The sequence below is a fragment of the Erythranthe guttata genome, chromosome 2 (assembly GCF_056151865.1).
Source record: "Erythranthe guttata isolate IM_541 chromosome 2, IM_541, whole genome shotgun sequence".
Lineage (NCBI taxonomy): Eukaryota > Viridiplantae > Streptophyta > Magnoliopsida > Lamiales > Phrymaceae > Erythranthe > Erythranthe guttata.
The window spans coordinates 16020715-16142610 of record NC_142534.1 but is presented as its reverse complement, the minus strand read 5'-3'; the positions used below and the strand labels follow the sequence as shown (position 1 = coordinate 16142610).

Here is a 121896-nt window from a genome sequence, read left to right as displayed (position 1 = left end):
AGCAGGGAGTGGTGGATCGGCGAGTGGTGGGTCCCGAGGGGGGATCACCTGAACCTCGCGAGGCGGATCCATGGGATGGGGAGGAGGTGGCAAGCCAGAGCTTCCACGAGGTGGGAGGTTGTTAGCTGTGTCATTTTCTCTCCGAGCAGACGCCTCAGGAGGATCTTGTTGGCTACGTGATCTGGTTTGCATCGTTCCCACAGACGGCGCCAAAATGATGATGCTAATTACTAGCTCACCTAGGGTGGTGTAGAAAATGAGCTGGGAGAGCAAAGCAGATCAGTAGCTTGACAACTTGATGATCCTGAGGTACCTGCGATCATAGAACACATGAACTAAGCCGGGGGTTGATCCGGCGGAAACCCCTCCGACGCTCAAGTCAGACGTGCTGATCATAGAAATAGTCCAGAGAATACGCGTTTTTGTATTGCTCAGTTAATAGGACGTACCTTAATAAAATGAGGAAAACCTCTATTTATATGTCGTTTATTGGGTTGGGTTTGCTTTGTTGGGCCCAAGCCTTACTTGAAGGTGTTTGGGCCTCGGTGATATTAGTCTTCGATATTGGACTCGTAGCCCAGTAGGTAAAGAAATTGTAGGCCCATTGGGTTGGCCCAATTAGGCATATCACAATTTGTACTATTACCACTCCAATTATTATTATTCCTGACGGTGGCGTTTGTTTGAACTATGTTGGAAAGGACAAAATTATGTACGCATGTCTCTCCGTCAATCACAATTTATTGGGTGCATGGACGGCTGGACCGGTTAGGTGAATCTTTGCCCTGAACCGGGTCGGTGGTCTTCCCAAAAAAATAAAAATTTCCATTTTTTACAAAATGATTATTATATTAATTTTTTCTCAGTTTTTGCCAAATAAAACAAAGGGTAAATTACACACACCCCCCTGAGGTATGCTTAAATAACTGTAAGGTCCATGTGGTATCGATAATTACACTTAGCCCCCCTGAAACGTAGTCAGAAACTCTAATGGGATAATGAATTGGATACGTTATTCCGATATGGTTCTAACGGACTATTGGTTTCAGAAAGTGGTGAAGACAACAAAGAGCTATGGGGTGACATGGCTCCCCGAACATTTCTTAAATTACCCATAGCTCTTTGTTGTCTCCACCACTTTCTGAAACCAATAGTCCGTTAGAACCCTATCGGAATAACGTATCCAATTCATTATCCCATTAGAGTTTCTGACTACGTTTCAGGGGGGCTAAGTGTAATTATCGATACCACATGGACCTTACAGTTATTTAAGCATACCTCAGGGGGTGTGTGTAATTTACCCTAAAACAAAAGAAAACTTTCTGAACAAGTACCGTCCAAAAGATGTAAAAGCGCTACTAGTTTTTAACTTCCTTTAGCAAAGTGCGCTTCTTAGTCATGTGTGTACGGTTGGAATTCGTTATTTATATATAATGACTTAACTTTATTTCTTTTTTACCATTATCACAATATTTGGGAGTGTTTTAATTTACGTGTTGAAATTATCATGGTATAAAATCTGATCTACGACCGACATCTGACTAATTCATAGAGTAAACTTTTTTTTTTAATTGGAACAATGCCTAATTCGATAGACGATTTTTTACAATGCATGCACTAGCGGAGTCAGGATTTTAAATTTGGAAAGCGAATCATTAAAAAAAAATCTGGGAGGGCGGGGGTGCGTTATAATTGTACGTAAAGTAATAGAAATTTGAGAAACATTCAGGGACCGTGCCTCCGCCTAGCGGCTGTATGATGGTTCTGCTACTGAATACACACATGTATCCGAAGAAATTCATACGACCTCTCACGATAATGGAAAAAGTCTCGATAGAACTTAGATAATCAAGGTTTAGTGGTTGTATATATGAAGAATTTTATAATTACATGTTTTTACTACCAATGTATTATATCGAATTACTAAAAAAAATCCCATATTATAAATACGAACAAGACCCTAATATAATGTATTTTTATTAGCACGCATTAAATCGTGAAATTTTTAGGACGTAGTTTGCTAAATAAGAGTTTTTCGCTAATATTTATAATAGAAGTTATATGCTTGGGTTTTGCAGTAATTATCCAAAGGGGGAATGTCCGGGTACGGACGGCCCACAATCAAATATCGTGGACACTTGTGCCTGTTGAATGCACTATAAAACTAGGATTTGCGCATTTCTGAACACCAATTGGTTTTAAAACAACTGATAGCGTCTGAAATCATACACGTGTTATCCAGCCAAAGTCACGAGTTCGATAAAAGAGTAGTGTTTAATATATCCTCGTCTCATTTTCAAAATAGTGGAGGTTCATATTCATATGCACAATTCTCTAATAAATTAAATAATAGCTCAATCATCAATAATTTTGAAACGTTCCAAAAAAAATATTGGCCTAATTAACATTATATCAAATGATATAATATCATATAAATTTAATAAATTGTTGATTTATCTTACCAAACAAACAAGTCCAAAATGAAATAATGTACATAATGGGTTACAACTTTTGGTTATTGGTACAATAACATTTCTATGTTGCTGCATATTTTCTACAACCCTAAAAAAAACCAGGCAAATAACCACTACTTTTTTTCAATAGGGCATGCAGCTACTCTAATATAGAATTATTTATTCGAATTTCACTAATCTTTTTCTTTACACTAATTAATCACTATGTACATCAGTTGATGCCCGAAAGAAAGAGAGAAATTGGAATTAAAATTAAAAAAATTGGGTTAACTTATTAATTAATTAAATTGAGTTTTTAGTTAGTTAGTACTAATTAATTAAGTAGTTAAGCTAATTTAAACTTTCACTTTGTGCACATCATTTTTCTCGCGGTGGCTTTAAATGGGCAGTTCGACCCGACAAAACCATTAACAAGGTGTAGGTACGTTTTCAGCTCGTGGCACGTGGCAATGCTGATCCCGTTCAGGTCCGGCGAGTCCCGGCTGCTCAGCCGCAGCTCGCACCCTACGTCGGCGTACACCCACTGCGTGTCCTCCACCAGCTTCTGCACCCACCCGGCGAAGCTGGCAGCCGCCGCCGCCGTGTAACTGCCGCCGGGCCGCGCCCGGGACTCCTGCTGCTCGGCGGCGGCGGCGGCGCCGCCGCCGCCGCCCTCGTTGTTGTCGATGACGAACCCGGGCACCTTCGTAACGACGTCGTCGGAGTTGACGATGCGCAGCACCTTCGTCCCCTGCTCCTCCAGGCCGCACCGGAATCTCCAGTTCCCCACGCGCGGCCCGGCGAAGGAGATCACCGTCACCAGCGGCGAGTTCTGGAAGCTCCTCTTGATATCGTACGCCGCCAGCGTGGCCAGCGCCGCCCCAAGTGAGTGGCCGGTGAAGGTGAAGCTCAGCGGCTCGTCGCCGTACTTCTCCAAAACCCTCCCTATCTCCTCCCTCACCATACTCTGCAAACTCCTCCGGTTGCCCACACTCGAAGTGTACAAACTCAAAAACCCACTCTCCACCATAGGCTCGGTATCCGAACCCAAACCCGAACCCGAATCCGAACCCGACAACGGGGTCAAAGTTGCCCGTAAATTCTCGAGCCATTCCAACCCCGTCGCCGTCCCACGTAGCGCAATCACAACATCCCTCCTCCCGAGCCTAGAAATCTCCTCCCGATCCTGACAGACAGCGACGTACCCGATCCAGCTGGATTGGACAGCCATCCAGGGTGGGCCGCGCTCGGCCCACCCTGGGAGCTGTATACCTGACGTGGCCGTCAGGTACTTGGTGACTCTATAGCCCGTGTCGGAAAACCCCGTTTCTTTAAGAAGCTTCCGCTTAGTGTAGCGGCAAGTCGCATAGGAAGGGGACGACTGGTCGAAGTCGCAGGAGCGGTAGGCCGCCTCGACAAAGTGGCCGTACCGTATGATCTCCGATCGGAGATTCTCGTCCAACGGGTCGAGCAACCCTTCCCAATTCTTTCCCCCTTGGTAGTCCGTCCAATTCTCCCCGAACTTCATCGTGTTTTTTATCATCTTCCGATTCGTCACGGGGGATTGCGCTTTCACCGCAGTGGGGGCGGGGGTTTTCTTGCATTTGGCGGGCTTATAGGTTGTGCTGGTGGCGCCGCCAATCTGGTGGTGGTGCTGGTGGTGGGGTGTGGGATTTGGTGAGGTGCATGGCCGTACACATTTAAAAGTTGTGATCCTCATGGATTTAATTTTTTCTTTTTGGGAATTCAAAGAAGTGTGAATGTATATGTGAGAGTTGTGTAATTGGGAAATAACCCCACTCTCTCTCACTATAGAAATGAATTAATTGTACACGATTTTGGAGAGCCATGAATTTGGGTTCTTTATAGTGGCAAAAAGGTATATGCTAATGTGTCCACGTCAATAAAGTCTACCATCATTAATCATTTATTCTAAAATTAGTGTTTTATTTTATTCCACGTCATTAAACCCATCTAACACACGTATTTATTGAATTGGATAGTTAATAGTTAATACATACTCCCATGTGAATTAGTTACGGTTTCATTTATACCTTTTTTTTTTTTCTCAATCCAAGTGATATTTTATTCCCGCCCCTCTAGTTAATTCGTCATATAAATAAAATTGACTGTGTAAATCTTATCCATAACCTATTCGTCGATTCCTAACCTTAATAGCTTATTCTAAAGGGGAATTTCCAGAGTCAGATTGGAAAATTCAAACAAAGCTGGAAGAGAGAGGGAGCGCGCCTCCTGCACTTGTTGCTGAGAGACTCGAGTATGAACAGCCTGCAATCGAATATTGTGGATGTTTCTGTGTGCTGAATACTAATCGCGCGTGAAGTTCTACAAGTAGTATAAGAGTCAATATCGGGGATCCGGTTCACAACTGGAGCATCTGTACATTTTTAGGTAGATAATTTCTTTTTCCGAGTCGAGTCAACTCAGTGATACTTCACACTCGTTGCCTTTTGCACCACACCTATTCAAGACTATTTATTGCAAAGAGAAGAACTAATGAGATTTGTTGTGTGAGAACATAGTTATATAAATTGTGTGTGTGTGTGTGTATACATTTATAGAGAGGGGAGAAAGAAAGAGATGTATAATAATATAATTAAATAATGATTAATGAATTGTGTTACGGTTGGTAGGGACAAAACGATGTGTATAACTGGAAAAACAGAAACTGCTTTGCTGTGGGCCCATTAGTCAGTCAAAAATGGAGAGGGGGTGTGGGACCCACATAGATTGGAATCAACGGCTCAGATTCAATCATCTGGCCGGAGAGTGTGGACTGAAGGTCTACGATCTCTGTCAATATTTTCCTGACAGCAACAAATGGCCAAGAGTTTACTGCCACGTAACCAACTGTCTATTCAGCAAAGATTAAAATCTAATTTTTTTTTTCTTTTTTTTATTGTAAAATTAAAAAGTTAATTACTTTCTCACTAGTAGTTTGGAGAATTCTAATTTGCACCAAAAAAGCCATATAACCTGACCCGACAAATATTTGATCGAAAAATATAAATTATGGTAACTAAACACTTTGTTAGTGGACTTGGGCTTGCTTCACAATAAACCAATCTTTGTTGCAGTTGAAATTCAAATATTGCGACTTTTAGTTTTCGATTATAAGACATTGCACCAATTTACCATCACGAAATCAGTTGAGATTTTTAAAAATAGATTATGAACTTTTTTTTTTCTCTCATAATCTGTTTTTAAGTTTTTGCAAAATTGAAAAGCAGCAATCAACTTGTCTTTTATATGTAAGTTGATTTTCAATATATATTTTTTTTCAAACAATCCAATGTTTTAATATTAACCACTTGACATCAACTTAAATCACAACATTATCACTTACTTGTATTTTTAAATAAAGCTTTTGAAAATGCCACCTAAATATTTATATAAATTAAAAAGTGAAATAAAAGTGACAACCACATTTAATGAATTAAAGTGAAATAAACACAAAAAACGGGGTGATGAATGTTAAATAGAACAAAATTGGTGAGTAAGATGTAGAGAGTGCTGGCATTGTCTATGGGATATTTAATAGACCAAAAAGTGAAATATTTGCGAGGCCATATGTATTTTTCACATGCTAAGTTCAATTAGGTTGTGTTTTATATGCTTCCATGTGGTTTTCTAAATTCATTTATTCAAATTTATTCTCAATTAATTAAATCACATCTACCATTTATAAATAATTTCAACTATATTAATTGAAAACAAAAAAAATGATATAATTTTTTAATTTTTTTTTATTAAAGAGAAAAATAAAATGGGGAGAAAAAATACAACATGAATACTTCATTTCTTTAGTTCATATTTCAAGTACTAAATAAATTCATATATATATATATATATATATATATATATATATATATATATATATATATATATATATATATATATATATATATATATATATATATTTGGGCTAACTATTTAATTTCAAAGCTTATTAATTAGTTAACAATCAACATCGAATTCAAGATAGTGAAGCATGCATGCACAGGAGCACACGAGGGAGATATTTTGATTTTTATTGTCATTTCATTCACTACAGTTAAACCTCTATAAATTAATAAATTCTGGACTAGCAAAATTCTATTAATATAGCGAAATATTAAATTATCGAACTAATAATTCAATACAATTTCACCGAGTCGAGACCGGGAGAAATTATTATTTAAGCAATGAAGATTTTTTATTTATCGAGGTTATACTGTAAATTGATTAATTATTACATATATTCCCAATTTGAGTGAAATTTAGGACAGTGTGTAGAAATTAAATGGTCACTTTGCATTGAAATGATTTTTTTTTTTTTGTAATGTCGAAATGTTTTATAAGGGCACGAGGCTGGTTGGGGCTAACTAGGGTGAGAAACATTCCCTTTTGGAGAGAATCCAAATTTACTTTATTAAATAAGAGGCAAAAAATAAAATTAAATGAGGTAAAATTATTCATGATTTATCAATAAAAAAAAGAGACAAAAAATAAAATAAAATGAGGTAAATTATTCATGCTTAAATATTAGTGCATGCCACAAAATTTTGCATGTGACTTTGGGCACATTTGAACATTTAATTTTTATTATGTTTCTCTAGTGTGGAATGTGGAATTCCATGTATTATTTTTTGTTATTTTAAAAAATAGTTTGTGTGAATTAAGTCCCATATATTTTTTTAAACGCCGGTTTTCAATTTTCTATTAAAAAAATGTATGAGAAGTAAATAATGTATTAAATATGGTTGATTTTCAAAAAAATGTATGTTATTACTCTAAAATAACTTTGTCCACTAATTAATATAAGAGAGAGTGTTGGAGAGATTTAATAAAAGGTAAAACTGAAAATTGTGTAATTAACAGAGTATTGAAATTCTAAAGTGACAAATATTAAAAAAAAAAAAAAAGTCTCAAAAGTGATAGATTTCATCGAACGGAGGGAGTAGCTATTGCGACTTTTGTTTCGAGGTTTTTAGTTTTATACAAACGTAAGAAAATTTTACGATCAAATTACAAAGAAAAAAATCTCATCTTTGGGTTATTACATCTACCTCCTTCAACTATGTATTTTCTTACGAAAAAACCCCTCATCCAGTCGGTAAATTTGACACCGTGGATGTGGACGTGTGATACAATACGTAGTTGATGGAGTTGTTGTAATTATCCAAACATGATTGACTATTTTCGTAATTTGACCTTATACTAAAGAGGTGGCTGTAATTTGCCCTTTAAACTAAAATCTACAAGAGAAACCTTTTATCTTTTAGCATTTTGGCTGTCTTTGCCATAATTAGAATGATCGGATGTTTGATAATTAATTGCTTATCTGTTTTATAATTTTGAGCAGATATAACTTGTGATCAAATTCCAATGAACAAAAGAGAAAAATAAACGTGACACTTTAATTAAAACAGTTTCATGCTAAGAAAGAATAGTTTATTTTATAAATATCTTAATTCTTTCAACTGTTCCATTTGGAGGCTGATGAATTTGACAGAAAGACAAGAAAATTTTGCTGATAATATTAAATAGAAATCAATAATTATCAATTAGAATTGTTATTTAAGTGGATTGTAAAATATATTTTTAAGTTATAGGGCCATAATGGTCCCAAAAGAATTAAAATAATTTTATCTTTAAAAATATAAAAATCAAATATAGGTTAAAACATTTTTTAAAATCAAAAGTATAATAGAAAATTTATTTTTTTAATCGAGAGAATTTTTTTTGTAACGGAAGGTTTTAGGTGGAAGAAATTATTTACATAAAAAAAAAACGATTTATTTATGGGGTAATTTTCTATAGACCGTCCATTATTAGATTATAGTGGTTAAAATCCAAATCATAAGTCCAATATTCCTATAACCCCCTACTACTTTTTATGGCTGATTTGCCCTTTAGCAAAAATAGGAAAAGTGTATTCTTATTCCTATTAATCCTCCACAAAAATCGGTTTTAGCATAAATCGTGCTGCAAAACGTCAATTGCAAATCCTCCCAAAAATGTATTTTTCCACCGTTAATCTCTCGAAAAACAAAACTTTTCCCTGCCGCCTTTTCTTCAATGCAATCTCTATAACCCTAGTTCTCGAGAACGATGGAATCTCTATAACTTCTGCAAATCGCCAACAAAAAAAACATATCCTAGAGGATAGTGCAAAATTGAAACGTACAGGTCATTTGATTTGTGGTTTTTTAAATGTCTTTAATGGCGATTCATTGACGGAATGCAATGGCTTATTTTTATAACATAAGTGAAAGATGCAAATTAGAGGTTTTAACCCCATGTAATTTTTATTTTTATTTTTTGTTTTGACATTATTTTTTGTTTGGATTTTACCGTTCGAGTTACAATATTTTGCCCGTTGTTTTGCGTTTTTGTTTCATCTTTTGAGATTTCGATTGCGGTTTTTTTTTTCGTCTTTTGTGCTTTTCGGCCATTTGGAGTATTTTGTTAAATTTGTCTTTTTCCTCCTAAATTCCTTGATTGTTTGTTTGGAGTTTTCTGGTTTGTGTTACATTATTTTGTGTTTTCACTTTGCTGTTTTGTGATACATGGGTTTTTTTTTTGTTCATGTTATTTTCTGGTGTCGATTGCAACATATATTCGATTTCGTTGTTTTATTTTTGTTTGCAATTTGTTGCTTCTAGCGTAGTGTATTTTGCACTTTGATGTTCATTTTGCATTTTGTATTTTGCACTTTGATGTTTATTTTGCATTATGCATTTTGCATATATGATGTAATCTTTGATATTGTATATTTCATTTGAACTTTGGTATATTCTTAGTCATCTTGTGCTTTTTAAATTGCATTTTATTGTTTCAAACAATTGATGTACATGGATTATAAGTACCGACATGGTTATGCAATATTTTTTTTTTCCTTTCAATTGAACAGTTGATTTGATGAAGGGGGAGAGGAAAGTAGATGGATCATTTGCCTCTTCAAAAAGAGGAAAGAAACGATGAATCAAGCCAAATCTATTTGCACGGTAGCACGAAGCCATATTATGTTTCGACATCGCCTCAATAAAAACCAGATTTGGTTGATTGTGGGATTTTTGTCTTGTATATGGCAAGGCAGTTGTGCATGCAACAACCATTAGTGAGAAAAACTGCAGCAAGTGGGATTATCGCACTCGAAAAACTTTTAATTATCAGTTCTTGAACGACGAGGATACCGTTGAGTTTAATTAGAATTTTTTAATGACATTTAGTTATGTTTAGCAGAACTTATGTTTATATTTGTGGCATTATATTTTTGTTGGATTTTGATATGAACTATTTTCTAATATATTCCAAATTCATGCAGTTATTTTGTGTATTGGTATATGCTTGCCAATTCATAATTTCTTATAAATTTAGTAAATTGTTAAAAAAACAGGCAAAGTGTCACAGGGCTTTAGTCGATTTTTGTTATGCTATACACTGCTGCAACAAAATTCTCACAAGGTTTTAGTCTTCATTTCGCTGTTATAGTTTGCATTTTGCTATTGCAATTTATATTCAAACTGCAAAAAGAAAAGGCAAAGTTCAAATAATACAATACCAACTGCAAAAATAAATATATGGCGTCAAAAGTGTAGACAATATTACGCTAACAACTCAAAAAAAAAAAATATAACATCATAGTGTAAAATATAGTCTGCTAGAAACAGCAAAACGCAAAACAAAAAATCCACCAACATCGAAAAATGTGCAAATTGACATAAATAAATGAAAAACAGCTTGATGTTTGTTGTTCGATATGGACATTATAAAATGATGTTTTGTTGTTTGATGTTTGTATTATGAGTGGATGTTTAAAGTTTGATATTTACAGAACAGATATTAACAGTGACAATCAAGTATGAAAAAAAAACTTAAAATAGTACATAAAAGCAGCAAAAGTGTAAAAATATATTCGAGCAAAAAACACATTATATACATAAACTGCAAGAATTAAAAGCAAAGTGCAAATAGTACCATACTAACAACAAAAAAAAATATATATAACAACAATTGTAAAAAAAATAGCAAACAACAAATACAATTTTCGTCTCAAGATTATCAGATTTAGTCGATGTCCTTGAGCCTCTAGAAACGGAACTGCTCTGGCGATGAAAGAAGGAATGAATTTAGCGGCGAAGAACGAGCGAGCCATTTTGTACTCGTTTTGATTTGCACGAAGAAAAAAAAAACTAAATGAAATGAAATCTTCTCCTGATGAGCAAATAAAGAGAAAATATGTGAATCGGGCTCAATCACATTCTGTATGGTCATCTTCTCCTTCAATCTTGCACCATCAACCCTAAAAAAATCACAAAATTTAATTTAATGCCTGCCAAATTGAATCAAAAGTTTGAATTCGAATTTCAATCTCGAAATCTAAACCAGAGATTTTGCGAAACAAAATAAGAGTGTTGTCAAAGATGAATCAACCACGTTTCATAAACTCCATTCCAAGATGAGTTTTTTTTCTTTCAACCACGTTCATAACTCCTTTCCAAATCTTATGACGTGATATATGGGATTTATTCTCACAATTTACGTAATTAAAGACTTCCATAAATAAATAATTTATTGTTTAAGGGTGTTTATGTCCATATCATATTGATTTTATTTCATTTAATTGGTTTTTTTAGTCAAAGGACCTGCAGTTGTATTGATCTAATAGGTTGGACTCCTACCTATATAAGTTTGAAATAAGGGGTATAGCTAATTATCCCTTTCTTTATTTAAGTTTTAGGGCAGTGATATAATTATTGGGCCCATTGAGCTCTTGTATCTTGTAAATCTAATAGAGGTACAAATTAACTTGATTTTGTGAAAAATAAATGATAATAATAATAAAATGAAAAAAATTAATAATAATAATAATAATAATAAATCAGTGATTAATTAAATAGAAATACTTAATGGGCTTAGCAGATACTTAGGAGTTAGGACAGCATAACAGGGCTAAAGGAACTCTCTGGGCTTGGGTCAAATGGGACAAGACACAAGCAACAGAAATTTCATTTATTTCAGTAATAATTTCCAGAAATCATTTAATGCAATAATTGAAAAGAATTCTGAGAATAGAAATAAATGAAACAGAATGGCAAGCAACACTATACCTGATAGATGCACTTTAAACAGTGCACATAATTGTAAATAATATGTCATGCATTAATATCTATTTGATTTATTCATAGTATAAAAATAAATATTTATCTTAAATAAAAATAAGATGTTGTTTATTAAGAATTATTAAAAATATTTTACTACTAACACCAATTAAATGGCCCAATTGGTTGACCGTTTAATTGAAGGCAGCTAAGTGTATTTTTTGAAGTACAAGGGTGTAAAGTGTATTTTGCCCGAAATATGTCGGTAGTTTGAATAATGAAAAAATCAAAGGGCTTTGAAACCAAAATAAAAATTATTAATATTATAATAAAATCTCATTATAATATATTTTCCTAAATGAAAATTAGTGGTTGAAAACAATTTTTAGACAACACAAGGGGCCACAGAATTATTTTGTAGGTAGCCCTTTTTTCCAATATAGGAAATGACATTTGAATTATTTGAGCAATTTTATAGGGCTGCAATTATTATTATTTTGTAAAATACGGTCTATGAGATACTACATCTAGTGAAAAACGTCGGGTTATTTTGCATCATAAATTTATGCAGATAACCACTTACTAAGCAGACAGACACACACATTGATACGTGCATTATTATGTACAGATCACTGGTGCAGAATCACACGATTTATTTCATCGAATATAGCATCTACATAATCGTAAAACACACAACACCGCATCCACCCCCAATTAGCCATCTCCAAAAACCTGGTTCACAGGCAATAGTACTGACAAGTACTTCATAAAATACTTTCATCGAAAGGAAAGAAGTAACCGAGAGAGAATAGTCTCCGAAATATCATCAGTAAATGATTAACTGAGAAGTGTGGCATACTACAGAAATCAATGATTGAGATACGATTATTGCACGACAAAGGCGAAGATGAGTCGTCGACTTTTTATTGGGTGGCTATATATTAGCCATTATTATCAAGGCACAGTGTTGCTCTTTGCAATTCTATTTCGTTCTTACTGCAATTTTTGTCAAAGGGGAATACATATCTATATAAATCATTGATCTACACATAATAACACAATTTATTTTGTAAAAGTCAATTCATAACAAAAGACCCAATCGGAAATAATAATAAAAAGATATTTGGAAAAAAACCCGACAGGCCTAGGAAATCACAGGTTTCGACATTCGAATAATAACCCCTTTCACTGAATGGCAGGAGCATTTACTAATGCAATCTCTAAAATACTCTACATTGGCTAATTTGGACCCCACATGGTATACATATGGCAAATTACGGCCACCCCTTGAGGTGAGGTCAAATTACGAAAAAAATCCCTTCATATTTGGGTAATTACAACCACCCCCTGAACTTGTAGTTTCTTACGAAAGATCCCTCATTCAGTATGTAAATTTGACACCGTAAGGGTAGACGTATGAGACAATACATAGTTGGAGGTGGTTCTAATTACCCAACCAAACAAGAGGGGGGTTTTCGTAATTTCACCTTACCTCAGAGGGGTGGCCGTAATTTGCCCTATATATATATATGCTCCACCAGAATAAATACCTTAAACTATGTAAAATATAAATGCACCAAAAAAAAAAAGGAAATATCACATACATACTTACCAGAAACTTGCATCACAATACAACCAAATACTCCGAGCAATAAAATTGAGCATCTTATAACAGGCTCAACACTGCCTCCATAGCCTTAAACGAAGGACTTATAAAAAAATAGTACGATAAGCAGATTAAAAACTATTTTCACCACAAATAAATAATAACAAAATCCACCTTGGCTTGTCGAAAAAGAACTTCTATTCGGACAAAAAACTCAAAAATCTCGGGACAAGAACATCTGTGCAAGTCAGCTCTACCTATCAATTCAACCCATCATTACTGTCAATAATTCAGCATAATTGCACAGATATCTGCCCGTTGTCCGTTCGAATTCATTATCAGTTAGCTGGGAGAGAGGCCCAAAGCATTAACTTCCTAATAGTATGTTGGATTTAATTCTTTACCGGTATGTCACGCAAAATTCAGACAAGAAAATTACACAGGCAATCAATCGGTGAATTATAGCAATCTCCATATCAATGCTGAAAAAAAGATAAGATATCCGCAATGTGCTTAATCTTTTTTTTTTTTTTATAACTTAAGAACCTCCAAAAAATAGTAAATACGAATAATTTACTTAATTTTCTGAAACATTACCGTCTTTCCTAATCCAGTGTCTTACTTGGTTACTCGAACTTTGAGTCCTGTGCTTCCTCATATTAGGATTTTTGTTCTTTCTGGGGCGGGGCCTATTATTGGAACTTTCTGGAATTGTATCGGATTTGACGGTCGAACTTCTATTTTGTGGCTCACCAGATATCGCGTCAGATTCTGTCGAGGGTAAGGGGATTGATTGGGGAAGAAACATACCAGGCAATAGGACCTCAGTTTTCTTGGTTTCAATCAAGCCACTGTTTTCTTCTTGAAGTTTTAATATGGCCTCAAATTTTTGTCTCCTAATCTTTTCAGATTCAGAATGAAGAACGTCTCCATCAATATCGACCCCATCGGAATCCTGCAATAACCAAAAATGTCAATTATTTGTCTTCACGTGAAAAGAAAATATCCAATACATCAAATTGATATGAGGGATGAAATATAGCTGCTATAGGGAGTTAAATTAGCTCTGATAACCAAATAAACTGACTGATATGTTGTCCTTCTACATGTACAAAACTTACGTACCACTATCATGTGACTATGAATACTATTGGTGTATCCAGGGAAACCTGATAATTGATTGCTCTTAACACATTTGATCCGAGAATTGTAAGGGAAAACAAGCCAAATCTCCCAGTAAAAGAAATAAAAGAAAACTATTCAGGTGAGTAATTTTATCCATGCAATTAAACTGTTGATAGAAATTACAGCTCGCAAGTTTGTTTACATAAAGTCTTAATAACGTTGACACAGTATTTGAACATCATCAGTAAATCCTTGTCAGCATTATAATATGCCTGCTTCGTCAACAATACGATGTAGAAGACATTTTTTTAGCAGATTCAGTTTGCATTACCAGCTAGAATTTTCTGGTAAATACTGCCTTATTCACTAGCTACCGACTGATTATTTACTTGTGCAATTTCACTCAAAGCAGCTCAGAGGGACCATAACAACATAATCATTGAGCTTTGTGTGGTTCCCAACATACCACCTTGGTACAAACACAAACCATAGAAACTTGGTCAATTAAATCACGTAATTAACCGTTAAACGTAATCAGCTTAGAAATATGTCGTTAATGAAAGGATCAGTAGCTCTCAGGAATTTTATGATCATATTGTAAAGTACTTCATAAACTGAATCATCGACCTGAACATGGTGGTCCAGTTATCAGATTAAAACAAAACCTCCCTTCTAGTAGCATTACGCCGTGACGATTAATAAACATTTTGCCAGCTACTATGAAGTCGTGTCATAACATTAAAGGAAGTTGCTTAGCAAGAATAGTACGAGGTTATTAACAGGGAAATCATATCAATTGATGCAAATCCCCCCCACTCATCCTAGATTACTAAATGAAAGTGGCAATCAACAAGAATTGCTAAATCAACCCTTCCCTAAAATACCAAAAAAAAAAAAAAAATTATGTTTCTGGACAATTATAGTACTATATTGGTCATAATCCCGTTTGATTTACTGGCAAAGAAAGAATAGCAGCACCAGCAACTCAATGGACTCATAAAACTTTTTCTCCAAGCAGTAATGGGCTTTTACAGAATTAAATCTCACCCCCAAAAAAACCAAGTTTGCTTATAACAGATGTTCCACGAAAAACTTGATGGAAAGAACCATAAGTGATAGCAATGATGCTCTTAAGTATTAAAACTGAATAGCATTGTTTAAGAAGGTACAACATAAGAAGAAAAAAAATAACAATAATAATAACAGGTATTCTGCTCATTTGACGTACCAAACGGCCACCAGTCCCAACAAGGTTGAGCACATGTTCAATATCCTTGGCAAGAAAAACTTTACGACAGACCGGACATGTCCCCATACTTTCTTCCATCATTTTGCGATCTGTGCAAGACAACAATCACGTATCACAATTTAGTGTTATGAACAACTCAGCAAATTTCAGTTTACATTGAAAAAAAAATCAAACACAAAGGAGTTCATATTATTTGGAGAGGAGGGTGGGGCAAAATTCAGTCTCTGCTAGTTCAACTTATTAGGATCCTTTTTTTTCCCCAAATTTGGCTTACCAAAAAACAAGGGATAATAAGAAAAAATCGGAACCAAAATGAACCTAGTAATTTAATTTGTTATCAAATCCGATTTACCATCTGGTGCATTATTTGGGTGTGCCAACTTGAACTGACTGGGTTTGGTATCGTCAGATTTTACCAAATGCAAAGTCCTAATAGTTAAGAGAAACTATTGCCAGTAAAAAAGACAATATCCAAGTCTACACTACATGGAAACACACCTTGTTGGTATTGTGTAGTCCTACGGGAAGTTGAAGACGATGAACTCGTAACCTCTTTTTCACTTTGCAGGTGGATCCAATTCCACCATCTGATTATGCAATCACTACAATAGTAGGAGAACATAAAATGCCAATTTGACAAAATTCAGACTCTCTTTTCGATGAGATGGAAGTATCTATCTGTAACCAAAGAGAATAAAAGACCACAAGTGTACTTACCAATGAAAGCAATGGAAACAAGACATTAACTGCATAAAGGGTAACGAATTGCTACCGCCATCTTCATCAAGTAATGGATGTAAACATAATGGGCAGTCTCCATCAGGGTGGTTCATACTAGAGAGCCTCTCCACTGCTTCCTAAATAGATCATGGAGGTATTAACATCTTGAAATGGATATTTTTCATAAGAGTATACTCCATATGTATAAAGCTTATGGTTGTAATCAATGTGTGGAAAGTACAATGTTAAAAACTAAATTAAAAAGGAGCAAGGCCACTAGTATGCACTTCTTAATAAAAAATCAAGCCACAAATAAACCATAATAATTGGCACCCACACACACAATAGATAAAAATAAGCAAATTGACTTAAAAGTGCATACTTTATTACCTCACAAAGTGTCACGAGCATTAAACAGGAAATGAGTTCAAAAGCTTTGCCACGGATGCTAGATAGAAGATGTTTCTGCCTCTGCTCATCAAGACCCTTGGAATCAATAATACTAATCTCCGGCGGCTCTTCAGGGTACTGACAGAAAAAAATAGTTGACAATAATAAGTTCACCGAGGTTTTGCTCTTATCCATTGATAATTAATGTTTCATAGATACAAGATTGCTAAGAAAAATGCCCTAGGTTAAAAAACAAATTAAAAAAAATAAAAACAATCCTGAAGAATATCAAAAGAATGACAGGAAAGGAACTCCTTCAGCCATTAGCGAATAGCAACTCATGTACGAACAAACTGTGATTGTTCAAGCACAAAATCTTATTCAGTAAAAAGGTTGAAGCATATACTAGGTGTGCGTCAAAATATGTACTATGGCATGTATTGTTACCTGAGGACCAGCCCGCATCCCAATAGTTGCTTCGACAAACTGCAAAAGCACCATCAATAGTATTAGCTCACCTTTTAATTAAATTGTTTCGATGTGACCAGCATCAATACATAACATAAAAAATAAATAATGAAGCACGTAACAAGAGTAAAACAAAAAAAACAAATTAGTCACATACATCTGGCACAAATAAGGAGGCCTAACAGAAAAGAAAAAAAAAATTGAAAGAAAAACAAACAAACAACTCACTCAATTGGCTGTTATTTGGTCCTCTAATTACATAAGCCTACCATGAAATACATATGACCTGTTTGATGAACCGATCAAAAGTGGTGCAATTAGAGAATCTCCCAAGCGAAGATTAGAATGGTGAAGTTCTTATCTTGGTGAAAGGGCAAGTGTCCTATCATGTAGACGCATACTGTAAGGATATAGATTATAGAGACATTCGTTTTCGTTTCATAAGAAGTTCCTATCTCACAATTTTATCAATACCAAAGCATAGGAAATATCAATTTTAATGGATTTCAGACTAAAAACTCGTATTCCTTATTCAGAAATCATGTGTTCACCCTCAACTGTTGCAAAGTAAACTATCACAGCGTTTTCTCAGCAAAAGCAAACGACAAAAAGGCCACAATTATATAAAAGAAAAACACACAAATTAACAATACCACAACAAGTAATCATCGAATCAAAAATCTATATGTGCAATTCAATCATAAAAAGACAGAAAGAGGTACAGCTAGGGAGTAAATAATACTATAAACTGAACAATTTCTGGAACGAACAATTTTTAGCCGGAAGTAAATGGAGATACCTGCTGAGAGGAGATTTCAGCGGTACGCGGTTTAAGGTGGACGTGCAGATGGGGAGGGTAAGCTTCGATGACGTGGCAATCGTCGCCGTACACCGCCTGGACTGCCTCCAATTCTGCTTCCACTTCTTCTTCCGCCATCTACAGCAGCGGTGGCGGTGGCGGTGGCGGTGGCGGTGGGTTTATTGGTTGGGGTTTGCCGATTGCCAACTGGTTTTGTGGGTCGGCCTTAATTATGAAAAGTCCATCAGTTAATTGATGAATTAAGAACTGAATATAATCCTCTATTTATATGGCATGTAAATAATTCAAAGAACGTGTTTTTAATTAAACAAAAAAATATATTATATTTCATTAATTTAATATGATAAATATGGCGTTAATGAATTTGAAACAATTATCAACATTATTAGTTACTTTGGCATATTTTATTCTTGTTTTAATCTTTTCAAAACGGGCTGTCACGTTGCACCAAATTACCCGTCACTTTCTTTTGGGGACAGATTTCATGTTCGATTGAAAGCATATACTTGTGTGTATTGCCAATTTCGCAAGAAACAAAAATTAAAAAAGAAAAGAAAATAATCAATAGCAAAAAACAATAATACTATTTTCTACTTTACAATAATTATAAGGGTTAAATACAAAAACACCCATGTACTATATAGTTTAAGTCATTTCCACTATATATTTTACCATTTTCAGTCAATTTTACATGGGAATTTTTTGTATTTATATTTTTTTTCTCCAAAACATCTAATTGCTTAGATTTTTTTTTTATTTTCTAAATAAAACCTTTTATTTTGTCATTTTGAGTTTCTTCATTTTTTTTTTCTTAAATGTCTTCCGCTAGTTCAAACATTCTAGGATTACAAACATCTTTATAGTCCTACTATTATTAAGAATTTGAACTACCGAAAGACATTTAAGAAAAAAAATGAAGAACTTCAAAATGACAAAAATAAAAGGTTTTATTCAGAAAATTAAAAACAAAATTTAAGTAAATAAATGTTTTGAAGAAAAAATTAAAATATCAAAATTTCTCAAGTAAAATTGACCGAAAATGTTAAAAAATATAGTAGAAAATGGCTCAAACAAACCCTTATATTTATAGGCTTAGCATGGGTATTTTCATCATATTTTGGAAAAAATATAACAGCAGGGAGGTTTTTGTATTTTATGTAGTACAGGAGTTATATGCTACAACGTCCATAGTACATGGGTGTTTTTGTATTTAACCCTCATTATAATTTTGAAAAGAATAATATTCTTGGCTTTCTGAGTAAGGCTGAGATTTTGCAGATGCTATATATCCAGTAAAGTACATCAGGTGATGCTATATTATTGATATACACATAGCACACACATCGCAATATTCAGCGAAATACATCAAGTGATTCTACATCATTGATATACACATAATAACACACACATCCATGTGTGCACGTTTAGAAGTTAGTTATCTATATAAATCTATGATATAAAATCACCTAGTATACTTCACCAGGTGTAACATCTCATAGACCGTAAGTCAAGGTCAATGGCTCGAATCATGCCGTTTTCGTATTTTTACATACGTAGCAACATTTGAGTTTTTTTTTTTTTAAATGTTCTACCAAAACACCAATGTGCCAAATGCCAATGATCATTTCCTCATTTCCCCCTTCCTATCTATCCTTTTCTCTCACAGCGACTAAATTTATTTAAAAAATCTAAACATACATGGATAAATTAATTGAAATAAATAAATAAAAACTAAAATTAACATAACATAAACCTATGATCACAAAAGTGTAGGGGCCATGGCCCCCATGACGACCCCATGCTCCCCGTGTTGGTTGTTGTGGTTCGCACTTTGCTCTGCTTTTGTACAGATAAAATTGACTGGTTTTAAAAACCTGGCAAGATGGAGAGGTCTACTATTCCCTTTGGAAGATCCGAAACTTTTCGCAGAAGTGCAAGCCTGTTCTTTCTTATTCTTTCATCTTCCTGCAAATCAAGAATTCAGACCAGATAAAATACAACTGCAAGAATAACTGAGTAAGCATACACATGAACCTCGGTTATGCTGACAGATTAAAAGCGATAAAAAACTTGTGTAAAATAACACATGCATTAAAGGGCTAGTTTGATAGGAGGGATGTGAGTATACGAGTGATTTGTTATCTATATTTATGTTGCATAGCATATATTCGAAGTTGTGATTATTTTCTATTTTTCAAATTTGTTGATGCCTAATACATCAGGTTACCAAATGGAGGGCTACATTTGGATTATTATAGTGGATTAATCCAATATCAAGCAAATTCCTTTATTATGTTTCGGGCCCACAATAAATCATGCTATCAAATGAAAATTTAACCTCGATTAGTAAATATATCAAGGCTAATCAATCAAGCCTATTAAACGAGGCCTTAAGGGGAAAAAAACATTAGCCATGCACAGAATAAATGGAGAAGGAAAACATACCACCATAACAAAGACATGATTGAAGAAATCTTCCAGTGGCTGTAAGAGATCGGCAGATGCTTCAACGAAATCATCCACTTCCATGTCTGCAAAATACAAAAAGCGGGGGATAAAATATAAAGAAACGGACTAGTGTGGAATTGATTCTGTAATAGAATCAACATAACAAGCACAAGTACTTATGAAAGATGGTGGGAGGTACCGGGATGAATTTTACTCCTTAAGGATGTAAAAGTGCTCCACAGGGCTCTCTCTTCCTTTGTTTCAAAAGCCGACTCATCCACCTAACACAGATGTTTTTCACATTTAGTAAAGATGAATAAAAGGAACGTAGCAAAATAAGAACTTGAGACAAATAAGCAATGATAAGGTAGATATATTAGAAGGCTCTAAATGGATGTTCAGATGCTTTTCTATTCTTTTCTCCATTTGATTACATTAAATCAAAGTTTAGAGATAGAAGAAATATACAAATATTTACAACCTCAAGAACTTAAATGTTGTCAAAGGAGAAAAGTATAAAGAGGTTGGGTTTGTAATAGGCTGCATGATTCTTCTTCTTTTTCTTTTTTCTCTTTTTTTTTTCTTTTTTTTTCTTTTTTTTTTCTTTTTTTTTTTTGGTGGAAGTAAAAAAGGCACCTCCAAATCATCGGTTACATCCTTTCCGCGTACGATTCTCGTTGGGCGAGAATACGCCTCGATAATCTTGGGCAGCAGCTCACCTTCTGATAAGGCTTTCATCTGCTCAAAGAATAAATATATAAAAAATTAAACTATATTTCACAATCCGATACGAAGAAAAAATTATCTTGATTATCACTTATGGATTTGAAAAAACATCCAGACACTACAGTCATTTGGTAATTTTATTTTTGTCGCAATAAAACATAAGATTACCTCGCAGCAACAAAAGAAAAATACGAGTTCTACAATAAAGCCTCAATTGTGAGACATGAAAATCATCTAAAACGACCGACAATTTAAAAAAGAAACCGCAGCGCAGGGAAATTATTTTTTACTTGGGGCCGTCAACAATCTTATATAGTTGATGACAGAAAACCTTTCTATCTAAAATCTAAATTACTATTTTATATGACTATAATCACAATTATTTGAAAGGACTTAATTTTAGTAAGGTCTTCTTGACTAGTAAATAGATCACAATTTTAGTAAGGTCTTCTTGACTAGTAAATAGATCACAAAACTCAAGTCAATAAATAACTAACCTTCATCTCCACCATAAATAACTACTGGGTTTAAATTGGTTAAATACATTCAAATACAGAAAAGGAGCATCACTTACCTTATGAGCAGACTTTGTCGCCAGACAAGGCCAATTGGAACGCTCTGCGAGAACAGAGCGAACTACTTCTGGACTTATTCCTTGGTCGATCTGCCAAATATGGATGAAGAGTTCATGAAAACCGTCTAAAAATAATTTAACCACAAAATAAAAAATAAACATTGTTACAAGTTCACATATATAAAGCTTACTGAATTACATATCTACGAGTAACTAAAAACCAATTAGATACTCGAATACAGATCAACGTAAAACCATTCTCGACACTATTAAAAAGCAATAAGCCAATAACCAAAGCTGGAAGATCAATGCTGCAAAAGTTCATAGCTGAAAAATAAATCTAAACATCTATATAAACAAAGACCATGGTAGCAATCTAAAAGATAATGTCCATCAAGGAAAACACAACAATTTAACAAAAAGTAGTTTCCATTACAATGCAGTATTACTTGGCAAAAACTCTGCCTTAGAAGCATGATTATTTGCTACTCTTTTTTTTTTATCCAAAACCAGGATCATAGTCTTGTTAACAGGTGGTCGTTTATTTTCTCAACCAGATTAGAGATGCCTGTCCACTGTTACTAAATATCTTGACATAAGTTTATATTTCCCCAAACTAAAAACACGATCTTATAGCCTGTACGCAGAAAAATAACAGAACAAGAAATAAACCCTCACAGCTAAAGAGTTCACCAGATAGTAACTTACCAAAAGTTGTTCAAGTCTCCTTGTTACAAATTGATGTACCTAAAACAGGACAGGAGATTGTTATAAATGATTCACTTAACCAGAAAACAAGAGTTATCCAAAGAAAATTATGCAATTTTTTTCATTAAATCTATATATATAATGCAGTAAATGACAATCTTATATGTGACGAGAGTCGCATACTACACTAGAAAATCCACCACATGTCCTCACAGCAAATATTTCATCAACTGTTCAACAATGCAAGATGGTAATAGCTCGTGATGTGAATCAGAATATGAATAACCAGACATCAGAGGAAAACAAAAGGCAATATTTCGGAAGTTTCCGTTGACAAAGATATAAAAGCATGTAACTAGCGATTGCTTTTTCATAAAATTAACAAAGAAAATTAATGCATTTCTTACATCACTTATTGTTTGTGATTCTACTTTCATGGGCTGAACTGCAGCAGCAAGTTCCAAAGCATGCCTTAGCTCCAAATTACTATTTGTTTCTACTAAGAGTTGCACCTACAATGCACAAATGAAACATTATTTATGTAATTTCAGACTAAATGAGATTTCTATGATTGAATTGGTGATGGCATACAAGACCGTAAGAGATTCTTCGCAGACCAAAGGGATCATTTGCGGAGCTAGGCTGACAACCAGCAGCAAACAATCCAACAAGGCTATCCAACCTGGCGAAAAGGAATAGGAAATAAAGAAAATATATACGAAACTGGCAAAATAGTGAAACAGAAAGTAACGCAAATGAAACTGCTCAGTTCAAAAGTCAATCTAATTTCAATTACAGATTTATAGTACAGGACTATGTTGCACGTATCGGGGACAATGTATTTCGTTTATCAAAGCTTCTTTATTGGCAAAATTTGAAAGAATGGAGTCATGGACACATAAAGTTGTCTAAAATGGGTAAATTTGGGGAACAAATAACCGGCCAAGTTTCGTGTATATGAACGGTTGATTGGTCAGCCTGATTAATCAAAAGAATTTCGTAAATAACATAACAAGGCCAACTCAAAAAAATACTACATATGTTAGGCTGAAAATAGAAAACCTTCTAGGTGATAATATAAGTTTCATTAGAGGAGCAATGTTTCATTAGAGTTTTTAAACAGAAAGGGAACCAATTCAGTTAGTATAAGTTAAATTGTGCTTCAAGTTAGATTTTACTCCATCAGATAAACCTCGATATATATATTTTAATCATAATGGATCCTGAATAAAGACAAACATCTGATCAGATGCATAATATCTAGTTGAAAAGGTAATGTCTAGCTTAACCAGAAAGGTGTTCCATAGCAAGTATCAAGTTTGCAATTATATGGGTGTATCATTGAACATTTCCTTGTTGTTTTGCATCTTAGCTTCAGATCCACTCTATCTACTACCAGGTTTCCAGTTCTGAAGTTAAGAGGCAGAATGGACATCTAGAACAGAAACTAATGAAAATCTCAATTCAATAGTTTAGATGCATGCACGATAATAAATGTGTAAGAAAAAAGTTCAGAATGCCAAAAGTCAATAGCAGTACCATGCAGCTGCCGAGACATTTAACACAGAAATCCGAGGAATCACACAGAGAAGAGTAGCTTGTTTTATACCTGTCAGCTATTGCCAAAACTGCACCGGCGTCCGTTTTTGGAAGTATATCTCCCGAAAATCGGGGAAGGGTTATCTCAAATAGCGCCTCGGCAATCTGAAATATAAAAAAAAAATTAGTGCTTAAAAAATCAATTTCACTTTGATATGAAAAAATTCACTTTATAATAGATGTAACCAGGCATATCACTTTCAGATAAAAGGACGTATAGCAGAAAGAATCCTTCTTGAAAGGCAACGAAAAGATTCGATACATTTCTTTCAGTCCCTTCAACATCCAGAAGATTTTTATTTACTTATTCATTATTTCTTTTATTATAAAATGGAAACTCTATACTTCATTGGAGTAGCAACAATGGTAAAGTATGTCAGTCTGCAGAAGTCCATGTGCTTCAATTATCTTGCCAAAACGAGATAGGTGACAAAAGATGGATGTGAATCTAAATACATTAGACTGGCATGTGTCTATAAGTTCAAGCCTTCAATTCAAACATCAGAGCTACCTACTGCTATTACGATTTAGAAGTGAAAGAATCAGGATCCCGTTAACCAAAATTGAGATATCAAGAGGTCGAATTATGTTGTCCGTATTAATCTTTGCAAGCTCCCAGTACGATAGAAATTAAGCAGCAGGGAGCAGACAAGGAATCACCACAGACAGGAATGCAATAAGAGTAGATAAAGCAATAAAAACTAAATGAGAAGACCTGCTCTGAATAGCCATCTCTCAGAGCATAGTGACGTCCCATTATCCCAGCAAGAGAGGTAAATTCCGTAACAACCGCAGACGAAAGATCTGACATGGCTAATGATGCAGCATCTTGAACGACTTGGAGCATGTCTTCAGTTAACCCCAGCAATAATCCCACTTCAGTAACCAAACTTTGGACTCGTGTCATCTTGTCCAGCATTGTTCCCAGCTTTTCCTGTTTAGTACTCTTATCAGGATATGAACGAGCAGGAGACCTTAAAGATTATTATGTAAATGTCTTTTTTTCTCAAAATACAGTATGTTAAAAAAGACGATATTTAAAAGACTGTCATCTTCGTGGTCATATCTAGAATCTAAAAGACCTCCAAACTCTTTGCAAAGCTTAAAAGATCGTCTAAAAAGTAATATAATCTTGTTTCTAGCATTTAATTTTTACTTATACCTAGATACCAATGATAATGAGACTCACAATTAAAACTGTAACACTACCGTATGATATATAGATTATAGAAACTTACATGGAAAAGGATTCCCTTCAATTGATTTCGAAATTCCAAAAATCTCTTACTTGTGTCCAACTCATAGAAGAACTTTGCATCTTCATATCGAGCTCTGCAACCATATTTATTTTATTTACTCAATCCATAGGTCAGGGTCATTGGAACAAATTGGGAGTAGACTTTCAAGGTTTGTAGTAATTGAAGTCATGTTACTAAGTCTAAATGTAAATAAGAGAAAAAACAGCAGACGCAACAAGACACGTATTGGTGTATATCAACCTCAGTACAGCTTCATTTCCTTTCCTCACAACAGTTTCATCAATTGCTCCATTTGCAACCTGAACCAACAAATGGAGTATCAAAACTGTAACTACAGGGACTGTATATTTAATAGATAAACAATATGATTGGCTTATCTCACAGCAATAAAATATGGCAATAACTTTCCGTCCTGATTGGTTATTGCAAAATATTTCTGATGCTTCTGCATAACCTGCACAGTTTTATGATAATGAGAAGCCTGAGAAATTAGAATAACCTAAAGTGCATATTCTTGCATTAAATGATTAAAAAGAGAACATATTGTATTGTTCCAAACATATGATAGCAAGAATTCATCAGTAAACATATAGGGTGCAGCGTTGAGTGTAAAAATTAAATAGGCTCATCAATTTTCTCAGCAAACATATATTACGAAGAAGATAATCTAACTTTAATGAATAGAAGCTACTGACAAACCATTATTAGCAGCTCTTTTGGAAGCTCTAGGAAGGACTCACTAAACTTTCCAAGAATTGGATGAGGTGCCTCAACGAGATTTACGACCTAAAGATAGAGGAAAATGTTTATAAATTGTTCTCAAGCAAAATAGAAAACTGCAGGGACTTGTTTCTTACCTCATCAAGTAAACCACTTTGCATTACAACAGAACCACTAATATTTTCTACAATTGAAGTAGACTTCTCAAGTATTGTCTTCTTGCGTTGCTGAAAAATAAAGAATTAAAGCAATCAACTTCCGATATATATATATACACACAGACACACACACATATTCTGTCGAGAGTGAGAGAAAGCATTCATATCAATTACCTCAACATCGATGGCTATTCCAGCACTCTGCATCACATCTTTATAAGATTCTGCACTTTCTACCTGCAGTCGTGAAAAATATATCCATACAACCTTTAGAACACAATAAAAGACAAACCATTGTTTTGAACTTTCCAGTAAAAGTAAGAGTGCGGACTGATTCAAGCATATCCCAAAATTCAGCATCACGAGAATAAGTACTAGATAGCTAAAAGTCTAGAGAAAAAAAGTTTATCAATGTCAAGTAAACAAGCAGGCAACAAGTATAGTAAGTGAGCAGAGAAAAAAATTCAAAAACCGGGGTTTTTACTTTAAGTTTTAGCTAAAAAGAGAAAAGTCGGGTGTTTACCAACAACCTAATTGTAAGCCTTTAAGCTTGTCATATAATCATGTATTAAAGACTCAGAAATATAAGATAGCATCTGAAGGTGTTACTATTAGTTCAGAATTTTTGAAGTATTCTACAAAATGCTTACTCAGGAAAACCTGTTGGCTGCAGATGCTGTAAGAAAATTGGATAAATATTGGATTAAATAAAATTACAGAAACTAAAACAACTTCCACAAGACAGCAAAACTACTTCACAAACTATTTCATCGATACGTTGAAAAAAATTCCTAGCTCAGTAAAGAGTGATACAGGTTAGCAAATGAGGGACAAATAACAATAGAAATCTTTTACAATACAGCTAATAGTTTTATTTGATGCATTCTATCATTTGCCTTGCGCCAAAAATATTTTGATCCACTATGAATTAGCTGAACATGCTAGCGACGAAAATAGATTATTTTTTAAAATTCAAAAAGATTGTGAAACTTCAGATTAACACTACATTTCTGGATAGACCAACAAACCTTAATAGTAGCTGACGGAGTGTTTCGAAGCCCGTGAGAAACATCCCCACTGTGACAGAGAAACTGAGATGAGTACTATACACCTATATAAAAATTAGACCACAAGAAATGAATGCAATTTCCAAGGTTTCAAATTCTGTGAGACTTGAAATGAGAATATGACATACCAAATACCAATGTCCACATGATATCGTACAGAAAAAGTTTCAACACATATACAGCATATCTCCATGATCCCTCAACCCAACGCACCCCATTGCCAAAGATGTACACCCAAAAAAATCCATAATAGTTTTTTCTAGAAAAACAGTAGTAGTCGGTCCAGATTCATGTTTTGTATTGTCAACAGTTACAAAATGTCAGAATAGCAAAACATAAATCAAGAGGTGGGAATTACATTTCTTCTCCAAATTCAGTGTCGTAATTATTCAGATTAAACTTAACTCAACGTGCTACGTGCTAATTTATTTTTATCTTATCACTCCATCCGTTTCAGTAATATGTAATGCTTGTCGCATTCATAGACTCATGCAGTTACTAGGATAGATTCCAAAAATGTAGTATAAAGTGCTGAAAAAGGGTTTTCCAAGGTTTAAACTGACATCACTTATTCTGCTTCAGCCACTTATAGCGATTTCCATACAACGGAAAAAATAATCATTTTCTGTAAAATAAATAAAAACGACAACATCAAGCAGAAAAGAAAGATAAAACTTATGTGTCTGTTTCATGTCAAGCAATATCAGCCAGAACAAAACGAAAAAAAAAAAAAAAAAAGGTACCAAAACTTGCCTTAGAACACCAGCATATATAAAGGGAACAACTACATCTCCATGTAGCGCCAATATCCAACGGATGGGTCTACTGAATATAACCTGTAACCGCAGAAGTTAAGTTCAGTTTCTAAACAATCAGACATGACATATAAAGAAAGGATCAAACAATAGTGAAATGTAAATATATGTAAGTTGATAAACTGATTATGAAAAAATTCCATCCACTGGCGAGGAAACATATCTTCAATATCACCACTATAAAAAGTACCATTTTTTCTGATATAATACAATGCAAAAATAACAGAAGCAAAAATAAAAATAAAGCAAACATTTAAGGTTTCAATGAATGACATAAAAATAAATGAAAATATTACAGCACAAATGGATTTTAATATGGCAGTAACAATGCAAAAATTGTAACAGAAGCAAAAATAAAAATAAAGCAAACATTTCAGGTTTCAATGAATGACATAAAAATAAATGAAAATATTACAGCACAAATGGATTTCAATATGGCAGTAGAAATAAATACACGCCTCGAGCTTATATAAATGCTACATCCAACCATAAATGCATGCCTCAAGCTAAGATGAAAATTTTAGCTTATATAAATGCTACATTCAACAATAAAATTCAAATGATGAATTAGCTAAAAGTGTATGGAGTAGGAAACTTATGAGCAAGAACAGTATCAAAAATACCAAAGAACATTTAGAAAAAAGTTAGACAACAGAAATTGAATATATTGCTACAGCAGCACAAACCTCAGAGTTCCACCGCATAGACTTGGGAAATGATATTTTAGCCAGGGCAGAAGGTAACTCTTCAGATAAAACCTGTTAAAGAGAACAGTACAAGTACAGTAAACGAAAAGTAGATCGTAAATGTAAAAATAGAATAAAACAAAGGACTACAGGCAAAGAATTCCCAGTGTGTAATACTTAATTACAAGGTTTATTAGTCATGATAATCTACTGGACGGAGCCTTCAATATAATGTCTTTAATACGTCAGGATACAACAAGAATTTTTTTTTTGTAGGATACCTCCAAAGCAAGCCGTGATGGCTCCACCGCACGAACGTAGACATACTCTGTTTTCCCTGCAAAAAAAATCTTCGATAAGCACGACAAAAAATAAAAGTCGAAATACAAATCGAATGAAAAGAAATCGCATTGTAAAAAGAATTGACTAAATAACAGCAGCTCTATCTTCTGAAATTACTAATAACAGCTGTAGGTGCAAAGTATACTAAATAATTACTAAAAAGGATTGAAGTTGAAAGGCGGGAATGAAATGAGATTCTAAAGACATTTGATCATAAATATCATTGTTTTCCATAAGCTAAAATTTCTTAACAGTGAAAAGCATTCTGGTTTTCCAGTTTTGAAACATTTGCTATCTTTAGATATCACACCTAGGGTTTTAGTGTTGCTTGAGGTTATTTGCTCCAAGGCTATGTCATCAAATCTCTTTTCATCATTTCATACAGGACATGTATTCATATCCTGAGAATATTATGTAAAATTCATATATAAGGAGAGCTAATGATATTCAGAAAGTCTCATCAGACTGTCTTGTCCTTCACGATTGAAGCAACCCCAAACATCTCTCTCCTTCAAAAACTCCGACTATTCTTTTTTTCTTCATTTACATCTGCTCCTTAACATAATGTTTTTCAGGTTCAAGTATATGTTTACTATGTTGACTAATAATTTGCATCCTACCCACTCGACTCGTTTTCAAATTAATCTTCAAACAATGAACTTGGTTTCATTTTAAGTTGTTTTTAACTGCAAATAAGGCAAGGAAGTATACTAGGAGGAAAAATGTTTGACCTTTTAAATCTCTCATATATCTTTCACTTCACTTATTAAAATCAGTAAAAAGGAACAAAAGAGACAGAAAACCTATTAAGAGTGAAACTGACAAATACTACAGCAAAATAATTACTAAAGTATAGCACAAGTTTCAACCAATCCTAGATGATATCAAGTATAAGCAAGAATTTCTACCTTCAACCCTTCTGTACAAAGAGCTTAAAGGCACACCATTTTTGCGGCAGAAACCTTCAGCAGCCTGAGCAGTGACTTGAATTAGACACAGATGATAATGTAAGAGAAAACTACTACCAATATAAAATACAATTACATGAACCATGGTCTCATAGGTGTAACATCACAGACAGAGAAGACCAAGTAATGCTTTAATTCAGAAAAACCAATTGAAAACAACAACAACAAGCCAACATGTCAAATATTTACACTTAATGAGAACACTGTTGAATCTGAAAATTTCGGCCAATAAAAAATTTAACAAATTCTAGTTATCATATCAGGAATAGACAATATAAATGAAAAAAACACCGAATACATTAGGATAAGTCATATAAATTGGTCCACAGAATAACTATCATACCCTGAGCAAACAAATCAATCATATCTTGCTATATCTCTGAATTTTTTTTTTTAATCAACTGTCTCTGTAAGTTTGTTATTGGCGCTTTTAAAATTTTGAGAGACAGCTGCAGAAACAGTCAAAGCAAAAAGGCCGAAGATCGGTTACAGTAAGAGAAGAATTAGCTTCCGAAAATAACAATTACAAAATAATGCACAAACCATGCCACGAGAAAATTTGCAATTAGTTGATAGATCAATGCCTGGTTAGCTACCTTATAAAAGCTACCTTATAAAAGCTGAGGTTTGAAAATAAAATTATGAATATATCGTCATATTTGATGAAGGTCACTAAATAGCTCTGGTTAAGTGGTCGACATCAATGCGTCCGTGTAAAATGAGTATATGATATAACCATTATGGTTAGCCAATATGAAAATAGCATTTTAGAGAAGAGGGTAAATAGGAAATTTTCGTTTTCAAATCCAGAATGAGCTAAAGGCCTTATAGAGTATTTTCCAAGAAATAAATATCAAGAATATAGAATAATATAAGGTAAGGTATCTTATAGTAAGAGTTTTGTTAGAATGGCATGTCAAGCAAACAAGGGCCTAAGTATGTAAAGGTATTACTTCTACGTAAAGGCCACGACTGTAAGCACCGGGTCATTTATCCGACCGGGCTAACTAATTTAAGCGCACTTATCAGACCAAAAAGGCCCAGTTGACAAATTTAGTAAGAAAAAACAAAACGATAAATTTCTAGACATGATGGATGACCTTGGTGGGATTTCCTTCCTCATCAAATGCCTTTGACGCTGGAGGTCCCCGAACCTCAACTTGATTGGCCACCTGCTTATCACATAGATTATCAACGTGAACCTGCATAAAATACGTCATATAAGGACAGTGATCTATAACAAAAGGAAAAAAGGACTAGCGTATTCAATACAAGTTTGTCTGTGCAATATAAGTACAGCTCATGAAATCCACAACCAAATATAAGGGGAAAGAGCAGCAAATAATTAAGCTAATGTTGTGCCAGCAATAGTACATGAGAGTTAGATTAGCAACAAAAGGAAGTTGATGTGCCTCAAAAGCCCAAAACAAATATCCAAAATAGCACAAAGTCATTCTTAAGGTCACGTTAGACTAGAGAATTTCTCACTCCCAATGGCATGTCTTGCAGCCTTCTTACATTAAGAATCGAAAAAAACCGCGACTCGGTCAGGAATGAGACGGGACCATCATCTCTTTGGCTAAACTATGAACAGTTCATCATGATGCTGATGAAAAGTCGGGGGCGGAAAAAACTTGTATATATTCAGATTGTAGAAAAAAATAAAAATGCAAAAAGATATACATCCACCATTGCTCAGCTCAATAAAGTTGGTACTAACCAAAAATTTCCTTTCCTATTTGACTCCATCATGGACTATCTTCAATGTAAAACCACAGAAAGATCTACTTGACCTTTCTATACAAATCGCGGTCAGTCTTATTCTTTAAGTTAACTACCAAATCAATCACATTATGAAGCTGCATCTAATAGTCTTAGCTAGATGTGCTCGCACTATCTCACTTATTACCAAATAAAAAATGATATTATTCAACTCATGAATATGCGCAGCTTGTTATTTTTACTATCACTTTTTCTTTTATGTAAATCCGTCGAAAATGTTTATATGTGACTCACTCATTCAATCCCATGTTGAATTCAGAATCACAGAGCAATAAGATTATGCACTTATAAAAAACAATAAGTAACTACACATGCTTATCAATTCAACCATACCACAAGCCTACGTGGTGTTCCGCAAGTTCGAACGTCTCCATAATTCAATCTTTGTTTTCCGAGCAACTGCTTGACTAGATCTTTCAGCTGCAATGAACAGATCCAATGAAATGTTAGTAGACGACATAGCAGGTTAATAGATAGCTTTGCATATTGAGCCATGAGAAAGTAAAATCAAGAATCATCTTTTACTTGGCTGCATGCATTCAGCACATCACTTGGCGGCAACTCCTCCGTCCCAATTTCAAGAATAAAAGTGCGTGGTCCTACAGAAACCTGAATAAAATGGGCAGAGAATAAGAGAACTGGATGGGAATGTATGTATACATAGTATTTAAGCATATATTACAAACAAAGTATTTAACGGGATCAAGAATGAAAACACTAAAGAGCCAATCAGTGAGTTGAATTTCTCAATATTTTTACTATGTAGCAATATTTTAAAATTCTTCCAGTGCAACTGAGATAAAATCTGTAAATAGAAAATCTGATACTCCACAGAAGTAACCATTGAAAAGTTATTATGGTTTTCCAGTGAGCCAAATAGGAAACTCTCAATGTTTAAGAAGATTTACACTTTCTAAATGATCAACCAGTGATATCTCTCTTGAAATTTTTGTTTTAAATATTTAAAAAAAAAAAAAAACAGAAGATTTAAACAAATATTTTCGTTTTCAGTACTAAGACTCACCATCTTCCACTGGCTGATAAATTATAAGCTCCCCATATTCAATCATAGATGATTCCCATCATCCTTTTCAAGTATTAGTTTATCCACTTTCATAGTGCAATGAGGAATGGAGATTAAATCTCTAGATTGCACAGACTACTGCTAAGGTATACAGACAAATATAACATTCTCAAATGAACCTTTTTCTTCAGTTCCTCTATGTCTTCTTTCCGAAAGCCAAGGTGATCAGGTTGAGAAGCAAGGCCCAAAGGGTGCCCAAGAGATTCCCTCGTCTTTAACCATAGTTGAGCACATTGACGGGCTAAACTGAAGGGAGGGAGCCAAATATATTAAAGATGATTTTGAACTTGTTAAATATCATGGTGGAGCAAATATACCCGAGAATGTAAATGGCTAAGAACAATAATTAACAGAATAGATAGATTGGCCATCAACAATAATAGGTTAACTGGCACTAATCTAATCAAAAGGGCAAAACAAAGGAAGTGGTTTATAAGTCGGGTGTGTAAGAAAATATGGGCAAAAACGTGGAATGTGTTATAAACTTATAACTGTCTCTGGTAAGAACTTGCATCAGCATAACAGCAAAAAAGATTACAAACCTACGCATACGGCCAAAATAACGAGCACGTTCTGTTACTCCAACAAATCCTCTAGCATCCAAGACATTGAAGGCGTGAGATGTCTTCAAAAGCTGATCATACCTACCTTCACCAAAAAGATATAGATGCATGTCAACTACCACCTGGAAACTATGGAAGATCCCTGAATTTGTTACAGTTCATGAAAATGGAATAAAGTAAAGGAAAATACGCAGGAATTGCAAGGCCTAAGTCAAGCAAACGGCGAGATTCAGCCTCAAAAAGGTCAAAATGCTTATGAATGTGATCTACACCGGCATGCTCCAAATAATAGGCACTCATTTCCTTCCTGAAACAGATAATAGAAGTCATCACTCTCGTTTCTAAAGAAAATGAGGAGATATTAAGAAAAGATACGTGAAGCATGATAAGGCAGAAAATGTCTTCAGTCCACACCTAAATAATATAACCGTGTAGATGGTTGTTTAAAAATTAGCACACAGAAAATGAAGAAATATATTCAAGGAAAATGAGATGCACAGAAGATAACTCAATTAGAAAAAGTGTCTAAAATTGAGTTACGTGAAACAGAATAAAGGGTAGGAAAGGAGTGGGAAAGGACAGGAGAATGGCTAGTAAATCAACTTCACTTTGTGGGGCAATTAATATGACAAAGACTTAATAGCATGTTGAAGGACTTTCAGCTGCGAAAACTGAAAAGGTCACAAAAATTGTTCTTGTTTTATAAAATTTTAATACTGAAACGAGTTCAATGAAATGAAAAATCAACTCATCCAACTTCAAATCCCTAAAATAAATCTTCTCCTTATCTCTTTTCCATAATATATGAATCAAATACTGAGTGATATCTGTTCTGTGACTAAAATAAGAAAAAGAATTCATGCTTTACAAGCAAATTCATGACATAGCGAAGACATTCTTGCTAAATTCATGTTGCAGGACTAGGTAGTCACGATATGTTAATAGATGAATCGAACGGGGGTAGAGCAGATCAACATATAATGATAGGATATGCTTCCACAAAGAACATACGATACAACATTATAAAAATGTCTGAAAGTTCTCCATTACATGCCAAAACTGCAAATAATGAAAAGAAATAAGAAAATATAATTACGACACATTGGACTTGCATCATAAACTAATAAAAATGATATGAATAATGCATAATAACCAGCATCTTTGACGAAAATGGTAAAAAGTATGTATAGTGTATTAACTCATTTTCTAGAAAGAGCTCTCCGTATGTTATACCGTCAGCATATCGAATTTTCTTGAAATGATCAACTCCCTGCAAAACTCAAACAAGCTTCAGGCAATCATGTTTTAACAGCACAAAGTATAAGAGAGAGTAACTGATGCTACACAAGGGACCTGAAGTAACATAAGGATTCTTTCAAGACCATAGGTAATCTCTACAGAAACAGGCGTCAATGGAAGACTTCCAGCCTGGAATTTAGAAAGAAAATTAAGTGATCAAGACATCAGAAAATGATAGTGTGATGATTAAAGCTCCTCACCATAGACCAGTAAAAGATTTACAGAAAGGGAACATGTAGTGTTTTCTTGTTTAAGTCATACTTAACTCTAGAGGTACTTGTATATTGAAATGTTAGACAACCTGCTGAAAGTAGGTGAATTGAGTAATCTCCATTCCGTCCATCCAAATTTCCCAGCCCAATCCCCAAGCACCTAACACCTACCAGAAATAAAAGACAAGTAGAGCATCTATTAAATAACATAGACCTCAATACTCGGGAAAAAGTGAAATGATGAGTAGTAAGAGGAGCGAGTGGCTGAACTCTAAGGTAATCGAACAAGAAGCAGTAGAAAAAAAAATACGACAAGCAGGCTGATAGTTAATACTCCCTGACATAACCTGAAAATAGTTTATGCAATAAATATGTGCTGTATCCAACGGGTAAAACAATTAAAACAAGGCCTCACCGGGCTCTCCCAGTTGTCCTCGACAAAACGGATATCGTGGTCATTTACGTTGATACCTGACAGTCATTAGAGTGAAAATTTAAGTCTGCCAAAATAATAATATTTGATTTTTAAAATGAAACATCTAAACTAGATAAGCATAAGAGAGATTACAATCATGAAACTAGAAGAATAAACAATTGACAAGAAAATGACGGATAGTATAATAAACCTAAGGCAGATAAACTTCGAATGAACAAGTCTTGTGAATTCCCGGGATCAGGCTTCAATATCACCTGACATTTTCAGATAAGCACTGCAAAAGTAAATGACATGATGCTGAAGCCAAACCTCAAAAAGTTTCATAAATTTCAATCATAGAGAAGCTCAAAATTCACCTGAAATTGGGTGTGTCTTTGAAGTCTATTTGGGTTTTCACCATAACGGCTATCGTCAGGTCGAATACTAGGTTCTACATACCTTCCACCAGAAACTTACAAATCAGTGATCTCATTGAAAAATGAAAGACCAATAACAAAAATAAGAACGATACACAGACCCATTATAGAGACGCAACAATCTTATCAAGTGCTCAATAATAAATGCTATAGTTTATGTTACTTTAACTTAAATTTGGCATAGCATGAGCTCCAACCAACATTAAATCAAACCATGTTATCTAGTCCAAGATGCCTAGAGTGACATAGCCCCTTAGGTTTTTAGGAATTAGTTTAAAAATTCATTTCTAACATTATGCATTTTTTCCGCAACTCATCTGAATGTCACGACTGAATGATACGATCTAAAACAGCCATTCAAAAAAAATCCCGTTGTTTAAATACTAATATATAATTATGTATTGAAAATTGGTTTTGGAAGTTTATCCTTGAACTCATTCCAAACCCTTTCCCAAATAAACGAACAGAACTAGAAGAGCCACTTTAACATACTTGAGACAACTTGACTAATATTTGCTACTGGTAAAAAGATGAATAAGCAATCCCTAAATTAAATATAATTTATAACTTTATTTCAAACTTATTAGCTAGACTCCAAACAGATGCAATTAAGGAATACAAGCAGGTTTTCCATTCAACTTCAGTCAGGTATAAACAATAAGCAATCTAGAAGATTAAGACAAAAAATAACATAATCAAATCCTGGAGCTTTTTGTAAATAAAAAACAAATAAGCAGGCTGCATACTTGGTCAGGCCACTGGCAAAAATTATATCAATAAATTTATTCATATTCCTCAACTTAGGCAGCATAATGAGATATGAATTTCTCTAGGGTGAAAGGTTGATGGAGTCAAAAAAGAGAAGGAACTACCAGAATGACCAGAAAAAGGAGACAGGAGAGAAATATGAAGAAAATATAAATTTCATGATGGGTCAAAAGCATACTTACGCAACATTCCATGGTTCTGGACCGAGAACCCTTAAAAATGTAAGAGGGTTCATTGTCCCGGCTCCAACCTGCACCATTGTCAAAGCCTCAAGAAATTAAACAATCTTTGGATGGAAGACCTCAAATACACGTAAAGAGTTGAAAGCAAAGATACAAAACAGAAAGATGTGAAAAAAGTAAGCATCGGAAAACAGGAAGCATAAAGTCATCTTAGAACAGATTCATGGTGTACAAGCAAGAAAGAGGTACACATGATATGCTTTCAATACTTGTAAGGACGTAATAGTTTCCAGAATGTATGAAGAAAATAAAAATTTCACTCTCGGCCATAACAACACTAAAATAAATGCTCCCCCAAAAAAAATTGCATTACTAATGGAATGTAAAAAAAGTTCTATAAAAGCAATCAAAAGTATTTTATCATGGTTGTACGGCTCGATAAGAATTAAGAACTGAAATGATTTTACTAGCAATGCAAAATTAAAAAGAAACCACCGCTGACTTCAAACTACCGTAAATACAGAGAGTTCAAATTTTACCTCAGTATTGCTGCATTGCATAACAGCACATCCAACAGAAGCCCAATATTCCTGCATAATATAATATTCAAGGTCCAAAATGGAATTAAAAAGAACATCGACCGTTTACATTAACATTTAAGAAAACAAAAAATCTGCCAAGACCAGATAGTTCTCAAAGTTTCCTTTATTTTACCTTGCACGAATTCAAAAAGGTTGTGTGTGTAATGTGTATACATCCTTACCGTAACTCCATAATCCCAGAAACAAACAAACAAACAAACAACTTATACACCTATTTACATACTTCATCCAATCCAGTTCCAGACGTACACTGATACACCTCTTATCAAGGTCCGTAAGACGTTTCTACTTAAATTTACTGTATTCCAATTCAAAATTCTCTCACGGTTTCATATTTGTTATAATTCCCAACTCGTCTAATAACTGTGTCTAATGTTATCGTTAATTCTCGAGTGCTGACACCTTAAATCACATATTGCAATTGAAGCATCTTCAACAACAAGTTAACAACTCACAAATCAAAAACCAATTTGGCATTCGGCTGAAATCAACTTAATCCCTACTTAAACGCGTTAGTGGAGACAACTAATGCAGTAACAGATGAGAAGTGCAGTAAAACCTGGAGGCGCTGAATGGCTTGCTGAAAAGTAAGAGCAGAGGTTGCCAACGATGAAGATTGTTTCTGGTTTTCCTGCTCCGTCGCCGATGAAATAGAAGAAGTGTGCGTGCCGGCGGAAGAGAGATTAGCCGCGGCGGCGGAGAAAAAGCGCTTCGGCCGGAAATTTAGGGGTGAACCGGAATTAATCCTTCGGCCTGCGATTAATAGGACGGAGAAGTTAGGTTTCTTAAAAATGGATGTTACCAGTGGCAACGAGAGTATCGCCATTGTTGAATGGATTCTGCTCAGTGGATGGGGAAGAAGAAGGTTGGGGTTTTGGCGTGGGGGGGGGGGGGTGGGGTAGGGGGTGGAAGAGAAGAGTAGAATTGAACTTCTGCCTTGTTGGCGAGGGTTTTATTATGTTTTATTATCCTAAAATTCAGAAACGCGATTTCAAGAAAAATCGAGTTATAGCCGTTGGAGATTTATCCATCCTATACAGAAGGAAACAAAATCTTAGAAAGCGTTTTATTTATCTGGAAAGTGAAACAAAATCTTAGAGAGCGTGGTTTAGTTCAAGTTTCCACTAATTACACATTTAGCCCCTCATTTTCACAAAAAAAATACATTTGGTTCCTCATATTTCACTAATTTTAACATTTTTTGTCATTTATATCAATTTTCTTTAGTTAAGACAGATGGGCACAAGCTTGATTTTGTTAGTACTAATTAAAACTTGACGGAAATGACTAAAGTGTTAATTTTTTAAAATATGAGGGACCAAATATATTTTTTTATGAACATAAGGCGCAAAATGCAAATTTAGTGCAAATTTGAGGGATGAAAATTGTATGATTCCGTGAAACAAAATCCTACACTTTCACAAAATCCTACACTGTCAAAATAAAGTGGTTATGGACTTGTGGTTGATTCTATATTGTCAACATAAAGTCCCACTTAGTAGAAAATCAATTAACGTTCAACAAAAATATAAATCAAACAATAATTGAAAATGTATATTCATAAATTAATCATTTGTAAGTAATCGACTTAAAAAAAAATACATGATCATTATTTTTATTTTACATTTCATTTTGAGCTATAAACTTATCAATCAATATCATGCAATCATACCTTCAATACTATAATTTTTTCAATGGATTTAACTATTAATCCATTGAATTTTTATAGGGATGTAGTTGATCAAAGATAAAATTTAAACAATTTTAACTTCGAGAAGCAATAGTAACACTAATGCAAAGTAAGCAATTCTACACTCTCTAAATCTCTCACTAAACCCTAATTTTTAAACAGTACGTCGGGTTAGGGCGGCAGTAAAGATAGTGAATATAAAATAAATGATAAGAAAGGTTTTGAGAAAGAGAGCATATTTCTCGTTGATTGTCTAAAAACATAACCCTCTTAGGGTTTCTTGCACTTGCTTATATATGAATTTCATGGATGTATATTTCTCATTTGACTAATTTTATATTTGTACAAGATTTATGACGATTTATAATGATAGTCCATAATTTGTATATTTTCTTTATCTATTTACGAAAGATGTCTTCAAAATCCCGTCCTTCCAACGGTCAGCTCGTTTCCTCCCCCTTGTATTCCTTCTCACGCGGCCATAACCATAATCAATATTTGTCTTGTACGAACTATCTGTTGACGAGCCTCGTACGGTTAGGCTTTTCCTTCTCTTCTAGCCCATTTTCGGGAGAACCCATACTCGTTGGGCTTTTTTGGCTGAGTAAGCCCATCTTTCGAAAGACCGCCTCAATCTTGCCAAATTGACCCCATCATAATTATTGTTTTATATATATCAAAATCCAAACTACGAGGACACTTAACATATTTTACAAAATAAAAATTAAAAACTAAAATGTATGCTGAAAAATCACTAACTTATTAATTAATTATTTAAAATTTATTTTAGTTGAATAAAGTTTTTATTAAAAAAATTATGTACATTTACCAACTTTCACTTCTTCAAATATTAGTTTTGTAAACATCACCGAAGTGAACCAAAAAGCCCAAAAAGCACTTTTCTGAAGTTGTTGCAAACATCCTCCAATCGGCCCAGCCCAACTTTTATGTAAATAGTAATAAAATAATTAAAAATAAATAATTATTTTATTCGTATATAAACTTAGAAGAAAATCTGACAGCACTCACACGAGCTTCAGATAGACCTCACTCCTGCCTACTGTGTATTGCGGCTAGGGTTTGGCGAAACCCCAATTTCTTCCCCCATCTCTCTCTCTCTCTCTGTTTTTTCTATCCTCTTATCCTCTCAAAAATTTTTACAGATCTGTTAATTTTAATGGCGTTAGTGATGAATAAAGAGATGGAGTAAAAGGTATTCGTTTCTGTGAATAATCTGAAAACCTCGGGGTTTGTTTTTGGTGCTGTCGAGAAGCAATGGCGTCGCTCAACCCATTTGATTTGCTGGACGATGATGCGGAGGATCCCTCGCTGCTGATTGCTGCTCAGCAGCAGAAGATCGAGGCGTTGAAAACCACTGCTCCGGCGGCTAAGCCGGCGGCCGGAGGTAAGGACTTGCCGTCGCAGAATAAGGTGACTGCGCAGCCCAAGCTTCCCTCCAAGCCCACTCCCCCTGCCCAGGCCGGTTAGTTTGTTTTCCTCTCTCCATCTCTCTATATATATCTATCGGAAAATATCAAATTGCAAAATATATTCTTAATAATCCGTGTGTTAGTTTCCCCCCTGCATGTTGTTGATGAATTGGTTTTCACATTTCTAACTGGTCTGTGGAATTTGTTAATCTTGTAAATGTCTTATTTTTAATAATTTTAGAGTAATAATTTTGTTGTCAGTTGATAAACATTTTCTTGTTTGTGCAATTTTTAGCATGGGTTATTTGTAGGACACTGTGGAAAGATATATGAATATGATACTGTTTCTATTGACCTTTGTTTAAGAAATATCTTTCAACTTTCACAAACAACGAAATGGTTTCTGGTAAATTAAGTTGAGTTTATTTTTCAATTTTGGCAATTGAACCTCTTAGTAACAAATAAGCATGTTCAGAAGATGAAACGGAGTCGAGACTAATGTTTGTCAATTTTGTCAACTTTCACATTTGGACAATATGAGATTTACACTTGGTTATTTGTGATTTACTATAAAACATGTTAGTTCTGTGATATAGATTTGGATAATGTGAGATTTCCAATGCATGCCTTCAGTTAAGCATTTGGAGTTGGTTTGGGGTATATTTTCCAGATCTGCCATGTATCGTTTGTTGCCATTAGTGGAATCAAACACTTCGAATTTTACTAATGTAATTATTCGCATTGACATGTTCCAAATAAGGAACAATTGAACTTATGCGTATTTTTGTTATTTGTTTGATTGTATTTTATCACCAGTTTGCTCACTTAGTTACTTGTCTCCAAACAGTGAGGGAATCAAAATCTGAGTACGCCCGCGGTGGCCAAGGTGGTGGTGGACGTGGATATGGACGTGGCCGTGGCTATGGCGGCGGCGGCGGTGGGTCCTACAGAGACTCACCGAACAATGAAAACTCATACGACAACAGGAAAATAGCTGCTAATCCTGATGAAGCTGATTCTGGAAAAACTTCAGAAAGGCGTGGTGGTGGCTACATTGTTGGTGGGTCACGCAGCTCATTCCGTGGTGGTCGCCGTGGTGGTTTCAGCAATGGAGATGCTGGAGAAGGAGAAGGGGATCGCCCACGTAGGCCATTGGATCGCCGTAGTGGAACCGGACGCGGGTATGTATGACATCACCTATGACATCATTTATGTCGATTTTGTATTTAAATTGAACTCATTTTTATGCACAGGAATGAGTTCAAAAGGGAAGGAGCTGGCCGAGGGAACTGGGGTACTCACACTGATGAATTGGCGGAGTGAGTATTTTAATTCATTAACACGATGCCATATGATCCATCTGTCTTATTACCCAACTGTTTACTGATTGGTAGCTAACTACCTTTTTTTTTGTCAGAGTGACGGAAGAAGCTGTTATCGAAGGTGAGAAAGCTCCGAGTGTTGAGAAGCCCTCGGGAGAGGTGGATGCTGCAGCAGATGGAGACAAGGAAGCTGCTACCACTGAAGTTGAAGAGAAGGAACCTGAAGATAAGGTGAAGGACTATAGCTGCAATTATTTTTTATTTGAAGTTTATACCTTTTCTTCTCTTGCTGACCTCGAAATTGCAGTCATTTCCTTCCTCTTTTATTTGAGAAGTTTGAATTTCATGCACTCTACTCTTTTAAAATCTAGGATCTGTAAGCAAATGTTTTGATTGTCGACCTAAGCTGGTTTTTGATACCTTGGCCAAAATTTGTATTGTACTCGTATTGATGTGTTTGCATGGTTACCATATGAATTTGCTTAAAACTTGCTCTTTTGTAGTTGTTGCCCTGTATATGAACATCCGATTTTTCTGAAGATGCTACCAGACATTTTTATTTCGAACACAACTTTTGTGAATTAACAGTTCATTTCAAATGCAGGAGATGACACTGGAAGAGTATGAGAAGGTCCTTGAGGAGAAAAGGAAGTCTCTGCTGGCTCTCAAAGCCGACAGCGAGGCAAGGAAAGTTGATGTGAAGGAGTTTGAAACCATGCAACAACTTTCAAGCAAGAAGAAATCTAATGATGATATATTCATCAAATTGGTGATTCCATATTCACTCCCTACTTATTGAATTTGTGCTTGTTACTCCTCGTGCTTCAGGATATTAGTATATGTAGCAAAACCACTCATATTTGGATTGCCAAACATAATTTCCCCTTTCAGGGCTCTGAGAAGGATAAAAAGAAAGAGTTGGCTGAGAAGGAAGAGAGAGCCAAAAAGGTGATTCATGAATAATCTCTTGACACTTCGTCTTATTGAAAATGTTATTTTGTTTAAACATGCATAGGTATTTGGAACAAGAAGCATGCTGACATAGTATTATAAAATCTCCTTTAAAGTAAAATAAAAAATCCTAGAATTGCACGAATTTACTGCGTCTACCTTGCTACTAATCTACCTTGTTAGATCTAAATATAATCCTAATCGAAGTAGCATCCATCTAAGATTTTACTGCGTTTTCAAACTTGGGCTGGGATTTTAGTTTAATCCTAATTTGTTGGGCTAGGCTAACTCCTTTTTGAACACTTTCTTCCATTCAAGTAACACAACTAATTCTGAAATAATTCTGAGAATTGAGTAAAGCTGGATTTTCGCACCAACATCGGCCAATAACTAATCTAGTAACGAACAACTACCAATAGCACATACTTCATTATTTATGTTGGTAATTTTTTTTATTTATGTTGAGAATTGGTTATTTATGTTGGAACATGCCATTTTACGCTATGAGTTTTGGTAAAGTCCGCTTCATGTTTTACTTAAAATCCTGATTTTGACCAGCACTCGTAATAAAAAGGAAATGATCTCAAGATGCCCTCAACCTCACATTCGTCATTTTCATTTTGTACACTAATCATATGTCATCAAAGTACAGTGAGCTAAACCTCTCTCTCATCGGTTATTTTCTGGTATACAGTCAGTGAGCATCAACGAGTTCTTGAAGCCAGCTGAAGGTGAGAGGCACTACAGCTCAGGCGGTCGTGGTAGGGGCCTTGGACGTGGGTCCAGAGGAGGAGGAGGTTACGGTGGTGGAGGCAATGAAAATGTCAGAGCACCTGCTATTGAAGATCCAGGCCAGTTCCCCACTCTAGGTGGCAAAAAATGAGATTTCCTCTTGTTTTCTTTCTCTTTGCTCCCCTCCCATTTGTATCGAGTTTTGCCAACAGTTTGGGCACTAGTTTAACTTTAATGAATAATGGATTTTTTTTATTTGTTTTTTTTTTTTTTTATGTAACTGGAAATTTCTAAAATTTTATGCTTTAATTTGTACATCTGTGAGTCTCCATTTTGCATCTAGCATCATGCTGTGTGACTTGGTTCATATTATTAATTTATCACTATAGGTGTAATGCTTTGTTGTGTTTTCAAGATGAGAAAACGACGAGTCGACGAGGTTAACATTCTTCATGTAAGAAAAACAATTAGAGCAGAAATGCAGAATCATCTGTCCCGAGTGTGAGGAAGGAAGGCTTCGAGGTTCAAGCCATTCTCTTTGTTTGCTTTCTTCTCTACCATGAGTAAAACTACAATTTGATGGCTCCTTTTATATGTACATGTCAATTAGCCCTAAATCCAATTAGCCCTAAATCCAACTCTGATACAATTTTGTTGTATTGTAAAGCAAAACACTGAAAATCAAATGGAAATCAATCCGTTTTCGTCTGGGGGAAAGATAAAAAACAGCAAAATTTATTGAGCCAAAAAAATTTGCGATCATAAGTTCATATTATTTTTCGTGTTTGCCGTTTTTGTCAGTTTTAGTTCATCGGTTTATGGATGAAAAGTTTTACTACTTTTGCTGAAAATGACGAAACATGTTCAGTCTGATTTTGCTCCAGTTATACCATTCCATGACACTTATTGATGACACATGCATCTCTGTTTTACAATACCAGTGAGTATGGCTAATGGATTCTCCCCTTTCTCAGTGTGTCAATGTATCTCCGTTCAAGTATATCATTCTCCGAAACGAACTTCAGAAAATCCGCAAAGCTCGCTTCTTCGTACAGCACCGGATATTCATCGTCCACCAGCTCCAAAGCAGGCCCCACTTTCTCATCCATCGAAAGGCTCTGAATATTAGCAATCGAAATCCGATTCTTCTCCGAGTTCAGAACCGCTCGATGCACAACCCCTCTGTATCGGCCGTTGCTCAGTACTTCCATATGATCTCCCAATTGAACCACCAACCCTTCTTCAATCACAGGTACGGAATGCCAATTTCCGGTTTTATCCTTTATTTGTAGGCCTTCTTGATTTTGTAGTAGAATAGTTAACAATCCATAGTCTGTGTGTGGAGGCAGGCCTAATGCCAGGCTCGGTTCGGGGCAAGACGGGTAATAATTCACCGCCGTGACTTGTGAGCCTCGTTCGATTTCTTTATGTAAGTAGTCCGATTTTAGACCTAAGCTCTCGAATATTAGTTGCATTAGCTTCTTGTGCAAGTCATTTATCGCCTTGGTGTAATTCCCCATTTTCTTCCTGCGCAATTACCCCACGTTAGAATGCAGCTTCAAAAACGAGAGTATTAGGCCTCGATTGGTTGATAAGATTAGCCATAATTAATTAAATAATTGTACTTTATTGCATGTTTCGTTAGGCCGTCCTGCAATCGTGGAAAAAAATGGCTCTAATATTGGCTTCTTAACTTTGACGGCTAAAAATTGACCCAAGTTGAAAATACGAATATTTTTTTTTTCTTGGTTTAGTATTTTGAGTTAATGGGTTGTTTAGGCTAAAGTGCACGATGATGCTTACTTGTAAGTTGGAGGATCTGACGGCCAAGAATCGACCCAAGTCGAGATTGGGTGTGAGTAGTGTTTGATGAAGTCTCTCCAATATTGAACTTTATCCTTGACATGGTTTAGGCTAGTCCCGTACCTAACCGGTTTGTGGATATCGGTCGAGGCAATCCGCATCTTTGTCTCGTTCGGCAAATCGAAAAACTCTTTAGCAACATCGAGTGCATCTTTTGTGAGTGAAACTGGAATTCCATGGTTGGTCACCTGCGCAAAACATTTTACTATTTGTCAATTTATTGCATTCGTCACCCTTGTACATATTCTAATTGTGACAAAAAGATCCCTCCACTATTTTTATTAGCACAAATACCCCTGTGGTCGTAAGTTAGCATACCGAGGTTTATGCTAATAAAAATAGCGGGTTTATTGCGTCCGACACCCCTGTATTTTCTCTAATTGCAAAAAAATACCCTTATGCTTTGATTTTTTTAGCAAACAAGCACTAAACACGTTTTCTTTTTTAGCAATTTGATGCAACATAAAAATAAGCAAATCGAAAAGAAAAAAAAATCACCTGAAAAAATCCGAACTCCTTGCAGGCGAGGGACACTTGATCGACGAGGCGTGATCGAAGAAGAGGGTCGTCTAAAGACGAAAGATCTATAACGGGCAAAGAAGCTCGGGTGGAGGAGCAATGCTGCTGCTTCTGCTGCTGCTCGTGGTCAGTTATAAGTGTCGGTCGATGCGGGAGAGGAAGTATATATCGTCGGGGAATATTCCTTATACTCATTTGTGAAACTGCCATTGTACTTGTGAATGAGGTATTATTATTATTATTATTATCTTTCTTTTCTGCCATTTTTCCAACCTGCAGCTTAGTGTTTATGGCAAGTTGATGAAGAGAACATGATAGCAAATTGCACATGTTTATAAGCTGTAAGAATAATAATTACATAATAATAATTGTATGTATGTGTGTGATGGACGAAAGTTTCTTAATTTAGAAATAAATTAATGTTGTGTTTGTTTCTATTTTTGGTACAGTTACAATGAATGTAGGAACGCGGCACTGATACTGATACTGAGACGAATCCTCTGGCATGCTAATGCGTGCAAAAACTATGGAGACCTCATTGTTTGGGAATCACGTCACTCTTCAGAATTATTTTATTCTGTTTCTACTTTTTTTTTTTTTAATATATTGCAGTTTATTTGTTTTGAGTATTTAAATAATATTTTAGATGTCAATCTTTATCACTTCAAGTACTGCCTACACTGTACAAATAGGGGTACGGTGGAGATCGGAACGGAATTTTCGATTTCTCTCGATCCCGATCCAAAAAAGTTTCAGTCCGAATTCCGGAATTCCGACTTCGGATTTTTTCCGAAATATGTGGATCTTTCTGATCGGTCAAATTACGGGTATTTTTTCTTATGAATATTACAATAAAAAATCAGTATTATTATGTATTTTTTTACATTTAAAGTGAGCATAAATTGAAAAAAATTTGAATTTCGCCGATTCCAATCCAATTTTTTCGATTTTGGAAAAAGTTTTTTCGTTCCAATTCCCGAAATTCTGATTTCTGATATTTTTCTGGAACAGAATTGAAAGTATTTTTTCACTTCCACAAAAAAAGTGAAGAATTTTTTCTATAAGGCTAATTCCGATCCAATCTGTTTGATTTTACACATCCATATAAAATCATATGTTGAAAAGAAACGGACAAAAAATGACAATTGTCATAATTGGATGGACAAGTGTGACCAGCCGGTTTTATAATGATTTATTTATTGTTATTATATACATTATTTTAATTTTGGTAGACAATTGTCACACTGAGAATTAGACAAGTAGCACCAACCTTATCTTGTCAGACTACCTATATATATATATATACTTAATATATATATATATATATATATATATATATATATATATATATATATATATATTAATAAATACCATTTTTAATTTGTTAAAAAAGTTTGTAAATTAACTGAAATTAGCAATATAATCTTTTATGGAGTCGTGATTCGTGAACCTTGGGTTCAGAGATATTTCGTTTTCTGTGATTCTTATGGGACTCGTGAATTGTCATCATCGGTTTATTCAGATATATTTTTTGTTGCAAAATATCACAATTAAGGATGAAAATCGGATGTATCAGAAAAAATGTTGTCCGAAAATCATATGTATCAGAAAAAAAATATGATTCCCGTTCTGAATTTTTAAGAATTCGAAAATCTATTCTAATAAGCACACAATTATTAAACAATCCCAAATATCACACAATAACTGAATTTAGAATTTTTGTAAAATTTAGGTTATTTTATGTGCGTTAACCGTCTTCATTCTGCATGCATACCCTGTACATAAAGGACTCAAGTCAAAATTAGTCAATGAAGACACTATCAGATGGTCAATGTCAACCGCATACGATGGCATTTGGCTGGTTCACAAAGTTTTTTTTCAAGGCAATGCAAACGTAGAAGACAGAAAACACAACCGAGAAAATAGTAGGATTGATTAAGAGTAAATGGCCTTTATGTCCCATCAATTCATTTGGGCGACAACACAATGTATCGATTTTAAATTCATAGTAACAAATGTTGTAAAATTGTGTGGATGAATTTTGATGATGTTAGAGTTAGATCACCTTAGATAGTTGAAGTAGGATGAGCTGGAAGAGCAGAGTGGATCACTGGCTCACGAGCTTGATGATCTTGAAATACCTGCGATCATAAAACACGTGAACTAGGCCGGGGTTGATCCGGCGGAAACTCCTCCGATGCTCAAGTCAGACGTGCGGATAGTAGGACGTACCTTAAGGAATGAATTCAAACATTTATTTATACCTCATTGATTGGGCTGAAGTTTAATTAGTTGAGATTGTCGGCCAAAACCTTATTTCAAGGTGATTGGGTAGTAGTGGTCTTCAATATTGAGCCCGTAACCTAATAGGCAAAGAAATTATTGGCCAATTGGGTTGACCCAATTAGACATATCAAATTTATATTAGTTTCTTACAATTTTACCATCAAATTCAAATCATTCGATCAAATGTAATCTAAAAGGAAATGAACGAGCATAATCACTATAGTTATTTCATGTCACAATTGATTTAATTTACTTATTACCTTGATTAAAAAATAGGGTACAAATCATTTATTTATAATAAAAACCCACACTTAATTAATAGTTTATTTACTCTCTAAAAAAGTAACACCCAAAAGCGTACATAATTTTTTTAAATTGGCCCAGATAAAATTGAATATCAAAAGGAAAAAAGGAAGAAAGAAAAAAAAATCATGGAGGAGAAGAGAATGGCGCTGCGGGCCGACGGAGCAGCCGAGCAGGTGGTGTCGCCGCCGCCGATGAAATATTGACCTTCGGCACCGCCGACGAGGTATGTGCATAGTTTCAACACCTAATTGAATTCATAAGTTTGCCTTTGTATGGAATCATTTATAATTGTAAATCGAAACGCTAGTAAATGCATGAGAATCGAAATTTTGCTCGGGAATCAGACCTTATATATTGTAAAATCCAAACTATGTATGTGATTTTTATTGTTCGTAATTGGTTTTGGCGGCTTGCTTTTGGTGGATAGTGAATTAGTGGTTAATATTTCATGTATGTTCACTTGATTACGTTTGCTTTTAATTTAAATGAAATGACAACTACTATGAGCTACTAGGAGTTGAATTTTTCGATACATTTTGTACATTTTGTCATGTAATTGACGAAAATAACATTTTTAAATCGCATCTATAGTCTGCACAATATGTGATCCATGGGGATTTCGTATCGGAAAACTTCGATTTACTGTCCTTTATTAGGGAAAGTAAATGGGAAGGTAAATTATGATCAACTTTATTTTAGCCTCCAAATTATTGGGGAAAGTGTTCACCTCAACAGCCGTAAAGGATAAAATTGAATATCAAAAGGAAAAAAGGAAGAAAGAAAAAAAAATCATGGAGGAGAAGAGAATGGCGCTGCGGGCCGACGGAGCAGCCGAGCAGGTGGTGTCGCCGCCGCCGATGAAATATTGACCTTCGGCACCGCCGACGAGGTATGTGCATAGTTTCAACACCTAATTGAATTCATAAGTTTGCCTTTGTATGGAATCATTTATAATTGTAAATCGAAACGCTAGTAAATGCATGAGAATCGAAATTTTGCTCGGGAATCAGACCTTATATATTGTAAAATCCAAACTATGTATGTGATTTTTATTGTTCGTAATTGGTTTTGGCGGCTTGCTTTTGGTGGATAGTGAATTAGTGGTTAATATTTCATGTATGTTCACTTGATTACGTTTGCTTTTAATTTAAATGAAATGACAACTACTATGAGCTACTAGGAGTTGAATTTTTCGATACATTTTGTACATTTTGTCATGTAATTGACGAAAATAACATTTTTAAATCGCATCTATAGTCTGCACAATATGTGATCCATGGGGATTTCGTATCGGAAAACTTCGATTTACTGTCCTTTATTAGGGAAAGTAAATGGGAAGGTAAATTATGATCAACTTTATTTTAGCCTCCAAATTATTGGGGAAAGTGTTCACCTCAACAGCCGTAAATGTCGAATCTGTGTGACGCGACAAGTTGAATCTTGCAATAAAGAATGATGTTATAGTTGCAGATAGTATGCTATATTCGTCACGGAAATTTGTCCTTTTTCGGTCGGAAGGTTGAGAGTAATAGATACTATTTATGTTCAAAGTCAAACAACTCGTTATGCTTCTTTGTTTCGTCTGGCATATCGAAAAACTCTGCTGCAATTTATAGGACCTGATCTACGATTGAGATCGGAATTAGATGGCTGATCACCTGCATAAGGTATTTTGATAAAATTAAAATGCATTCATGATGTCATGACTCACGAAACAATCGCTGAGATGTCTCTGCTCATGCACATAGAGAAAAGAGCTGAAAGACTGAAATATTTCAATAAACTTCTCAATATTGCATTCATGGGGGCACAATTTATGTTAATGCTTTTCAATATTATGCTCTCTATTTTAATTAATTTAACTACTATATATGTATATATTATTTATAGCCTTTATATCGTGTTTCTATAATTTTTAACAAACTAGTTTTATGTAAAAAAATAAAATTATGTATTTTTAATTAAAGAAAATAAAGAAAAATAATAAATGAGTCTAACAAGGTATCTCTCTTATCGAGGTATCTATCTTTTTCTTCCATACTCAACCTCCTTTTGTTTCTTAGTATTTCTCGAACTTACAGGTTTTATGGCTAGTTGATGAAAATGATAGCAATTTGCTCTTATTTATAAGCTGAAAACATTACAGGTATTATGGGATTTATTTGTTACGAAGTCCTATTTTGTTGTAGAATTTAACCAAACGAGGCCTTCGTGTATACTAGTTAAGTTGAATACGGTTTTTGTGAAGTCCGCAGCGCCATTTTTTTGTGTGAAGTCCGTTACGTGATTACTTAATTGCGGAAACACATGGAATCCTCAATAAAATATCAGTATGTAACGGTTTTCTTAGCCCCCAATACCGAATTAGGGTTTCTCGAACAACTGATTCGGCAAATGATGATAATGGTACAATGTAAAGCAAGACGATGAAAGAAAAGCTCAATCCATTTTTATCTGGAGGGAAGCAAAATTTGTCGGATAATTTTGCTGCGGTGTGAAGCAAAATGCTGAAACTCCCATGACAATTGAATCCGTTTTTCCGTCCGGGAAAAAACAAAATTTATCACACCAAATTGCATGCGTTTGGCTTAGTTTTTCGGCTGGTTGTTTATGATTTTATGGATGACAATTTTAGTACTTATTTGAGGATGACTATACATACTTGTCTGATATTTGCTCGAATTATTGGATTGCATTCAAAAGAACTTCGATGACACTTATTGATCAATATTACATGTTTCATGATCATTCTTCTGCATCCCCTCTATTTCACATCACTATCTAATGGATTTTTGTTTCCTCAGTGTGTCGATGTATTTTTCTTCCCGGATGTTATTCCCCGAAACGAACTTGAGAAAACCTCCGAAGCTCGCTTCTTCATACATTACAGGATATTGCTTGTCCACAAGTTCCGAAGCGGGCCCCACTTTTGTATCCATCGAAAGGCTCTGAATATTGGCGATCGAAATCCGATTCTTCTCCGAGTTCAAAATCGCTCGATGAACAACTCCTCTATATCTGCCATTGCTCAGTACTTCCATGTGATCTCCCAACTGAACCACCAATCCTTCTTTTATCACAGGTACATATTGCCAATTTCCAGTTTTGTCAATCCAATTGCTCTACCATAATCTTATATTGGCAACCAAACGAGGCGTTAATTTTTGTCTAATTTACATTTTTGATTCTACACGCAACATAAGATGCCGAAGGCAATTATGGCAGAATCATCTGCCGGGCGCAAGAGGAAGGCTTGAAAGTTGGAACCATTCTCTTAGTTTGATCTCTCCTCCGCCATTGCCAAAACTGCAATTCAATTCGATGGCTGCTTTTAAACGTACGATGATTCAACTAGCCGTCGATTCTCCGATTCCACATTCTAAATTCAACTCTTCAAAATCCGTCCGGTTACCGATTGTGCAATCGCAGGCAGATTGGAAAAGGGGGAAACTATTCATAATTTCACCTCTTATTTGACAGACGATGATGGTTAGGTAATGTTTCAAATTCTGTTGTAATGTAAAGCAAACCACTGAAAATTTTAGTGAAAAGAAAAAAAGATCAAAATCTTGGCCGACGATTCATATGATTTTACGCATTTTCGGTTGTTGTTGTTGTTGTTGTTGTTGTTGTTGATTTTGTGTTTTTCGATCATTTCATGGATTGCACTTTTACTACTTGTATGATATCTGTTTGATTTTGCTCCAATTTTTTAGCCATTTTTATTTCAAATGACACTAATTGATAACAACACTAACAAGTACGGCTAATGGATTCCCCCCTTCCTCAGTGTGTCGATGTATCTTCGTTCAAGTACATCGTTCTCCGATACGAACTTGAGAAAATCCCGAAAGCTAGCTTCTTCGTACATCACGGAGTACTCGTCGTCCACAAGTTCCGAGGCGGGCCCCACTTTTGTATCCATCGATAGGGTCTGAATGTTGGCAATCGAGATCCGATTCTTCTCCGAGTTCAGAACCGCTCGATGCACAACTCCTCTGTATCTGCCATTGGTCAGTACTTCCATATGATCGCCCAATTGGACCACCAATCCTTCTTTGATCGCAGGTACGCAATGCCAGTTTCCGATTTTGTCCTTAATCTGTAGTCCTTCTTGATTTTGGAGTAGAATGGTTAGTAGTCCGTAGTCCGTGTGTGGTGGCAGGCCTAATGCCAGGCTCGGTTCGGGGCAGGAAGGGTAATAATTCACCGCCGTGATTTGCGAGCCTTGTTCGATTTCTTTCTGTAGGTAGTCCCGTTTTAGACCTAAGCTCTCGAATATTACTTCCATTAGTTTCTTGTGCAGGTCATTTATTGCCTTGGTGTAATTCCCCATTTTCTTCCTGCACAATTTATTCGGGCATATTAGAATGCCACCTTCAAAAATTAACATTTTTTAAACAACGAACTCCCAAAATCCCGGCAGTTATTAAAATGTAAAATCAATTAATTTTTATTTTTCTTAAAATAATAGCTATTAAAAAAATATCAGTAATGTCATGCTATATATTTTCATCAGATTAAATGTTTACTATTTATATTTTATATAATATAATTTTCATTCAAAATATTTTATTTAAATATTCAGAATATAATAAAGTATACGTAAATCATATATTCAATTAAATTATGTTTTGCAATATAATTTAGTACAATTTGATATTTTGTATCATACTATTTTAAAAAAAAAAATAATATAAAATAGTTAATTATTGATTTTATTTTATGGATATATATAATATAAAAAATAGGGCAAATTACGGCCACCCCCCGAGGTATGGACAAATTACGAAAAAACCGCTCTTGTTTGGGTAATTACGGCCACCCCCCTCCTTGTAAATATTTTTACATAAAATGTGTAATACGGTTATTTACCGATGGTAAACGGTATGAAATGTTGGCGTACATAAATTTTGGTTCGGTTTTACCGATTTAACATCCCTAAATTTACCTTTGGAGGGGTATTTTCGTAAGATAATACATAGTTGAGGGGTGGTTGTAATTACCCAAACAAGAGGGGGGTTTTCGTAATTTGACCATAACTCAGAGGTAATCATAATTTGCCATAAAAATATTATCTACAAATTATTTCAATTATATATTAAAAATAATAATATATAAAATCCAATAGTTATATAAAATACAAACAACATTGTTGGAGTGAGATGATAAAAGTGGTGTGTTGTAACCATGTGCGCTTGATATATTATATATATATATATATATATATATAAAACCAACTATTTTTAAACGAACTGTTGGAGATGGTCTTAGACTCTTAATAGTTCATTTTGCTTTGAATGAAGGCTTTGTGTGGCCCCTTTTTGGGTATATAGTTCAATTTTTATGATGGAGAAAGAAGAATTTGATAAATAAAGTAATGCTTGTCTGTATTTCGAGAAGAATTTTGAGAGGAGACCATTTACATTACATCGGTGAAATCAAACCGTGTCTAAATAAGATGTTGTGAGAAAAGTATTTTCGAAATTGAAGTGTTGCTTGTTTAGTAATTTTAGTGATCAAAGACATTTGTTATTGTAGCATGGCAATCAAACCATAAAGAAGTCTTACGAACATAATTTAATTTGGGGGAAGAAATTGAGCCGTCGATAATGCTTACTTGTAGGTTGGAGGATCGGATGGCCAAGAATCGATCCAAGTAGAGATCGGATGCGAGTAGTGTTTGATGAAGTCTCTCCAATACTGAACTTTATCCTTGACGTGGTTTAGGCTGGTCCCGTACCTTACCGGCTTGCAGACATCGTCGGAGGCAAGGCGCATCTTTGTCTCGTTTGGCAAATCGAAAAACTCTTTAGCAACGTCCAGTGCCTCTTTTGTGAGTGAAACTGGAATTCCATGGTTGATCACCTGCACAAAACATCGACCTCATACATTTATTGCATTCCGCACTATATATATATTTTTTTATGCTAATAGAGATGGATTCGAAACCTGAAAAAAGCCGAATTCCTTGCAGGCGAGGGAAACTTGACCGATGAGGCGTGATCGAAGAAGAGGGTTGTCTAAAGAGGAGAGATCTATAACAGGCAATGGCTTCGTGGAGAAGCAATGCTGCTGCATCGGGTTACGGTCAGTTAGTGCGGGGCGATGCGGGAGGGGAAGTATGTAACGTTCCGGAACATTTCTTCTTCCCGTTAGTGAAACTGCCATTGCACTTGTGAATGAGGTATTTTTTACTATCTCTTCTCCCATTCTTCTTTTTTTTTTTTAATTTTTTTTTCCGGTGGTAAGTAATAGATAGGCAAAGTTGATGAAGGAAATATGACATTGTCGATGGTGTTTATATATAAGCTGTAAGAATTTTATGAAATTTCCTTAATTTGGAAAATGAGTGTTTGGCTATTTTTGTCCAGTTACAGTGTACATAGAGAATGGCTCTATTACTGGCCGAATCGTTGCCATGCTAATGCGTGCGGAGAAAAATAAAAATAGAAAATTAAAAAAAAATATAAAAAAAAAAAAAAAAAAAAGAAAAAGAAAATAAGCATTCTTCTTGCTGAAGCTAAATGTTTGGAAATCAAGTCACCCTTCACTAGTCGATGGGCCAAATCGAAAAATTTGACACGTAGTTCGGTGTCCAATTTTTTGGTTCCAACATTCATTTTAAGGTTTGATTTTTTTTTTTTTTTTTTTTTTTGAAAACAATAAAAATGAAATATGCATAAATATTTTTTTATAATATTATTAACTATTACTCCCTCCGTTCCGTTTTAATTGTCGTTTTTTAGCTTTGTACAAAGATTAAAAATTTCATTAAATGTGTCTTGATTTAAGAAAAATGTATGCTTTTAGACTAAAATGATTTTGTCTTATAATTTATCCTAGTTTCTAGGGTAAATTACACCCACCCCTGAGGTATGATCAAATTACGAAAACCCTATCATTTTTGGGTAATTACATCTGCCCTCTCAACTATAAATCTTCTTACACGTCCGCCCTTGTCGTTTTAAATTTAGTTGATTTTTTAGATTATATGGAATATTATTACTTTTGTACCCGTTTTATCCCATTCGACACATTTTGAAGCAAGATGATCATAAGATGTGTTTTTTGCTTGTATATATCAGATTGTGGTGCATCAGAAACTGTATTTATACAAAACGAATACAAACTAGAGCACATTCCACGGAATGTAGATGATTATGTGAATTAACACCATAAGAATGAAAGTGTAAGAAGATTCATAGTTTAGGAGTAGATATAATTATCGAAACAAGAGAGTTTTTTTTTTTAAATTTGACCATACCGCAAAGGTTGTGATTTACCCTAATTTCTAATTTTAATTTGTTATTACTAATAGTAAAATATGAAAAAATATGAAAAATATTATGATGTAGTGTATTTCTTATTATCTTTTACTAGGGATACTAATATATTTCTTTTCACATTAATCATTATGGTTGATTTCTTATTTCAAACTTCTAATCATGTTATAAATTGGGAAAATATGGTAAGTCTATTAGTGGATGTTAGGTATTAACTCTATTTGTTACATGCATTATAGTTGAAGCACTCAAGGAGTTAAGGGTCCGGTTTGTTAACCTTATTTTAAATAGCTGATAAACTCTTAAATTTGATTAGTTATTTTAAGTGTTGATAAGTTGTTATATTTTATTTTTAGAATCATTTTTTAGTGTATTTCGATAATGATTTTATAAGCTATTTTTATTTATTATAAGATTTTAAATAAAAATTTAAGAATTATTTAAAAAATATTTTATTTGCTCCCCACCAACTTATTTTTTAAATTTTAAGATTTTCTTTTTAAATTACTAAACATTTTGAAAGAGCTTATAGCATCTTATAAGCTTAGCCAAACGCCCTCTATGTGTATCTAGCGCTACATTGAATGGTAATTATTATGCCATGGGTATATGTTGGAGCTGAATTTTTGAATTCCGACAATTTCGATCGGCATAAATCTAATGTTAGAGCAATATTTACGAATTTCAGAAGTTCCTTTTTTTTTTCCTTCTAATTTTTTAAAACTTAATTTGAATAAATACTAGATTTCATTTTTCAATCGATTTTGATTTTTGAAAAAAAGGAAACAAAGTTACAATATAAATAGTATTACACATTTTATAGTATAGCTGACCGAAAAATTACATATTCCGAATTTCCCACGATCCCTATCCAAAATTTTCAATTTCGGAACAAGTTTTTTAATTATAAATTCCAGAATTTCAATTCTTGATTTTTCGATCTTTTTCCCGGACCGTGATTAAAATAACTTTTTACTTTCGGAACCACGATTTTTTCTATACTGCACCAGATGAATTATTTATGTTGATCAGCACACACCAATATAGATTTATCTTTGTGTGCTTATGAACGATAAAAGTTTTTATCCGATGTCGTACCATAGTATAAACCCGAAACCACATATCTCTCCGACTAAGGAATAGGAACTGAGATTATTTTTTCTTAGATGCTAATTCTAATAAAATCCATCGGAATATCCAAATTATTAGGTATATGGTATTGTATTTTTTTATTTTTTCCGGCGGATATCCATATCGTTGTCGTTGACATTCCCAGTCATGAGATCTGATTAGACAGCTGGCATCAATTAAAGAAGAATTCCGGATTCATTTTATTATTATTTTTTTGAGAAACATTTTATTTTATTTATTTATTTGAGAGGGAATTAATTTCTATATTTAGTTATTTCTTGATATTACGTTATAAAATAAATTCTGGTAGAAATAAAATTTCTCACGGAAGAGATAGACACTAAGCACCAACCTTATCTTCTCAGATAGTCCCGAGGAGATGATATGATGTATATATAATAATATATATATAGTTTTAATTAAAATAAATAAAAAATACATATTTTTGTTATATAAAATTGTAATTAACTAAAATTAGCTATAATCTTTTGTGGATTCGTGATCAGTGGGTTCAGAGATAATTTTTTGTTTTGTGTGATTCGTGTGGACTCAGTTGGCCGGTGGGTTCAGAGATATTTTTCCAATAATTCATATGGTTACATTAAATTAAATTGAGAGCTAATAATTGAAGTTAATGATTCGAATTCTTGGCTTCAAATTTTGTTGTTGTAGATTTAGTGTTATAACTTGTAAATTTAGTGTTGATAGATTTCAAATTCTTGGCTCCAAATTCTTTAATCCAAGTGCTACTTATTGTCTCGTTTGGAGCGGAAACAATGTTTCGAAACCCGGATCGAACATGCCGGTTAAACCGCGACAATTGTTATGACCGGTCTGATTTCGTTGAATTGAACCGTAAAATTGAACTCTATGGAAAATTGGGTTTTTTTTCCCTTCCGAAAATAGTGTTTTTTTTTATAATAATTTTTGAAAGGAAACTAACATCCCCAAAGGCTAGAACGATGTCTTTTTGCTGTTCAGTTGAAAAAAAAAAATCAAACTAAAAAACTTTGAAATTGAAAATAACCTAATTAAAGTAAAAATTGGACAATCCAAATTAACTGTGATCTAATAAAGATTATTGGATTGGATTTGTGAGTATCGAACTATAATTATGAGTCCAATATATAGAGACAATTAGAGGTCACCTGTAATTCATTGATGGAACTATTTCATCGATAGATTGCGAACGTATCTCATTTGAGTCCATGAAGTAAGGTAACGCCTCCCGTGTTTATGTTTCTGAATAATTTTCGTTCATTCGAGCATATAAGTTCTTGGAGATTCGTATGTGTATTTACAGTAAATTTCTAACAAATGACATCAGAGCCACCGTATTCTGAATTTTAAAAAAATTGTGAATTTTGTTACGGTCGAATTCGAATTCTGTACAATATTGTTTTGATTTCATGTAAAAAAAATCATGGTTTTCTGATTCTATGATGATATCAATCTGCAAATTATACTTTAGTGATTCAAATTGCATTGTTGATTTCATTTTTTTGGGTTAGTTAAAATGTTCTGGTTATTATGGATTGGAATTACTTTCTGTCATGATCCCGGAAACTTTGCAACACAATGCCGTTTTGTAGAAACTCGTCTCGCTGGGAATCGATGTGACGTCAAAGTTAATCTCGACCGTTCCTGCAGGTTGAGGCGGAATCCGAACCGTCGGTTGAATCAGTTGCAATGCTTGTACCTTCGGCAAGCAGGCTAAGGCTTTTTGTGGAAGATTGAAAGGGTGCGTGGTTTCCAAAGCGTGGCCATTTCGCGAAAGAACGAAACACATGAGTTGAAGTTTCTTCCGTGGCCGGATTTGCAAATTCGACAGAACGGAGTTGAGATAATGCATGCGTTGGTCGGGATAATATCCAAGCAGGTTCTCCAAAGAAAGACGCGGCGGACCTCGGTGGAAATAGGAAGGTTCCAAATTATTTTCCATTTTTTTTTTGCGACACCACTTCCCGAACCCTTTACCGAAGACTTATGAAGTTGGCCCGGCATCCGTGCTCGATAATGTGCTATGGTTAAGGAAATTAAATAATACATAGTTATTTATACTTGGTGGATTTGAAACGTAGATCTACAAATAATCGCACACACCCATGTGTATGTTGGCTTAGTGGATAGTTATTTAATCAAATCTACGATTTAATATATGTGTTTGTGAAAATTTGTAGTTTATTCCTCCGATCTAATGTTTGTTGGCTTAATGGGTAGTTATTAAATCAAATCTACGGTTCAAATTCGTCCGGTATGAATAACCAGATGTAGCATCTGACTCCTTTCAACGAAAATTTGCCCTTTTTTGTGAGTTGACACATCCATCTGTCTTGGGCCAGTGAACTTCCAACCGGAATTTCCAATATCCTAAATATATTATTAACTTTAGAAAAAGGAAGTTATAATATTTCTTATGTTTAGAGATTAATGGGTGAAAAAAATACTAAAAACAAGGTGGAAACTAATGGTGGTCAACGAGTTGAGCCGACTCGTAAGCTCGACGAGTCGGTTAGAAGAAAGCTCAAACTCGAATTCGAGCTTTTCGAGTTCGAGCTTTCTGACAGGTCGAACTCCAGATTCTTTTTAGTTGTTCGTGAGCTCACGAGCCGGCTCGCGAACCTTATTTTTTCTATTTTTGTATTTGGTAAATATTTTATTATAATCTAAATAGTTTTTAATAATAAAAAAAATAGTAATTAAAAAAACCTCCAAATTGAGCTTGGAATTGAGCTCGAAAAAAATGGACTCGAGCTAGAGCCAAAAAAAAAAAAAAAAAAAACTCGATGAGCTCAGCTCGTTCACATCCCTAGTGAAGACTTTAAGTCTGAAGCCAAAAGTATTGGAATTAATTTTTGATTATTTTTATAAACTATATGATTTAATACATATAGTTAATTATGTTAGCAAATACTGTAATTGTATATCTGCTTTTGAAGAAATTCAAAAAAAAATATATATATATATATATATATTTTATTACAAAAAAGAGAATATATATATAAGACCGGGCCCATTCGATTTCTAAAACAGAAACACCAACAGCTTAATGTGTATGGGCCCGTGAATACAGTTTATAAGCCCGGCCCAGATAATATCACCCGATTAAAAAAAAAAAAACAAAATACAAAAAAAATCGTAGAAGGATGGAGGAGAAGATAATGGTGCTTCGGGCCGACGGAGCAGGTGCCGCCGCCGACGAAGCCGCGGATGATGTATCAACCTTCTACGCGTGCTAATTTTGTTAGTCGCAACACAACACAAAATTAGGGTTTCTTCTCAAAGTTGCGCCTTTGCTGCGCGTTTCGGCTTGTCAGAATGTAATTCTTCCTTTTTCCCTTTTCTTATAAGGAAGGGGGCAAAACCCGAGACGTAATCTGTTTAGCTAAAATGATAATTTTCTAATTCATACGTTTGTTTTTGCATGAATGATTTTATAAATGTAAAAACGAAACGCTGGTTAATGCACGAGAATTGAAGTTTTGCTTGAGAATTAGACCTTATCACACTAAATTCTGAATCAATGCATGTGATTTTTTTAATTTTAGTTTAATTTTTTTTAATTGTTGGATTACGTGTTTGGTTTTCGTGAACTGCGTTCGATGATAGTGAATTAGTGGTTAATATTTCATGTATGTTGACTTGATCAAGTTCACATATAATTGAAATGACAACTACTTCGAGCATTCACAGTGATTTGATACGGGAAAGCTTCAATTTAGGAATTTTTTGCACCAAACTTCCAATTATTATTAAGTTTAGTGTCCTTTCTCGTGTCACATGCCTAAAATGGAATGGTGAATTTTTCGATGAACTTTATTGTAACATCCAAACTATTGGGAAACATGTTCACCCGTGAACAGTCGGAAATGTCAAATCTGTGTCAGACACTACACTCTTGTAAATTCAGAACAGTGACCAATAAAATTCTTATGCATCTGTATGCGTTATCGACCCTATCTGTGGATTTTTCTCTATGTGTTGAGGTATCTTACTTCCAGGATATAGTTTTCTGAAATGAAGTGCATAAAATCTGGCAATTGAAAGGTGATTCTTTTCCGAGTTGAGGATTGCTAGTCTGAAGTACAAAGCCTTCTTTTATCACAAGAACAGTACCATTGTCCATTGTTGTCCGTGGTTTCTAGGCCATACTGATTTTGGAGTAAAACGGTTAACAATCGATAATCTTAGTTTGGGGGCAGGCCTAGTGTTGGATCGGGATTACATGGTTGATTGCCTGCATTAGGTGGTTCGTATTTTCGTGACGTTAAAATGCATGCATGACGTCACGACGTACACAACAATTGATGAGATGTCTGTCCATGCGCGTAGAAAAAATAAATAAGTATACTTAATTCAAAGATACTTTGAAAGACGGAAATATTTCTATAAACTTCGCTAAATTGGGTTCAGGGATGGAGGTCATTACGCCGCAACATTAAAAAGTTGAATCACTCTCCCTATTAAATATATATTACCTTGAATAGATAGTGTAACTATGTCTAGTTAGTTAATAATGTACCTGAAAAGCTCCTAGTTCCTTACAGGCCACATGTGTTTGTTCTATCACCGTTGATCGAAGCAAAGGGTTCCGTAAAGAGGAAAGATCTATAACTGGCATAGATACGGTGAAGCAATGTGGGTCGGGCGGTCTGATTGAGGAAGTATGTAACACTAGGGGACATTTTGAGGTATCTCTCTTTTCTTACATAATCAACTTCGTTTTTGTTACGTAGTATTTCTCGAACGTATAGGTTTTATGGCTAGTTGATGATGAAAATGGTAGCTATTTGCCCTTATTTATAAGCTGAAAACATTACAAGTATTATGGGATTTATTTGTTAATGTAGGAAGAAGTTTTTCTTGTACAGGGTTACATTGAATGTAGGATACCCGGTGAATCATTGTCATGATAACGCGCAACTTTTTTGGCTGCATTAGTTCAACTTTTTGCTTCACTAACGAGGGGTGGAGAAAGGGACAAAAAGGTGGAAGTAAGCCAATTCTCCACTTGAAAAAATAAAGAACTTTAAATGTAGTTATTTTATTGGGGTTTCGAGTTATTGAATATTGAATGAAAACGGGGTAATTGTTAGTCCTCGTTCGGTTACATGAATTGGATTGATTTTTCTTACACTGAATTTTATTAATTCTCTACTGAATTAATTGGTTACTAAGATGTTTTATTTCTTGTATAGATTTAGTATTAAAACTGTTAAAATCTGACATTAAATGTGGTTTCTCAATAACATTCATAATATAACAATTATCAAATCCTACCATTCTAGGGATAAATTTATATGTTTCCTTTTCAGTAACTACCTATAAAAATAATCGCATGGGTAGGGTAGCTATTTACATTTAATAGCGTGCCTCTGATTTTATTGCGGATACGAATTAGTTTGAATCTTGTCAACCAAACATGCGAGTAAGTCCTATTTTGTTGCAGAATTTAACAGTGGCAACCAAACGAGGCCTTCGTGTATACTAGCTAAGTTGAATACGGTTTTTGTAAAGTCCGTAGTGCCATTTTTTTGTGTGAAGTCCGTTATGTGATTACGTAATTGCAGAAACACATGGAATCCTCAATAAAATATCAGTATGTAATGGTTTTCTTAGCACCCAATACCGAGTTAGGGTTTCTCGATCAATTGATTTGACAAATGATGATAATGATACAATTTAAAGCAAAACGATGAAAGAAAAGCTCAATCCATTTTTATCTGGAGAGAAGCAAAATTTATCGGATAATTTTGCTGCAGTGTGAAGTAAAATGCTGAAACTCTCATGACAATTGAATCCGTTTTTTCGTCCGGAAAAAAAGAAAATTTATCGGACCAAATTGCATGCGTTTGGCTTAGTTTTTCGGTTGGTTGTTTATGATTTTATGGATGACAATTTTAGTACTTATTTGAGGATGACTATACATACTTGTCTGATATTTGCTCGAATTATTGCATTGCATTCAAAAGGACATTGATGACACTTATTGATCAATATTACATGTTTCATGATCATTCTTATGCATCATCCCCTCTATTTCACATCACTATCTAATGGATTTTTGTTTCCTCAGCGTGTCGATGTATTTTTCTTCCCAGATATTATTCCCCGAAATGAACTTGAGAAAACCTCCAAAGCTAGCTTCTTCATACATCACAGGATATCGCTTGTCCACAAGTTCCGAAGCAGGCCCCACTTTTGTATTCATCGAAAGACTCTGAATATTTGCGATCGAAATCCGATTCTTCTCCGAGTTCAAAATCGCTCGATGAACAACTCCTCTATATCTGCCATTGCTCAGCACCTCCATGTGATCTCCCAACTGAACCACCAATCCTTCTTTTATGACAGGTACAGGTTGCCAATTTCCAGTTTTATCCATGATTTGTAAGCCTTGTTGGTTTTGGAGTAAAATGGTTAGTAATCCGTAGTCTGTGTGTGGTGGCAGGCCTAATGCTAGACTTGGTTCGGGGCAAGAAGGGTAATAATTCACTGCTGTTACTTGTGAGCCTTGTTCGATTTCTTTCTTTAAGTAGTCCGGTTTTAGACCTAAGCTCTCCAATACTAGTCCCATTAGTTTCTTGTGCAGGTCGTTTATCGCCTTGGTGTATTTCCCCATTTTCTGCCTGCACTAATCCCACATTATAATATACCACCTTGAAAATAAGAATGTTAATAGTATTTTGGTTAGAACCCCGTTTTCGGGTCTATATTTCAATTTATTACGGGATAATATGTTTTAGGACAATAGTTGAAAGTAAAGCATGTTTGTTTATATTTCAGAAGAGACAATTTACATTATAACAGTCCAATGATTGCTCTACCATAACAGTTAACTCATAAGGAGAGCGAAGGGTTTTCTTTTCTTTATTTTTTTTCTTTCTCAGAAGCTTTACGAACTCAATTTCATAATGGGGGAATAAATCGAGAAGGGGGCCAAACCAAAGCATTAGTATTTTGCTTAATGAGTTGCTCAGGGTATGTGTAACTGTAAGATGCTTACTTGTAGGTTGGAGGATCGGATGGCCAAGAATCGATCCAAGTAGAGATTGGATGTGAGTAGTGTTTGATGAAGTCTCTCCAATACTGAACTTTATCCTTGACGTGGTTTAGGCTGGTCCCGTACCTTACCGGTTTGCTGACATCGTGGGAGGCAAGTCGCATCTTTGTCTCGTTTGGCAAATCGAAAAACTCTTGAGCAACATCCAGTGCGTCTTTTGTGAGTGAAACTGGAATTCCATGGTTGATCACCTGCACAAAACATGAACCTCATACATTTATTGCATTCCGCACTATATTTTTTATGCTAATAGAGATGGATTCGAAAAAAGAAACCTGAAAAAAGCCGAATTCCTTGCAGGCGAGGGAAACTTGACCGACGAGGCGTGATCGAAGAAGAGGGTTGTCTAGAGAGGAGAGATCTATAACAGGCAAAGGCCTAGTGGAGAAGCAATGCTGCAGCTGGTTACGGTCGGTTAGTGTGGGACGATGTAGGAGAGGAAGTATATAACGCTGCGGAACATTTCTTCTTCCCATTTGTGAAACTGTCATTGCACTTGTGAACGAGGTATTTTTTTCCATCTTGTCTCCCATTTTTCTCCAACCTGATTTTTTTTTTTTTTTTTTTCTGTTTCTTGTTTCCCTGGAATATGGTAGCAAATTGGCCATATTTATAAGTTGCAAGAATTGCCAAATACGGTAAATTACGATAAACCCCCTGAACTAAGGTGAAATTACACAAAAAAAAAACCCTTCACCTATCTATAATTACCAAATAGGGTAAATTACGATAAACCCCCTGAACTAAGGTAAAATTACAAAATAAAAATAAAAAGAAAAACCCTTCACTTATCCATAATTCCCAAAATAAAAATACAAAATCTTGAAGTTTGTTGTATTCTTACATTGTCTCTTGATGGTGTGCATTTTTACAGAATCTCTTTTATTCATGGAATATTCATCAAAATACCTATTCTACTATCGGGGGCAATTGTAATAATATTATTTTATGATGGGGGCTAAGTGTATTCCTTTGACAATAAAATATGACCGTTTTGTACTAATTGTTGTGTATGGGAGTTGTATTGCAATGTTCATCACTTAAGAGGATGTTAATCGTATGAGATCATACGAGGTTATTTCTTTTATTTCTATGGGTTCCTTTCTTCACTCATTCTTCAGAGTGAAAATATACGACGATGTAGTTTGCCAAAAAAATCAATCCCCTCGTAGGACACCACCGCTAATCCGCCACTATCAAAATCTGCACGGGAATTCTTCGAACCTTCAAACCAAATTTAGAAATGCTTTTTTTTTTTTTTTTTTTCTAATTAGGGAACATTGGCTGCTTTTAGTAATAATGGATACTCCGGTTTTATCGGGCAATTGAACTGTGCTTTTGAGGATATATTGGTAATTCGTATTTTTTATTATGTAATTTTGAGGGCACTATAGATATTACACATGTTTCCGGTCAATAGTTAGGGAGAGGTGTTTCTTTTGTTTTATTTATAGAGAAATTCAACGGGAAATAGGAGAGGGACGTGATTCGAACCCTAGACTATGTACAGAATCTCCTGTAACTAGGGTTGAATCTCCTAACTAGTGTTGGTAGTTAGAGGTGTTTTTTGGTTGTGAATAGTTGAAAGGTTATTTTTGTTTTGGAAATCAGACCCAATTCAGGAATTTGGTAATTTTCCTTAAAATAGAAAATAGATGAGATAGATCCTTAATTTAGAAAGAGGAATGTTGTCCTTTATGTACAGTTACAATGAATGTAGTAATGCATGCACTGATACTTTTATAAATACTGGGGCTGCCATGCTAATCCGTGCGTAAAGGAGTGAGTCTTATCTACCTGGTTGTTTGGGAATCACGTCACCCTCAGAATCATTTGGATCCTGTGGATTAATTTATTTTTGATTCTCTCTCTCTCTCTCTCTCTCTCTCTCTCTCTCTCTCTCTCTCTCTCTCTCTCTCTATATATATATATATATATATATATATATATATATATATATATGGATAATTACATCTACCCCTCAACTATAAATTTTTCTTACAGTTCCACCCTTAATGTGCTCTAACTTGTACTCGTTTTGTGTAAAAATACAGTATTTGATGCACCACAATCTGATATATACAAGCCAAAAAACACATATTATGATTATCTTGCTTCAAAATGTAGAGTTCGAATGGGATAAAACGGGTACAAAAGGGATAATATTTTATATAATCTCGAAGATTCCACTAAATTTAAAACCGCAATGGTGGACGTCTAAGAAGATTTATAGTTGAGGGGTGGTTGTAATTACCCAAATACCCAAAGAAGAGGGGGATTTTCTTAATTTGACTATACATCAGGGGTGGTTGTAATATATATATTAAAACATATTTTTTTTACGTGTGTATATATATATTAATAATATTGCATTACAAAATAAATGTAGGCTATGTTTGGCCCGTTTTGGGGCCTTATTTTGAATTTCATCTTGAACCATGAACGGGCAGGTTTCGGGTCCGATACGAAGCATACATAGTTGAGGCCAATTAAAGACGAATTCCGAATTCATTTATTATTTATATTAAATTATAATATTAAAGATGTGTAGATAAATATGAAGATAATTAAACTCTCAAAACTCCAACCTTATCTTCTCACACTTCCGAGGAGATGATGAGCATATCTAATATTTTAATATTATTTTAATATTGTTATATAATTTTGTGATTAACTGAATAATTTTTTTTTAGCTGTATAATCTGTATGGAGTCGTGGGTATTGACCAGAGATACTTTGCTTTGTGAGATTCTTATGGGACTCTAGATCGGTTGGTTCAGAGATATTTTTCCAATCATTTCAATTTTTTTTTATTTAAATCCAGAGCTAATAATCTTTACTCATTTAATTAATTCATCTAAAAAACAGTTAGTAAGTTTGGTGTTATTTGAATTTCAAAGGTGAATAAAGTCACCATCTTGGGCCTCTGAAAAAATTCTAATGTTATGGGTATTTAATACATGACGATAACAATTTTAATAGAATTTATTAGTGTAATTGGTAATAACATCAACGTTTATACATATTTAATAATATAAACTCGTTCAGAAAAAAATAATATAAAACAGATGAAGCAAAGAAGAGAACTAGAGAAAATACGCTGGAAAATATGAGATAAAAATAATAATAACAATTAAAAAGATATGGAGCTAATAATTTATTGTCATTAATTCGAAAGGAGATGTCGACACTATTTGTAACCGTAAAAAAGTCGACGAAAATCGATACATTTCCAAAAAAATTGTAATGTCTTTACGAAGTTCAAAACTTGAAACCATAACGTCAATGAATCTATAATATATCGTAAGAGTTTAACCATAATGATTTAAGAAGATAAATTCAAAACTCGAAACCATTGAAAGTTAATGTGTCGGCTCATAAATCATAAATTTTAACAACTTGAAACCAGCTGATGAATCGAATCATCAATCGGTAAGAGTTTTAAAGAGGGAGAAATACAAATATAGTCCCTTAAGTTTGCATTGATTTCACATTTGGTCTATATGTTCACAAAAAAACATTTTTGGTCCCTTATGTTTTGTAAATTCAACACTTTTAGTCATTTCCGTCAATTTTCCGTTAAAACTAACGGAATCGAGCGTGTGTCCATCACTGCCTTAACTAAATGGACTAACGCTAAATTGACGGAAATGACCGAAAATGTTAAATTATTGAAACATGAGGGACTAAATGTGTTTTTTTGTGAACATGAGGGGCAAAATGGGCAATCAGTTCAAACTTGAGGGGTGGAAACTATAATTTCCCCATTTTAAAGAAGATCTGGCCCATTCACTTTCTAAAACAGAAGCACCAAAAGCCCAATCTATATGGGCCCTAGCTCTAATTTCAATTTGCTGAAGAAAAGAAAATTAAAATTGGAAAATGAAAAAACCGAAGAAGACACACGATGGAGGAGGAGAGAATGGCGCTGCGGCCTGCGAGCCGACGGAACAGGTGGCGCCGCCTCCGACAATGAGGTAATGACCTTCGGTGCGTGCTGATTTTCTTACTTTCAACATCCAATTGAGTTTCGGCATGAAAATCAAAAGCTAGTAACTGCATGAAAATCGATTTTTTGCTCGGGAATTAGACCTTTTCTTTTTTTTGGTTTTAATCGTAAATTCTGGATCAACAATGCATGTGATTATTTTTAAAATTTTTATTTTAATTGTTCGATTACGTGTTTGATTTTCGGTAATTGCGGTTGCTGATAGTCGATTAGTGGTTAATACTTCATGTATGTGTACTTGATTAAGTGTACTTATAATTGAAATGGCAACTACTATTAGCTACTAGGGTTTGAAACAAGGGTATAAATTGTAGTCCCGTAAGGGATGTCCTAGCGGTTGGAGCAAGTGAGCTTGTGTCGATTGACCAAGTTCGAATTCCTTTGCCAACGGGCGCTAGGTCGAGCTTGCGTCAATTGACCAAGTTCGAATTCCTTTGCCAACGGTCGCTAGGTCGAGCTTGTCACACATGGTTAGCCTAGTGTAGTTTACGTCTCTCGTAGGCTTTGCAAACTATTTTACGAGAGTTTAGGTTTACCCATTGTGCCTATATGGTTGGCTGCGATTTTCTTTATTACAGAAAAAAAAAGGGTATGAATTGTATTTGCAAACTATTATACGAGAGTTTAGGTTTACCCATTGTACCTATATGGTTGGCTGCGATTTTCTTTATTACGGAAAAAAAAGGGTATGAATTGTATTTGCCTGCACAACATGTGATTTGATATGGGAAAACCTCAATATAGAAAGTTTTTGAACCAAACTTCCAATTATTGTATGCATATTTCTAGAAAAAGATGACAATATTAAGTTTTACTGTCCAAAATGAGAAGGTAAAATTTGATGAGACATATTTGTAGCCTCCAAATTATCGGGAAGCGTATCACCCTCAAGTGTCGAAAATTTCGAATCCGTGACGCTAGAAGCTGAAATCTCGCAACAAAGAATGATGTTGTAGTGGCAGATCATATGCTATATTCGTCACGGAATTTCGTCGTTTTTCAATTGTTGCAGCTGTTTCTGTTGGAAGGTTAAGAGTAATGGATATTATTTATATTCAAAGTCAAACAGTGCGTTCATCTTGCTTTACTTACCGAAGAAGACAAATTGTTAACAAATCAAGTGCGTCACACCACGCACACCCCTCAACCGCCTCGAGCTTATATTAATGGGAGAGGCAAATACTGGTTTTGCACATTTTCTCTCTTCAATAAATTATCTGAAATGAAAACACACGTCCCTTGTTTCAGTGAGAATCAAGAGGGATGTCACTTGGTTGCAGTCTTCAAGTTTGAGCCTCAGGTTTCGTACTAATCTCTCTCTCTTCTTTTTTTAAGAATCTATTGTAGATGGTGTGTAGCTCAGTCGCAACAATCTTTTGATATATTTGTATAAGAATATTCCATTTATTTCCTTCCCAACTATTGTTTCCTTTTGAACTTGAAGTACTAATGGTTGGTAACTGCATTTTTTTTATGATATTTCTTGTATAAAACTTGAGGAAATCTTTCAAACTCAGACTTGGATTATTAAAACAGTCAACACCATGAAAGTTCTAATACGAGAAGTACTCATTTAACAACTAAAGCTTTACTTTCTCCGGTATTTTACAAAAAGAATGCATGTAAAAAGAAATAAGCAGTGAAAAGACTAAAATACAGATGACTAATTTTTTGATCCTTTGTTCCGTAGCAATATGTTATGAGTTCCATTTTTTAAATGATTCATATGGTTAGAAACTTCATGGCTTTCATATGCAAAGAGTAATGGTTAATCTACATGATAAAATAAAATTCCGTAAATAAATGCTACCTATTACCATATTTTGCATGTATTTCAATGTTCACTTTCATTATATTTGCACGGGTTTCAATTATATTCACTAGGTTCTCACCAATTCACACAAAGGTCTTTTTATCCGAGACATGCTTTACTTTACACTCAAAGAACTTTCAAAACTGTAGTGATTTTTATTGATACACGTCAGTGTATATGTTGTAACTAGTAAATTCAGAAGGAAACAAAAACGATAAAACAAAATTCTTATGCATCTATCTGTGGATTTTTTCTCAACGTGTCGATGTATCTTCCTTCCAGGATGTCGTTTTCCGAAAGGAAGTGCAGAAAGTCTCCGAAGCTCACTCCTTCATAGGCCAACGGATGTTGCTCATCGACAAGTTCTTGAGCAGGTATTACTTTCTTCTCTATTTCCAAACTGTGAAGACTTGCAATCGAAAGACGCTTCTTTTCCGAGTTAAGGCATGCTCGATGTACGACACTTTTGTATCGGCCATTACTCAGTACTTCCATATGATCGCCCAACTGAACCACCAACCCTTCTTTTATTACAGGAACGGATTGCCATTTTCCGTCGTTGTCCATAGTTTCTAAGCCCCGTTGATTTTGGAGTAAAATGGTTAACAGTCCATAATCCGAGTGTGGGGGAAGGCCTAGTGTTAGATTCGGCTCTGGGCAAGCCGGATAAAAGTTTACTGCCATGACCTGTGAGCCTTCTTCGATGTCGTTCTGTAAGTAGTCTGGTTTTAGACCTAAGCTCTCGAATAATACTGCCATTAGCTCTTTATGCAAGATATGCACAGCCTTTGCGTAGTTCCCCATTTTCTCCCTGCAAAAAATAATGCGTTAGATTTCGAGAATAAATATTCTCCGTTTTACTTAAAAAAAAAAGAGAAGCTTTGTGAGTTGATTACTTGTAACTTGGAGGATCCGACGGCCACAAATCGATCCATCTTGAGATTGGATTAGAGTAGTGTTTGATAAAGTCTCTCCAATATTTAACTTTATCATTGACGTAATTCAGACTGGTCCCGTATCTTACAGGCTCACGAGCATCAGTAGAGGCAATACGCATCTTTTTTTCGTTCGGCATATCGAAAAACTCCGCAGCAACTTCTAGTGCCTGATCGACAATCGGGATCGGAATTCCATGGTTGATCACCTGCATAAGGTGGTACGCATTTTCGTAAAGTTAAAAATGCATGCATAACGTAGAAAAAAGTTGACGACATGTCTGCTCATGCACGTAGTGAAAAAAAGGAAAAAAAAAAGAAGAAATAAGTATATTCAATACAAAGATCACTCTGCCTAGTAATTATTTTCGTGGAAAAATTCGTTTTATAGTTGAACTGATTTTATGCAATCATAACACTATATGTATAGTTTGTTAATGAATAATGTTTATGTACCTGAAAAGCACCTAGTTCCTTACAGGCCACATGCACTTGTTCTATAACCGTTGATCGAAGCAAAGGGTTTCCTAAAGAGGAAAGATCTATAACGGGCAAAGATACGGTGGAGGAATGTGGGCCATGGTCAAGGGTCGGGCGGTGTGATTGTGGAAGTATGTAACAATCGGGAACACTGTTTACGCCCATTTGTGAAAGTGTCGTTGCACTCGTGAAAGAACATTTTGAGGTACCTTTATTTTCTTCCATAATCAAATCTCGTATTTTTTTTTTCTTCTTTTGGTTTCCTAGTATTTTCTCGAAGTTACGGGTTTTGTGACAAGTTGATGAAAGTGATAGCGTTTTGCCCGTTATTTATAAAGCCGAAAACATTACAAGTAAGTATTATGCAATCGACGTGTTAATTAATGTAAGGACAAGTGTTTTCTTGTACAGAGAGTTGAATTGAATATAGGATACTACTGAATGTAGGATGAATCCTTTGTCATGATAATGCGCGACTTGTTTGGCTGCATTAATTCGACTTTTTTCGCTTCATTAATGTGTGATGGGGAAAGGGACAAAAAGATGTAAGTAAGCCACTTCTCCCACTTGGAAAAATAAAATAAAATAGAATAGAATTTATTGCACTGAAATAAGTAGTGATTTCATTGAGATTTCTTGTTATGAATCTTATATTTATCTATTCGATGACGAATGAATTACCAGGTAATCTTCTGCTCTCGTGCAATAGCTTGCAATACACACGAAAATGTAAACACGGCCAGATTTTTTAGTGCGATAGTGGGAGTTGCACACCCCCCCCCCCCCAACCCATTTTTTTCTTTTATATTATTATTAAATATATTGCGCTCGTTTGTTATAGCAACAACTCGTACGGGCTTCTAATTATAAATGTTGAATGAAAAAAAAAAGGGTAAATAGCATTTACCCCCCTGTGGTTTGAACTTTGTGCACATGACCTCCTTCTACTTTCAATATAGCACATGACTCCCTTAGTCCTTTTGTTTTCAAAAATTTCCTCTTCCTAATGAGGGTATGATTATTTAACAAGTGGAATACCAAGGGTGTTATGTGTTTATATTAAAACTACAAGGGGTCATGTGCACAAAGTTCAAACTACAGGGGGCTGGTGGTAGTGTACTAGTTGCGGTCGAATAGGGTTTTTATGTAAAGTCCATGATGTCATTATGTAATTGGAGAGAAAAACGGAGTTTTGCAAGCCTGATATTTATCGAAATCGCGTCACCGAGTGGAAGTACACTAAATTTGAGGGGCTATGTTGTATTTATGCGGTAAGGGTTTCTTTTGTTTGATAGCTTGATTTTTGGTACCGGTGATGTATCATACTATTTTAATAGTGCTCACTTTCTTACTTTTTCACTAGGAAAAAGAAAAGGCTGCTTAATCTTAGTTTTAAATTGATATATATCTATATAAAAGAAAGAAACGGTGGGTAATCCTAAAAAACTCTAATGTTATTTATGTAATTACATATTTTTAATATTTTTTTTCTCTATTAATTTCTAACTATAATTTTTAACAATTATCAAAATTGAAAATAAGTCCCGAAGAATCCTATCTAATAGTACTTTTGTAACTATTTACTTTTAATATTTTTTGTCTACTAATTTTTTAACTATAGTTTTCAACAATTATCAATCTCCTATTTTTCATCAATATATCTCAAATCTTAAGAGATAAAGATAGAAATACGTTTCTTTAAATCTTAATCTATATATTTGGATTACAAATTTTAATATGTCAAATTTAAAAAAACTAATGTTATATAAAATATGAATAATACTATATTATTAAATTTTACTATGTTAGTATACTATATTTTCTTATTATGTATTAAATTGATTATTTTTTTTTTACTTTTAAAATAATGTCCTGTGCATCGCACGTGGAAAAAATGCTAGTTTTATATAGAAGGGAAAACAATATCAAATATTAGCACTTTAAAAAATCCTTTTTTTTTTCAGTAAAAAATTGTTTCCGATTTAAGTTTAAAAAGTTGGAATATCAGAATTTTGAATATTGGAAAGAAAAATGAGTTCCAAAATTAAAAGTTCAAATCACATCGAGTCGGTGGGATCAAGAAATAACGCTGAGTTTGGAAGATTTTTTTTTGTTCAAATGTGTATATATTATAAAACAATAATATAAAAAATATAATTAGGATTTCCGAAAATTAAAACCAAATAAAAAATTGGAAATTATTTATTTATAAAAATCATTTTTTTTTCGTATTTTCACCCATGAAAAAAAAATGATACATATTTGTTTCGTTTAGGATTGTATTTTTATGGGTAAATTACAACCACCTTCCTGAGGTATGGTCAAATTACGAAAATCCCCCTCATGTTTGGGTAATTACAACCACCCCTCAACTATAAAATTTAGTGGAATCTTCTAGATTATATGGACTATTATCACTTTTGTACCCGTTTTATCCCATTAGAATTCCACATTTTGAAGAAAGATGATCATAATATGTGTTTTTTGGTTTGTATATATTGTGATGCATCAGAAACTGTGTTTTTACACAAAAACGAGTACAAACTATAGCACATTCCACTAAATCCAGATGATTATGTTGAATTTGACACCATAAGGTGGAGGTGTAAGAAAAAAATCATAGTTAAGGGGTAAATGTAATTATCCAAACAAGAGGGGTTTTCTTGTAAATTGGCCATACCTCAGGGGGGTGTTTGTAATTTACCCATATTTTTATATACGTTCATTTTTTGGAAATCTTGGGAAGTTTGGAAATCTTGGGAAGTTTGTAATATCTATGATATTTTCAAATCATAGATATTGCGAAATGTATCTATTAGGCGGACTTCTTTTAAAAAATGAAATATCTTAAATTATTATTACTAATTTTATCAATGGCTTTTTTTCCCCCTTTTTCAGTAAATTACGAGAACCCCCTTGAGAAGGGGGTAAAGGCTTAATTACGAAAAATTCTCACCGTGTTTTCATAATTACAAAAAAATCTCACCTGTCTTGAGTTTGACCGTGTATCCTAACAGAGCAGGCATTTTCTCTGTTTTACCCTTACGCATAGTAGTTAAACTCGCGAGATACCGCGATATATATCGCGAGGCGGCATTGATCTTGAAGATTATGAGTGATAAATTAGTTTTTTACAAATTAGAGATCAAAATTTGAACTTTGTTGATGTTATTTTTATGAGGAGTTATGACTTCTGTCCTATTTTATGATAGATTACTTTTTTTTTTAAAAGAAATTTGGAATGAGTGGTTTGACTTTAAAATATTAAATTTTACATTTTTATAGTATTTTTATTATATAGATATATATATTTTATTATTTTTAATAGTTGGTTAAATATCGTACGATACGATAGTGATCCGAGTTATATATATATATATATATATATATATATATATATATTGAAACCTTACAATAAAACACCTTATGCATTGTTAAACATTACAATTAACTCCATAAAATCAGAAAGGAATGTGACTACGAATTTATTTTTTAAAATCACATAATAAAACAGTGCCATCATTTCTTTTGAAAAAGGGGCCTTTTTGGTTTGGGTTGAGTTTCGGGCCGACCCATTTACTGATTGAGAAAAAAGCCCGATTCGATTTATTTCCAATTCTCCCCGCATGGGCCCAACTCGGAAAGGCAAGCGCAAGGGCAAATTCGTACTTTCTAAAAGTTTGTTTTATGTTACACCCATGAATTTCATCGATTTATAATATTTTATTTTTCAGATAAAATACATAGGAGATCCCTTTCCAATGTGATTTTGTTTCTCATAAAATTTAATTTTCTTTTACACTGTATTATTTTATTAGAATTTATATAGTTGTTTCTCTTGATATATAATAATTTCACAACAATATTTTTGACTTTAGTTTAAAAAAATTGACCAGTTATTAGCATTAATATATTTAAAAAAAAAAAAATACATAATGAGATTAGGTAGTAGGTTGAATATTTCTCTACACTGCAATTGGCTAACTTCCACATATTAAACTCTACTTAAATATTAATCTCTCTCCCTCTCTCTCAGTATTAACAACTCTTTATATTTTCCATAAACTATATATTTCGAATGTTCTTAATTTGGCAAAAAATAAAATAAAAAAAAGTCTACATTTATTCATTTATTGCAAACCATAACATGTAAATAGGACAAAAGTAAAATATATATTCTCGCAATAATTTTATATAGTTTCTAATTGATATTTTTATATTGTGTAATAATAAATTATTCCAAGATTTGACAAAATAGACCAACCTAAAAATCTTCACATGAAAACTTTAGTTAAACTAAGATTTGGTTAAGGTTTGGTGAAGTATTGACTCTATAATTCGTATTCCACTTTGTCGCCACAAATTAAATAAAAATATCTAATAAAGTTGACCAATAAATTTTATTAGCGAATTACAGTCATCCCTGAAGTAAAGTCAAATGAAAAAAGGAAAACTTGACTACGTATTATCTTATAAAAAATATCTATTTCATTAGATAATTCGACACTGTTAGGGTGGATATTAAGACAGTACATAATTGAGGAGCTGGTTGTAATTATCTAAACACGATAGACTTTTTTCGTAATTTGAACTTACTTTAGGATCAAGGGAAGCGGTAATTTGCCTGTAAAATATTAACATTATTTCCGCATTTTTTACACAAATTAAGTAACATCTAAAAAGTTGGCCTATAAAATAATAATAGCAATTTCACAAACTCCTTGTGGTAAAAAAAAAGATTATAAAAGAAATTGAACAAGCAAAGATTATTTGATAAAGTCAATACGCGACAATATTTTCCAAAACTATCATTAAATTGACCAAGAAAAAGTGAAAAAGTATGTCATCATGTTAAGTTGTTAACCTAATCTCTCTCTCTCTCTCTATATATATATATATATTTTATTTATTCTAAATAAACCCTATATATATTATGTACTAATTAAACCAAATTTAATTATATTGTTAAATAATAAAATCTCTAAAGATTCTTTCAAACAAATCGGCCAGCTCAGCCATTTTTGCAAGAGGATGAGATGACTTGACTTGGCTCGGCTCATTATATCTAAGAAAAAATAATATAAATTAAATTTAATCAATCATAAGAAAAAAAAAATTAAAATTAAAATTAAATTCTATGTAAATACATGTAGTATGGCAAATAACTTAATATAAAATAATTCAAAGAATTAGGTATACAGGCATGTGGAAGTTAGCTTCCTTTTCCAAACATTATATATATATATATATATATATATATATATATATATACATACATATATTAATTTAAGACAAGATTGAATGGTTCTTTGGAAATTTTTTTACCTGTTCTGTTTTTGAATATTTCTCTGACATTAAAATAAAAATATTACTACTTCAAAAGCTGTCTATATAAGTTGCACATTCCATTGTTAGAGAACATAAAATTTTCATATTACAATTAATTGATCAAATTAAATGGCTCAAGCAATAACAGTTCTCCTTGTTCTTCTCATTATTTCTCCGGCAGCATTTGCCGTCACATACACCGTTGGCGACACCAGAGGCTGGACTACTGGCTTCGACTACACCACCTGGGCCGCCGGCAAGACTTTTACTACCGACGACTCCCTTCGTAAGTTTTCTCCAATCAAATTATCTTGCTATATCTTTGTAGATATTTTCTTGATTCCATCATAAATAAATAAAAAGGTGACGAAATGGTTTTGTTTGGGTTCGTAATTGGAATATCTGAAGTCGCAAATGTCGTTTCAATTTTACTAATACAGTTCCAAATTCTCAAATGTGTTTCGAACATTTTTTCTTATTCGGATTTGACAAAATTCAAAACTCAAATTTTGCGGTTCACAAAATTAGCTTTCTAATCCAACTTGAATCAACTACATCGAACGTCGTGTGAGAGTGTTTTATTCATGAATTTTAACAAACATTGGATGCAACTCTAATGAACATTTATGATGATGATTTTTCAGTGTTCACCTATGGTCCCTCCCACACGGTGGATGAAGTAAATCAAGCCGATTATCTGAGCTGCAGCACCACTAGCCCGATATCCTCCTCCGCCACCAGCCCTACCACCATTGACCTAACCGAAGCCGGTACGAGGTACTTTATCTGTGTCACCAATGGCCACTGCGCTCGCGGTCAGAAACTGGCTGTCACCGTCACCGCCGCGTCCGCCACTCCCGCCTCCCCACCACCGCCCGCCGGCGGCGCCGCCCCTTCACCACCCTCACGAACTCCCACCACTCCGGCTACTCCTACAACTCCGGTTACTCCTACAACTCCGGCGACCCCCGGCACTCCACCACGCACAGGATCTGCTCCCCCACCGCCGAGTGGTGGTGCCGCCGCGGCTTTGAGCGGCAGGAGTACTGGATTGGTGGCTGGATTATCAGTTGTTTTGGTGGCTGTGTTTGGGTTGATGGGCTAGGCAAGAGGCAGTGCTATTTTTTTTTTTTTTTTAATTTAATATATTTTTTTTTGGTTTGGGTTTGATTTGTGATCACGTTGTTTGATTCTCATGTTTCTAATTTTTTTTTAATTACCATTATAATTGGTTGCTTTTGAATAACACTTTATGCACGTTAGGATTTGTTTTCTATTATGTTTATGTAAATTGAGAGATTATTCAATAAATGGTATCTTTTTTTTGTTAAAAGTAAAATGTTAAACAAATCTCTTCTTTCTAACCTATTAAAGTTGTTTCATAGGGACCAAATATTTAAGGGCAACGTATACTCAAATTATGAAAAACACCCTCTTTTATTTGAATAATTACAATCAACTCCTCAATTGTATATTGTCTTACACATCCACCCCTACAGCTTATCTACTGAAATAAAGAGTTTTTTTCGTAAGATAAAATACATAATTGAGGGATGTGGTTGTTATCTTCCAAACATGAGGAATTTTTTTCGTAATTAATTAGAGTTCACCTCATGGGTGGCGATAATTTGACCAATATTTAAAAATAAGAAAATAAGACCGCGTTTGTTATTAATAAATTAATTAGGTGCCAACTCCACCTAATACCGTGTCAATGATGATGAAAAGTCAAATATCTCAACCATTTTTTTTATCTTATTATAAGGAATATAAATCTAATGATCTCTCCATGTTCATCTATTCTAATTCTAGTCGTAACTTAAATAAATAAATAAATAAAACGAACCAAATTATTTTATTAAAAAACATTAAAGACGACTTACATTTTAATTACTTTAAGTAGCAAATATGAAGATATTATTTTGGTCAGCTTTGAGCCCAGAAAAAAGATGAAAAAGTCAAACATCATCTTTGCTCTCAATTTACTTATGTATACGTGTGTATTTGTGTATGTCTATATATATATATATATATATATATATATATATATATATATATATATATATATATATAAACAATCTATGTAGATAATTCACTACAGCGAAAACACGAAAACTTAATTGGGAATAAAGAAAGAAGAAAAATAGGGAAACTATCCGAATATAGAGAAATTTCTGATTTCTCCATTGCAACTGGATGCATGCTCATGGCCAAGTAGTGCTAAAGTAAGAAATTTCGATTCATTTTTTTGATATAAAAACACGCATAAGCAATTTCGATTAATTTCTTGATATAAAAAAACACACACTAAAATTAATTACTAAATATATCCCGAGACGAGGAAATTGGAGAAGAACTTACATAGGTGGAGGATTATTCCATCTTCTCTTCATCTCAGACTTGGATCGAACCTCCTTTAGTTTCCCATCTAATCCGTAGTCCCTTTCCATTACAAGATTGATTCCTTCGTCTGAATACCACCCAACGCCTATACAAAGAATGCCGTCTTTTTTCACATCCACATAGGCGGTCACGCCACCAGGTAGCCACAAAACTGAAACATCTTGCAAATCCAGCATTTCTTCCTCTCCAAAATAAACGACATTTTCTGGCAAATTTCTCTTTTTAAGGTTTTCGGTGCACAGATATACGTAAGGTGTGCTGTTTTGTTCCTCGATTGTTGTTATATCTTCACCGAATATAGGTGTGGCGCTCACTTCAAATACCTTCCACGAGCCTGTGAGCTCTAATGGTTGGACCCTTTTTCTCTGAGAAAACGGCTTCAAATCTAGCTCCAACTCGCTGTCACAGCAAACATGTTAATTACGATACATTATAGCGGAACGAGGAAGGTTGCATTTGGAAAAATAACTTCACTGGTAGAATTTTGAAATGCATGAACAAATCGAATATTCTCTGTAAGTGTGACAGATCCGATACCTGGTGTCGGGGATATTGGAGGGACTAACCCATTCTTCTTCATAAACAGCAACCCTCATTATTTGGATATCCGAACCCCCATTACTGAATTCTATAGTGTGAACAACACGCAATCTTTTGTGGCAACCTTTAACCAAACACTACAAAAGGGAACGTATAGAGCAGATTAAATTAGTGTATTTGCTCTCATTACAAATTACACCACTCAGTAGAGTGGAAACCAAATCTAGCTGCAGAATTTGCCACGGCTAAGTTTACATCATTTAGAATAAAAAAAGATGGCCGTTTAAAAAACGAAAGCAATAAAAACAAACGTTAAGGCAAGAGAAAAACATACTTGTTCAAACTTGAAAGTTGGGGAAAGGAAATATTTGGAATCGTCGATTTCACCTACTGGAATATCCACTGGGCCTCTCGAATAAGATCCATCCTGAAAGTTCATTCTTGAAATGTTATAATAAAAACTCAACCATACGAATAATATAATGCCACAAAAACATATTTGTCTATAATTAGTGCTAATCTCGTTCCAAGGCAATAATTAAGCTTCATTATGCCAATACTGAAATAAGAAGATCATAAATCAGCTCATAACAAGTTGAATAGGTTACTACCTCAAAGAAAACAAGACCAGGTTCCATCCCCATAACATCTTCTTCCATCACGTCAGTTTTTCCAAAGTCAAACGATTCAATTTTGGGCAAAGATTCATCTTGTATTTTATTTCCAAGACCATCTCCCTTATGCGGAGCTTCACCGCAAGGATTCAATGTGACCCATTTTACTGTGCGATGTATTTTAGAACTCTGATCCCCAGAAGTAGATGGCAACGCCTCGATACGCGTCAAAGTATAGCAATCGAATAAGTTCTGATTCCTACTTCCAATGTCTATCGGCTCCATTTCTGCAGTAATGGGCGAATACACTGCTCCCACTCCCTTCCATATACCACTGACACTACTTGCAAACGTATACCATGCGGGAATAATAACTGGATCCTGTAAGTGTAACCATGACACCTCGTTATTCAACTTCCACGCAGACAAGACTGTTTAATATCATACACTCTCGTTTATTGGACTGATACGTTACAGAAACCAATAGATAAAAACACTTCCGAAAATTCATTTTCCAATTTCCACCGACTAATACGACTGGACATATTCATTATTCAATGGCGTACTTGGTAATTTGGATACCACGAAACGCAAAATCTCGGGTTAACTTACGATCAGACTCTATTCACTAAATGATTCACATAGCAAAAACAGAATCTGGAACATATATAAAACCTACGTGAACACAAGCAAACAATATGAACAGTAAAATAATATTTCAGCGCAAAATCAGCAAATGCGAACCATTCCGATACATTATCCGATAGTACCTGCGTTTGTAAAACTGTTTCGACTTCCATGAACATCGAACCAGAGACGAGAACTCTATCACCTTTCCTGGCAACATTCCTCACTCTCTTCCCTCCCCTTTTCTTCTTCCTCCTAATTCTACTCTTCTCCTTGTCGATTTTAGGCACCTCGTTGTTGTCTATACTCCACACGTTCTCCTTCCCCTTCGCGCGCGCTTCCACTCTTCTGCAATTAGCTTCAGAATTATCCAAACGGGGACTAATTCCGCCGTTAAAATTGCACGATATGAATTGACGAGAGCTCCGCCTGCGCGTCGGAAAAGCGAGAATCGAGCGACAATCAGTCGGATTTCCGAGGAATTGGTGGCGGCGGAGACCTTTCTGGAAGATGCTGCTGCTGAAGGCCGTTTTGCAGGCGTCTATACATGGCGATAGCATTTGCTTTACAGTCGGTGTGTGCGCCTTTTTTTACTGCGTCTGTATATCGCAATTGATAACTGTGATTTTGAATTTTAGGGTTCTTGGATTATTTGGTACTCTGGTGGAGAAGAAGGTGATTTACTGGAACATTGGGGATGAGACTTCGCACTTCAGCAGCGGCCATTAAAATATCTTCTGTTGCTGAAATCGTTGTTGGGAAACGCGACTTTAGTTTGTACTTGGTAAACAAATTAACTTTTTTTTTTTTTTTTTTTAATAAATTATTTTACTATTATTTCTTAAACTTTATTGAGTAATGTAGGCCTTTGTTCTATTGAGAAGATTAGTTATGATTAACTAACTAATTGGACCTTGTTTGATGTTTGATAAATCCAATAACTTTTTATTCGACGCCGAAATATTATATTATCACGTCATATCTTAGTTTTTAAAAAGTTTTTTTTGTTAGACGTCGCGGAATCTGATAAAATTATTTAGTTTTCAATCTATTTTTTAATCTTAACTTAACTAATTATATATTTGCAACCAAATGAGATCTTCATGTACGAAAGTACTAATTTCGTAAGAGTATTTATATTTCCACGTGGCGATCGAGGAATCAACGGATCATAGAAAAGTGGATCCATAAATCTTATATTACGAAAATTAATATGCCAAATAACTTAAAAATAAAAAATTAAAGAGTAAATTACAACCATCCCTAGGTATGGTCAATTTATGAAAAAACCCCTCTCGTTTGGATATTTATATCTACCCTCAACTATAATTTTTTGTTACACCTCCATCCTTATAGTGTCAAATTTAAAACAATCATCTAGATTTCGTGGATTGTGCTCTAATTTATACTTATGCTAATATTTTTTATGAAATTGTATGTAAAATGGTGTTCCATTACACAAAATTATAGCTTTCAAATTTTCTCTGAGGGTGAAAACTGAGTTAATGAATAGTTGAAGGGTTAAAGTGCAATTCCACGTGGCGGCGATAATGAAAAGGGAGAACTTATTCCTTTCCCGCCTAAACTTGCATATTTTCCTTTTCCACAAGCTACCCCTATTACGTCAATTAAGATCAGCGTGAAAAGAAATGCAAAATACCCCTTATTAGGGGTAAATTCGTATTTTGAAACTCTAACAAACTACCGTACAGTACACCTATACAAACACATGCTGCTCCTCCTTACCGCCTCACTTCTTACACGCACACACGCTCTGCTCTGCCCTTTCTTCATCTTCACTTTGGGAGAAAAACCAGGAAAATCCACAATGTCGTTCTCTACGGTGAAACGCCATACAGTTGATACAGTGAGAGCGTATTTCCACGGGGAATGGAATGGTGAAAGCTGGAGCTTCAACGAACTCCCGCCTGTCGCCCTTAAGTTCCTGCAGCAGGTACGTACTTTCAATTTCTGCAGTTTTTCGGGCGAATTGAATTAAATGGAACCGTAGAGATATCTGAGTACTGATTCATACATCGTGTTTTCTGTTGTTGTACAATTTCGCCTGAAGTGAGAGAAAATATGTTAATCGTATGTCGGATTTTTGGTTTCCGATCCTCTGTGATTTTGCAATTTCTTCAATTTTTCCGATTCAATACAATTGAAGAAAATCGGGTGAATTACTTCTTACTGCATTTGAAGAAAATTACTAGATTAATGCAATTATATGATATCTCAGCTCTGGATAAGTTTATGTATGTCGGAATTTTTGTTTCACCTATGATATATTTTAGATTGTTTTCTTCCGCAATTGAAAACATGAATATACAAGTATAGTACGTTTGCGTGTTTCGTGATTTCGAATCATGAATTATATCCGGAAATACGAACTTTATGTTCCTGAGAATTATTTCTTACTATATTCAATTTGAAGAAAACTAGAATGCAATGATATATATACGTATATAATTTACGTCCGGCTTTTCGTTTCTCGTATGATTTTGACCGAGTTTTTAATTTCCTGAAAATACACTGTTAAATTAGTTCTATGATGTATTATAATACAGGTCTACATGCTACTTAGTTTCGTTTTCACAAGTTCGGCCTTCGGAGTCTACTTTCGGGACGCTGAGACAATCGGAGGCTCCGCCGCCGCAATCGGTTCTTTTGCAGCCATCCTTTCACTCTGTTTCGTCCCCAGGCGGTTTTATGTATATACATTCAAACTTTATATAAAACCAATAATCTTCATTTAATTAGATGAATAAGATATTTAAATTAAAATTTATAACGAGTTTAATTAATTTGCAGGAAATTAGGGCCTTCATCTTGATTACTGGATCATTCTTTGGAGGTGCATCTCTTGGTCCATGGGTTGCCTGGCTCGTCCGCATCGATTCAGGGTAAATTAAATATCCGAATTCGTAATTACATAACCTTATTTTTTTTGTAGAAATCTATGATGTTCTAGTTCCTTCTAAGAAGCTAACCGAATCGTGTGTATATGCATAATATATGTCCTATTTCTTGCAACATTTACTCCTATTATATATATTTCGTTGAAATGTATACATGGCCTCGTATATATAATATTGAAGTTGCTCGTGAGATTAAGTGATATATGTGCATTTATACTTAAATCTTGAAAAATTAACATTATAAGTTTCGATATTGTGAAGTTATGTGATGACTGCACTACTGGGGATTTCACTCGGGTTTCGGTGTTATTGGGCTGCGTCGGTGTGGATGAGATCGTTGGACCTATTTTGCACTAGTGGTACGTATCTCTCTATTCCGATACTCCTGCTCTGGGGCACTATAGCTTCCATCCAATTTGGTGGGGACACAAATTTGCTATCTCTGGTAAATTTTTTTATTTTAAGCATTTTTTTTTTAAATTCAAATATTATTGTAGGAATATATATGTTAAATGATGAATTTGTCATTGTTTGTTTTGGTTGGTAATAATTAGGTAAGTGCTGCGGTTCTTGCGTTGATGGGGTATGTGGCGATATACAGTCAGGTTTTGGTGCAGAAGAATCGAGAGGGAGATAAAGACTATGTGACAAATGCAATCAAACTCTTTACTCATTTAGTTCCTACGTTTATTCGATGGGCACGACTGGTATATGGTAAGTATATTACATATAGTAGCTAGTACTATGATGTTTAGTTAATACCTTAGCTAGTACTGTTTGATTTTATTTTAGCCTATGTTTATATATGTTAATGTTGTTTGCTTGATTCTTTGAATGGCTGGTTAAGAGGCCTACATAACAGGTGGAATTCTCGAAGAAGAAACCGGAGATGATGACTAGGCAAAAGGGATTTGTGATATAAATCGAAACTTGTATTTTGTAGAAGATATGTTTGAGTTTCTATGTGCCGATTAGTATAGTATAAATAAATGGATGTTGATATTGACACTGATAGTGATTCATTTGGTACGTGTTAATTAGTATCGTACCAAGTATGAAATGCTCGTGATTTTCGTTATAATATGTACTGGCGAAATTCTCGAAGAAGAATCCGGAGATGATGACTAGGCAAAACGGATATATGAATAAATGGATGTTGATATCAACCTTTTAACTCTTTAATTATTAGTCCAATAAAATTTTATTGGACTAATTAACCAAATGAACACTTACTTACAACTACTCTAATCATAAACTCTATACTATTATTTTTTTTTATGAAATTGTATGTAAAATGATGTTCCATTACACAAAATTATAGCTTTCGAATTTTTTTCTGAGAGTGAAAACTGAGTTAATGAATAGTTCAAGGGTTAAAGTGCAATTTGACATAACTAATAATTCCACTATTGAATGGTGATGAATCTGAGAGTTTTTATTCATTTATTTATGTTATTTTATTTTTTTATTTATAATTGTCACTTTGACTTTAGAATTATGCAGGGTAAAATCCTGAATGAAAATCCAAGCAAACAGCATATATATATATATATAATATGAGCATGTGCCTTGATATTCTGGTTCATTGCTTTCATTATTCGTTAATTAGATGTATTTTTCTCTCGATAAATTTCAATAAACATATACTTTTATTCAATTAAGATGAATGAATAGTATACTATAAAAAAAATATTTATTTTCAATAAACATCGACTCGGGTCTCGATTCATCATACGAAGAAGGCGAGCTTTTACCGTGCCTGTTAACTTCATCCCCGTGATTCTCGTCCACCAAGGAACATCAAATCCCTGTTTTAAAAATGAAAAAAAATAAATAAAAACGAATCTGAATTTTCTCGTTATAATATATAGCATGTCAAAATTTATCAAAACTCACTTGGGTTCGAGCTTCTTGCGAATCGGGGGAATCGAAACTCGAATCCTTTGAATGATTATGAGCCAGGTTAGCTATAGAAAGAAAAAAATCGAGCTTCAAATATAACAATTAACGACAAACGAAAACCTTTTTACGAGAAACTTACCAGCATCAGAAACGTTATTGCATGAGCCGAGAATAGAAACGATTTATCGATCAAAGACATTGTGTTCATAGGCAACGAAAGAAAATTTAAAAAAAAAAAATTAATAACAAACTGGCTATTGGTCCGAAAGTTCAATAGTTTACGGCAAATAATACTATATAGGGTTAAATACAAAAACACCCTTGTACTATGGACTTTGTATCATTTACCCCCTGTACTACACATAAATACAAACACTACAAGAAAATGTCAAATTGGCAACAATACGTTTTGTTGCCAAAAGACTTTAATTTCGTTGTCAATTCCTCTTGCAACAAAATTATTTTGTTGCCACCTTCGTTGCCGTTTCCTTGTCACCAAAAGTTCCGGGCAACGAAATGTTACAAATCGTTGCCAATAATGCATTATAGACAACATTGTTATGTCGTTGCTACATATTGATCGTTGCCAATGCATTAAGTAATAACAACAAGTCTATTTTGTTGCCATACATTTATTGTTGCAAATTCTTTGATAACTACCAACGAATTTATTTTGTTGCCACAAATCTATCGTTGCCAATACATTTATTAATAACAACGAATTTATGTCGTTGCAACACATAAATCGTTGCCAATACATTAATCATTAAGAACAAAATTGTATTTCGTTGCAACATACTTATTGTTACCAATACATGACTTATTTTCGACCGCACCCGCCATCCCGACCTTTGGACTACCGACCCGCATCTGCCGACCCGACCTTTGGACCGCCAACCCGCATTCGCGGACCCAACCTTTAGACCGCCGAACCGCTTCAAAGTCGGAATTGTTGGGTTAAACTCGTGATTTAGCCCAATAGGCTAACCCGCTTGATAAATGTCAAATATATGGAGACATGACAATGGTAAGAGTCGAACTCTGGTTGATTTGAAGTTAGACACCCTTCAAACCGCTGAGACAACACTACATTTGTGTAAACTGACTGAAAATAAATTTATAAAAACTAAATACACAAGATCAAATGATTAAAATAACTACATAAATAAATAATATGTCATAAAAAATAATTTATTATATGTATTTTATGTTCAAAACATAATTCACAATAAAATTTAATAATAAATATAACATCTACCATTAATTATATATAGTAATTTTTTAAAATCATATCAACAATTGACTTAACAAAAAAATTATGAGTTATTGTAGTTAATATAAACAAATAAGATTTTTCTTATCATATATATATATATATATATATATATATATATATATATATATATATATATATATATATATATATATATATAATTAAAATCAAGAAAAAGAGTTGGTTTTTAAATTTACAACGATTATATTTTGTTGTCAAATCACTTGGAGCATTTACAACAAAATATTTCGTTGTCTTTCGTCACTTATTCTAATTATAATACTATATATTCTAATTATCTCACATCACATGAACACGGAAATTTATGAGTCAGCTAGCAGCAAATAATTTTGTATCCGAACAGATACATCGAAGACACGACAAAACAAGTAAGAACTTGGTTATAAGCATACGAACCTCGAAGCATGCGACGGGCCTTCGTATGCCCATATTTCTCATAACGAAAAAAAAAAAACAATTTCCTATTGATGGCTTCTAAAACCATCAAGTTATGGATTATCGAGGAGCATCATAAGCGATCGAGACCCCTGCTTCATGGGGCGATTATGGACGGAACTTTTCAAACTTATAGGGTCCGAGCTTTGCTTCTCGACGAGTTTTCACCCCCAAACCGATGGGCAAACGGAAAGGGTGAACGCCAGTGCTACTTACGGCACTTTGTGGGAGTCAATCAAAAAGATTGGGCAAAGCTCCTCGACGTGGCTCAAATTTCTTACAACTTGCAGCGGAGTGAAGCCACGGGGAGGAGTCCATTCGTGTCTGCAACGGGACAACAACCACTTACGCCACACACTTTGGCTACGGTAACCGATGGAAGAAGTCCCGGAGCATTGAAGATGGCTAAGTCGTGGGAGGAACAAGCCGACTTAGCCGGTGCGTGCCTTGCGAAGGCTAGCGACGAATGAAGAAATGGGCGGACGACAAACGACGACCACGGGAATTCGACGTTGGGGCCCAAGTGATGGTGAAACTATTGCCCCAACAGTTCAAGGCGTTGTGGAGCATGCACAAGGGACTTGTGCGGAGGTACGAATGACTATTCCCGGTGATCGCCAAAGTCGGTAAAGTTTCGTATCGCCTAAAACTTCCAAGTTCTTTGAAAATTCACCCGGTCTTCCATGTGAGTATGTTGAAGCCTTATAACGAAGACAAGGAAGACCCAAGCCGAGGAGAGTCACACCGAACACCACACATCATGACCAAGTCATATGATAAAGAGATCGAGGAACTGCTCGGCCGACAACTGAAGCGACGTAGGGGTGTTCCATCGAGTATACAATACCTCATCAAATGGAAAGGGTTTACCCGAGTCCGAGGCAATGTGGGAGACTAAAGAAGACTTGTGGCAATTTCAAGATGTCTCCACTTGTTCAAAGCAACGAGGACGTCGCCGAATTAGGCGGGGAGGATGTCACGACCCGCCTTTTGGCCCAACCCTTTGTCAGTTTCCCTTAGGTTGGGAGGTTAATGAGCCCAAAACTTAACCTAAATAGAGTTAGGCCCAAGTTGAAATGTATTGAGTTAGGTAGAGATTCTTGGAGAATTTTAAAAAGCTTTCTAGAACCCTCCTTGTAGATATTATGTAGGAATATTTTGAAATGTTCTAGCGAACAACTTCTAGTCATTAGATCAAATAGATCTCCACCGTCCATTAATGAGGTGATTTAGTATAAATAGGGTAGGATCCTCATTTGTAATCATCCAACAAAAGACCAATCTTTTGTTGGATGATTACAAAAGATCAAAAATCCAACATCCGTGACATGTTGCTTCTTCTTTTTTCTCAGAACCCTTGTTGTTCCGAAACATGATATATTTTAGTGTGGTTATGTTAGTTTGTTTATGAAAGACGCAGCAGGAGAGTAGAGAGAGAGGAGTAGTATTACAGTATGATTAGTAGTATGCATTTTTAATAATAATAATACGCATTTTTCTTTTTATTCTTCTTTGGTCAAACCCCTACCACAAACATCATGTTATGCTTCTCCCCTCTCTACTTTCTCACTCTAGAATCATCACTGATAAAACCCATAACCCCATACGCTGCAAAGATTATTCGGAATTCGACAGAACCCAGAACGAAGATACTTCAGGGTAGCATAAAGTTGGAATCTTTGCGGAGATCCCATATTATAATCCGAGGAAACGCCACAATTTCAAGCGTTTAGGATGGGGGTTCTTCTCCCCGAACGACGAATCGGGTTGGTACGCCTCCATACTTGTACCCGTTTACGTCTGGGTCGGAAACCGCGAGAAACCCATCGCGAATCTGACGTCAGCCGCCGCAGAAATAACCTAGGATGGGAAATTAGCTGTGGTGGACCAAGATTCAAGAACCATCTTCTGGGAAACAAGCAATTAATGCCGAAAAGGGAGCCGATTTGGAGTTGTTGGAACAAGGGGATTTGATTCTGTCGAGCAGCGACGGCGCAATCGTGTGGCGGAGCTTCGATTTCCCGACGGACACGTGGCATGAACTTGTGGCATGAACTTGACGGCGGGGAAAATGCTGACGTCGTGGAAGAGCACCGTCGACCCGTCCCGGGGAGGTATTCCCTGCGGTTGGACCCACCGGATTACGGTGAGATTGCGCTGTTCTACAGCAAAGATCGTACGTCGCCGAATTCGTCGAATTATTGGACTACGGGTAATTGGAATGGGAATGCATTTGCAGGGGTGCCTCAGATGACAATCCCATACATTTACGCCCATGGCAACTTTCGGTTACACCGAAGTGCCGCTCGAACGAGGCCTAAAGCCTCCGTTTGCGAGGTTTGTGATCAACCACATGGGCCAGCTCAAGCAATTCACTTGGTCACAACAGAGTGAAGTGTGGAACATGTTTTGGTCGCAGCCCGAATACGTGTGTAGAGTGTACAATCTATGTGGCGATTTAGGTGTTTGTAACGGTGATAAATTATCGAGCCCTTGTCAATGTTTGAATGGATTTTTTGGAGGGTTGTTTGCGTGAAGGTGACAAAATTTGCGGTGGGGGCGACACGTTTGAGGAAGTTGGTGTTGTGAGTTTCGATAAGACGACAGTTGTTTCGTTTAGTGGGAGTAGAAGGGAGTGCGAGAGTTCGTGTTTGAAAAATTGTTCTTGCATTGGTTTGTTTCATAATCCAAACACGAACGTGTGCACGAACTTGTACGGTTCGCTTTTGAACCTGCGTAATCTTACTTCGGATACCACTATCCAGGACAAGTTGTATGTTAGAGTGCAAACTGGTAGCGAAAAGAAGAACAAGAAGACGAAATTGTTGATCGGAATGATTTGTGGTGGCATTTTCGTGATTGTGATTGTAGGAGCTACGAACTTGTATTTGCTTTCGAGGAGGAGAAAAAATAGGAGAAAAAACGGAGGAGAGGAAGATATCGTGTTTCAAGTAACGAATCTACGAGTGTTTTCTTATAAAGAGCTCCATTCTGCAACGAAAGGGGTTCTCCGTAAAACTCGGCCATGGCGGATTCGGGGCGGTTTTCCAAGGTGTGTTGTCCGATTCTTGTTCGGTGGCAGTTAAGAGGCTCGAAAGGCCAGGTGGCGGTGAAAAGGAGTTTCGAGCAGAGCTGTGTACAATCGAAAATATTCAGCATGTGAATCTTGTGAGATTGAGAGGGTTTTGCTCGGAAAATTTTCACCGTCTTTTGGTCTACGATTACATGGCAAACGGATCTTTAAGTTCGTATTTAAGACAAGGGTGCGAGAATATTCTTAGTTGGGATGCGAGATTCCAAATTGCCCTCGGTACAGCTAGAGGGATTGCGTATTTGCACGAGGAGTGTAGGAATTGTATTGCGATATCAAGCCGGAGAATATTTTATTGGACGGTGATTTTTTGGCTAAGGTGTCGGATTTCGGGCTCGCGAAGTTGATCGGCCGGGATTTTAGTAGGGTTTTGGTGACGATGAGGGGGACTTGGGGGTACGTTGCGCCGGAGTGGATTTCCGGCGTGGCGATTAGTTCGAAGGCGGATGTTTATAGCTACGGTATGACTTTGTTGGAGTTGATTGGGGGGCAACGGAACGTGGAGGGGCAGCGGGGGTGGGGAGGGGGAGGGTTGATTTTTCCCGCCGTGGGCGGCGCGGAGCATAATAGATGGGGATATTGGGGCGGTGGTGGACGGGCGGCTCGCCGGAGTTTATGACATGGCGGAGGCGGGGCGGGTTGGGTTGGTTGCAGTTTGGTGTATACAGGATGAGGAGTCGGCGAGGCCGAGTAATGGGGATGGTGGTGAAGATGTTGGAGGGGATGGTGGAGGTGGCGGTGCCGCCGCCGCCGCAGCTGCTTCAGGCGTTGGTCTCCGGCGAGTCGTTTCGAGGTGTGGGGGTGGAATCCGGGGGGCGGGGCCCGCGGGATGACCGTGTCTCGTTTTGACTTATATATTCTCGAATTTCATGCATGCAATAAGTAAATTATGAATCCCCAACCGCTCTTCGAAAACCTACTACTCGATTGTAAAGGTGAAATAATTTTCTAGAAATGTAGCATTGTGGGCCCCACAAGAAATATATTTTTCTTTTTTGAATTTTCTTGAAATTCAACAGCTAGGTATGGCGAGTGCACTCGAAACGCTATGCGGGCAAGCATTCGGGGCAGGCGAAATAAAAATGCTCGGAGTATACATGCAAAGATCCTGGATAATTCTGACGTCGGCATGCGTCTGCTTATTACCGCTCTACATTTTCTCGACGCAAATCCTAAAGCTGCTAGGTCAGCGCAACGACCTAGCCGACATAGCGGGGAGATTCTCTCTCTACATAATCCCTTAGATGTTCTCGCTCGCCATAAACTTCCCGACGCAGAAGTTCCTGCAGCCTGCAGGCGCAGAGCAAAGTCGGTATTCTTGCATGGGTAGGGTTCTTCTTCCTCGTTCTGCACGTGGCGATATTGTTCTTGTGTCGTTCGGCTTTTCAAGTGGGGTTTAGCTGGCGCGGCCGTGGCTTACGATATATCGGCTTGGGGGATCGCTTTGGCTCAGTTGGTTTATATTGTCGGCTGGTGTCAAGATAGCTGGTGCGGCTTGTCTTGGCTTGCTTTTAAGGAGATGTGGGCTTTCGTTAGGCTCTCGATTGCTTCGGCTATTATGCTTTGTTTGGAGATTTGGTATTTTATGAGTATTATTGTTCTCACGGGCCATCTTGAGGAGCCCGTTTTGGCCGTTGGATCGCTTTCTATCTGGTAAAAAACACTTTTTTTTTTTCCGTCCGTGTTTGTTTATATCGAGTGGGGGTCGAAATCGGATTGATTGGGTCGGAATTGGATGTTTCGAATATTGATATTATTAGTGTATTTTTTGGAGAAATAACTGGGAATTTTCGGAAATATATTTGGAAATGGAATATGATTCGAAATCGGAATCTGGTATGTATTATAAAAAAATAGAAAAACGGGAAATCCGAACTTTCGGAATTCATAATAAAATATTTTGTCCCGAAATTGGAATCGGCAGAATTCTAAAATTATGTTACAATTTCCACTCATAATATTGAGAAAATACTATATTTTAAAATGAGGGTTTTTTTATATACAGAAAACTCGTCTCGCTAAATGTAACTATAGGGAGTGGAGACGTGTGGCATATAATGTAAATGATCTTTTAGTTCAAAACGATCATTATGTAGGTAGAATCGATAAATGTAGCAACAGAAAATAAGAGCACATAAGATGATCTCAGAAGGCCCAAAAAGTGAGCCAAGTGTTGCAGAGGCAACAAACCGGTAGAAGTCTGGGCTATCTCAGACTATCCCCCTTCCCCAGATTCCTGCGACACTAAGCGGTCCGGACAAGGGAAGTTTGGAGTAGCAGGTAGCCTGAGTTGGCCCAGGTTTTAGAGAACATCGGAAGTAAATTCTGACCACATAAGGTCAACCAACCACAGGTTATTCCATGATTTTACCCAGAAACAGAGCGAGTGAGCCACAGTAACGAAATCCGTAGCACGAGTCTGTAAAGAACAAGTGCCCAACTGATGCTCTGATACCAGTGTTAGGTACAAGTTCTTCCAAATTCAGCTATAGATCCGTAGAACCAAAGAAATAAGGAAATAGATAAAAAAAACTGTAAAATAAAATAGAACGGCTCAGTTCCCTTTTCCAGTGTTCCTACAGTCGATCCAAGGTCTGGCGGTAACACCAAAACGAAAACAAGCACCCAACAACAGCTACTGATCCAAACCCTAGATCTGAGTAAAGACTTGTGCAACAAGTCCTTATTTACCGTGAAACACAAAAGGGAAGTCTCCTTGTTTAGTTTAATTCTTTAATTTGTCATTAATTGTTTATTGATTTATTATGGATGCTTATTAATATGAAATAGTCCAACAAATCTTGAACTTGTTCAAGACGTATCAAGAAGATTTGTTTCCTTGGTATTTTTATTAATATTATATTGATTGGTGTGGTGATAAGGGAAGTAGTGTTTTGATAAGTCAAGAAGATATTTTATTATACGTAATATGAGAAGTCCTCTCCTGATGTAATTCTTGTCTTTCACGTGAATCAGGTTTCTTATAAGATGCAATATATAAGCAGCTTCAGGTGTTATTATTCGGATGTCTTTTATCGAGAGAAGAGTTCAGAGAAAATATTTTTTTCCTCTCGTTTTTATTGATCCATCGTGATACGTGATTTTCATAGAAAATATATCGGCTTCAAGGCTTTGTGGTGAAGACACCAAGATTCAACGAGTATCACAAGTTTGTTTCTTCTATACAAAAAGAAGATCGGTTATTCGGGAGAGGGGCTTAAACAGATCTCGGGAGGAGATCGATCCGCCGACTGAAGGATTCAGCGTTGAAGGGAGTTCAACCGTGCGGAGCAAGGGACGTGCTGCAAATTGAAGATTTATAATTCAGGCGTAGTATACAAGAACGGCGTCAACAAAGAGGGAGTCTTTGTATTTTGATTAAGTCCTACTATTGTATTCGTAAAACTAAAAATTAGTAAATTTTATTTGCAGGTCCCCGTGGATGTAGGGTACAATTGTATCCGAACCACTTTAAAATTTGTGTCTTTTTATTACTGTTTCATTAACTGTTGCAACTCTTCGTAAAACAGTAAACCAATATCTAAAACTGAATCTGGAATTCATCGGACACAAATATATAATTAATTTGCACGAAATAATTATGACAATTGGCATCAAGAGTTTGTCACTAGATACACTTAGTGAGATTTTGGGATTTAATTTTTTTTTTTTGGTGCAGATATGAATAATCATCTTGAAGGCGCATTCCTTCCACCTCTCTTGGGTGAATTGAACTACTCTGATTGGAAAATAAGGATGAAGATGTTCATCAAATCTATTGATGAATGGGCCTGGCGTGCGATTCTATTTGGTTGGACACCTCCTACCTCAATGAATGAGTCACACAAGATCATTCAAACGCCAAAAGAAAAGTGGAGTGATGAAGAAGTACGAATAGCTTCCAAGGCAACCAATGCTATCTTGAGTTGTATCGATGACGAACAATTCAAATTGATATCAATGTGCAAATCAGCAAAGGAGGCATGGGATGTTCTACAAGAAACCTACGAAGGAACTGCTCTGATAAGCAAGTGCAAAGAGACTGTTGCTGAAACTGTTGCAACAGTTGGACATACAGTTCAAACAGAACTCAGGTATGATAATTTGCCTTCAATAGACGACAGCGGTTTAACTCCCTTTATTCTTGCAGGTGATGATTGGGATTTAGAAAACAACAGTGATGATGACGAGACAACCTTGGAAGAATTAAAGAAGTGCTACGAAATGATGTACGAAAAATTGCTTCAGGTATGCGAGTCGAATAAATTCCTAGAAAAAGAGAAGCTTGTCCTAATTGAGGAAAACAAAGTGTTGAAGGTAAGAATTTCTACTCTTGAACAAAATGCTATTTCTGCAAGTAGAGAAACAGATAGTTTGAAGGCTAAATTTGTTCAAACCCAAGATGCTATTTCTAAGTTTAATACTGGTAGAGTAACTTTGAATGAATTTTTGAACAAAAATCAGCCGAACTATGGTCGTATAGGTATAGGGAGTAATCAGCTATCTAATGATGCATTGAATCAGAAAGAAGATCCAAAAAGAAAAATCAATTTTGTAAAACAATCCACCGTATCACAAACTGTTGCGACAGTTGCATCAACACAGTCATCTCAAAGAAAACATTTTGTCCCTACCTGTCATTTTTGTCATGTTCCTGGTCATATACGACCCAGGTGTTTTAAGTACTTGAAAATGGTTAAAAGAATAATGGCCCGCTCACCACTTTCCACTAAAATTGATCACACTTTTGTGTCATCTAAAAAACCCAAGATAAAGGTTGATTTAGTGAATAAAACTGCACAAAAAATCTGGGTAAAGAAGTCTGATCTTAATTGTTTATCTGTCATTACTTCTTTAAACTCATGTGATGATAGTACTAACTGTTCCATTAGTTCTGGTGACAAAGCTAGTTTGGGGAATAAAAACTTTGGTAATCTGAATTGTGATAATTTGTGTGCGAAAAATAAGTTTATGAATCCAATTCAACATTCGAGAACTAAGCTTACTGATATTTGTCATTGTTTCGTAATGGGCTTGGTCGAAAAGGGGATTGTCTCAATTGATTATGCTGCAACGGAGAATGAATTAACTGATGTTTTTGCAAAAACCCTTGATGCACAGAGATTTGATTCCTTGCGAAAATCGCTGGGAATTTATGTTGTTTAATCTGCTGCAGTTGCATGAACTGTTGCAACAGTCTGTGTGTCCAGACTTGCAACCTTTAGTGGTAGGACACTGCATATGTTTTTGCATCTCATATAGGACCTGCATTAAGCATATTACATATGATTGAGACAAATGTGAATTTGATACTTCGTGTACTTCTAAACTTTGTGGGGGTAGAACTTCACCAATTCCCAAATTGATTACTTAAAAGGCTTCAACTTATTTATTTCTCTTAATAGTCTTGTCATGGTTGGATGTTTTTATAGGGAAAAACTCCATCTTTTAATGAGTGAAAGCTACTCTTGAACTACTGTTACTAATATATATGTACAACCATTTGGTCAGTGAATAGTTCGAAGCCTTTTTGAGTCGAGTCAGTAAATCACGTGGCCGAAAGCTCGCTACACGGCTCAATTTGAAAGCCCAGGGGACTACACATTGCACGGCCAATATAAAGTATACATATGGTCAGTGAATAGTTCGAAGCCTAGTTGAGTCGAGCCAGTAAACCACTTGACCGAACACTCACTACAAGGCTCAATTAGAAAGCCCAGTGGACTATACATTGAACGACCACCATAATCTCATTCATTTTAATTGCTCTGTTTTTCATGGGAAAAAGCTACCATTAGACGTGTGTGTACGCTACCTAATAAGAGCATCTTTGTGTTTGACTTGGAATTATTAAGTTTATTGGTTGCATTGGCGGTCGGATTTTTGGGGATTGCGATTATCGTGAATGTGAAGATAAATCCCATATGTTTTGTTTGTCCATGCAGTATCCTATTCACATGTCTCTTCACTCATGTTTATTTCTCATATTTACTTATTGTCTTGCATTAGGCATTATTTAAAAAAAAAAAAAAAAAAAAAAAAGAGAGAGAGACGGGATTTTTGTTTATGTGCCGGTTAAATTTGATTTTTGTTGCAGCCGCATCTATTGAGCTTACAACTCACAGTTCCACGTTTCGTATGAAGTTTGGCAATGTCTGTAGTCTTTTTTATTTAATGTTGGATTTGATATCACTATCCTTTGATTTTCGTATTGCAATTATCGTGTGGTATTGAGTTGTAAGTTTGTGACTTTGTGTGCACGTTATGTTTGGTGATTATTCTCACTTACTTTCAAGATTCTCTCTTCGTTTGATCTTTTTGTTAAGTGTTTGAACAGATTGCTCGACACATCAAGATCATTAGTCCATGTTGATTTATCTACGTATGGTGATTGCCCAGAAATGGGGAGAAAAGAACAGTAACGATGGCATGAACACAGGGGGAGTTCCGACAACTGTTGTTACAGTGCATTTAACAGTTGTTGGAACAGTGCAGGAATGCAGGGGGAGTTCAGACAACTGTTGAGACAGTGCATCAGACAGTTGCTGGAATAGTGCAGAAATACAGGATAAATAATGAGCATTGTGAAGAGAAGTATCATATATTTAGGGGGAGTAAATATTCTGACCAATCAATGCCAAAGGGGGAGAGTGTTAGAATCTCGGTTTTCACAAGAATATAAAAGTAGGAGCTAATGCTGACGTTATTTGCTGAGTCTTTTATCACGTGGATGATATACCACGTCGCCTTCAAAGTCTACCAAGCCAAGTAAGCAAGGGGAAGAGTGAAGTCATTTACAAGAGAAACTGCCTAAGGATCATTTACCGGTGGAAAAATACATGCAGGGAGAGCTGACTCCATTATGAACCACCTGCCGAAGCCACTACTGTGGGAACAGTTGCTGAAACTGTGGCACTTACTATTGCAACAGTTGATGCCACTCTTGTTGCTGAAAAAGATGATTATGATGAGCTGTTCATTTAATGCTGAGGATGATCTTTAGTTTTATTGCTTCCGTCTATCCTCTGATTGTTTTATTTTCAGGTATTTTATTCAGGGGGAGAAATGACAAAAATCAATAAATGACAAAGGGGGAGATTGTTACAATCTATTTGGATTCTAATAAACAAGGGATGAGTAAAGACTTGTGCAACAAATCCTTATTTACCGTGAAACACAAAAGAAAAGTCTCCTTGTTTAGTTTAATTCTTTAATTTGTCATTAATTGTTTATTTATTTATTATGGATGCTTATTAATATGAAATAGTCCAACAAATCTTGAACTTGTGCAAGACGTATCAAGAAGATTTGTTTCCTTGGTATTTTTATTAATATTATATTAATTGGTGTGGTGATAAGGGAAGTAGTGTTTTGATAAGTCAAGAAGATATTTTATTATACGTAATATGAGAAGTCCTCTCCTGATGTAATTCTTGTCTTTCACGTGAATCAGGTTTCTTATAAGATGCAATATATAAGCAGCTTCCGGTGTTATTATTCGGATGTCTTTTGTCGAGAGAAGAGTTCAGAGAAAATATTTGTTTCCTCTCGTTTTTATTGCTCCATCGTGATACGTGATTTTCATAGAAAATATATCGGCTTCAAGGCTTTGTGGTGAAGACACCAAGATTCAACGAGTATCACAAGTTTGTTTCTTCTATACAAAAAGAAGAACGGTTATTCGGGAGAGGGGCTTAAACAGATCTCGGGAGGAGATCGATCCGCCGACTGAAGGATTCAGCGTTGAAGGGAGTTCAACCGTGCGGAGCAAGGGACGTGCTGCAAATTGAAGATTTATAATTCAGCGTAGTATACAAGAACGGCGTCAACAAAGAGGGAGTCTTTGTATTTTGATTAAGTCCTACTATTGTATTCGTAAAACTAAAAATTAGTAAATTTTATTTGCAGGTCCCCGTGGATGTAGGGTACAATTGTATCTGAACCACTTTAAAATTTGTGTCTTTTTATTACGGTTTCATTAACTGTTGCAACTCTTCGTAAAACAGTAAAACAATATCTAAAACTGAATCTGGAATTCATCGGACACATATATATAATTAATTTGCACGAAATAATTATAAAAACTTCAATTTTGGGCGAGTGAGATGCACTCACAATTAACTTTAACGGATTTTTAGACAGCCGCTACAATTTGATAACCCCAGGAGGGTCAAGTGCCCAAATTGATAACAGAGGGGGTAAAGTGCCAAACGGTGAAACCACAGGGGGATTAAATGCAATTTACCCTATTATTTTTTAATAACATTGAATCTGATAGTATTCGTTCGGTAAAATCGTACCGAGCATATCACAAGTTTGTATAGGATATCGAACCGAACGGGTTATGTAATTATCAAATTATTAAAAATAATATATAGTTTTTTTCTTATTATAATATATTTATTTAAAATATAATTAGTATATAAACACTTTAAAAGCCAATTACATGTTTAGATTGGATATTCTTCAAAATACCTTACAAATCAAAAGGACTTTGATGCATAATAACAACTAATCTATGCATGGGAAATTCTGTGCTACTTCCGGTTATTAATATTGGGTGAATTTGAAACGTAGATTTACACATATCTGATAAATATTAGATTAGTTTTATGGATGGAAATTAGAACGAAGTTTTTGAATCATGACAATTTTGATGAAAATAATTTCCATTCAAATCTCTAAAAATTTCAAAGTCCGATTTTTCAAAATTTCTTTTCTCAGAACATAAATGAGATTCCGATTTTCAAAAAAATTGATTTCCAAAATAATTATAAAATTCAAAATAAAAGAGTCAAAATTACACTTATAATGTTTTTTTTCATAATATCAATATTATTATATATTTTATATGATAGGTGAATAAAAATGTATTTTTTAAAATTCATGTCAAGATACCTTAGAATTGATTCATAACACAAAAATTTGGATATTCGGATTTCTTGTTATACAAGCTTTTTGGAGATTAAAATTAAAATCGGATTATCTTTTTGATAAATAACTAGTACTCACCCGTGCGATGCACGGGGTGGCATATTTTCAACTGGAAATACATGTCTGAAAAATAAATTTACGCATATATAAATTATTACGCTCATTGAATTTAAATACAAAAAGCGACCAGCAATATTGAAGCATCATGTTCTTCATAGTTACATCATAAGAATAATATTAAAATATTAGTATATCGTCAAAAATAAATCTTAAAGATAATAAAATTTGCACTGAGCATCCTAGGGACATGATTGAAAATAACATCGCACGGGGGAAATTATATAGAGAAGAAACACCTGCCAAAGAATAAGTTGTTAAAAAAAAAGACATGTTACATGAATAATTGGTAAATATGAAAATATTCTCTACCTTCAAATTCGATAATAATTGGTAAATATGAAAATATTCTCTACCTTCAAATTCGATGAAATACTTCCTTGTACACGGCATTTCTAGTAACATTGGTGAGTTCATTCGAATCCAACTTGATGAATATCTTAATGCCACCTCTGCTCGTAACTCTGGACAGTGCAACATATAGTTGATCATGGCTGAAAACATGCTTAGGAAGATACAAACCAACATGCGAAAGAGTTTGACATTGGCTTTTATTGATCGTCACTGCAAAAGAAACAATCAATGGAAACTGTCTTCTCTGAAATTTAATTGGCAGTCCGGTAGATGGTATTAAAGTCATCCGAGGAATGAACACCATGTCACCGATATTTTTTACGGAAAGAGTTTTGCAACTCAGAACGTCAATGCTAGTTCTAATAATTTGAAGTTTGGTCCCGTTACACTATCTTTAGCTTGATCGATGTTTCTTATTAGCATAACGGGTGCACCAATCTTGAACTTCAACGCATGAGAACGAAGTTCGGAGCATCTTATTCTGTTGAGGAATTCAGTCGAATAAATTTCTGCAATATCCTCCATTGTTTGCTTGTCCCTAAACATACTATCTGAGCTCAGGTACACCTTCTCCTCTCCTGGAAGGAGAGACATTAAGTGATCGTTCACAAACTCGACGCATTCATTAGTTGGTGCAAGAATTGCTCTCCCTTGAAAATAATCTGGATCATATATGTTACTCAACAATCCGAGTAAACGAAATCCAGTAGGTCTCTGAATGGATCTTCTGAATCACCAATCAACATGTCATCGGGAATCACTATCGAAGCTTCACCATGATTTTGTTCCCCAACATCCTCACTACCGACCTTCAGTATCCAGTCTCCAAATTCTTTTACCTCATCCACGTTAGATGGAGAAGAGCATGACTGCAATCTCATGTTCTTAGTCAACTTCATGACACGACAAAATTCCACAGCGAAGAGGAGTTTATCGTAGCATGTACTATGTCTTGCCTTGATGCTTTGAGCACAACTGGTAAAATCTGCCTAAAATCTCCTCTAAAAACAACCACCTTTCCACCAAAGAGTTTGTCAACCTGTAATATTGACTTCATTGTCTTGTCAAGCGCTTCAAAACAACATCTATGCATCATAGGAGCCGCGTCCCATATAATAAGCTTTGCCCTTATGAACAACTCCGCCTGTGGACTTTGTTGCGATATGCTACAGGTGGAACTCTCGTGTACATTTATGGGTAGTCCGAATCGAGAATGAGTTGTTCTTCCACCGGGGAGAAATAACGATGCTATACCACTCAATGCAACGTTAATTACAATCTCTCCCTTGGAACGAACTGCAGCCGAAAGAGTTTACCCGTAGAAACATCTTTCCCGTTTCACCATATGGCCATATAGAAAGAACATTCCACCACAGTCATTGGATACAATTACTAAAGATTACCACAATCTTAAGTAAACCTTGTACATCTAGAACTCTGATTACGGTGAATTTAATTCAATACTAAACCTGAATTCGATTTTTGTCTCTCTCTCTATATATATATTTATAGCTGCTCTTTGGAGTAGGTCTTGATTATTTTCTCGTCCCAAAAACCAAAAAAAATAAAAATTATTAACAATAAAAAAAAATGAAGAACTTTTTATTAATTTAGTGAAATGTTACATTATCGAACTAATAATCTAGTACGTCTTTTCCGACCCGGAATCAAATTTTTATTTATTTGTGTTTGTTGTTGATTCAATAATATAAAAAAGATTTTTGAGAACAGAAATATGGTTAAAGAACCTCATTTTCCCGCCCAACAGAATATATCTCATTCCCCAAAATACCCCTACAAAATCCGGAAAATACTCAAAGGCTGCCACTCAAAATACGGTAAAAAAATAAAAGTATATAAATAGTCTTCTTCCTCACTGGCTCTTCGTCTGCTCTCTGAAATCACTTGGAAAATTTCAATCGCTATTTTCACCATGAGTTTCGCTGCAGTGAGAGCCCTTGCAGTTCGTACAGTGAGGAATTACTACGTCAGACAATTGGACGCCGAATCTCTGGAGAATTTGAAAGATGTAGCTCCGTACATCCGCCGTCACCTGAATCAGGTATTTTCCGATTCGTTCTCTTCTTCTTCTTCTTCTCCGATTTTTTACTTTCCAGAACTTTTTTTTTGTACGATGAGATAAGAAAATCGAAGGAAATTTGATGTAAATGCATGTAACTTCACGGAATGGGTATAAACTGAAACTGCCGTTAAATTGATCGTCAAAATGAGACGGAAAATTTAGGTAGGTTTTCCTTTGTGAGATTTCGTTTCGATTCGATTCGATTCTGATGGAACATTCGTTCTTTTTTCTTAAATCGGTGTTTTTTTCTGTACGATTTTTTTAGCGTTTCGATTGCATTTGAAATTTTGTGATTTTGTGATCATATTCTTCGAATCTCGAAAGAACTGGAACACTCGCCTTCTATCCATAATTTGCTTTCTTTTCTTTTTAATTATTAATTTTTTTTTTTCGGCTTCTCGGAAATTGTTGGATTGGGAAATTTTACAACAGGTAATTTGGTAATGATTGTGTTGTTCTTCTGCGATTTTTTGTATAACTAATCATCGACTAATTGGGTATACAGTTTTACTCGACTCTGTTTTTCGCTACGGCAAGTTCAGCCATCGGATCCTACATATCTTTATCTTTGAATATCGGAAGCTCTTTGCCAGCATTCGGAGCCTTCATCACCATTGTTTGGTTTAATTTCATTCCCCCATGGAAAGAGGTATATATATATTCGTATTGTTCGATATTTTTGCTAAAAAAAATATTGTTATTTTTAAATTTCCGAGTTGTTCTGCATCAGAACAAAAGGGCCTGTCTCTTAAGTTTGGGTACATTCTTTGGATGGGCTTCACTTGCTCCTTGGCTCACCTCGCTCCTCGAAGTCGATACAAAGTACGTAATTGATTTTAAAAATCTCGATTTATGAATTTACCTGGATTTTGTTATAATTAATATGCTAATGTAAATATTCCTCTGAAGTTTCGTAGTGGCTTCAATTTCGACTACTTCGATCGGCTTTTGCTGTTTATGGGCAGCATCAAAGTGGTCGACTCATTTCGTATTCATTTATTCTAGAGCCATGCTTTACAATTGTATTCTGGCCTTCATATGCTTGCATATCGGTTCAGCTGTTTTGGGTGGCGACTTAGCTTTGTGGAAGTATGAGGTATTTAATTAATTAATTAATGACCATTTATGAATCATTCATCGTAATTTGCTTAGAAATCTATAATCGAAAAATCTTGATCGGAAATTAATGTTGTTTTTTTTTTGCCGTTTGAATGTAGCTATTTTTATGGCTTCTGTGGAATGTGATCTATGTGGCGGTGTATAGCCAGGAGGTGGTATCGAAAGCTCGTAGAGGAGATTCCGACTATGTGAGGCATGCAGTTAACGTGTACACCGACTTACCTCCGATTGTTATTACTGTCATACGGGTATATTATTATATGCATATTGTTTGTTCTATTTTCTGATCGATCCCTCTATAATGAAGTACTGATAATGTCGTAAATGATGATTCGTTTCTTGCAGCTGGCTATCGAAGCCGTGAGAAATAGTAGGAGTAGGTGATTCTTTTCACACATGAGACTTTGGCAAAATATGGTTCAATATATAGGCAGGCAATTTTTTCTATAGTCAGATGTTATTCATTGCAATTGAAACTGTAAAGTTTGTACATTCTTCTTGAATTGAATGGTTTCATCTTTTGGTGATATATACATTAGCTTTTATGATGGTTTTACATGTTTGAGTATGCTACTATACACACACACACACACAAAATTAATTAAATTAATAATAATAATAATAATAATAATAATAATAATAATAATAATAATAATAATAATAATAATAATAATAATAATAATAATTAATTAATTAATTAATTAATTAAAACAATTAACAATTAGCCCGATGCATCTTGAATCTTGATTTAATTAAATATAAATGAAAATTTTCTACAATATGATACCCATTTTTTATATTTTACATATAGCATATAAAAGCATATTATTCCTTTTGAACTATCTATATATGATTAAACATTGGCTTCATTATTATCTTCTTAAAGTATATATTATTAGTTGATTTAGTACAAAGTATTAAAAATAATCAATAAATTGATGATTGGCCTTTTGTTATCCTCTGATATAATGCTTCTAATATATATTATAATAAAATAAAAATAATAATAACAGTATTATTATTATTATTATTATTATTATTATTATTATTATTATTATTATTATTATTATTATTATTATTATTATTTGGTTTCATCCCAATTTGTTAAATATAACAAAATTAAACTAATTTGTTCAACACCAAAACAGATATTGAGATGGAGGGAATCTGAGTTAACCGTCATTATGTTTAGTTAATTGCACGGGGGCTCCTAATTAGTCAACAAGTCAAACAAACCTCATTTCCCCGCCCAACTGAATATTTCTCATTCCCCAAACTACCCCTACAAAAACCACGAAATACCCAAAGGCAAAATACGCGTGTGTATAAAATGATCTTCTTCCTCACTGGCCATTACTATACTCTCTGAAATCACTTTGAAAATCTCGATCACTGCTTTTCACCATGAGTTTCTCTGCAATTCGAAAACGTGCAGTTGGTGCAGCGAGGAATTACTTTGTCAGACAATTGGACGCCGAATCTCTGCTGAACTTGGACGATGTAGCTCCGTACGTCCGCCATCACCTGAATCGGGTATTTTTCCGATGCGTTTTTTATTTCTATTTTTTTTTGGTTTCTACTTTTCGGAACTCTTTGTTGTACTATCAGATGAGAAAATTGAATGAAAATTGATGTGAACGTAAATGCATGTTATTTTCACGGAATGGGTAAACTGAAATTGCCGTTAAATTGATCGTAATTTGTAAATGAGACGGAAAATTTAGGTAGATTTTGAATCGGTTCGATTTGGATTTGAAGTTGCAGAAGAAAACTGAAAGAGTTTGTATAATGAACACGAACCAGAAATTATTCTGTTTTTCTGTGCGATTTTGAGTGTTTCGATTGCATTTGAGTGTACCTGAAATTTTGTGATTATTTCATATTATTTGAATTGATGGATTGAAAGAGTTTGTACTGAATGTACGAACCTGAAATTCTTACTATTTTCTTCTGTTTCGAGTGTTTCGATTTTGATTGCATTTTTTTTTTGTGGCTTTCTCGAAAATTGATGGATAGGGAAAATTTCCGACAGCTAATTCGGTAACTAATTGTATTGTTCTTAGGAGGATTTCTTGCTATTGGTATTGAACGCCGTATGATGTTTCAATAACCTGAAATTCTTTCTTTTCTTTTTAATTTATTTATTTATTATTTTTTTTTCGGGTGGCTTCTCGTAAATTGATGGATTGGGAAAATTTACGACAGATAATTTGGTAACTAATTGTATTGTTCTGAGGAGGATTTCTCGTTGCTATTGGTATTGAGCACCGTATGATGTTTCAATAACGTCGTGACACGATTCTATAATGTGTTCTAAATAGAATTGATTCTTTTATATAATGTGTTCAGTGTTTGCTTCTCTATAATTAATCATTGACTAATTGTTTATACAGATGTACTTTACACTGTTTTTCGCTTCGGGAAGTTCGGCCATCGGGTCCCACTTATCTTCCTCCATCGGAAGCTCTTGGTCAGCATTTGGAGCCTTTATCTGCATTGCTTTGTTTTCTTCCACAAAGCCATGGAAAGAGGTATTCAAATTTTTTTTATTTATTTATTTATTAAAAATAGTTAAACACTAAAAAAATTACATTTAACTTTCTGATTTGTTATGCATCAGTATACAAGGGCCTTTATCTTCATTTTGGGTTCATTCTTCGGAGGGGCTTTACTTGCTCCTTGGTTCATCTGGCTCGTCCAATTTAATACAGAGTAAAATATAGACATAAATGTATTTTTATCAAATTTGAATTTGTAACATTATTATACTAATGTAAATATAATTCTTGAAGTTTTGTAGTGACTTCGACTTTGGCTATTGGAATCGGCTTTTTCTCTTTCTGGACAGCAAACAATTGGGTAGATCGCTTTGAATGCGTCTATTTTGCAGCCATGACTATCTACGTTCCATTGGCCCTCACATGCTTGCTTTTCGATCCAGCTTACGGTGGCCTCACAGATATCTGGTCGTATCCGGTAATTAATATAATTAGGCTTTGATATATGTTTAATATAATCGAAAAAATCTTGATTAGAGAATTGATGTTTGTTTGTTTATTATATTGGCGTTTATGAATGCAGATATATGCAGTGCTTATGTGGAATATGGTGTATGTGATGGCATATAGCCAGGAAGTGAAGGTGAAAGTTCGTAAGGGAGATTTCGATTATGTGAGGCATGCTGTTAACTTGTACACCGACTTGCCTCCTGTTTACATTACTGCCGCAATGGAGGTATGCGCGCGCCTATCGTTCTCTTCTCCAATCTATATATATAAATATAATGAATTAATATGTCGCAAACGATTCTTTGTTTCTTGCAGTTGGCTAGCGATTTCGTGAATAATATCTGAGCTTTCCGACACATCCCCCTATGAGGCTTTGGCAAAATATGGTTGAATATATGATATAGGCAAGAAAAAAAATAATTGCAGAGTGCAGTAGTATCATGAAACTGTAAATTTGCTGTCAGCTGCTGATGTACATTCTTCTTGAGATTTTCTTCTTACACTAATGCACACACACACACAAATATATACCAACTATCAAGTATGTGTGTATTGAATTGAATGGTTTCATATTTGAGTGCTATATACATTAGCTTTTATGATGGTTTTACATGTTTGAGTGTACTACTCTATATTGGTAAGTCATTGATAATAGAGAGGAGGTTTTTAAATATAGGGAAATTATATATATATATATATATATATATATATATATATATATATATATATATATATATATATATATATATTGTTTGAATTGGGTTTTTTAAGATATCGGTTGATAAATTAAAACAAAAACAATTGGCCAGGTGAATAGTGAATCTTGATTCACTTAAATTTAAATGAAACCATTTTTTTGTTAAGGTTAATATGTGGTCCGTTTTATTAAAGTGAAGGCCCAATTTCTAAAAATAGGCCCAATTTATGGAAGCCCATGATTGAATCAATTTGAACTATAAATAGCTTAATCATCATTAAATATTTGATTTAATTCATTCTTAATATTTTACGAATTTTGAAGATCCTCGATCTTCGAACTTAATAACTCGAGCGTTGTGAGTTAGTCTGGAAGACAAGATTAAGATGATGAGAGTTCTATTGTTCTTTGACCACATCAAATATATAGCAATAATAAAATATTACCAATTATTTTATATCAAATATAGAGTTAAAATAATTATTTTTATTAAATAAACAATAATACATTACACTAAAATATTTGTTTTTTCTATTCAATTAAATGTATTGAAGTTAAAAGGGCATTTTCGCAATTTTAATAGTTTATTATGGGCGTTTGACGGGTAGAAAATAGTTTTGAGGGGTGGAAAATGAATTTTAATTTATATTATAACCCTAAAATAAAATAAAAAAAGAAAAAGGAATACTCGGTTCAGTCCACACCACATCTCTCTCTCTCTCTCTCTCTCTCTCTCTCTCTACGTACAAATACAATACCTACACACACATATCGCTTGCAGCAACACTTTCCTCTTCATTTTTATTTTTAATTAAAAAATAAAATTCAGCAGATCGAATCCTACCTTTGTTGATTCGTTCGATGGCGTCGAAAAGGATCCTGAAGGAGCTCAAGGATTTGCAGAAAGACCCACCCACTTCCTGCAGCGCCGGTACTATATAATATATATATATATATATATTTCGTATTTAATTGATTTGTGCAATACGTCTTCCATTTTTTATGTGTTGTTGATATTACAGTGTTCCGAGATTTGATCCGTTGGAATTTTTGTAGATTTAGCTTTGGGGTTTCTCACATCTGTCGATTTTGACCATTTGTTGATTGTAGAAATGCTATATTAGGTTTTTGGTGTTTCGTACTGAAAAAGGTGGAAGATTTATTGTTTTCTATAATTCGTCTGATGAATGTTTTTCATTTGAAGGCATGATAATATTTAACTCAAGTGGAGCTGTCAAATTAAATTAAAATGACTGAAATTTGATGTAGATTATTTGGCAAAGAAGAAAAGAAAAAGAAGTACGAATTATTAAGGCCTCATTTGGTTGAGAAGATTAACTAAATAATTGAACTTTGTTTGACGTTTTGTATCCCGATAACTTACCGGGCCGACCCGCAAATATTATGCTATTATGGCTTATCTTGCCTTTTAGGGAGCTTTTTTGTTGGACGTCCCGGTGGCCGATAAAATAATTGGGTTTTCGTTGGACTATTTGATCTGATTTTGGCTAATCTTCTCTTGGCAACCAAACAAGGCCTAAGTGTTTTAGAATTGTTTTAGTTGTTAAATGTCAATTGATTATGCTTGTAGACTTGTGCACATTGTAAAGGCATACTATGTTAAACCCTTTCGCCGCCAGCTGTAATTTGTTTATCGAGTAATTAGCTTTATGACAAAAATTGTTTTGAATCTGATTTTGTATATTCCTATGATTTCATTGTAAAGTTTATTCTAATATACTTCAGCTTGTTGTTTGTCTCGATGTATTTGGATTACGATCATAAGTGATTGCATTTATTATATGATCGCTTTCGACAAAACAGAGCTAAAATCTTACAATCTGCTTTAATACTTTTTTTCTAAAATAATTAGTTTGCTGTTGACATTGACAGGACCTGTTGGAGAGGACATGTTTCACTGGCAAGCAACGATAATGGGCCCACAAGACAGTCCGTACTCCGGGGGAGTTTTTCTAGTCACTATTCATTTCCCCCCTGATTATCCATTCAAACCCCCAAAGGTATGCTTTTCTTGTAAATAGTTATAATCTCGGAACTGTGGATTTTTTCCGACTTACAATCTATGAAAGAGTTAAAGAAGAATGTTTCAAACCAATGATTCTTGGAACATATGATTGTAGATTTTTCTTGCATCAAATGCATTTGAGTATATAGTTTTATTGTTTCTATAAATACTCGAGAGTTAACTTCCTTGAATAAGATGCTCTAAGGGACTCGTGGTCTCATTAAACTTGAAATTTTGCCCGTCTTAACATTTGCGAATTCATTAAGAAAAATATTCGAGCACCATTGCCCTCTCTTGCTCAGTCTTTAATTTTTTTCTTCGTATTATTCTTTCTAAGTCATCCCTTTTTTCCATCTCTTAGTAAAAGGTAATGAAGAGTGTTTATGGTATTGAGCTGAAACTTGGAAACTTAATGAAGAATCTGAAAATCAGAATCTTCAAGCATAATTTTGATTTAAGAATATTAGTTGTTGCTTTTCATAGAAATAGAAATCAGGGTAAACTGTAAAGCAATGCTTCTAAGACACAATTTTACTGGATTTGCTTCTTTCATCTTTGTATTTGACAAGTTTCTGTTTGTAGATTTACTTGTGTACTTTATTACCATATGCTTGTCAGAATTTAAATTGTTATTCTAAATTTTCAGGTCGCATTCAGGACAAAAGTTTTCCACCCGAATATTAACAGCAATGGCAGTATTTGCCTTGATATCTTGAAGGAGCAGTGGAGCCCTGCCTTAACTATTTCAAAGGTTATTTTTCTATGACCTCAAACTTTTCCTCTTATTTCGTAGATTTCTAATTCACCCTTCGAAATATATTGCAAGAGATATTCTTTCAAAATATAGTGCTGTTAGTAATCATTAAAAATATACTGCATGTTGTTTATGAATGATTGGGTTATGCGTATTTGTACCACTGCACGAGTACTTTACGTATTTTCGAATGCGAGTAGCTGACATGTACATAATTGCATTTTATAATTCGTCTTTTCCAATTCTAAGAGGCTGAATTAGCATTAAAATAATCTAGTTTCGTTACTTATCGGGTTTCGTTATTATTCTGGCAATGCATATTTCGCATTGAGTGTATTGCTGTTTGACCCTTGTTTGCTTACATTGAATTTATTTAAAATCATAACCCATTGCTTTATGGAATCTGCATAATATGATAAAACGGCAGCATATTTTTTCTTAGAGAATTTTTCATAAAAATAATCAAATTGCAAAATAACTAATCATAGAGTTAGCCTTCTATATTGAGCTCCTTCTGTAGAGAATTTTTTTTACCACAATTTTCATTAGGAAGAGTTATCTTTAGGCCTTGTTTGGCTGGTAAGATTCATAGTCATGATTAATTATATGATTGAACCTTATTTGATGTATGGTTAGTCTAATAGCTTTTTGAGTAGTGAGCTCGATTTACGGGTCGTATTGGACTTTCTCTAGTCCAATTATACAATTGGGTTTTAATATGATTACTTAATCTTATCTTAACAACTAAACGAGGCCTTAATACACACACACACACACACACACACACACACACACACACACACACACACACACACACACACACACACACACACACAAATCAATCATTGATTTCTTCAATTATAGAGTTTGACCAATGTATATTTTCAGGTTTTGCTGTCGATATGTTCACTTCTGACCGATCCAAACCCAGACGACCCTTTGGTACCGGAAATAGCTCACATGTACAAAACGGACAAGGTCAAATACGAGCAGACTGCTAGGAGCTGGACCCACAAGTACGCCATGGGCTAGTTTGATCTGTTGCTTTTTCTTTTTTAGTGCTTTGAATTATTGTAAAGATAATGTGCCTATTATTGTGCCTTGTGATTTGTATTGGATAACTGTAGATTACTCTGCTTTTTTCTAATTTTCTTGATGGACAAAATATGTTTGGCTTTTTAAATCTTTTCTTGTTATGGAATCGTTGTTATTGATGAAGTTTTGAATGCTGTTTAGTAGTATACCGTAGCAAAAATACGGTAGCTAAACGCCACAATGCGAAACCAGACTAATATGTATTCGTAAGTAAAAATAAGGTAGCAAAATATGTCTAAAGCAGAGCAACTTATGGCCACGATCAGGTGCTTGAAGGTGCATCTGTTGAAACTGGTGGACCATCGGCGTAATCACATTAGTTTTCTTGAAATAAGATTCGGCTGCCTTTTCGAATTGGTCCATAAACTTAGTTGTCACATACACAACCTCATCGAACCACGCTGGGTATGTGTCCACATAACCATACCCATCCTTCCCAATTCCCATACCATTGAGGACGGTAAGACAATGCCATAGTCTCGCTCAGGTACTGAATCAGATCCATCATTTGACGCATTTGTGCAATCGTTGTTCTTAGTCCGAATACGCGCGATTAATCTTTTGGTTGCATCATCATCCTCGTCATTATTGCCATCATCATCACCGTCGTTTATTGTTGGAGGTGTAAGGTAGTTCAAAAGGGCAGGAATGTCATAATAGATTGCCAAATTCGATTTCAGTGAATCCATTGCCTCACTGACTTCCTTCACCATCTCTTCCGAAGCAGTAATATACACTTCTTCGGACCACATTAACTCTATATCTGCATATTTTCCCATCTTCCTCCTGCCCAAAAAAAAAAACATTAATCAAGCTAATCGTGGTTCCATCCATACTTGGATCGGTTTGTGGTGGTCTATCCTAGACGACATCATTGTTTATAACGACACCATGGAAGAGCATGCTAATTGCTAACCACATTCCAAGTACTTCGGGGGAACGAGCTATTCGTGAAGGAGAAGTGCGACTTTACCAAGAAGGAGGTCCAATGATTGGGCCACATCATCGGACACGGGCAACTCCAAATGGATGGAGCAAAGATCAAGACTATTACCGAGTGGGAACCGTCGACAAAGGTAACCGAACTCCATTCATTTCTTAGTTTTTTATTATCGACTGTTCATAAAAGGGTACTCGACACGAGCGGCGCCACATGCCGATTTGCTCAAGAAGAACAACGCGTGGGAGTGATCCGACTCATGCCAATGGGCATTCGAGGACTTAAAGGCAGCAGGTCCTCGCCTTACCGGACTTTGGGAAGACGTTCGAGTTACACACGGACGTTTCCGACTTCGCCATTGGAGGGGTCTTGATGCAAGAGGGGTATCCGATAGCCTTCGAGAGCCGAAAGATCAACAAGACGGAGCGACGCTACATGGTCGAAGGAGATGACCGCCATCATTCATTGCCTTCGAGTATGGCGACACTATCTATTAGGCGCGCCATTCGTCGTCAAGACGGACAACGTTGCCACGAGCTATTTCCAGACACAGAAGAAACTCTCGCCAAAGCAAGCACGGTGGCAAGATTTTGTAGCAGAGTTAAACTACGTCTTGGAGTACAAATCGGGGAAGGGAAACGTTGTGGCCGATGCTTTAAGTAGAAAGGCCGAACTCGCAGCTATTAACTCAACAAGGGGGAACTTGGCCGACATGATCTGAAAATGGCTCGAACATGATCCGAGAAAGGCTCGAACATGATCCATTGGCCAATGAGCTACTTCGACTCGTCAAGAAAGGCAAGAAGAGGCAATTTTGGGTAGAGGACAGCCTAATCTACACGAAGGGACGACGACTCCTTGTTCCGAAGTGGGGCAGTTTGAGGAAGGACTTCATCAAAGAATGCCACGACACCAAATGGGCGGGGCATCCGGGTCAAAGGCGAACCATGGCGTTACTCGAGATGGCCTACTTTTGGCCTCACATGCGGGACAACGTCAACGTTTATGTCAAGACTTGTCTTGTTTGCCAACAAGACAAGGTGGAAAACAAGCAGCCGACATGGTCACTCGAACCACTCTCAATCCTCGATCAACCATGGGAGTCGTTTTCGTTGGACTTCATAAGTGCCTTGCCGATATTCGAGGGGCCTGGGTCTATCATGGCGGTGATATATCGTTTCTCAAAGTACGGGCTAAAAAAGGGTTAAAACAATGTTTTAAGTTGGCGCAGAAGACCAGATCGCGATGTAGCCTTTCTGGATCGCGATTTTGGGGGTCTTACATAACGCTTTCTTGATCAGGACCCAGATCGCGATCCAGCCTTCCTGGATCGCGATCTGGGGGGGTCTCACAGTACATTTTTTGATCAAGAATCTGATCGCGATCCACCATTCCCGTATCGCGATCTGGAAAGGCGGTGCGCAGTTTCCAAGGCTGCCGGATCGCGATCTGGGCACAGAATTCGAGACGAGATATTTTTCTTTGATTTATTACTATAAATAGAAGGTATCTTCTTCATTTTTGAAGATCTCGACCATCTCTGGATTATCTCTCGACTTCTTCTTCGGTTTTCTCTTCGTTTCTCGCCTGTTCTTCGCGGGAAGCTTCGACGAGGGTTTCGACTCGGGTTTTTCATAAGCTTTTCTTTACGTTTAGTTTATAATTTCTCGTGTTCTTCATTTTGATGCTATATTTGTAATGAACTGAACATTTTCTTTTAGGGAGATGAAACCTTGTATATATTGATTTTGATTTCCAGATCTGTGATCTATTTGTCGTTCTTTGATTATGTTTATGTTTTCCTGTATTAAATGCTTTCGATTGTTTGGCCAACAGTTGAATTGATTCTAAATGGGAATGAACTCGAGAGAGGATTTCTCGTTTGATTTTAGGAAAACATAGCTTGGGTTGTGGAAACGGAGACGTGATGCACCTCGGGTAGCCCTTAAGGACTTGACCTAAATGCTCTCTTAATATCAGATTTTGAACGTAGACGTCGGACCTGTGGGTAGACTCTAACTACACTGGAGACGGGGATTAGGGTATTTTAGTGTCTGGGTTAGCGAATATAGAATTGATATTAGATTCGGATTTGTAGATCTTTATCGATAGTACACTGGTGGATTTTACCCTAGAAGCCATCACACGTCGGAATTCCTCGCTTGTCCTGGCGGACCGTTGTTTTTATTTTTGTTTCCTTTTGGCTTCATGTCATCTCCCATCTTTTTCTCTCGTCTAGATAAAGTTTAGGATAGTATAATTACGGTACTTGGTAGATTTAGGAACTTAATTCCCTATGAATCGATATCTGGAATTCACTATTCTACAAAACGCGATACTGTACACTTGCGGTTATTTATACGTAGGTTTTACGTGTATCAATAGTAGCAAAATTCGACGGGTAACTGTCGAATGTTACTGCTATTTTCGACAATTAAGTGTCGAAAATGAGTAAAATATCAATTATTATGTTGTTCGACACATACATGTCGAAAAATAAGCACATTTTCGACCTGTATGTGTCGAAAGTTGATGGCGAATTTAAAAAAAAAAAAAAAGAATGAAAATCGATGTTTTAGCTCAAAAAATACATGAATACATACCTTAATGGGTTCTCCTTGCTCGTAAACTACCATTCTATTGTCATTTGACGCCATTTTGCAAGTTGTGTAAGGTTTTGATTTCTTTTGTTTTGAGGTTTTTGGGGGAGGGAGAAGAAGGAGGTGGAGGAGGTGAGGGGTTTGTGAGGGAGGAGGGAAATTGTTTTTTAGGGTTTTTGATTATTTGGTATTTAAGAAAGAAAAATAGTATTTGTAATATTTTTTTTGTTTTAATTTTCGTTAAGGGGATTAAAGTAATTTACCATTAATTATTTATTGTTTATTTTTTTGGTATTCAAGTAAGCAAAAGTTGGGATTTGTTATAGTGATCCCCAAAAACCATTTTGTTATGTAGATGTACCCAACAAATCCTTACAGTAGTGGGCCCTGGGCCCACCACCACACATTTATTGTTTAGTGGGCCTTAATATTATTTATTGTACCCAATTTTGGACACAAATATCAAAAGTGGATGGACAACTACAAGTTGAAATGTTTCGTAAAGTCTTGAGGCCTTTACTTATCAAAATAAATAAATAAATAAATAATAATAATAATAATAATAATAATAATAATAATAATAATAATAATAATAATAATAATAATAATAATTAATAAGTGCGTCCTTAGTACTAGTAATTTTATATACGCGGAGGAGGACCGTTAGCTCGGTTTTTTCATTGTTCGATTTTATCACAAGCAATCGAAATTGCCAAAAAAAATCATATGTGATAAATCTACGAAAATCGAAATCTATTTATTTATTACTATAGAAGGGAAAGTTTGGATCTAAACCACATTGGGGTAAACCAATTAATTAATTTAATTCATTGTTGATTGTGCCTATACTTATTTACATGGTCATCATTTTCTTAAAAATATCAATATTTTCAATCTCACAATATTGGATCATAAAATGTTGTGCTTTATTCTAATCACTATGGATAATCCTACTCCCAATAAATATGAAAATGGTTCTTGAAATCTCATATTATTATATTATTTTCACTGTTCAATGAAAAATTACACCTAATTGTCATAAAATCGACATAATTTACACAATATCATAAATTGGATTAGATATAGGTGGTGTTTGCAAAAACTTTTTAAAATAGCTTCTGAACTTTTTTTTGCTTATAATTTGTTTTCAGTTGTTGTAAAATCAATAATTAATTTTGCTTCTCTTATAATACGTTTGTTTTAAACTTTTTATTTAAAAAGAACCCTTAGACCAACATTTTCTATTTAAGTTCATTTTCCAAAATATTTACAAATACCCCAAATTTTTAAAAATAAGCACTTAATACCACTAATTGACCGAACTTAAGGTAATTACGCAAGAACTCGAGATTCGATTCGATTTAGGGTCGGCACAACATGACTAGCACGTCTAAGTATTGACCGAGTCTAATATGAAGACCGGCCGTTGAAGGTACTCTTCACCTTGGTTGGATAGATTAGTTGTACCTTTGCTATTACTACTTGTACATTGTTTTTTTTCCTAATAAAATAAAATAAAATAAACATTAAAAGTACTAGGAGTAATAAATAAATAATTTTCCCGTATCCATTTTGTTGGATCCAAGAATTCATAAGATGCTTTGAGTAAATTAATGAATAAATAGAATGTACCTTTACCTAAATCTTGTACTTCAAATATACATTTAAAAAGTAACCACTTTTATATTCTTTTCCCCTAATATTTTGTGCAATGGGTGGTGTAAGTGTGTGTAACATCAAATATAATAGGTAAATTACAAACGGTCCCTGAGGTAAGATCAATTTACGAAAAAAATCTTATTTTTATTATAATTACATTCACCCCCTGTAATTCATAAATTACTTACATTAACGCCCTTTTGTATGTGATGGATGTAAGAAATTTACATACTGCAGGGAGCTAGATGTAATTTATAGCTAGATGTAATTTCTAAAAAAAATGGGTTGTTTTGTAATTGCACTTTACCTCAGGGAGATGATTGTAATTTACCCGATATAATATAATTAAGAATAATTACTTTTGCAAAGATCTAATGATATAAGATCAAATTCAAGATTAAAATAACATTCAACAAAACACAATAAAAAAATTATAATATAAAACTACTATAATCCAAGATATTGGAACAAAAAAGACATCGGACCAACTTCACCTTATCAATCGTTCAAAGCAAATAATTAACATAACACGTTGGAGACGTATTTCATACAAACACGCTACATGTAACTAAAATTAATGTAATCGGATTCTAATGCAATCTAGTACATCCAAAAAAATTCTCGAAATAGTAGATCAAACTATTATAGTAAATCAAACACTACCGATTACTTAACCTGCAAAATTTTCGTGCAAAATATTAATAATATTAATTGGAGGACCCTAATGTTAGTTTGATGTTGAAGTGTAACATAGCTTCGTAGCTTTCACCAAATCTTCTATTATATGTTTTGTTGCCTTTCGTTATTGAAATTAATGTGACATTTGGAGAAAAAGCAAATCTTAATTTTTCTTTTTTTTTTCCTTTTTATTATTAATGTGAAACAATTAGGTATATATGCAAAAAGAAAAAAAAAAAAGTAAGGATTGAGGAACAATTTAGAAAGCAAAAGAATAATGGACCACAATTGGTTGGCACATGAAAATCATAACATCCCCAAATTGAAAATTGCCTACCTTTTACCTAAATCTACCTTTTTCATTTTTTGCTACTTTTGAATTGCACTTATATAATCCACTATTCTCAAATAAAAAAAGTAACTACACCCAAATAAATAATGCAAATATAATCGAAAAAATACACAAAATTCGAAAATTCAGTTTCAATTTTCACCTCTACATGCAGTTGACATATACACTCAAGATATGTATACAGTACGACCGCGTGTATTTATTTAACAAACGATTTAGTAGAAATCAAAAAAGTGTCCTCCGCATAATTAGTCGGGCGAAATTCCAACACCTATGCTATATATTATTTATTTGGAAAAAATGACAAAAAAATATTTAAATCCAATATGAGCCCTTTATCAAATAAATTATCCAAAAAACAAAAAAAAAAAAAGTAAATGAAATGAAAAGTTATTGCTTGAATAGCAAAGAAAGAAAACCAACAAAGTTTGTTGACAAGCCCATGCGTGTAGGCCATAACCATAACTTGGAAGCCTTTTATATCATTTATACGTGTAACCACAAGCAAAGTACACATGTTAGTGTGTGTGTTTGTGTGTGTGTGTGTGTGTGTGGTCAAAATTATTTTTTAATAAATTTATACAAATGATGATATGGTCCACGCTTGGCCAACATCCCATGTGAGGAGAAAAGACTAAATTCTAGAAATTAAATGGACGCTTTTGCAAAAAATAAAATAAAAATTAGTGCTTAATATTATTTAGGGCAAAGTGCACTTCACCCCTCCAAATATTATTTGTTTGCAGTAAACCCCCCGACAAACATAAAATGGAGAACTCCCTCCTTGAAATTACAAAATGCATTGCACATTGCCCCGATTGTAAAATTTTTGGTAGAGTGAAGTGTTTTAGATGGGTAGTTTTGTCATTTAAAGTGCTTCGATTCCGCTTTGATAATTCCCTAGCCGAATTTCGCATTTAAATGATGATATTCTTTCTTGATCAATTGTGAGAAGTTAATATTTCTATTTTTCTCAGGAATCAAATTTAATCATCATAAATGAAACTTAAATAAGAACGAAAAAAAAAAGAAGAAATCCGACTTTTCTGTATCCGAAATACCCACTTTTGTTAATAAACATTCAAATTGCATTTTTTTCTTACAAACATCATAAATTTACGTTTTTTTACCTTACAACTGGTGGTGATTTGATTCGGGATATTAAGAGTACTCATAAGTCATAATTGATCATCTGAATAATCTCATTTAACGAAATATTACGGTGGATATACTAAAGGCGAACTGATTCACATTAATTGACAAAACTACCCTTCTAAAACACTTCACTCTACCAAAGATTCTACAATCGGAGCAAAGTGCAATGCATTTTGTATTTTCAAGGGGGGAGTTCCTCTTTTTCTTGTTTATAGGGGGTTTAATGCAAACACTGAATTTTTGAGGGGTTGAAAGTGAATTTTGCACTATTATTTATTTTAATGAAATTTATCTAAGACTTACGTGGACTCATAGGGTCTAAGCATAGTCGTTACTTTGACTTGAACATAGGAAATTAGTCGTACTTTGAGAAACTTGTGTCCAAGGTTAATTTGGTCATTTTGAATTAACTATACATTTTAAAGGTATTTTTCTTGGAATATTAATATACATCAACCGAATCAAATATATAAACTTACTTTTATAATGTGACTAATTGTTACATAATTTATATATAAAAAATATTAAAAAAAAAAGAAAAAAATATTACTAACTTCATGCCAATTTATTTTCGTTTTGAAAACTGATATATCCCATTAATAAAGTAGTAAAATTGATAAATAATAATTAATTATGTATTGGACTCCTAAAATGATAAAATAAAATTAGGAAATTTTATTATTTTTCACTGAAATTTTAAACTGATTAGTTTTTTTTTTTCTTTTTTTTTTGGGGTGCAATTATCCATTTTATTTTAGCGAATGAGGCAAATTAAACGGCACGAATTAAGTAATATGATTAATTTTATAACAAATATCCTATACTTCATAGATATATTTATTTTTCATATACTACAATATTGAATTATATTTTATTTTAAATATAAAAAGGAAGGAAAGAAGGTAAAATAAAAAAAACATTATCAAGATCCAGATCATAAATTCATCAAGTAAATCTCTCTCTCTCTCTCTTCTTTCTCTCTCTTAAAAACAGGCGCAGGCCACCCAACTCAACAGAACTGCACCAACATTAACAGAATCTCCATTTCTAGAGAGAGAAAAGAAAACTCAATACATACATATATAGATTTTTTGGAGTGAGAGAGAAAACCTATGTTCTAGCTATATATATACATATATATATGTATATATAACCTGAGTCGAGAAAACCTGCACATACATACAAAAATCTCGAACGTTCCTGAGTAATATGCAATGTATACTCGCAAATGCAATTGAACAGCGGAGCTTTTTTTTGCTGATGTACGATAGATCTTGAATCTCACCAGAGGAATCTTCCGTTTCTCGATAGTGAAACGGTTCGAGGAACGGCAACTTGTTGTTGGTTGATCCAACTCCTTCCGCATTCGGAGTCGGTTTTTTTTTTTTAATAATTAATTTCAGATTTGAATTCGTAGTCGAATTTTGGTTGGCGTAATTGAATTGGGGGAATATTTGGAAAGAATTAAATAATCGTAATTGAAGACGGAGTAGGAGCGGAGGAATGGATGATAGAGGAGGAGGAGGAGGAGGATCGTTCGTGGCGGTGAGGCGAATTTCTCAAGGATTGGATCGAGGAAATGCTTGCCATTCTACTTCTGGTATATTCCGTTTTCTTATGCTTAATTTTTCTGTCCGTTTATTTTTTCTGAATTTATATCCACATTTTTCTGGTGTAGTTTTGTGTAGAAAAGTGTGCATTGAAGTTGTGGATTGTGAATTGAGAAAAAAAGTTACGTTAATTGATGCCTATTTGCATTGAGATTTGTGGTTCGATTTCTTTTTGCTGTTTCCGAACCGGTCTGCAATTTGATCTTTCTGCAATCTGTTTATTCTTTTTATTGATATGCAGCAATCTTTTGAACTTGATGTTTTACCGGTTTTTCCGATAGATAATTATATATTTGAAACAGAGGTACTGTTGTATATTATTTGAAATATAGAGCAGATCTTCTGTATCGGATAAAGCGTCAACGTGTTTACTACTGTTTTACTCAATCACTGTGATGCATGGGGCTCTTTGTGCCACTAGAGCCAGGGTAAATTTCACAGCTTTCTGATAATACATGTTTGCTCCATGAAGTTCTGATCCTTCTAAATCATCTTTGAGGTGTTGAATATGTTCGTACGTGTTATACCTATGTTCATTTGAATAGTATCTGAAGACTATGAAAACTTTTAAACATGTATTGGATAAACATTGCTTATGATATATGAATGTGATACAACTATGAAAACGTGTGCCGGTATCTTTCCTGTTTATTTTTGCGAATCATTTTTCCTTTCTTACAGTGGAGATTGTGGCAGGATCTGCTGCATGGCTAGGCAGAGGCCTTTCATGCGTTTGTGCTCAAAGAAGAGACAGTGATGCTCGGCCATCATTTGATTTGACAGCTTCGCAGGTAATAATTACTCTCTGAATTTGGTTGAAATCTCTGATTTTTTTGTTCAGTGCAATGTTCATATACCCCTACCACCCTCCCTCCCCCACCCCATCTTCTGCAAGTCATTCATGTATCAATTTCATTTTTCATTGTTCCAAACTTGTTATTTTTATCTTCTTTTTCTGATTAAATGTGATCTAGTTAGCTTTCTGTTAAATGCTAGTGTGTTTCTGATAGATCTAGATGGCATAGCATGATCGAACATGAAACGTGGCGTAGTAAATTCCAGTATGTCCTACTTGCATAGCTGCTCTTTTCTCATGGTCCTGCATAAATTTGTGTTTTAACAGCTAGAACAGCTCAAATGTGATAGGAACTGCTTCAAAATAACATGTCCAAGGAGTAGTATTTTGTTATGCATTTGCTCACTACTAGATCCTGATTTTTTCCTTTATCATTTATGTACCAGGAGGAATGCCTACATAGGCTACAGAGCCGGATAGATGTTGCTTACGATAGCTCTGTTCGCGAACATCAGGTATTGTTTGTTATGAAGTTATTTGGTATCCATAATATCATTGGAAGACTGTTGGTTAATATAAATAATTAAATATGACCTATATAGATACATCTTTTTGTCATAATCTTTTGGCTTTTGTTTGGCAGGAAGCTTTAAGGGCATTGTGGCATGCAGCCTTTCCTGGGGAAGAACTCTGTGGTTTAATATCAGAGCAGTGGAAGGAAATGGGTTGGCAGGGAAAAGACCCATCTACAGATTTTAGGTATTCTATCACTCTCCTGAACTTTATTTCGATCCCTTGAACCAAATTGGCTTGACTTTTAATTGCCTAGTTGCTTTCATCCTTGAAACTATGGCTTTTATTTTTGTAGGGGTGGAGGTTTCATATCGTTGGAAAATTTGTTATACTTCGGCAGGAACTTTCCGGTATGTTCACTCCCTCTCTCCTTCATCTATCTATTTCTCTGTGTGTGTACAAGAAACATTTTTGTATTTGAGATAAATATCCTGTCTTCCAGTCTCTGTAATGTTTTTTTTGCTCTCCACTCTATATTATTCCGATTGAACTTGTTCCTCTGGATTGATTTTATCTTTTTATTTTGTGTTTTATGGATCTCTACATGCAAAAACGAATGAGCTAGTTTTCATCTGTACACTTGCATAGTAAGTTGAGATACTATAATATGTATTACATCTATTTTAAGTTCTCCAAATTGATCCTTGTACTAAATTTCTGCCTCAGACATGTAAGGTTTTGGATACTTGGTGAACAAAAATGTCCCTCTAAAAGCCTGTGAACTAGGTTCAAAATTCAAGAAAGAAAAAGTCATGCTTGTGTTGTTTCCTTTAAATAATAGTGTCATTGTACATTTATTTGAATTGTGAGAGCATCATTGCCTTGGCATGAAGCTCTTGGATGGAGCATGGAGAACTTATATGCCCAAGCTATAGTCCCAGAAATATTAGGAAAAATGTGGCTTTCACAAGCTTAGTGCTTAGATTGCCTTGAGAGAAGTGAAAGGCTACTCATGAGTAAACGAGAACAATCGTTTTCAATAAGCTCATTTGGCATCTCAAATTTCCATATCTAGTATCTAAGGGA

General features: G+C 34.9%; 14 protein-coding genes, 1 long non-coding RNA gene and 3 pseudogenes across 38 annotated transcripts in view; 9 read left to right on the top strand and 9 right to left on the bottom strand.

Annotated features, from left to right (window-relative positions):
• Positions 1-2617: 2617 nt before the first annotated feature.
• Positions 2618-4281, bottom strand: DAD1 (alpha/beta-Hydrolases superfamily protein). The gene has a single exon (XM_088815080.1). It carries the CDS (start codon positions 4171-4173, stop codon positions 2818-2820), a length of 1356 nt encoding a protein of 451 aa, XP_088671206.1. The 5' UTR covers positions 4174-4281; the 3' UTR covers positions 2618-2817.
• An 8854-nt stretch (positions 4282-13135) lies between these two features.
• On the bottom strand, positions 13136-18178 carry LOC105954834 (RWD domain-containing protein). Its single transcript, XM_012978524.2, has 7 exons — positions 17918-18178; positions 17098-17136; positions 16651-16788; positions 16258-16397; positions 16039-16142; positions 15520-15629; positions 13136-14121 (listed from the first exon to the last, which is right to left on the bottom strand). The coding sequence occupies exons 1-7, from the start codon at positions 18053-18055 to the stop codon at positions 13744-13746; spliced, it is 1047 nt and encodes a 348-aa protein (XP_012833978.2). The 5' UTR covers positions 18056-18178; the 3' UTR covers positions 13136-13743.
• A 1281-nt stretch (positions 18179-19459) lies between these two features.
• EDD1 (glycine-tRNA ligase) lies at positions 19460-38326 on the bottom strand. Of its 2 annotated transcripts, none has more exons than XM_012978523.2 (36): positions 37912-38326; positions 37290-37340; positions 36751-36818; positions 35741-35822; positions 35575-35638; positions 35364-35419; positions 35038-35115; positions 34791-34865; positions 34637-34707; positions 33628-33744; positions 33417-33518; positions 32994-33120; positions 32316-32399; positions 32124-32210; positions 31109-31210; positions 29949-30012; positions 28980-29035; positions 28699-28770; positions 27951-28033; positions 27159-27207; positions 26305-26367; positions 26110-26199; positions 25952-26038; positions 25635-25706; positions 25493-25551; positions 25232-25325; positions 24709-24927; positions 24004-24098; positions 22986-23076; positions 22802-22906; positions 22395-22433; positions 21687-21776; positions 21023-21124; positions 20586-20667; positions 20384-20469; positions 19460-19903 (listed from the first exon to the last, which is right to left on the bottom strand). In XM_012978523.2, the coding sequence occupies exons 1-36, from the start codon at positions 38176-38178 to the stop codon at positions 19805-19807; spliced, it is 3228 nt and encodes a 1075-aa protein (XP_012833977.2). In that variant the 5' UTR covers positions 38179-38326; the 3' UTR covers positions 19460-19804. The 2 variants fall into 2 exon arrangements, with proteins under 2 accessions (XP_012833977.2, XP_088669356.1); XM_088813230.1 differs by having other exon boundaries at positions 36747-36818; positions 37912-38294.
• Positions 38327-39979: 1653 nt separating this feature from the next.
• LOC105954832 (RGG repeats nuclear RNA binding protein A) lies at positions 39980-43792 on the top strand. Its single transcript, XM_012978521.2, has 7 exons — positions 39980-40525; positions 41320-41653; positions 41726-41791; positions 41890-42025; positions 42399-42563; positions 42686-42742; positions 43440-43792. Exons 1-7 carry the CDS (start codon positions 40318-40320, stop codon positions 43626-43628), a joined length of 1155 nt encoding a protein of 384 aa, XP_012833975.2. The 5' UTR covers positions 39980-40317; the 3' UTR covers positions 43629-43792.
• A 512-nt stretch (positions 43793-44304) lies between these two features.
• Positions 44305-45046, bottom strand: LOC105954752 (2-oxoglutarate-dependent dioxygenase 21, chloroplastic pseudogene; annotated as a pseudogene).
• Positions 45047-45276: 230 nt separating this feature from the next.
• On the bottom strand, positions 45277-46123 carry LOC105954751 (flavanone 3-dioxygenase 3 pseudogene; annotated as a pseudogene).
• Positions 46124-52143: 6020 nt separating this feature from the next.
• LOC105954750 (flavanone 3-dioxygenase 3) lies at positions 52144-54334 on the bottom strand (the record flags this gene model as incomplete). The annotated part of the gene is made up of 2 exons (XM_088815051.1): positions 52144-52794; positions 54072-54334. Coding segments are annotated over 2 exons (840 nt in total), but the record flags the coding sequence as incomplete, so codon positions are not given.
• Positions 54335-59833: 5499 nt separating this feature from the next.
• Positions 59834-65298, top strand: LOC105954831 (uncharacterized). Of its 22 annotated transcripts, none has more exons than XR_016029551.1 (8): positions 59958-60188; positions 61416-61559; positions 61740-61862; positions 62945-63222; positions 63320-63352; positions 63881-64090; positions 64232-64438; positions 64806-64991. XR_016029551.1 is itself a non-coding variant. In XM_088813202.1 (7 exons), the coding sequence occupies exons 1-5, from the start codon at positions 60079-60081 to the stop codon at positions 63915-63917; spliced, it is 507 nt and encodes a 168-aa protein (XP_088669328.1). In that variant the 5' UTR covers positions 59834-60078; the 3' UTR covers positions 63918-64090; positions 64232-64438; positions 64806-64991. The 22 variants fall into 22 exon arrangements, 1 of the variants encoding a protein (XP_088669328.1); XR_016029552.1 differs by lacking the exon at positions 64806-64991 and adding an exon at positions 65053-65298 and having other exon boundaries at positions 60018-60188; XM_088813202.1 differs by lacking the exon at positions 61740-61862 and having other exon boundaries at positions 59834-60083; positions 61406-61559.
• A 4683-nt stretch (positions 65299-69981) lies between these two features.
• Positions 69982-71419, bottom strand: LOC105954749 (2-oxoglutarate (2OG) and Fe(II)-dependent oxygenase superfamily protein). The gene is made up of 3 exons (XM_088815050.1): positions 71145-71419; positions 70650-70897; positions 69982-70564 (listed from the first exon to the last, which is right to left on the bottom strand). The coding sequence occupies exons 1-3, from the start codon at positions 71391-71393 to the stop codon at positions 69982-69984; spliced, it is 1080 nt and encodes a 359-aa protein (XP_088671176.1). The 5' UTR covers positions 71394-71419.
• Positions 71420-71443: 24 nt separating this feature from the next.
• On the top strand, positions 71444-72542 carry LOC148772468 (uncharacterized). The gene is made up of 4 exons (XR_016029547.1): positions 71444-71521; positions 71599-71713; positions 71853-72002; positions 72211-72542. It is a non-coding gene; the product is annotated as an uncharacterized LOC148772468 (long non-coding RNA).
• Positions 72543-76452: 3910 nt separating this feature from the next.
• On the top strand, positions 76453-77829 carry LOC105954765 (mavicyanin). The gene is made up of 2 exons (XM_012978445.2): positions 76453-76782; positions 77141-77829. Exons 1-2 carry the CDS (start codon positions 76626-76628, stop codon positions 77599-77601), a joined length of 618 nt encoding a protein of 205 aa, XP_012833899.2. The 5' UTR covers positions 76453-76625; the 3' UTR covers positions 77602-77829.
• Positions 77830-78717: 888 nt separating this feature from the next.
• Positions 78718-81434, bottom strand: LOC105954829 (dihydroorotate dehydrogenase (DUF3598)). Its single transcript, XM_012978520.2, has 5 exons — positions 80824-81434; positions 80051-80434; positions 79774-79866; positions 79437-79576; positions 78718-79298 (listed from the first exon to the last, which is right to left on the bottom strand). Exons 1-5 carry the CDS (start codon positions 81238-81240, stop codon positions 78854-78856), a joined length of 1479 nt encoding a protein of 492 aa, XP_012833974.2. The 5' UTR covers positions 81241-81434; the 3' UTR covers positions 78718-78853.
• A 7333-nt stretch (positions 81435-88767) lies between these two features.
• Positions 88768-91169, top strand: LOC148772467 (G-type lectin S-receptor-like serine/threonine-protein kinase SD2-2 pseudogene; annotated as a pseudogene).
• Positions 91170-100064: 8895 nt separating this feature from the next.
• LOC148772466 (uncharacterized) lies at positions 100065-100606 on the bottom strand. Its single transcript, XM_088815049.1, has 2 exons — positions 100462-100606; positions 100065-100387 (listed from the first exon to the last, which is right to left on the bottom strand). The coding sequence occupies exons 1-2, from the start codon at positions 100604-100606 to the stop codon at positions 100065-100067; spliced, it is 468 nt and encodes a 155-aa protein (XP_088671175.1).
• A 985-nt stretch (positions 100607-101591) lies between these two features.
• On the top strand, positions 101592-106382 carry LOC105954763 (bax inhibitor 1). The gene is made up of 8 exons (XM_012978443.2): positions 101592-101787; positions 102314-102630; positions 104313-104460; positions 105321-105458; positions 105548-105639; positions 105720-105903; positions 106009-106161; positions 106251-106382. Exons 1-8 carry the CDS (start codon positions 101659-101661, stop codon positions 106278-106280), a joined length of 1191 nt encoding a protein of 396 aa, XP_012833897.2. The 5' UTR covers positions 101592-101658; the 3' UTR covers positions 106281-106382.
• On the top strand, positions 102712-103483 carry LOC105954764 (bax inhibitor 1). The gene is made up of 3 exons (XM_088815079.1): positions 102712-102904; positions 103026-103175; positions 103273-103483. The coding sequence occupies exons 1-3, from the start codon at positions 102818-102820 to the stop codon at positions 103309-103311; spliced, it is 276 nt and encodes a 91-aa protein (XP_088671205.1). The 5' UTR covers positions 102712-102817; the 3' UTR covers positions 103312-103483.
• A 918-nt stretch (positions 106383-107300) lies between the features above and the next one.
• On the top strand, positions 107301-110630 carry LOC105954828 (ubiquitin-conjugating enzyme E2 28). Its single transcript, XM_012978519.2, has 4 exons — positions 107301-107563; positions 108526-108653; positions 109305-109409; positions 110301-110630. The coding sequence occupies exons 1-4, from the start codon at positions 107494-107496 to the stop codon at positions 110442-110444; spliced, it is 447 nt and encodes a 148-aa protein (XP_012833973.1). The 5' UTR covers positions 107301-107493; the 3' UTR covers positions 110445-110630.
• Positions 110631-118805: 8175 nt separating this feature from the next.
• Positions 118806-121896, top strand: part of LOC105954826 (uncharacterized) — a 4727-nt gene continuing 1636 nt past the window's right edge. Inside the window, exons 1-5 of one of the 2 annotated variants that reach the window (XM_012978517.2) lie at positions 118806-119491; positions 120198-120292; positions 120744-120812; positions 120941-121056; positions 121166-121220. In XM_012978517.2, the coding sequence (XP_012833971.2) occupies positions 119395-119491; positions 120198-120292; positions 120744-120812; positions 120941-121056; positions 121166-121220 (432 nt within the window). In that variant the 5' untranslated portion in view covers positions 118806-119394. Of the gene's footprint in view, positions 119492-120182; positions 120293-120743; positions 120813-120940; positions 121057-121165; positions 121221-121896 lie in introns of both variants that reach the window. The other variant, XM_012978516.2, reaches the window with a different exon arrangement.

Excerpts from the sequence above, each read along its gene's own strand:
- LOC105954765 (XM_012978445.2), top strand. The coding sequence starts at position 76,626 with ATGGCTCAAGCAATAACAGTTCTCCTTGTTCTTCTCATTATTTCTCCG. Across the intron at positions 76,783-77,140 it reads TACTACCGACGACTCCCTTC|TGTTCACCTATGGTCCCTCC; the intron begins GTAAGTTTTCTC and ends ATGATTTTTCAG.
- LOC148772466 (XM_088815049.1), bottom strand. The coding sequence starts at position 100,606 with ATGAGATTGCAGTCATGCTCTTCTCCATCTAACGTGGATGAGGTAAAA. Across the intron at positions 100,388-100,461 it reads TCCCGATGACATGTTGATTG|ATTATTTTCAAGGGAGAGCA; the intron begins GTGATTCAGAAG and ends TATATGATCCAG.
- LOC105954831 (XM_088813202.1), top strand. Across the intron at positions 61,560-62,944 it reads ACACTAGGGGACATTTTGAG|CGTGTCGATGTATTTTTCTT; the intron begins GTATCTCTCTTT and ends TTGTTTCCTCAG. Across the intron at positions 63,353-63,880 it reads CTTGGTTCGGGGCAAGAAGG|GTTGGAGGATCGGATGGCCA; the intron begins GTAATAATTCAC and ends GCTTACTTGTAG.
- LOC105954834 (XM_012978524.2), bottom strand. The coding sequence starts at position 18,055 with ATGGCGGAAGAAGAAGTGGAAGCAGAATTGGAGGCAGTCCAGGCGGTG. Across the intron at positions 17,137-17,917 it reads CTGAAATCTCCTCTCAGCAG|TTTGTCGAAGCAACTATTGG; the intron begins GTATCTCCATTT and ends GTGCTTTTGCAG. Across the intron at positions 14,122-15,519 it reads TTGGGACTGGTGGCCGTTTG|GATTCCGATGGGGTCGATAT; the intron begins GTACGTCAAATG and ends TGGTTATTGCAG.
- LOC105954828 (XM_012978519.2), top strand. The coding sequence starts at position 107,494 with ATGGCGTCGAAAAGGATCCTGAAGGAGCTCAAGGATTTGCAGAAAGAC. Across the intron at positions 107,564-108,525 it reads ACCCACTTCCTGCAGCGCCG|GACCTGTTGGAGAGGACATG; the intron begins GTACTATATAAT and ends TGACATTGACAG. Across the intron at positions 109,410-110,300 it reads CTGCCTTAACTATTTCAAAG|GTTTTGCTGTCGATATGTTC; the intron begins GTTATTTTTCTA and ends GTATATTTTCAG.
- LOC105954764 (XM_088815079.1), top strand. The coding sequence starts at position 102,818 with ATGCTTTACAATTGTATTCTGGCCTTCATATGCTTGCATATCGGTTCA. Across the intron at positions 102,905-103,025 it reads TAGCTTTGTGGAAGTATGAG|CTATTTTTATGGCTTCTGTG; the intron begins GTATTTAATTAA and ends GTTTGAATGTAG. Across the intron at positions 103,176-103,272 it reads TTGTTATTACTGTCATACGG|CTGGCTATCGAAGCCGTGAG; the intron begins GTATATTATTAT and ends CGTTTCTTGCAG.
- LOC105954832 (XM_012978521.2), top strand. The coding sequence starts at position 40,318 with ATGGCGTCGCTCAACCCATTTGATTTGCTGGACGATGATGCGGAGGAT. Across the intron at positions 42,026-42,398 it reads AGAAGGAACCTGAAGATAAG|GAGATGACACTGGAAGAGTA; the intron begins GTGAAGGACTAT and ends TTTCAAATGCAG. Across the intron at positions 42,743-43,439 it reads AGGAAGAGAGAGCCAAAAAG|TCAGTGAGCATCAACGAGTT; the intron begins GTGATTCATGAA and ends TCTGGTATACAG.
- LOC105954829 (XM_012978520.2), bottom strand. The coding sequence starts at position 81,240 with ATGCTATCGCCATGTATAGACGCCTGCAAAACGGCCTTCAGCAGCAGC. Across the intron at positions 80,435-80,823 it reads AAACAGTTTTACAAACGCAG|GATCCAGTTATTATTCCCGC; the intron begins GTACTATCGGAT and ends TTACACTTACAG. Across the intron at positions 79,577-79,773 it reads CAACTTTCAAGTTTGAACAA|TGTTTGGTTAAAGGTTGCCA; the intron begins GTATGTTTTTCT and ends TCCCTTTTGTAG.
- LOC105954749 (XM_088815050.1), bottom strand. The coding sequence starts at position 71,393 with ATGGAAGAAAATAAAGGTACCTCAAAATGTTCTTTCACGAGTGCAACG. Across the intron at positions 70,898-71,144 it reads AGGAACTAGGTGCTTTTCAG|GTGATCAACCATGGAATTCC; the intron begins GTACATAAACAT and ends CACCTTATGCAG. Across the intron at positions 70,565-70,649 it reads TCGGATCCTCCAAGTTACAA|GGAGAAAATGGGGAACTACG; the intron begins GTAATCAACTCA and ends TATTTTTTGCAG.
- EDD1 (XM_012978523.2), bottom strand. The coding sequence starts at position 38,178 with ATGGCGATACTCTCGTTGCCACTGGTAACATCCATTTTTAAGAAACCT. Across the intron at positions 32,211-32,315 it reads TGCTGAATGCATGCAGCCAA|CTGAAAGATCTAGTCAAGCA; the intron begins GTAAAAGATGAT and ends TGTTCATTGCAG. Across the intron at positions 30,013-31,108 it reads AGGAAGGAAATCCCACCAAG|GCTGCTGAAGGTTTCTGCCG; the intron begins GTCATCCATCAT and ends GTCACTGCTCAG.
- DAD1 (XM_088815080.1), bottom strand. The coding sequence starts at position 4,173 with ATGAGGATCACAACTTTTAAATGTGTACGGCCATGCACCTCACCAAAT.
- LOC105954763 (XM_012978443.2), top strand. The coding sequence starts at position 101,659 with ATGAGTTTCGCTGCAGTGAGAGCCCTTGCAGTTCGTACAGTGAGGAAT. Across the intron at positions 104,461-105,320 it reads TCCGCCATCACCTGAATCGG|ATGTACTTTACACTGTTTTT; the intron begins GTATTTTTCCGA and ends TTGTTTATACAG. Across the intron at positions 105,904-106,008 it reads CAGATATCTGGTCGTATCCG|ATATATGCAGTGCTTATGTG; the intron begins GTAATTAATATA and ends TTATGAATGCAG.